Raw genomic sequence first — 144,179 nt, 5'->3', positions numbered from 1 at the left:
TATGCAGTATATTACATAATAGGACGTGAGCATCATGTTTTCATTCACACATACTCTAAGTTTATGTAACAGGTACATGACTCTTGATAATTTACTGGATATAGACTCTGTGAGGAGGTTGCAAGTTAATCTGGAATCCAAGCGTACACCAAAAAGTTTAACTGACATACAATCATTGTTGGTATTGCATAAACTAAAAATTACAATTTTGGTTTACAGTTAATTCATTGTCTTCAAAGCAGTTACTAGAAATTCTTTGGACAGCTGCACTTTGTTCCTTTTGACCATCTACATCATTTTCAGACTGTTTCTATTTGATTAAAATACCTCTCCATTTAGCTTTCGAAGGCTTAAAGTAGGCTACATCGCGGAGCTGTGCCAAATGTGAGGAGTTCGGTGGCAGGCACACAAATTGTATATTGTGCTCTTCACACAGCTTAACAAAATTGCAGCTGAGATGGGATGACAAATTATCTCCAATTACAATATGGCTTCTTGTTTCTTGAGCACAGACAAAAGGTGGGTGATAAACCCCAAGCGTCAAATATTGCTTGGTCAATCCAACCATGCTTACTTCAGTGTACCTAGCACCACTGGTCCATTGTCTGTCTATGTAGTCCAAAGGTGTTCCGCTTTATATATTATGTATGGCAGAAGAGATGATCCAGCTGAATTACCACAAAACATGGCAGTCACATTAGTCGGTGTAGAATTTATTATCCTCTCTGGATATCTGCAACCTCAGCAGCAAATTACCTTCTTCCTGCCATGGTCGTCAGACATGCTGGTTTCATTTTAATTGTAATTGTAATGTTGTCTCGTGGAATGTCTTTAGTCAGAGCACTCATGTTTTCAGTCTAATTACTGATTCAGTGAAGGCAGCAGTTGTTATTTTTATACTGTTTGTAAATCTGATAGATAAGTTCGGAAACTTTTCAAAAACAATTTTGCCTACTCAGTGCCAGGGAAGTTGTTTCTGAAACATTTCTCCATTCTTCGATGCACTGCAAGATATGACTTTACCATAAATTTAAATTCTACTTCATCCACAGGGAATCTGAAATCACAAATTTTACCACTGTGGCTGGTGAAGACCAGCTCCTCTTCAGTGGCCAGATGTCCAGGTTTATTCAAACGTTCATTCACCATTCTCCTTTTTATTATAGATGTACTTATTTTGAAGTATGCTCAGGCCACTCTTTGGGACATTTCTCCAGACCTTACAGCATTTAAACATTCTTGCAATTTTTCTGTTGTGAAATCCGCATACATTCTGCTCCCATGATATATTTTGTAATTTTGATTCTTTTTGACTACAGATTTGCAAATAAATAAACATGAATAGTGTATGAATCATTTGATGAAATAAATTTACAGAAGTTAATGATATACATTGTTTTGCTGTAAAATCTGAGAATGTGTAACTGAAATACAGCACTAGGGGCTCCTTGAATCCACTTCTGAACTGTGTCCATCTTAACCCATTTTTAGGTTATAAGCACATTATTCACCAAATATATCAATTTCAATGGGCCTTCGTTATCTATATAATTTGAACAGTTGCTATTTTGTTGGCAATTTAGATAAAATGTAAATTTCACTTGACATTGCATGTAAATGAAGTGTGGAGAACGCTGAAAGTGGAAGTTTTCCGGCAGCGACAATCGTTACTATTTAACATTAGCTGTGAGAAGGGGGAAAACAGAGACACTGTGGGGTGCGTTGGACGCTAGCTAGTGCTGCCGCATGTCGAGTGAATTTGTTAAACAGATGTATACGTGCATTACAGCAGATCCTGGAGTGATTTTTTGTTATTGGGTCCAAGTTACATCCAAGGGCTCAAGTAACCTCAGCTTATGGTATAACGGAATTCTTGATTCGAGTCACAAAATAACGGAAAATATCAATAGCGACTTTCAAGTTCACCTGAACCGATTGGCATAGGTTACTTATATTGTTCACACATACTGAAATCTTGTGCATTACAATAATAAACTCAAAAGTTAACATTTTGTTCAAGACTGCTTCACAATCGTTAATAGTTTCGAAATCATCAGTTTCATTTTTCGGCTCATTCAAACTTTAGATGACATCATCAGATTGCAAAAATATCGCTTTTACTGCTCTGATCCTACTTTCCAATCGTGTTTCAGATAGAGGTTATAATGTAAATTTTAATTTAGTTTGTGTAAGACCCTAACGCTTGCTTAACTTTCCAAACACCACATACACTTAACTGATGAGGCCGAAAAATGTTTTAGCTGTTGCAGAATTGTTAACTGGATTATCAAAAGCAAATTTCAACAATGGCATCCGCATGGCGTGAACAATGTTCGTGGATTAATACTGAGTATTCTCGTTCTGATATCTTCATTAATGCCAATCATACTGACGTTGCTATCATGTCCCTGTTCTCGATAGTTTTGGATGACTATGCTATTATTTTCTAGTCCCTTTAAAATGGCATTTGTTAAATACCCTCACATTGTTTCTGCGAAGGCAATAAATCCAGCGAAATGTTCCTGTATCTCTCCAGTTGAGGAAATCCACAAACTCAACCCTCCGTCGCTCGCGCGGATGGTACTCGTAATTCACATGACTTTCCCACTCAATTTTGTCTGACAGGGCAGTATTGAGATCGCGCCATTTTCAGTACCTTTCTGTTAACTCTCCAGCAGTTAGCTCCAATCATTGTTGGCTTTCAGTTACGAAAGATACATTGCCTATGAAACATTATTATAGTTTGGAGGACACCAGTCACACGCGCGAGCTCTGCTGCCATAATCTGAAGCAAAGTAAGTCTGTATTACTTTATTGCTTTCCTAGATTCAATCGATCTTTCATGTGCGTAAATTTGGACTTATTGAAACTGACTGCAATTACCTTTCGTGTTACCTAGTATTCTCTTTATTTTTAGATTGTGGAAGAAATGCCAACAGCAAAAAACCTTGGACAGAGTTTAGTAGAGATCCTAATGCATGGTTGAAATGGTTCAATGAGCTGAGTGATGAAGATGCTCACAGTGATCACACTGACTCAGAAACTGAGGACAATGTTCACGAAAGTGGTCATGATTCAGGAACAGAACAAGAAGAGCCCCATGTTTCCTTGACTTTGTTCATGTCTTTGTAATACCCTACTCAGACTTTCCAGTTACAACATCCCTCTTTTACCTTTTGCGTTTGCAAATGTGAAAAAACTCTACATGCAAAGCAATAAATTTTACAAAGAGATATGGAATAAACTAACCATGTGCAATGTTGCTTTTCCCAGTTAGGGTAGACCAGGGCAATGCTGACACCTTAAGACATTTTTAATTTTAAAATTTTTACTGATGTAGATACATTTTTTATTGAGGTACCTAAAGTTTAATTGGGGATTTCTGCTTTCATTAAAAATATAGTTTTGTTAAAGTAATTACATTTATAAAGTGAAAAACGTGTATATAGCAATGTCTACTGAATGTCTGTATTTCCCCGGTCGCCGGGGCAATTTCGACACCACTTTGGGTTAATGCCGACATAAGTGAGAAATAATAACATGAATGTATATCAATAAAATGTATATTGTTACAAAGTTATATATGATACTTATAATAGTATGTCATGACTATACATAAAGAAATATGACAAATAAGTCTGAAAAGAAAGCGAATCATTTTAAGAAGTAGAGCAAAAGTCACAAATGTAGTTTTCAGAAGAATCATAGCCACTACAGTCTGTGTGTGGCCGCTTCCCACAAAAAACACACCGATACCACAGTTCAGTTTTAATACCATATTCCCCACAGACTAAACACATTTCTCTGGTTTTGGAAAATAAATTTATTCCATCATCCAATTTACCATTGTCGCATAACGTTGACTCATCTGTTTCTTCTTCAGAAGATGGTTCTTTAAAAGAAATCTGTCTGCTGCACCTTTTCTCCTTTTTTTTTGCCTTTGGATGTGGCCTTGCATTTGGTAGTGCTTGATTTTATTTTGGGTTTACCTTTGGCTTGACCTGACTTCTTCAAAAGCCTAAGTTTAAGTTTTGGAACAATTTTTTGGATCATCAATTACCTTTTCTAATCTACGCATAGCTTTCATATCTTTAATGACTCTTTTCATCTGTGCTTCCTCCAATACAATTTTCATGGGTGTGGACATCATAATAATGGAATGTTGCTTCCTGTCAACTTTTTGTTTGACACCATCGTGAGGTTGTTGTTGCTTTTGTTGCATAGGCGATTAAGCTTCTTAGGCTTCTCTGAAGTGAGTTGTATCCTGAGAGGCTTTTGGAGAAGGTGTTGTTCCAGGATCTGACCTTGACGAGCAAGCTACTGGATTAGCATAAGGTCCAGTCAAATTCAAGTTGGTGGTTTTCCATGAATGCTGTGAATTTTCAGCCCTTGCCTGATTAGTGTTTGCAGGCTCCTCAGCGACTGCATTATTTCCATCGTGAACACCATCACCATGCGTTGGTTCGTCAACATTTTCTGGGTCAATGATGACCGGAGTTTGGATTCTGTACTCAGAGATAAAATCCAAGTCACTGAACTTTTCTGGTTTGTACAGGAAGATCCCTGCTGCACCAAATCCTGATACGCCCTTCTCCATGGTTGCGATGTTCATGTAAGCTTCATTGAAGATCGGAGCAAAATCATAAACTGATATCTTCTCGAAGCGATTAGCCCTTAAGAACCTGTCACACTGAATGTTGAATGCTTTCTTGAGAGGACCGTAAAAAGCCAAATCTAAAGCCTGCAATTTGTGTGACGTATGTGGTGGTATAGAAACCTCGTGAATATATTTAGCTCTACAAAACTCATAGCTATCTAGAGAGATGTGACTTCCATGGTTGTCCATTAATTAATAACATGGGGTCTTCCTTGGTTGGTTTGGCGTTCTCTTTGAAGTGCTTAATCCAATCACTGAAAAGATCTTCATTTGACCATCCGTTACGTGAACATCTACATATGGCCCCAGCTGGCCCTCCTTTTTTCCAACTGAGGAGACATCCACTTCTGGGGATAAATGAACATGGGTGGGATGTAAATCCCAGAAGCACTTACAGTGCAGACCACCGTAATATTCCTCCCTCGTTCCCAACTCGTCGCAGAGCCTACCTGATGTTGGCCTTTAGGGGCTAAAACCTTTCCTGGCTTCCAAAGCATAATAACCTATGGTATCATTTTATGGGGAAACTCCAGTTGTGTGCATGACATCCTTCTACTGTAGAAGAAATCTATTAGGGTAATTACAGGCTCATCATATAAGGTACACCATAAACCTTTGTTTTCTGAGCAAAAAATTACGACTGTAGTAAACCTATATATATATACTATGTTTAATCTACACGAAAACGAAGCTACCCGAAGCTAAATGCAGAGAAAATATACATTGCTACTACACTAGGATGAATAGATGTATTTATACTCCATTCCACAGACTCTCAAAATCACTGAACAGTTAAGAACTAATAGGGCACAAATTATTTAATAAACTTTCACTAGCTATACAAGATTTACCAGAGCAACTATTCAAACAAGCACTGTATGACTGGTTAGTTGACCACCCATTCTATAACATAAAGGATTTCATCAGTTGTAAAATTATATTCTAATGACAAACCGATTACTCTTTTGCAACAGGAAATATATAGTAATATAAGTATGAATTTGTAGGATTCCACCAATCTTAATATAACCATGTAATAACAAACCTATTTTTCTTTTGCAACATGTATTATATTGTACTATATGTATGACCTTGTCACTTGCAATATTATACGGTAGTAACAAATATATTGCTCTTTTACAACAGAAATTATATTGTGTTATAAGTATGACTTAGTAGGATTTCATCAATTGGAACATTATACTGTAATAACACACCTATTGTTCCATTGCAACTTAAATTACATTGTATTATATGTATGACTTTCTCTATTGTCTTAATGGCCTAACGACAGTAAAATTATTCTACTCTAATCTATTCTATCCCCATAATGGGATGTTAGCATTACCCCGGAGGGACAAGATGGTGGATACCTAACCCTACAGACTACTATACACTTTGAAATGTTACAACTACTATACCAAAATGTTCGTTAAAATATGTAATATCTAGCTGTATATGTTGTATTTTAGTGACCATAACTTGTTCAGAAGTCCTTCTTTACACCGAAAACTATACAATTTTAAGATAAAATACCACAAAACTACTGGCATGCGTAGAAGACAGAAACACACTGAGCGCTAGTTGTGGTGTCTTCCGCAAGGGCGCAGCACTATGCAGCAGCGCTCTGCTATCAAAATACAACTAAAACCTATCGTGTTGGTATTGCCCCAGGTGTCTGCATTGCCCCAGTCGACCCTACACAATTTTCTTGTAAAATGAAATTTCCTAAAATCTCATTTACTTGTTTCTTTGGGGTAATTTTCACCATATTTCTCTAGGTTTTGTTGGGGACCATTTGAATTAAGACAATACGCTTCGAATCTGTTACTGGAAATACCCACTTCCCCAGATCTAATGACTAAAACTGACACTCTTATATCAACAATTTGCTCTTTATTATCTAAGTCACAAATCTTTTCCTTTTTTAACTTTCTTTTTGTCATCAGTCTACTGACTGGTTTGATGCGGCCCGCCACGAATTCCTTTCCTGTGCCAAACTTTTCATCTCAGAGTAGCACTTGCAACCTACGTCCTCAATTATTTGCTTGACGTATTCCAATCTCTGTCTTCCTCTACAGTTTTTGCCCTCTACAGCTCCCTCTAGTACCATGGAAGTCATTCCCTCATGTCTTAGCAGATGTCCTATCATCCTGTCCCTTCTCCTTATCAGTGTTTTCCACATATTCCTTTCCTCTCTGATTCTGCGTAGAACCTCCTCATTCCTTACCTAATTTTCAACATTTGTCTATAGCACCACATCTCAAATGCTTTGATTCTCTTCTGTTCCGGTTTTCCCACAGCCCATGTTTCACTACCATACAATGCTGTACTCCTGACGTACATCCTCAGAAATTTCTTCCTCAAATTAAGGCCGGTATTTGATATTAGTAGACTTCTCTTGGCCAGAAATGCCTTTTTTGCCATAGTGAGTCTGCTTTTGATGTCCTCCTTGCTCCGTCCATCATTGGTTATTTTACTGCCTAGGTAGCAGAATTCCTTAACTTCATTGACTTCGTGACCATCAATCCTGATGTTAAGTTTCTCGCTGTTCTCATTTCTACTACTTCTCATGACCTTCGTCTTTCTCCGATTTACTCTCAAACCATACTGTGTACTCATTAGACTGTTCATTCCGTTCAGCAGATCATTTAATTCTTCTTCACTTTCACTCAGGATAGCAATGTCATCAGCGAATCGTATCATTGATATCCTTTCACCTTGTATTTTAATTCCACTCCTGAACCTTTCTTTTATTTCCATCATTGCTTCCTCGATGTACAGATTGAAGAGTAGGGGCGAAAGGCTACTGCCTTGTCTTACAACCTTCTTAATACGAGCACTTCGTTCTTGATCGTCCACTCTTATTATTCCCTCTTGGTTGTTGTACATATTGTATATGACCCGTCTCTCCCTATAGCTTACCCCTACTTTTTTCAGAATCTCTAACAGCTTGCACCATTTTATATTGTCGAACGCTTTTTCCAGGTTGACAAATCCTATGAAAGTGTCTTGATTTTTCTTTACCCTTGCTTCCATTATTAGCCGTAACGTCAGAACTGCCTCTCTCGTCCCTTTACTTTTCCTAAAGCCAAACTGACCGTCACCTAGCGCATTCTCAATTTTCTTTTCCATTTTTCTGTATATTATTCTTGTAAGCAGCTTCGATGCATGAGCTGTTAAGCTGATTGTGCGATAATTCTCGCACTTGTCAGCTCTTGCCGTCTTCGGAATTGTGTGGATGATGCTTTTCCGAAAGTCAGATGGTATGTCGCCGTGGCGCTCCCGCGCTCAGCCGAGTTGTGGAGTGCCTCTATCGCCGTTTGTGCGTACTGTCGTGGCGGCACTGTTAAATGTCGTGGCACTGTCACAACACATTTCCCCCCTTGAAGAAAAAAAAAAAAAAAAAACACTCACTTCCTTGGAGACATGGACAGTGCGGAGACATCCATGGCCTCTTGTGAGGCCCCGAGAAGATCCCGCGGAGAGACATGAGAGTATGGTCGAAAATGTCAAGGATGGAAGCTCATGCGTGGAACGTGCCTCCTGGACGAGATAATGGGTGAAAACTCCGGAGCAGCATCCATAGGTGTCGTGAACCTCGGGGTGTGCTCCAGCGAGATGGGTCCCGGAGAGGGCGGCGTCACGACTGGGGCTGGTTCCGGCGTACTCGGAAGCGGTAGCGACGTCGGCTGCATCAACACGTACAGTAGATCGGCAGCAGCGACAGGACTGGCTTCTCGGGCTGGTGGAGGCGAAGGAAGGGGCGGTGGCACCGGCGTGGCCACCACTCGTGGGCGCATCTGGTCATAATGGCGAACAACCATGCCGTCGTCCGTACGTATTTCACAAAGCCGGCGGCCGCGAAGAGCCTTGACCACCCCTGGAATCTATTTAGGGCGAGATCCATACCCTCGTGCCCACACGTCGGCGCCCACCGAGTATTTTCCCGCACTAGGGGACACAGCACAAGGCCTGACAGGGTGAAGCAGGTGCAGTAGAGTGCGTGGTTCGCGGCCATGCAAGAGTTCAGCAGGGCTGCGATCACCCAGAGGCGTGAAGCGATAAGAATTCAGAAACTGCAGCAGAGCGTCATCTGTGGAAACATCACTAAGGAATTTTTTCATCTGGCTTTTGAAAGTGCAGACAAGGCGCTCGACCTCACCATTCGATTGTGGATGGAAGGGCGGTGCTGTAACATGATGAATCCCTTGTCCAGTACAAAAATCACGGAAGGCCTGCGAAGACAACGGAGGGCCATTGTCCGTGACGATCGTGGATGGAAGACCTTCTAGCGCAAAGATTTTGGACAAAGCCAGCATCGTCGCCGCAGTGGTGGGTGACGGACATCGAACAACAAACGGAAACTTCGAGAAGGCGTCAATCAACAGTAGCCAATAAGTACCGAGGAAGGGGCCGGCAAAGTCAGCGTGCACCCGTTCCCATGGCTGCGCCGGATCAGGCCACGGAGAGGGCATTGTACGAGGTGCAGCCAGTTGTTGAGCACACTGACCACAGGCAGCAACCATGTGGGCGACGTCCGAATCAGTACCGGGCCAATAAACGTGCCTGCGGGCCAGGGACTTAGTCCGAGAAATCCCCCAATGGCCTTCATGCAACAGTTTGAGAACATCTTTGCGAAGAGAGGCTGACACCACGACCCGCGGAGATGCGCCATCCGTGGCCAGAAGAACAACACCATCACGAACAGACAGACGAAGGCGCAAGGCATGGTAGTTCCGAAGGGGATCCGATGCCCGGCCCTTGGTCCTGTCCGGCCAACCCTGTTGAACAAAACCGATCACCTGACGCAGGACCGGGTCCCGCGCAGTAGCCGACGCGACCTGCGAACCTGTAAGGGGAAAACCCTCAACCGCACGATGTTCTTCCTCATCAATGTGGAAACAGTAGTTCATCACGATCGAAAACCGGGTCGGGGTCCATCGGCAATCGCGACAATGCGTCAGCGTTGGCGTGCTGGGCCGTGGGGCGACAGTGAATCTCATAGTGAAAACGAGACAAGTATAAGGCCCAACGTTGCAGGCGGTGAGCTGCCTTATCCGGAAGCGACGCCGATGGGCTGAACAGAGACCAGCGGCTTGTGGTCGGTGACGAGGTGAAACTTAGAACCATACAAAAAAACGCTGAACATTTTTAGAGCATAAATGATAGCGAGCGCCTCCTTTTCGATTTGCGAGTAACGCCGTTGCGCATCGTTGAGGGTCTTGGAAGCATAGGCGATGGGTCGTTCCGACCCATCCTCATACCGATGGGCGAGAACAGCCCATAGGCCATACTGTGACGCGTCAGTCGCCAGAACCAAGTGCTGACCCGGACGGAATGTGGCAAGACAAGGCGCCGACTGCAAATGAGCCTTCAGGCGGACAAAAGCCTGCTCACACTCGTCGGACCAACAGAAAGGGACGTTTTTGCGTAAAAGCTGATGCAGAGGATGAGCTACCGCCGCCGTGGATGGAATGAATTTGTGATAATAAGCAATCTTGCCTAGAAACGCCTGAAGGTCTTTGACCATAGACGGCCGGGGTAGAGCGTTAATGGCCGCAACGTGCTGACGTAGAGGACGTATACCCTCACGGGACAAGTGGAAACCAAGATACACAGTGGAGGGTTGGAAGAACTGTGACTTGTCCAGATTGCACTTCAACCCAGCCGAATGCAAAACCCGAAACAGTGAACGCAAATTGCGAAGGTACTCCTCAGTGGAGGCCCCCGTGACAACAATGTCATCCAGATAGTTGATGCAGCCGGGAACGGAAGCCGTGAGCTGTTCCAAAAACCGCTGAAAAATGGCCGGCGCGCTAGCGACGCCAAATGGTAACCGCTGGTACTGATACAACCCACAAGGAGTGCTGATGACGAGAAATTTCTTGGAAGAAGCATCCAACGACAACTGATGGTACGCCTCCGATAAGTCATGTTTGGAAAAGAACTGGCCCCCAGCGAGCTTGGTAAATAACTCCTCAGGACGGGGAAGAGGATAAGTGTCAATGAGGCTCTGAGCGTTGACAGTGGCTTTAAAATCACCACATAATCGCAGACTCCCGTTTGGTTTAGAAACCACCACGATTGGCGATGCCCATTCGCTGGAGGTAACAGGAAGGAGAATCCCTGAAGCTGTTAACCTGTCTGCTAGACAAGCTCAAGTATTGTGGCATGAGTGGGACAGTGCACAAATGGTTTAATTCGTACCTAACTGGAAGAGTGCAGAAAGTTGAAATAAGTAGTTCTCATAACATGCAAAGATCAGCACATTCCTCAAACTGGGGAACTATCAAGAATGGGGTTCCACAAGGGTCAGTCTTGGGTCCTTTGTTGTTCTTATTATATATTAATGACTTGCCATTCTATATTCATGAAGAGGCAAAGTTAGTTCTCTTTGCTGATGATACAAGTATAGTAATCACACCTGACAAACAAGAATTAACTGATGAAATTGTCAATACTGTCTTTCAGAAAATTACTAAGTGGTTCCTTGTAAACGGACTCTCACTAAATTTTGATAAGACACAGTACATACAGTTCCGTACCGTGAATGGTATGACGCCATTAATAAATATAGACCTTAATCAGAAGCATATAGCTAAGGTAGAATATTGCAAATTTTTAGGTGTGTCCATTGATGAGAGATTAAATTGGAAGAAACACATTGATGATCTGCTGAAACGTTTGAGTTCAGCTACTTATGCAATAAGGGTCATTGCAAATTTTGGTGATAAACATCTTAGTAAATTAGCTTACTATGCCTATTTTCACTCATTGCTTTCATATGGCATCATATTTTGGGGTAATTCATCATGAGGAATAAAGTATTTATTGCACAAAAGCGTGTAATCAGAATAATAGCTGGAGTCCACCCAAGATCATCCTGCAGACATTTATTTAAGGATCTAGGGATATTCACAGTAGCTTCTCAGTATATATACTCTCTTATGAAATTTGTTATTAACAACCAAACCCAATTCAAAAGTAATAGCAGTGTGCATAACTACAATACTAGGAGAAAGGATGATCTTCACTATTCAAGATTAAATCTAACTTTGGCACAGAAAGGGGTGAATTATACTGGCACTAAAGTCTTTGGTCACTTACCAAATAGTATCAAAAGTCTGACAGATAACCAACAAGTATTTAAGAAGAAATTAAAAGAATTTCTGAATGACAACTCCTTCTACTCCATAGAGGAATTTTTAGATATAAATTTAAAAAAAAAAAAAAAAAAAAAATATTAAAAAAATTAAAAAAATAAAAAAAATAAAAATAAATAAAAATAAAAAATAAAGAAAAACAAAAAAACACAATAAAATAAAGATGTTATATTAACTTAAGTATGTTGTTAAATTAACCTAATTATGTCATGTATTGGAAAATTCGACTCATTCCACATCATTACGAAATATCGTATTCATGATCCATGGAACTAGTATTAATCTAATCTAATCTAATCTCTCAGCCTTGACAGGTGCACGCAACGCCACCGGAATAGGGCGTGCCCGGAAAAACTTAGTGCGAGCTGTAGGTTTAAGAGTAATGTGGGCTTCAAAATCCTTGGCACGACCCAGACCAGCAGAGAACACGGACGAAAATTCAGAACACAATCCATCCAGCTGTTGATACGGAATATCCTCAGATAATGAGGTGCACATCATCATCAATGGAGAACCCGAACAACTGGAAAGCATCATAACCGAACAGGTTTTCGGTGCCCGCATGATCCACCACATAAAACGTGAGGGGCCTAACAACAGACTTGTAGGCAGTGAAAGCATCAAACTGGCCAATGATAGGAATTTTCTGTTTATTATAAGTTCTCATATTTCGCGTAACTGGAGACAAGGGAGGGGACCCCCACTCCAAATACGTGCGAGAATTAATGAGAGTTACTGCAGAGCCTGTGTACACTTGCATGCGAATGTCTTTATCCAGAACACGAACAGTAACAAACAACTTATTTGTTTGAGAAAGCACACAGTTAACATCCATGTCCGATGCCTCGTCCTCGTCGACAGGAACTTTAGGGGACTGACACACAGAAGCAATGTGGCCTTTTTTCCTACATAAATTACACGTGGCCCAACGTTTTGGACACGCGGCCCTGTCATGCTGTACGAAACAACGTGGACAAGAAGGAAGTGCGGAACGAACCTGCTTCTGTGGTTGCTGTTTTCGCTGCGAGCGTTGCGGCCCAACGCGACGTTGTTTACGCGAGTGAACCGCCGCCACATCTTCGTTCTCCTGTGAAACAGGCAAATTGTCCGTGTCGAAGGTTGACTGTTCAAAAATGGCTCAAATGGCTCTGAGCACTATGGGACTCAACTGCTGAGGTCATTAGTCCCCTAGAACTTAGAACTAGTTAAACCTAACCAACCTAAGGACATCACAAACATCCATACCCGAGGCAGGATTCGAACCTGCGACCGTAGCGGTCCTGCGGTTCCAGACTGCAGCGCCTTTAACCGCACGGCCACTTCGGCCGGCGAAGGTTGACTGTACAGCGCCTACATCACACCACGCGTGTATTTGCGCGCCAGCAGCGTGAGACACTTCAAAGGATTGAGCGATGATTAGAACTTCCGACAACGACGGGTTTGGCAGTTGTAGGGCACGTTGCCGAACTTCTTTATCAGGAGCAAGCCGTAGAATAGCATCCCTAACCATTGAATCAGCATAAGACTCATGATGAGTGTCCGTGACAAACTGACATTTCCTACTCAGACCGTGTAGTTACGCCGCCCAAGCCCGGTAAGATTGATGGGGCTGTTTACGACAGAACGCCACGCGGGCGGCAACGACGTGGGTGTTTTTGCGGTAATAGTTAGACAATAAGTCACACATTTCTTGGAAGGACAGAGAGGCAGGTTCCCGCAGAGGGGCTAACTGAGATAGTAGCTGATAGATCCGTGGGGAAATCCAAGATAGAAATAACGACTTACACATAGGAGCGTCGACAACGCCGAAAGCCAAGAAGTGTTGCCGTAAACGCTTCTCATAATCCTCCCAGTCTTCAGCGGCCTCGTCGTAAGGAGGGAATGGAGGCGGAGAAGAGGAAGACAGACGATGAGTAACCGACGTCGACAACGCCTGAATAGCAGCCGTCAGCTGTGTTTGTTGTTCAATGAGCGCTTGCATAAGCTGTTCCATGTCTGTCCCGTCACGAACACACAAATCCACAACGCAGTGAAAATATCCCATCACCGCCAAAAAGTGTTATAACCCTTAATCACCAATAATTGCGTGGATATTCAAACACACTCACTTAGATACAATAGCTGGTTACATGATAACTCAGTATCTCTCATTCGACTGCCCTGCCGTGACATGCGGCCGGCGCCGTTCGTAGCTAGGTGGCGCTCCCGCGCTCAGCAGAGTTGCGGAGCGCCTCTATCGCCGTTTGCGCGTACTGTCGTGACGGCACTGTTAAATGTCGTGGCACTGTCACAACACATACAGGGAAGTGTTGTGTGTTGCTAAGAGGGCTCACAACTCCAAACTGGTGCTGAGTGCTGAAAACAAAAACAAAGCAGTCTGGAAGTTGGCAAACTATATAAGTAATTATTTCAGCAGTATAGGTACAAAATTACAACAAAAATTGCAATAAGTCCCTCAGATCACAAATCTAAATTAAAGTGTACCACATTCAATGGTATTACTGCCCACAACAAACGAAGAAGCCTACAAAGTAGTCTGCAAACTGAAAAATAAAAATTCCGCTGGTTTAGATGAAGTTCCAGTTTTTCTAACTAAAGACTGTATAGAGAGCCTGTTATCACCATTAGTTAATATTATAAACCAATCATTCAAGCAGGGTTACTTTCCCGACTACTTAAAATATGCTAAAGTACTACCTCTCTTCAAAAAAGGAGACACAGGAAATATAGAAAATTATAAGCCACTCTCACTGCTCTCGTGCTTTGCAAAAATAATATAAACTATTCTGAAAGATAGACTTATGAGCTACTTAAATAAGCACAACCTCCTAGCCAAGGACCAGTTTGGATTCCGAACAGGGAAAGGCACAGAAGCAGCAACAGCATATCTCACTAAATATATCCTACAAGCACTCGACAAAGGAAACTATACAACAGGTATATTTCTCGATCTAACCAAAGCTTTTGACACAGTGGATCACAAAACATTGTTGGTTAAGCTAGATGAAGTGGGAATAAGAGGGGTTGTAAAAAAATGGTTCCAGTCATATCTAGAAAAAAGAATACTGATGACTGAAATCATGTAACTCCAACTGTATTGAAAACATATTTCTGACCACAAACATATAAATATAGGTGTACCACATGGGCATACAATATTGTTTGCAGATGACTCCAATGTGCTAATCAGTGACAAATTAAATGTAGACCTAAGATAGAAAGCTGAAGAAACACTAAAAAGTATATATGACTGGGGAGCTAACAACAAAGTCACGCTTAATATTAAGAAAACAAGTGCTATGAACTTTTACATAAAGAAAAAACCATATTATAATAACCTGAAGTTAGGTACTGAAACATACAATGGGTGTAAAGCACAAAATTTCTTGGCATGCAAGTTGATAGTCAGTTGAAGTGGGAAGACCACGTGAAAATACTTTGTAACAGAATCTCTACAGCATACTATGCCTTCAGAGTTCTTATTTCAGCATGTTATATTTCATGTATTAGAACAGTTTATTTGGAATATATCCATTCTGTTATTAGTTATGGGATAATATTCTGGGGAGTTAACAGGAAAAATATCGAAGCTATATTCAAATTGCAGAAAAGAGCAGTATGTATAATGACCAAGAGTGGCAGCATGGCTCACTGCTTTGAACTTTTTAAAATTGCTTGAAATCTTATCTGTCCCATGTGAATATATTTTCAGAATGTTATGTACATTTAAAAAAATATTGGACACTATGTTAACAATGGTTCTGTACATGGTTACGAAACTAGGAATTGCAATAATTTGCAAATGGATAGAAAAAATAAAGTTAAAATCCAACAGAGTCGTCTACTGTACAATGCCATCAAATTATATAATAAATTACCACAAAACATAAGACATATAGAGACAATCTCCACCTTCAAAGAAAAACTAAAAAAAAATTACAAAATAAAAATTACTATACAGTAATGGAGTACTTGAATTAAGAAAGGTTACTTAAAATCTGAAAGTTCTGTGTTAAACTATATGGAGAAATAATAATTATATAAGACTGAAAAATGTGAATTAGATTATAATAAAATGTCACTGTCAGCTATTGTGTAAGAAACAAATTTAAACTGTTAAATTGTCTATTATTCAATGACGAAATTCATACAATGTAAATTGTTTCACGGATTAATAAAGAAATCAAATCAAATCCAGAGAATGCGCTAAGAAATATATATGGATACTGATTTAACCCTACAGGTATGAAATGAATCGCAATACTATGATAAATGTATTAGAATATAAGTAATAACTTATTTGCAAATAATCAGTTTTTCACTTAGTAATGAATAGAAACTTACCCAGAAGTTTTGCACATGCGAGTCTCTGACACACTGACTTTCGAGCGGTATTGCCATCTAGTGCGCATGCGCGGATTAGCGACAAGCGCGAGGCCGTCAGTTGTTGCCGACATCGCCGATGCCTAACGCCGACACTGTCTTTAGTATTGTACTCAGTCTGTTCCTGGCCACGTTAGAATAAAGTTCAATTGTTAAGAAACGAGTTAACATAACAGCCAAACTAACATTAACGTGCCTAAATCTACTTTATATGCGCTACTTTTACAAGAAAATTGCTTTTCTGTCGACCGCATGGTGCTGGGAAATTTATAATATCATAGTGCATGGGTGGCTCTCATCATCCACATTAGAGTTGTCCAGCTCCACACCTCAGCAGACAATACAACAAACTAGCATATTATTTTAAAATTATGCACAATGAAAATATCAGTAGAATAGTGCGAGCTGCGCTGTAACGCCGCATAAAGGTAAGTCTGAAGCCCACAAATATAGGTGACTCTTCTCAGCATGACGCTGCGTGGCACATCAGTACACAGTCAAATGCACTCACTAACGCATTCGACATTTCATTTGTCCAAATTTATACCAATATGCTAGATTCCTCATGAATACAAATTACTATCTAAGTGCAATAAATACATACTAATAACTATCACATGCAGTATACACAAAGTAATGAGTAATAGCAACCTTTGCAACTACACTCCTGGAAATGGAAAAAAGAACACATTGACACCGGTGTGTCAGACCCACCATACTTGCTCCGGACACTGCGAGAGGGCTGTACAAGCAATGATCACACGCACGGCACAGCGGACACACCAGGAACCGCGGTGTTGGCCGTCGAATGGCGCTAGCTGCGCAGCATTTGTGCACCGCCGCCGTCAGTGTCAGCCAGTTTGCCGTGGCATACGGAGCTCCATCGCAGTCTTTAACACTGGTAGCATGCCGCGACAGCGTGGACGTGAACCGTATGTGCAGTTGACGGACTTTGAGCGAGGGCGTATAGTGGGCATGCGGGAGGCCGGGTGGACGTACCGCCGAATTGCTCAACACGTGGGGCGTCAGGTCTCCACAGTACATCGATGTTGTCGCCAGTGGTCGGCGGAAGGTGCACGTGCCCGTCGACCTGGGACCGGACCGCAGCGACGCACGGATGCACGCCAAGACCGTAGGATCCTACGCAGTGCCGTAGGGGACCGCACCGCCACTTCCCAGCAAATTAGGGACACTGTTGCTCCTGGGGTATCGGCGAGGACCATTCGCAACCGTCTCCATGAAGCTGGGCTACGGTCCCGCACACCGTTAGGCTGTCTTCCGCTCACGCCCCAACATCGTGCAGCCCGCCTCCAGTGGTGTCGCGACAGGCGTGAATGGAGGGACGAATGGAGACGTGTTGTCTTCAGCGATGAGAGTCGCTTCTGCCTTGGTGCCAATGATGGTCGTATGCGTGTTTGGCGCCGTGCAGGTGAGCGCCACAATCAGGACTGCATACGACCGAGGCACACAGGGCCAACACCCGGCATCATGGTGTGGGGAGCGATCTCCTACTCTGGCCGTACACCACTGGTGATCGTCGAGGGGACACTGAATAGTGCACGGTACATCCAAACCGCCATCGAACCCATCGTTCTACCATTCCTAGACCGGCAAGGGAACTTTCTGTTCCAACAGGACAATGCACGTCCGCATGTATCCCGTGCCACCCAACGTGCTCTAGAATGTGTACGTCAACTACCCTGGCCAGCAAGATCTCCGGATCTGTCCCCCATTGAGCATGTTTGGGACTGGATGAAGCGTCGTCTCACGCGGTCTGCACGTCCAGCACGAACGCTGGTCCAACTGAGGCGCCAGGTGGAAATGGCATGCCAAGCCGTTCCACAGGACTACATCCAGCATCTCTACGATCGTCTCCATGGGAGAATAGCAGCCTGCATTGCTGCGAAAGGTGGATATACACTGTACTAGTGCCGACATTGTGCATGCTCTGTTGCCTGTGTCTATGTGCCTGTGGTTCTGTCAGTGTGATCATGTGATGTATCTGACCCTAGGAATGTGTCAATAAAGTTTCCCCTTCCTGGGACAATGAATTCACGGTGTTCTTATTTCAATTTCCAGGAGTGTATATGGGTGTAGACGTTAAATATCTCAAAATTGCGCTCGTCATGATATGTAGTACAGGCATCTAGCGCCACCAGCTTACTGTGGAACTACGTATGGGCCCTCGTATAGGTGGAAGAACAGTGTGATCCGTTTCCTTTTGGTGTCCTATGGGTCTACTAATTCTTAACGAGATCTCAGTCCTTCCTAGTTTTCCAGAAGGACGTTTTGCAATAACTGTTAGGAACTATATCTTGTGTCTTTAGAAAATCACCAATAAAAAAGTCAGTCTACTGATTATGCGATTTTTGAAAAGCATGCGTCACACCTTGACAGAACAAGGTCGTTATTTCGTCTTTTCTTTCAACCTAGATGGATTTTTTATTGGCCAGTTACGCGCACTGTAAAGACTGAATTACCCATGACTTGTATATGACGCTTATTCTGTAAACAAAATCTTGCAAACAATGCATTGCTTTGCTTGCTTTTATCTACACTGATGGGAAAAGCTGTTGGAGCGAAATCTGGAAAGAATGAAATTCTCTGGAAAACAGAACTCGCAGAACACTCCTTTGGCTGATCCCACGTACACACTCAAGCTACCTTTTAACGACATATGAATTGTATGTTAACTGCTGCTAAGATATTCGTTGCAGTTCTACAATCAGTTTCTATTTTGTTCCATTGGCGTATTTTGTATTTGACACATCCAATTCTTGAATTCTTAACGATGTTTTGCATAGAGAGATCGTGATTGCTAGTATAGAGGAGCACAGGGGCTTCAGACACACACGTTAACACACTAACTGTGGGGAACCTGAAACAGAACGGTTGAGGCGATGCAGAACGGGGTAATTGTGTTTTTTGCCTTGTATGTGCTGCTATCTCTCGGATATTGCTAGAATTATAACGATAGACCGACTCAAAACATTTAACAACGCTTCGACGCCACTGCGAGCTTTATTCTTTCTTGTGAATCGATGCATTTTTGCTACACGTTTCAACCATATTCAGGTGTTAATTCACTGAGATGACAAAAGTGTTGAGATAACCATGTCCATACACACAGATGGCGATAGTATTGTGAACACAAGGTAAAAAAGGGCAGTGCATTGGTAGAGCTGTAATTTGTACTCAGGTGATCCGTATAAAAAGGTTTCCGACGTGATTGTGGCCACATGTTGGGAATTAACGGATTTAGATTGCGGAGCTAGACCCACGGAACATCCTGCAGTATTTTGAAAATTGTAAGGGAATTCAATATTCCGAGATCCACAGTGTCAAGAGTGTGCCGAGAACACAAAATTTCGGGCATTAACTCTCACCACGGAAAATGAAGTGGCCAACGGCCTTCACTTAACGACCGGGAGCAGCGGTATTTGCGTAGAGATGTCAGTGCCAAAGAACAAGCAGTACTGCTTGAAACAACCGCAGAAATCAACGTGGGATGTACCATGAACGTATCCATTAGGACAGTGGAGCGAAATTTTGTCGTTAATGGGCTATGGCTGCAGACGACCGACGCAAATGCCTCTGCTGGGCTCGTGACCACATCGTTTGGGCCCTAGACGATTGGGAGCCCGTAGCTTGGTCAGCTGAGTTCCGATTTCACTTGGTAAGAGCTGATGGTAGGATACTGCCCTATTCGTATTCATTATTTCGGATTTTTTTTATGTTTTGTACATAAATTATTTTTTTGTTTTCTACACAGAATATTTCGAATCTATAACAGAAAAACTAAAAGGTAAAGTTCTTTCATTATATCCACGCAAAAGGCTGAAAAAGCTGTAATAACTGGAAGAATGGGCTATAAGAAAGCGGCAACTCAATTCAGCATTATTCAGATATTTGTCTAAAATGCAAGCTTGACTATATGTATTAACAATTAATGAACTTCAAGAATTCGCCAAGGAGTAAAGTGGGTAAGAGGATGAAACTTCCTGGCAGATTAAAACTGTGTGCCCGACCGAGACTCGAACTCGGGACCTTTGCCTTTCGCAGGCAAGTGCTCTACCATCTGAGCTACCGAAGCACGACTCACGCCCGGTCCTCACAGCTTTACTTCTGCCAGTATCTCGTCTCCTACCTTCCAAACTTTACCCAGATGGTACAGCACTTGCCCGCGAATGGCAAAGGTCCCGAGTTCGAGTCTCGGTCGGGCACACAGTTTTAATCTGCCAGGAAGTTTCATATCAGCGCACACTCCCCTGCTGAGTGAAAATCTCATTCTGGGTAAGAGGATTTTTGAGGTGGCATCAAACACTGAGTTTACAGAAGCCAATAAATACATCAGGACTCAAGCTATGGGCTATAATTAACCAGCAGTTGACTGTGATTTGTTGGGCAGTGTTGTCGGCGAGTACAAGCTTACTGGGGATACAACATTTACTAGTGATGAACTGGAATGTCAGTAAACCCTAAAGACCACACAGGACTAATTGCTCTGGAAGGGAGTAAGCAAGTAGTGAATCTCACCTAATCTGAATGAGGTGATACTGTGACAACGGAGATCTGCTTTTCCACATCTGGTATGTACATCCATCAAATGCCAATTTCCCCAAGGAAAAGGATGAGGCAGGAGTTTCAGACTCCTAGACGTTCAAGAAACAGGGTGGATGACTTAAGAGCTCATTTTAGAATGATTCAAACAGTTTGAATCATTTACAATGGTTTATGAACAAAATCCATGTCCTCTCATTCTGGTCGGACACTCGACTCACACAATAAGTTTGGTAAGTAATGGCGGCCAGTGTGAAATATTCTCAAAAGAGCAAATTTTGTTAGAAAAAGAAAGCGTGTGTTAAATGAAAAAGGTAAAATATGAACCCTAAATGAACGTGTTTCTAGTTTGCAACATTGATCAGTGTATTTAAAGTGGACATAAGTAAACTTACATTAGAAAATCGTGAGCGGATGTCGAAGCAAAATATGATGAAATTCAATCAACAAAACGCGAAGTCTTCGGATAAGTGGACAAATGTATATAAAAATAGCCCTCAACCCACGGGCGTGATAATAGCACGGGAAGTGATCAAGACTATAGGACGGGTGCTCTTGTGATAAGGGGATGTGCGTCATCATGAAGCAACAGCACCCCTTCTCACACCATTCCATAACGGATGTTTTCGACAGATATGCTGCTCTATACACATTCTTCATCTTCCGATGGATGTTGGTGTTACAGGTGCATGACAATGACACGAAGACTAACTTAGCTAACCGCACGATTAAATAATTATAGCGTTACAGCGTACTACGGACCACGTTTATGGTTGTTTGTGGATCCCCACAAGTACAAAACCTTAACAATCGTGTGTTTGGTGGTCTTGCAACGACTGCTTCGTTTATGTCATTGTTGTGATGGTTTTTTCTTCTGATAAAACCAGAGTTACGTGGCAGATATTTTGAATTATCGGAGACCGTTTCGTAGGCGAAGGCCAAGCAAGGAATTACCTCAGACAATCTTGCTCTAAGTCATTTCATCAATATAGTTGTTTTTCAGGCCTTTTCTAAAACGCCCTTCTGGTATTCAAATACGGTACACAATAATATCAGAGAAATTGTAAGAAGTTAAGAAAGATTTCTGGTCGTTTACTAATTTTTGGTTTTGGTCTTTAATGTGCAATGCTAATGACTAAATAAATAAATAATACAGGATCAACTTAGTTACTGATGCAACCTTAGCGATTTGAATACTGGCCGTTAATTGCACGTAGGTCTCCATGGTTCTTTGTGAAGAAACATCATTGCTTACTGATAGATACGTACATAAACATTATCGCAAAGCTATCTCTGACCAAAGTATCAGTTACTTTGGCGACTATATTATTAGGGCAGTGTTTCTACTGTCGAATCATTCGGGCATGCTTCATAATACATTTTGTAATTTTTTTTGAAGCACCGATTGGTTTAGTGTAATAGTACTACGCTCCATAATATATTTCGTATTTTTGAGACAACGGTTATCTTCGTGTAATAGGATTACAAAATACCTGTATCTGTTGTGGCCTTGGCAATGAGTAAATGCTTGACGTGTATTAACGGCGCGTCAGTGAACCAAGCAGTCCGTCAGTTTCATTATAATTTTTACAAACTTTACTTAATACGTTGGGTGTCGTAATGAACACTCTTCTCTATGACAATGAAGAGGAGACGGTAAGAATCATAAATACTTTTGTATAACTTAAATTGTACGTTAGCCTTTAATACATCGTTCTATGGCACCAGGTTTATGTTTTAAGTTGTTGGTTAAATGTTCACCTAAACACAGTAAAATATTACAGTGTTTCTCGTCCACAAACGTATTTGATGCCGATCAGAAGTGCCACTAAGCAAACAGTTCCTCGAGTTAATTTCCCTGATGTGTTAATAATAATGCAGACGTCATATGTTACAGAAAGCAAAGATCGAAAGTTGTAGTGCAGTAATCAGCTTTTTCCTACTTCTTGTTGCTCTGTAAGTTCATGTCCTATCATTGCTTCCGTAATAAGAAAACTCATATCTGTGAAGTAGCTGAATTTAGAAGAGTTGTGACTCGTGGCAAGCACAGAGTGCACGGTAGCCCGATTATGAATAGACTTTTTTACCGAAGAATTGACATACAGGGTGTTTCAAAAATGACCGGTATATTTGAAACGGCAATAAAAACTAAACGAGCAGCGATAGAAATACACCGTTTGTTGCAATATGCTTGGGACAACAGTACATTTTCAGTCAGACAAACTTTCGAAATTACAGTAGTTACAATTTTCAACAACAGATGGCGCTGCGGTCTGGGAAACTCTATAGTACGATATTTTCCACATATCCACCATGCGTAGCAATAATATGGCGTAGTCTCTGAATGAAATTACCCGAAACCTTTGACAACGTGTCTGGCGGAATGGCTTCACATGCAGATGAGATGTACTGCTTCAGCTGTTCAATTGTTTCTGGATTCTAACGGTACACCTGGTCTTTCAAGTGTCCCCACAGAAAGAAGTCACAGGGGTTCATGTCTGGCGAATAGGGAGGCCAATCCACGCCGCCTCCTGTATGTTTCGGATAGCCCAAAGCAATCACACGATCATCGAAATATTCATTCAGGAAATTAAAGACGTCGGCCGTGCGATGTGGCCGGGCACCATCTTGCATAAACCACGAGGTGTTCGCAGTGTCGTCTAAGGCAGTTTGTACCGCCACAAATTCACGAAGAATGTCCAGATAGCGTGATGCAGTAATCGTTTCGGATCTGAAAAATGGGCCAATGATTCCTTTGGAAGAAATGGCGGCCCAGACCAGTACTTTTTGAGGGTGCAGGGACGATGGAACATGGGGCTTTTCGGTTCCCCATATGCGCCAGTTCTGTTTATTGACGAAGCCGTCCAGGTAAAAATAAGCTTCGTCAGTAAACCAATTCTGCCCACATGCATATCGCCGTCATCAATCCTGTGCACTATATCGTTAGCGAATGTCTCTCGTGCAGCAATGGTAGCGGCGCTGAGGGGTTGCCGCGTTTGAATTTTGTATGGATAGAGGTGTAAACTCTGGCGCATGAGACGATACGTGGACGTTGGCGTCATTTGAACCGCAGCTGCAACACGGCGAATGGAAACCCGAGGCCGCTGTTGGATCACCTGCTGCACTAGCTGCGCGTTGCCCTCTGTGGTTGCCGTACGCGGTCGTCCTACCTTTCCAGCACGTTCATCCGTCACGTTCCCAGTCTGTTGAAATTTTTCAAACAGATCCTTTATTGTATCGCTTTTCGGTCCTTTGGTTACATTAAACCTCCGTTGAAAACTTCGTCTTGTTGCAACAACACTGTGTTCTAGGCGGTGGAATTCCAACACCAGAAAAATCCTCTGTTCTAAGGAATAAACCATGTTGTCTACAGCACACTTGCACGTTGTGAACAGCACACGCTTACAGCAGAAAGACGACGTACAGAATGGCGCACCCACAGACTGCGTTGTCTCCTATATCTTTCACATCACTTGCAGCGCCATCTGTTGTTGAAAATTGTAACTACTGTAATTTCGAAAGTTTGTCCGCCTGAAAATGTACTGTTGTCCCAAGCATATTGCAACAAACTGTGTATTTCTATCGCTGCTCGTTTAGTTTTTATTGCCGTTTCAAATATACCGGTCATTTTTGAAACACCCTGTATTTATGAACGAGCTCGTCATTGTTTTGCGTACAAACATAATTCAGTTATGGCACAGTTCAGTTGCGGCATGATTAGAGTTCTTGTAAGGTATCTCTCGATGGTTTGCTCAGTATGTCGTTCGTCAAATGTACGGTCTAATCAGGGAGGCCTATACGCAAAATAAACGATTACTCTTCATGTATACGTGGGTGTAACAATTACACTTCACAATGAATTCAAGCAAAACATGTATTACTTTCGGCAGGTAGGCTGATATTGTTAATTATATCGTTTGGGTGCTGCACGGCAGGTAAGCTGATATTGTTAATTATATCGTTTGGGTGCTGCAATGTACGTGTAATTTGTTGTTCAGTTTTCCGGAATAATTGCATGTAAAATTTAGTGGTGACTAATTTCGAACGCTGTCGTTCATTTTCAAACCATTAATTTAATTTCTAATACCTAATTGCAATATAATTCCAGTGTAACATTCGAAAGGTTTGTTCATACAACATATCATCATAACAGCTATTTGTTATTTTGCCCTGGTGCATGAACAAGTTTTTCGGTTGTTCCACTAGAATTATATTACAGTGAAGTATTATAGATGCAGTCAATAGTTTGAAAAATGAGCGCAAGCGTTCGAAACTAGTCACCAGTAAAGTTTTTATCTGCAACTGTCACCGAAAACTAAATAAGCAGTAACATAATTGAGTTACTGATCCTTTACGCCATGGCAGTGTTGGAATTCTGTAAGTGTAGTTCTTGATACGTTCCGATTGCATCTCACATGGCAATGGAATTCAGTCCTTTTGGAATTTGGATTCCTGTTTTTCTTCATATTTTACCATCTTAAGGTATGAGACAGTTGCGCTGCTCCTACATCATTTTATGGCCGAAAATTTTCTTGTATCAATAATTATTGTAAAAGAAGAAACCTGCAACGAGTTCGTAAATGGAGAAATGTTAGAAATACACACTGTGTACGTTAAGCTCTCAAATCTTAAGAGTTGAGTCAAAGCTTGAAATACTTGTGTCTTGGAAACTATTGAGAACAGTGAATACCTACATTTCTATGACGTTTTTCCTTCATAATTGTCTACTAGAGGGTTGCCCACAGTGTGGCTAGCGAGCCGCGTGCGGCTTTTGCCTCAATCTAGTGCGGCTCAAATCGACTTTAAGCCCTGTACAAGGCCACGATGTGATGTGCATGTACAGACCAACAAATTATCACAATTTCAGAGAAATTCGATGATTTATTGAAGATAAAGAGATTCACAAACTGAGCAAGTTAATAACGCATTGGTCCACCTCTGGCCATTATGCAAGCAGTTGTTCGGCTTGTCGTTGATTGATAGAGTTGTTGGATGCCCTGCTGTGAGGTACCGTGCCAAATTCTGTCCAATTGGCGGGTTAGATCGTCAAAATCCCGAGCTGGTTGAAAGGCCCTTCCCATAGCGCTCCAAATGTTCTCAATTGGGGAGAGATTGGCGACCTTGTGGCCAAGGTAGTGTTTGGCAAACACGAAGTGTAGCAGAAGAAACTCTCGCCGTATGCGAGCAGGCTTTATCTTGTTGAAATGTAGGCCTAGGATGGCTTGCCATGAAGGGAAACCAAACGAGGCGTAGAATGTCGTCAACGTACTGTTGCGTTGTAAGGGTCCCGCGGATGAAAACCAGATGGCTCCTTCTATGAAGAGAAGTGTCACCTCAGATCATGACTCATGGTTGTCTGGCTGACAGTCAAGTTGGAATCCGACTGCTGTCCGGGGCGTCTCCTGACATGTCTTCGGCCTGGAATCTCATTGACTGGAGTAGAATTGTCTTCAGTGATGAGTCCCCTCTTCGAACTGAACACCGATGACCAGAAAAGATGTGTCTGGAGACGCCCTGGACAGCAGTGGGATACAAACCTGTCGCCTGCCATACTGCCCGACAACAAGGAGTGATGACCTAGAGCGTCATTTCTTTTCATACTAGGACCCCTTTGGTTGCCTTCTGTGGTACCCTTACAGCACAGCGTTACATCGACTGTATTCTACGCCCCATTTTGTTGCCCTTTATAGCAAGCCATCCTGGGCTTACAGTTAAGCAGGATAATGCCTGCCCTAACACGGCGACAGTTTCTAATGCTTGTCTTCGTACTTGCCAAACCCTATCTTGGGCAGGAAGGTCCCCAGAGATCTCCACAACTGAGAACGTTGGAACATTATGGGTAGGGTCCCCGACCACCTCGGTATTTTGACGATCTAAGGTGCCAATTGGACAGAATTTGGCTCGATATCCCTAAGGAGGGCATCCAATCAATCAGTGCTTGGAATAAATTCTTGCACAAGGGCCAGAGGTGGAACAAAGCGTTATCAATTTGCTCAGTTTGGGAAGCATTTTCTCTTGAATAAACTATCGAATTTTTCTGAAATGGTAACATTTGTTTATTTGTACATGTACATTAGATCTACCGATTCCCGAATTTGAAGCCATTAAAAACTTTACATGCCGATTCCCGACCCATTCGGATAACTCCTTCGTGGTGTGTCACGTATTTTTTTCCCTTAGGGCATATTTAAAGTCTGACTTGACTGAATAAACGAATAGTAGATTTAATCATTGAACACACTTAAATCTTGCTTTACATTTCTGGGTAGTCTGTTTGTGGTTGATGTAGGGAATGGTTATCCCGTTTCACCTACATTTATAAAGGGTTCAGTATCTGTAAAGATTGAGCTACTGGAACTACAAAGAAACGAAGGACTGATAATGATGTGAGTGTTCAACTATTGAATTTTGAAAGAAATTTCCAGAAGAAAAACACCTCCTGGTAAGTATGAGTTTGGTTCAAGACTCCCGAGTATTTGGCACCATATGAGTGAACCGCTGTTCTCAGCACTCAAGTTCATGTAAATATCGATCTGAACTAACTGATGAATATTTAAATGAGTTTGTGGAAACTCTGCTTGGCAGTTGACAGCCAAACAATAAACAACTCACAGCAGAAAGACTCGAAAAACCACAATAGAGAAGGAACTTATTAGCTTTTTTTTCATTTTTTTGTAAAATGAAGTGTAGTTCGGTCACGTTACTTTAAAGGAAAAATAAATGTTTCCATAGTAATTAAATAGAAATGTTTCTGCATTAATGTTAACTATTAGGCTGCTAACAATGCGGCTCTCAACAAATCAGGTCCAATTTTTTACTCATCGCAAAACATTGATAACAGTCTCCCCAGAAGGCTTTAACTTTCTTCGCCGATTGTTGATGCAGGATCACCAGATTACACTGACTACGCTCTTATTCTAGTCAACGATGAAAAATAGGGGGAAAATTCGTGTACTCACAAATTTTTGCACAATGGTAAGGGAGAGTGTCATGAACAACAGACTAAAAATCGTGCTGGTGGGGTGTGAGCATGAGGGCAATGGGGAGGGGGTGAGGGGGGGCATTTAAAGGTACACTATTTTATTTCTTCTCGAGTACCTTGAAAACGATGACTTCTAGCGAAAACGTTTCCCAGTACAAACTTAAAAAGCATTAAATCTACAGAGAAGGTTCCATTCATTTTTTTTCTCTAGAATTAATAGTTTCCGCGGTTCGAGGGATGAAAGAACTGTAGATTATTAAAAATAGTCTTTAGAGGTATAAAATTGACGTTTATTGGTAAAAGCAGTGGATTAAGATGTGCGTACTACATCTAAGTACAGAAGAACCGTATCAAGGGTTAAAATGTGTTGTGGCGGTATAAAGGGTAGAAAGTTGGGAGTGGAGGTTACAAGCAGGAAGAACAGTAGGTTGCCGGATTGTGGTCAAACATTTTCATCCTTCACAGGTCTGCAAACTGAAGAGTGTGCAGCCGATGCCACACTCTCTCTATCGAACTACACCATAAAAAGAGACCATACGGTGTTTCACAAAGCTATACTGACCCTTTTGCAACCAACCTAATGAATCACTGGGGATGCAGTGTGCAGACATGCCCGGGGGTGTCTGTTTCCCACAACGTGTGTTAACACTACGTGGAACACAGGTAAGAGTTACAAATAATACTAATGCAAAGAAACGCGTATCTACGTAAAACTCTGCACACTGTTCTACACAGCTCTAGGGGAAAGTCAACCCGTATGGCAGCTGTAGCGTTTTTTCCTGGAAAGGGAGCTCCTCCGGCCACGAACACCGCTCTCTTTTCAGTTTACAGACCACTATATCTCCCCAGCAATTTCTGTCCAGTTCTCTCATGCGAGCAGACAAGATAACTTTACTGAGCTCGTGTATATATAGGTACCTTATCCTAAGATACTAAATGAATATTTATTTGCAGCTATTAAATGAGCTATTATATAAAAAGCTTAACAGCTGGAGTTGTCAGTTGTCTACCACATTGAAGAGCCTGCCCCAAGTGCAACACACTGTCAATATATATTTGACAATGGCGATTTCATTGCCTCTACTATCAATAGCTGGAATACTTTTGGCAGCATGAAAGATATCAAATGCATCACTAAAGCTTCATATCTCCCAACATCTGAAGACGATCAGACGCTTAAATTGGCTCTTTCCATAACGAGAATAGGTGACGTAAGTGTTACGGAACTTCAGATATTACATCAGTCAAGCAGTGCAATACGGGTTTGGACGTGATTAGTCATATTCCGTCAGACATATTGACACCCAACTTGCAACATTATACTGTTGAGAAGTGATAAGTTGCCCTACTCGCCGCAGCCAATTCTACAAGCGCGAACAATTCCTGAACTGAAGAGAGTTATGCATTCTACCAGTAACATAATTAAAGGTGATAGAAGTGCAGTAACATTGCAAAAGAGAACTGGACAGGAAATGCTGTGGAGATGTAGTCTGTCTGTGAAATGAAAAGCGAGCAGCGCTAGTGGTAGGGGATTTGCCTTTCCGGGAAGAACGCTACACTGCCGTACAGGATGACTAAGAATTTGTTTCTCCTCTAGCTGTGTAGAACAGTGTGCAGAGATTTACGTGAATTCTGTCCTTATGTGTTTCATAGCGTTGGTATTATTAGTAAAGCATTTCTGTATTCCATGTAGTGTTAACGCACTTTGTGGAAAATAAACACTACCGGGCATACCGGGCATATCTGCACACTGCGTTTCCAGTGATTCATAAGGCGAAGTACAGAAGGGTCGATGTAAATTTGTGAAACTCCCTGTAGTTGCTTTTCGTGATGTAGTTGAATAAAGCTCTTCAATTTGCAGACCTCTGAAGGAGGGAAGTGCATGACCACAATCCGGCAACCCACCTTACCTCACGCTTCTAATCCCCATCCCAACTTTCCACTCTGTTACGCCCCCACCACACAGTTTACTTTTCGATATGGTTCACCTGCACTCACATGTGGTAAACAGATTTAATATTTGTTCTTACGCCGCTTCAGTTAACAATTAAAGTCAGTTTATACCATTAAAACACTATTTTTAGTTACTAGAATGACATTTTCACTCTACAGCGGAGTGTGCGCTGATATGAAACTTCCTGGCAGATTAAAACTCGGGTTCGAGTCTCGGTCCTGTACACAGTTTTAATCTGCCAGGAAGTTTCACTATTTTTAGTTATCTTCGATTTTTCGCACTCTGCAATGCGGGAACTATTAGTCCCAGCAAAAAATGAATAGGACTTATTTTGTAGAAAATTTAACGTAGTTTAATTTTGTATTGCGACACATTTTCGCTAGAAGCCTTGTTTTTCGGGATAGTCAAGACAAACAAAAAAGTGACCTTTCAACACCCCATCCACATCACCACCCCCAATCCCCCAGCTCACATCCCAGCGATCAGGATCTTTCGAATGTTGTTCCTGACACTTCTCCCCCCCCCTCCCCCCCCTCTTCAACGGTGCAAAAATATCCGACTACACAATTTATATCTACCGTTTTTGGTCTTCTTTGACTTAGCTATTGAATGATGTTCCGTTTCTGGTGTGTATTTTCAGATAAAGTAATAAACAGACACACAAAATTAGATCGACCCGTTTTAAAACGTTTCTGTCATAGGAGAGAAGTACGTTTTTGCATCGACATTTTGCACAAAGCGTTCTCACAGTTGTTTGATCATGTACTGTATCGTTTCTGAGTTAGGTCCTACCAATGGCGTCAGTTATATGATAAACGTTTAATCGTTGCTCGTCAAATTATGCTGTTTTTACACGTTTAATCTGTGGTTGCAGTTATGGAAACGCCCTTCATGTTGATGACCGGTAGGACAAGTACAGCAGAAACTTTCTTCTTAACCCAGTACATGTAGGGAAATGAGCAATCTCCATATTGTGCGAGCATGTGGTTTCATAAGATCACTTCTCTCTGGTACGAAGGGACAGAATTAGCTTGATTGGATTGGATTGAATTGGTTGGGGGAGGAGACCAGACAGCGAGGTCATCGGCCTCATCGGATTAGGGAAGGACGGGGAAGAAAGCCGGCCGTGCCCTTTCATAGGAACCATCCCGGGATTTGCCTGGAGCGATCGAGGGAAATCACGGAAAACCTAAATCAGGATGGCCGGACGCGGGTAATTAGCTAGATTCTCGTATAATCAGTCATAATTCAAGAAAAATGGGATAGGTTATCCGATTGTTCTTGTCAGTCAATGTGGCGTTGATGCAAGGGCAATCGAGACTTGGTATCTGAATCGTGCGGTTGGTGCTTAGTAAATTATTTGTTTTCATAAAACTGACAATACATATGGACGCAAAAACAAAGAGAGGAAACTACATTTTGACAATCAAATAACGAATCATCCTCTGCTTTATTACTGCCTAGGGTGACACCGGTCTGCTACTACCTCTTCTTTCGACACCATGGGGTGTTTAGGAATTAATAAGAATATTCAACAGCTACCCATGTTACGCTAGATACCATCAGTGAACTAGGGTTAGACTCGGCACAGTAAATATGTACACTGAGCATTAGAAGTAATTCTCGGAAAAAAATCAAACAAGAAGCCACATTAGGAAAGGGATTGTCATTGGATAAAGGTTGTGCAGACAGAATTATGATGTTGAAGGGAACCTGGTAACCGGCGCCAATATTACCTCATAAGCATTTGTAGTCACGGTTTTGGATGTGGCTGCTAAAACCTGGCATGTCTTCTCTGGAGCAGTGCCCTCTGAAGCACGTACGTGGTAAATCGCAACCTACTGCTATTTAAAACCAACGATCGCTTCTAGTACCTTGCTGTTTCGGAGTGCTAAGGTCGATGTCCAGTACTGTGTTATCGTCTAGTGAAAACTTCCAGTGATGAAATCAAGTGAGTAGATAGGAGCCAATAGAGACTAATGAAAAAATGAGAGAAAACCAAATTACATTTGTTCTTTTATGATTTCAGTTTGGAAGGAGTGACTTAAGAACTCATCCCCTCCGCCGCCTCCCGATGGAAAAAAAAGAAAAGAAAAGAAAAGAAAAAGGTTCAGATGGCTCTGAGCACTATGGGACTTAACATCTGAGGTCATCAGTCCCCTAGAACTTAGAACTACTTAAACCTAACTAACCTAAGGACATCACACACACCCATGCCCCAGGCAGGATTCGAACCTGCGACCGTAGCGGTCGCGCGGTTCCAGACTGAAGCGCCTATAACCGCTATTTTTTTTTTTCATTTTGTTCGATATGGTTTGTTGCATTTGGTCTGGGCGGACGTCACAAGACATCCGTTCAAGTTGATCGTTGATTCCGTGGCTCAGTTTTTTTATTACATAGAGCACACAGTCCTGTGACCGAACACGCTGAGCTACCGTGCCGGTTGAGATGGCACCCTAGTCGTCTTATGTCCGAGGAGGGTTGATATCGTCTTTCTGAGGTTGGGACACACAAAGAAAAGAAATAAAATAGATCGGCGGTGATTGCTACAGAGTCCGGTGCTATTTTCTTTGTGGAGACTGCCAGAAAATCACTCCGTGCAACGGTCGTCTTGGGCGTGCCCTGGCTCGTCCAAGAAGGACAAAGATATATTTATAATTTGTTGGCCATCCTAGTTATTTTCTTAAAAATTTTGATGTCGTATGATAACTAACCAGAAATTGGGCAGATAGTTCTCCAGTTCTTCAGAATCACAATAGTATGGCTGACTGAATTCTAATTCTTTCAACTGACTGTGAAATCATTTACGAGAATTCTTAACTAAATAATTAATAAAAAATTTAATGCAGGTGATCTGTGGTGGAATCATTCCTCCACACTGCAACAGTTAATTGCAGTTCTTCCTTCGTTTCCCACATTTCTGAAGGAAATGAGACTTTACAGTTGTGCTCTATTTTTGTTTCAGGACAGAAGGAGCGGCGGTGGCACTCGGCTGAAGGAGCGGCCGATGCTGATCGTGAGGGTCAGCGACGACGATCAGCTGCGCCGTATCTACGATTTCGGAGACGAACTCGGCCGCGGACGATACGGGGTGGTCGTGCAGGCACGCGCCCGCCTCACTCGCATGTCCTGGGCCATCAAGGTCATCAACAAGAGCCAGGTATGGCGAGAGCAGCTGTGGCCAGCCACGGTTTCCTGAGTGGCACATTAGCTACTGACATCGATAGTGTCCTCACTGCTTTCTTGTGGACAAAATACAGAGTTAATCCCAGAGAGCTCTGGAGTTTCAGAAGACAACTGTGTGAAAACTACAAGATATACAGAAAACAGACATTCATGAATGGACAGAAGATCTCTCCAAGTTTTTAACTTCCATTATAGTTGATCAATACGGGCAACACTGGTGATGCGGTAATGTCAGTTCGATAGTCAAACTCTTGGCACATATGAAGGGCTTATTTCAATAGTGGTACAAGTCCATTTTTGTTCATTGTGAGATACAGATTCCTAAAGTTAAATGAGAGATGAAAAATCTGCAGCGAGATACCAGAAATATCCAAGCACGTGACTTCTTGCTAGAGATGAACCTTTCTTTCTGTTTGTTTAGATCATTAATTGCAGAAGCATTATAGGCAGGAAAGTGGAGGTAATTGACTTGTACCACTATTGAAATAAGCCCTTCATATGTACCAAGATGTCACATTGGATATAAGAAACCGCATTTATTATCCTCACTTGCAGCTCTTCCAAACAAAGTAGCAATGGAGGCAGAAGCACATGATCTCTGGCGTAACCCAATAAGAAGAAATCGTATGGAGTTAAGTCAGGTGACTGTGGGGTCAGTGTAGGAGAAGAGAGTCTTAATGGGAAGCACATGCAATCCAGTGATGAGGCGGTTCAGTCTTGAGGTAATCACAAACGTCAGAAAGTGTGGCGGTACACGTCTTGTTGCAAAGTGAAGTTTCTACTATCTTGTTGTAATTGTGACACAAACCATAGCTGCAGCATATCCAGTCACGAAACTACCCACAATTTTCTCCGCGGAGAAAAATGGTCCATGATCTTTTGAAGAGAGCGTGAAACAAAAGACGTCAGCTTTAGCTCAATTACTAATGTGCTCTACAACCTCGTGTTGATGTTCCTTGCCCAGAACACGCACGTAATGACGCTTCACCTTTCCAGGCACGTGATACGTGGCTTCGCCATTGAAAACGAACTTCTTCCTCCAACAGGCACTGCAAAAGCCATCGATGCTCATTGTCCCGAATAGTCAGAGCATGTAATAACTGCAGTCGATATGGTTTTACACGCAGACGTTTGCGCCGAATACCCCAGACAGGTGGCTTGCTATCTGAAGTTCTCTGCTCGCAAGTGTCGTGCATTTCTTCGGTATCCTGGAGAATGATTCCCACGTTCCACCTTCTCTGCTTAAGACCCCAGCTGGCCTGATTTCTTTTCACCACATAAGCGGCCTGTCACACGGAATGTATTGTCTTGTCTGTCGCAGTTTTTACCTTGACTTAAACTGAGGAATACATGGTCACAAAACACGCTCCTAGCTCCATTACACACCATGTTCTGTCCCAATGTGGTGCGTTCTGCAACTAAACCACGGAGCGTGTTACGAATCGAAAATTGAAGAGATGTTCCATCCACTGAAATGTGTCTATTTTCTGTTAGATACCCCTGTCCATGTTTACTGTATACAAGACCAGTTGTATGTGAAACAATCCTGCTGACATATATGACATAAATTAATTGTAAATTTCAGCTCGCATATTGTATTTAATCCTAAAATACATCTAGTTTCTTACAAGTGATCGAAAACATTTGGAGCTGGAAACTGTACATTGACATGTGAACACTTAACCTGTCGCATTGAGATTGTCCAAGATTATTGATCGAATGAGCAAAAATTCTTATTCACTGCAGACAACGTGCGGCGATTTTTTTGGAACGTTCTTAGTTCTCGAATGAAACTATATGGTTCCACAGATCTTTCCAGTTTCAAACATCTATGATGTGTATATGCAGATCTAAGCGATGAATGAAAATTTTTACCAAGGCCGGAATTCGAACCCAGGTCTCCAAGGTCACTAGGCAAATGCGGTAACCACTATGCCACCACGGCACAGTGGCAGTGTGTACCTTCGCATACTACACTAGCACACATCCCTCCACAATCCAAATTCACATTCACGCCGCAGCCCTCTTAGCATTTTCCCTGAACTCGAACAGCATTGCAGAAGCTCTCCAGCTGTATTGGAATAGCACCTCAGCATTGAACGGAAAGGGGGATCCTGCCTGAAACCCAGGCATACATGCTTTAATCAAATAAAAGTGTATGGTTTCAAAGACCTTATCAAGTCTCAAACATCATGCCTGGGTTTTCTCTGCACACACCGAAGAGTGCAAGCCTACCACTGCTACATGCAGTTCGTATAGCTCAGTAATTGGACTGCACGTCGCCGATTTATGTTTGCAAGGTGCAGCTCGCAGTAACGCTGTCACTTGGGCATCAAATCAGAAGGACTGTCCATTCTGTTACTAGATCACATGTAATACATGATTCTTCAGTTTACCCGGTGTATGTCATCAAGGAAATGTACAGGGCGTTTATAAATGAATATTGGGGTGTTAACGCTTTATAATATTTATTATATTAAACTTACACTTATAAATGATATGTCAAATGAAAGAGCAACTCAGAAAGTTTTGCCAAGAACCTTATAAATGTTCACTGTGAGCACCATTTGTCACATAGAATACATCAAGTCTATAGCCGAGTTCTTCCCAAACGTTGATAAGTGTGTCTTCAGTGATTGTAGCAACAGCTGCTTCAATCCAGTTACTTAATTCAGGGAGGTCTGCTGGTAGCGGGGGCACGTACACACGACCCTTGATGAAGCCCCAAAGGGGAAAATCGCATGGCGTTAGGTCCGGTGAACGTGGAGGCCAGGCAAAGCAAGCCCTGTCATTGGGCCCCTTGCGGCCTATCCAGCGCTGTCTAGCGGATTGCGGCGGTAATATTGCGCGCTGCGCATGCGCACTGGTGCCAAACACAACTGTTTAAGTTGCTCTTTCATTTGACATATCATTTATAGCTGTAAGTTTAATGTAATAAATATTATAAAGCGTTAAAACCCCGATATTCATTTATAAACACCCTGTACTTTAGACAGCAACAACAAGCAAGTATGCCCATACCACAGTTTGTAGGCGGGGGAGGCAAGGTCTAGGAGTTGGGAGTACGGAGTATTTTTAATATTTTGGAAGACGAATGACGACTTGTAAATAGCCATAAAAAGTTCTAGTTCCGACAATGTTAAAGACCTGACTACACTATATGTTTTCCTTTCACTGAGAGCTATTGTGGGGAGGGGGGGCGGGGGGTTTGGCTCCAGATGTGAGTGCCCTTTACAACAAGTGTTGGTAGAATATGTCGTAAGTGCTTCGACATTCACGACTCTAAATAACAGTAAAACGTACTCAGTTGCAAGGATACAAAAGAACCTTGACATCAAAGAGCTGCAACTGGAATGGAATTATAGCGGTGTGTGGCAAATTAAAAACAAGGTCTGTCGCTTTTATGCTCACATTTAATGAACCGAAGTTATTAGAATACACTATGTAGTGTTGCACAGCACATTTCATTTGTTTAAATGTAACAATACATGTACCTGCATCCAACGAGTTGGATTACGTGCCGACGACTGAGCCACACAACAATGGTATGTAAAAGGCAGGCGACGTGCAGAAAACCCAATTCAGCTGCCAACGACGCAAATACCCCGACTACTACTCTGTCCGTGTGTGTTAACAGCCCAGGAAAAACACAGTTCGGAGCAGCTACTATTAGGTCTTCATCGATAAAGAAAAGTCGCTCGTGTTTGTAATTACTATAATTCAACGTCTCTCGTACTTGGGGGCGGAATAGGCCTTTAAAGCCGCACAACCACCAACTTTCATAAAGTCAGTCGCCTCGCTGATGAACCATTGTGTATAAAGCGGACACTTTAATGTGGCAGTTTTAGGTGGTGGGAGGGGGAGGGTAGAGAGACCCCCAGCAAACTTATACTGTGGATGTTACCGAATGCTTTGTGTATAAGGCATTGCTTTACGGTTGGGCATTCTCGTTGTTTTCTTTTCTGGAAACTTTCTGGTACATTAAAACTATGTGCCGAGACTTATGCCTTTCGCAGGTAAGTACTCCACAGACCGAGCAACACAACCACTACTCACGGACCTTCTTCCTCAGAGCTTTACTTCTGCCAGTACCTCGTCTCCTACCTTCCAAACTTCACAGAAGTTCTCCTGCGAAACTTGTAAGACTAGCACTCCTGGAAGAAAGGATACTGCGGAGACATGGCTTAGCCACAGCCACTCTGTAGTGGAGGGTGCGCTGATATGAAACTTTCTGCCGGATTAAAATTGTGTGCCGAGTTCGAGTATCGGTCCGGCAAACAGTTCTAATTTTCTAAAAAGGTTCACATCGATGCACACTCCACTGCAGAACAAAAATTTCATTCTGATTTTCATTTCTCATTTGGAAATGAGTGAATAGATTAATGGTGGTCCATGACGGGTTTTGGAGTACAGTGTGTAAACTTTTAGATGGCAGACCTCTCCCTAGTCCTGAATCGGTAGAAGTCGGTAAACGTCGGGAGGCTTCGTTAGGCACGCAGTTGCAACTGCTACCAACATTACGTAGCTGACTGTGTTGTACAAGGTAGCCATTGTCGTCTGCTTCGTTATTGTTTTGCGCTGTACTGTTCTGTGTGTTTTTATCGCGCAGTTGTGCTAAACATTATCAAAATGAGTGAAGAGGCAGTTGCTGGCCCATCTCGGGAGTCGCTAACAACCCCTACCGGTAGGCCTACCGTTAGAAGGAAACCAGTATTACGTAGCGATGCTCGCAAAATTATATTGCGTGTGATTGAATGCTGCGAAAGGGAAAGGGAGCAGAAAAAATTGCTTTCATTACTCTTTTCGGGCGTTCGGAGAACAACTCACCAAAGTTTCATTGCAATCGGATGAATGGTTTGTGAGCGCATAATATACATGATGATTTCAGTTTCGTTTACGAACAACATTTAAAGCGAGTTTTACTTCCAAGCCTTTCGTCTGCTTTCGTGTAAGCATGACGCGCAATTTGTAGTAACACACTGTACATTTGTATCTACAGTTACATGAGTACTTTGCAGTTTATACTCTACGCCTGCGGAATGTTCATCGAGCCAGTTACATGATTACTCTACATTCAAATTTAAGATCCTGGCAGAGGGTTCGTCAAACCATCTTCACACAATTTCTCTACCGTTCCACTCCCGAACGGCGCGCGGGAAAAACTAACATCTGAGTATTTTTGTATAAGTTCTGATTTCTCTTATTATATTACGATGATCATTTCTCCCCATGTATGTGGACGTCAACAAAATATTTTCGCATTCAACGAGAAAGTTCGTCATTGACATTTCGCAAAAAGATCTTGCTGCAACGAAAAACGCCTTTGTTTCAACGATTGCCAGCCCAGATCGCCTTTTATGACTTTTCTTCTCACAATTACAGCGTAAGGAGCGGGACGGGCCTATATTTATATTTTGGCGGCCCACAACTAGTACAGGCACTGTCGAATGACAGTCGTGATGTCACAACCAACACGAGCAGCAATAATATGGAAAAATAAACTGTAGTCTCGATATGCCGTGTTCCTGATGCTGTCGATTTCCGACGTGTGCGGGTGGACTTTACTTGAGCTATAACTCGATTCTGTCATAAACAAGCCACATTCAAATGAGGCTTCTGGTTGAGAAACCAGAGGAGTGAGCTTTCCTCACTCGCAGAATGTAGATAGCGTTACTCCCGCCTACACTGTGCGGCTGCGCTAAAATACTGATCATCTGCACATCCAAGCATATAGTACTCTTCACAGTAGTTTGATGTTTGTTGCATGCTGCATTCATGGTGTTGCAACGTTAATGGCCAACAGCGCCACACACAGCAGAAGCATTATCGAGGCAGTGCATGTTATGGGAAGCGCTGACATCAGCATCAGCGCCTTCTTATCTGCAGTGTCATGTTGCAGCTGAGACAAATGCCATGCCATATTTCGATGATAATTGCATCAGCACTTTCTTATTTCCAAGGCCATTTTTGGAATCAGGACCTCACATTATCGCATCTGGCCGTGAGCCAAGGCCATGAACGGTTAGGGGGCTGGGGAACGAAAGGGCTTCCACGACCCATGCGTTTTGTGTCCCTGCTCAGCAGCCGAATACGATGAATATCTGAATTGCCTAAAATACCGAAAATTTAGTAAACTGTGTTTACATTACGGACTTCTGAAAATTCGGTTAACGACTGACCCACCAGTCACAGTGATAAATTTCATTTTTGCAGCTACACAGATCAAAAAAAGTTTTCCATCACCCCAGTTCCCAGAACTCCTGAAGACAGACGTTGGCTGTGTTTATTGTATCACAGACACAGTCCCTTTGACTGTTCAGAGATAAAGATGTGAACAACCATGCATAAGCAGCACCTATTACACGGAGGGGTCCGACAGCCGATCAGTTTGTCATTCCACCAGGAAGGAGGTATACGGCTCGTGTTGCCTGTAGTTCAACCATGCCTAGGCGGTCAATACCGCGCTTCGATAGCGTCCGCATTGTTACTTTGTGCCAGAATGGGTTCTCAACAAGGGAAGGGTTCAGGTGTCTCGGAGTGAACCAAAGCGATGTTGTTCGGACATGGAGGAGATACAGAGAGACAGGAACTGTCGATGACATGCCACGCTCAGGCCACCCAAGGGCTACTACTGCAGTGGATGACCGCTACCTACGGGTTATGGTTCAGAGGAATCCTGACAGCAACGCCACCATGTTGAATAATGCTTTTTATGCAGCCACAGGACGTCGTGCTATGACTCAAACTGTGTGAAATAGGCTGCATGTTTCGCAACTTCACTCCCGACGTCCATGGCGAGGTCCATCTTTGCAACCACGACACCATGTAGCGCGGTACAGATGGGCCCAACAACATGCCGAATGGACTCTTCAGGATTGGTATCATGTTCTCTTCACCGATGAGTGTCGCTTATGTCTTCAACCAGACAATCGTCGGAGACGTGTTTGGAAGCAACCCTGTCAGGTTTAACGCCTTAGACACACTGTCCGGTGAGTGCAGCGAGGTGGAGATTCCCTGCTGTTTTGGGGTGGCATTATGTGGGGCTGACATACGCCGCTGATGGTCATGGAATGCGCCGTAACCGCTGTACGATACGTGAATTCCATCCTCCGACTGATAGTGCAGCAATATCGGTAGCTCGTTGGTGAGGCATTCGTCTTCATGGACGACAGTTCTCTCCCCCATCGTGCATATCTTGTAAATGACTTACTTCACGATAACGACATCGCTCGACTAGAGTGGCCAGCATGTTCTCCAGACATAAACCCTATCAAACATGCCCGGGATGGATTGAAAATGGCTGTTTATGGACGACGTGACCCACCAACCAACTCTGAGGTATCTACACCAAATCACCGTTTTGGAGTGGGACAGTCTGGACGAACAGTGCTTGATGAACTTGTGGATAGTATACCACGACGAATACAGGCATGTATCAATGCAAAGAGACGTGCTACTGGGTATTAAAGGTTCCAGTGTGTACTGCAATCTGGACCACCATCTCTGAAGGTCTCGCTGTATAGTGGTACAATATGCAGTGTGTGGTTTTCATGAGCAATAAAAAGGGTGGAAATGATGTTTGTGTTGATTTCTGTTCCAATTTTCTATACAGGTTCCTGAATTCTCTGAACTAAGGTGATGCAAAACATTTTTTCATGTGTATATATATCGTTTGCTATAAATAATGGTGTCAGTAGGTAGCATCTTTGTCTATAAATGATTATAAACCAACGTTTGTTTATAAAATATAAATATTAATTAGGAAATCGAATTTGCTGGAAATGAGTTTTGCCTTAATTATTGTCTGCTACAGGCTGGGTCCTATGACCGCTGCGCAGTGAGGAAGAACCATAGAGAGCATATCGAAGCAGTTAATGTAGTCTTACGAGGTGTAGTTTCGTGAGCCAGAGTAGTATGTGAATGCCACGGCAGTATTTATGAATTAACGACGTTGCAGCATATTTTGCAAAAAAATGGCTGTACATAATAACGTGATGGAATACTTTAATGGTAAATTCCGCGATATGTGTGTGACAGAGCACCAAATCGCGTTGGACAAACCGTGCCACTGACGGTATTGTTATAGAATAATGCTTGCCCATCTTTTAACTCTTTATTTACTGCAGTTGTAAGAACTGTAAAATAAGAGTTCAAAATTTTACTTTAATACTTGATAAACTGTTTTATTTCAAAAATGGTATGAAGTCACTACAGTGTATAAAATGTTCAGACGACTTTTAAATCCCAACAGGACTATTCAGGCGAAGTACATTATGGGACTGAGCAGTCAGAAAATAATCGTACACTGAAGATTATTGCTTCTGGTGATATGTTTCTTTCTTTCATGAACAGACAAAACTATTACTCTTTGAAAACTTTAAATGGGATCTACGTGGAACCATTATACCTGAGCAAAGTTCACATCTATCTCTTGACCTGACAAATGTTGGCCAGTGAGATACTGTATTCTGTAAACGCAAGTCTTTTGGTACCAAAATGCTGTCTTCCTTGCCCTTGGAGGTGAAGAAAGAGAATTTTGATCCGTTTGGGCCATTCCAATATTCTGGTTATTTGCATTCCAACTGTGAGTAGACCAAGTGCAGCTCTACATTTGAAATCAGTCAATGGAAGTGTCCCTTTTATATTACAAAATGAGATATAGGAATTCAAAGGATAATTTCCACCACTGCATAAAACAGACTCTATCAGTACTTTTTTGACATTGTGTCTATTTCGTAAAGGGACCTTAACACATCAGCTTTATCTACTTCATCCACGCCTTCATTATAATTGTGTACAAGTGTCACCACTCCTACTTTATTCTTTGTTCTCTCTTTCTGGGTTTTGGATACACTGCATAATTCATTTCCATAATAATTTGTACGAAAGTTGCTGTGGCCGCCCACTTTATACATCGTAGCGCCTACAGCTTCGGCATCCCACTTCACGTCCAACCAACACGGGATGCCTGCATTACAGGGCGTATCACCAGGAAAACCCACGTCGTCTGTGTTGTCAACACAAACATTTACCGGCGGCCACAACACAACACAACACCAGGTCCCCCACCAATGGACGTCAGGGACACCTACCCGTTTGCGGAGCCTGCAGAACAGCTTTACCAGATGTCGCAGCTAGCCTGACGCACCGTTTGGCAGTATATAGAGCTGCCGCCCCGGTAGCCACGGCCACACGCCTCTTCTGGCTGGCCGATCTCTTGCAGATGGACTTGGTATAGTCGACGAACAGCTTGATATTGTAGAATTGTTTTATTGTGATCTCTGCCCGTGAAGAATCGGGTCTTTTCTGTTATTATTTGTTATTTTATATTTGTGACAATCCGCAGTTGGAATCGAGTCTGTTGTTCTTTTGGAGATTGTGTTATTGTTTCGTTTTGGCCAGTCCAATAAATTGTTTTCGGACTTGTGTTTTCCGCATTTCTATTCTGCTAGCGCAGATACTTCAAAAGCGAACTGCATGGTTGTTTGTTTGCATACGCCTGAAGAGATTTTGCTTTATTATTCCGTGGAGTGCATTTCATCTTCATTGCCTTCACTTCATTCAAATGGTGTATCAGTATCATTTGGATAATTTTCCAGTTGATTACGAATTTCTTCGTCTGCAAGATCTCTTCTGTAGTAGGTAGCTATAGCCTGAAACAAAACTAAATTTTACTAAGTTCACTAATATTTTACAAGTTACACATTATTCGTTTATTATGTAAAATTAAATGCCACATTGTCCTCAGCAAACAACATTTTATTTACTAAAGGTCCTGAAAGCAGAAAAAGCTGTAAACATGAAAGCAAAGCATCCAAAAGTCAATGTAACCTCAACTTAGGTGAAGTCACTGCACTGGACGTGATGTGTCTGCTAAGCCCAATCATGTTTTTCGTTGTAATGGAATATTACAAATGTAGTTTGTTGATATTTTATCCAAATTAATGTTAGTTTGTATAAAGAGAACTACACAGGAATTATCACTCACCACAGTTCACACATAAACCTTACATTTATTTACGCTACCTTGCAGCAAGCAGCCATTTGCAAAACAATTGTTCATATTTCAGGTTCATGTATAGGATTCGGAACGGCGTAAAGCTTGTACTGACACCCAGAGTAGGAGGCACAAACTGTACTACAGGTCTAATGGGCTATTGAGTTACATAATTCCACACAAAATATCCCGCGACACCTAAGTCCCGCCAGTAAATAGCTCTTCTGCGTCGTATTTGTCGGACTCGCAGAAGCTTATTAAAGACGTATGCACATAGGACAATCGTTTACCTTTACGTCAGTAGACAAACAGAAAATAGTTGTTAAACACAACGCAACGGTTGTTCTGTTAGTTATTCGTTAATCGACACCACATTGAAGCAATTGGCATAGAGCAGAATGGAGGACGTCGTAAATACTGTTTGACGGTGTTTAATACACTTAAGGAAACTTGCATAGGGTCTAAATACACGACACAACCTGTTCCCAGTTATGTGAGAGTCTACTGTACCCTTTATTTGGATTGCGAATTCTGTGGTGTTCTATCCCAACACATGTGAACTATAAGTAAAGTTCTGGCTATAACAGTATAACAACTTTTACGTAAGTTAAAAAACTGGTGGATTAAACAACTTGTAACTGTTAATTCTGAAGCGCTCCATAGCATCCTGCTGTCATATTACAATCGAGAGACTCTGTACATGCAGCAAAATGCCAGTTTTTCTGTGATGTTATGCAGTCGGTATACTGGAGTAACAAGTCCCTAAGCTTGGTTAATGTGTTACGTTTACTAAAAAGAAAAGTCAGGAAATTAAGTCAAGAAAAGAGATATGGACACGAAAACTGATAATATGGGGTAGACAACAGTTGCGTCGATGCGTTGTCTGTAAATACTACAAAACCTGACCACTATCTGTCTTTTAAATTTTCGCACAGTAAAGCAATACTTACAACATGAAAAAGATTAATGTATCTACTAAAGTATGGCCTTAGCTGTCATTTTATATGTGAAATGTTCCCTCCAATTAAACGTTACTCCCCACATAGGAAACTTTATAGAACGACCGAAGCAAACTGTTTACATCGGAAGTTACCATAGCATGTGCTCCCTGTAGTGTATGATATCGTATTGCAATTTTATCGAAAATATGCCGCATGGAGCAGTCAATAACACATACACAACAGTAGGTATTATACAACGCTTGATTCTATGGGAATGCGTTCAACAGTATCATTGTCCAAAGACTGGAGAGATTTTGGAACATATACTATGTTTGAACTATAAGAAACAGTTTCACACATTCGAATTCACTTATTTTCAGGATAATGCAACGTATTGAGGACAAAATACAACAATGTAGACCGCCCTACACATGGCTGGTAGCAAGTTAACTCCTAGGGAGCTTTCGGGTATGAAAAGCGTGCAACCAATATTCTTTTTAGGCGTTTCAGTCAGTCAGGAACCACATGTCTAAGGTACATCTGTGACATGACCTATGTTGCAGCAAGCATATTACTGTATGAACAAGACCAGCTCTGCGTGTCAGTCCACCAATAAATTTACGTTATGGTACATTACAATAGGGGATGGAGTGCCTTGCATATTGCTGAATTGTGGAGAGGTGGTCGACTGCTTTGTGGTGACTGTGGCATCGGTGTATGTGCGAGTACCGTGAAAGGCAGCTGAAACTCGAAGAAGTGCTGCATAGCAATGTCGACCAGCCTTGTGCAGAAGTCACCTCATGTCGCATTAAAAGCAGTTTTCTCTATCCTAGTTTCACAGGACAGTTATTATTCAAAAATTGCAAAACATTCTCTCTCGTTAGGGATTGTAATCGCTAGAAACTCTTGTAGGGTGTCTGTAGGTTATGCCTATTGACAGGTCATGGCGGGTTGCACTGTTCCCACAGTTATAAGCATTATAAAAATAACTTTCACGTCTGTATTACTTATGAAAATGCTTGCGTACTGTAATATAAGCAAAACCCTTACGAAAATTCGAGCAAAGGTAAAGTTTTATTATTTGTAAGATGTCACATAGTTTGCAAGCACAATGAGACATCAGATACACAGAATGGCTAATGCTCAATACCTAAAGCTGAACGCCTAATGCCTAACGTCTAATGGGTAACGCCTAACACCTAGTACCTCACTTTAAATGAATAACGCCTAACACATAGCGTCGGATGCCTAACGCAGAACATTCTATGTAAGCACACCATTGTGTGATCAATTTTTCATAGCTATAAAACCAAACAAAAGCTATAACACGTATTGCAGTAATAAATAACAGAAAGGTGTCATGATATTTCTACTCTAAGCACACCCCCATCCTATCGATATTTGCTATAACTTCTACTGATGTTTTCTCTTCAAATACCGCCGTTTTTCCATTCTAAGATATAAGTAAACGTGTGATGTTAAATTGGGATTAACACAGTGCGATATTTTAACAAAATAAACGAATAACACACACTAAAACAGTAATCACAGCATGATAAATGAAGTTAAATGTAACTATTTAGTCCTATCTATTTAGCTGAAATATTTAGTTAAATCTAACTAACTAAACATTAAAACCATAAGACACTCCCTGGCTCTTAGGTATTGTATACAGTGATACAGTACTTCAGCAGAATAAAAACATTATCTGTAGAAATAGTCATCTGCACAAATGTGCTGCAATAGCTATTTTCTTCTTGGAAAAGCGTTAAGTTGATATGAGCAAAGGTAACCCTGCAGTTGACTCCACACAACAGATTTTAAACCTGTTCAAAATAGGTTTTCGAACCTAGGCACTGGTAACCTTCCTGTAGACTGCCCATAAACACCAAACACACACACACACACACACACACACACACACACACACACACACACCATATTACCCATGCTTGCTTACTTATTACTCCAGTACACAAACTGCAGAACACCGCCCAAAAATTTGTCATGCATACAGAAAGGCTTCCCATTCGAAAATGACAGTAGACTGCTATGGAGCACTTCCGAATTGCCGCTACAAGCTGTTCTTCTGTCAGTTTTTTAAATTTTGTAAACGGTTGTTGTATTTTTATAGCCAGAACTGAACTTACAGCTCGTATGTACTGGGATAGAATACCATAGCATTCAGAATGCAAATGAAAGATACAATAGAATCTTGTACTGTGAACGGGATATGTCGTATATTTTGACCCTGTGCAAGACTCCTTTCGTGTGTTAAACATAATCAAACAGTATTTACGATGTGCTCCACTTTACTCTGTGTCAACTGCTTCCATGTCGTGTCACTTAACAAATAAGTTACTGAGTAGCTACCGTGTGGCGGTTAATAACGATTCTGCTGCTTGTCTACTGGCTTACAGGTAAACAATTAACATCCCTTTAATACCTGTTGCAGCAGTTTTTTAGTATTAATGACAATAGAGGGTGGATATTCACAGTCATGCATTACACGTTAGGTGTATTTGATGACTCATTGTGCTAGCTAGGTGTGCGAAATCCTACTTGTAATACTATTTTATTTATGCTTATATTACGTTAAGCATGCATTTTAGTGAGATACACAGACAATTTAGATGTCGAAATATTTAATTTTTTTAAAACTAAGTAATTTCATTTACTTCCTGCCTGTTGACTCTGACATTTTGTTTGGAAATGTCACATGACTCACACTTAACACCTTTGTTCATGTTTTTATAAACAGTTCCTTTCGTCTTGTAGTTTAAGTGATGTATCGTAACAAAGCACCTTATTCCTTCCTTCCCTAATAAGGCAATTGTCTTGTGCATGTATGTGTGACATGTAGTTGATTAAAGATTTTATTACTCATATTTTCGTGAGCCATATTCCCAAAACGCAACTTCACAGATTGAATACGCACTTTACATATCTAGATACTGCTGCAACATAAAGGTTAGATTTAACCATACATTTTTAGAATACTGTGACATCATAGGTGCTGACTTGAGCCTTACAGCTTTTTTCATGTGTTTAACCTCAACTAGTCCTACATAATCAGAGTAAACATCAACTTTCCGCATTGTCAACGTGTTTTATAGATCTTTTAGAATATTGTGACGTCGCAATTCTGGAAAATACTACAGTCTATAAAGTTTTAGAGAGCTTTGGCACTGCAGTTCTGGTTGCAAACTTCGTAGAAAGTAGGCCTATTTGTAATAATGTCAATAATTAGCATTCATTATTATTGATTGCATTTCTTCTATTCAATAACATGATACGTCACTTGTGTCCCTCCTAAAATTGTGCTTGAGAACAATATAAATGCGGAAATATTTAATTTGAGGGTGTATTGCGTCTGACAGCAAGAGTATGCCTGATTACTTACATTCAGATTGTCATTTTGCCTGTGTGCCTATCTCTTTAGTGTAATACTTTACGTAATACCTAATACATATTTTTATTCCGTTATAAGCCTGGTCAGAATAGTTTTATGACATTGGTTTCTTAGGCTTACCCTCTAAAATGTCAACTGTTATCAGGATGGAAAGCTAGCGCTTTAGGCACTAATTTGACAAATCTGTGTACTCGTGGAAATTAACTTGGACTTTTTTTTAGATTGCAGACGTATTTTTGCAGGAATTATAGACTACTGCAACATCTTATATGCGCAAAATAATTGATATACAACTCTGTTGTTGTGTTTTTAACATGGGAGCCATCTGTTAGTGACAGTGACCTACTCATGCTACAACAAACGACCACTTCACGTTTCCTATAGTGCAGGCATCTGCTGAGGACAGGGACAACCTTATAGAAAATCGTGGTACAAAGATCGAATTGTCCTCATTTTCTGCTGTGCAGTCATCTGCTGGTGACAGGAGCCCTAATTTTTTTGTAGTGTAGCCATCTGCTCATGACAGGAGCAACAGGGATGTGAAACAAGACTCTATTTTATTTCACGCTTTCAGTATTTGTGAGATACTTTTTAAGGTAGAACTGGTTTCCAACAAATTCGAATTCCTAATTCACATTTACAAACAAATGTTGGTTTATAATTATTTATAGAGAATTCAAGTATTCGATTGTGAATGATACATAGCTTCAAATGAAATTTATCAATGTGATTGATGACTCAGTCGTTAAGCGAATATTTGGAAGTCCATAATGCAAACACATATTACAGTTTTTTTTTGTATTTTAGGCAATCCAGATACTTTTTTCATATTTGGCTGCAGAGCTGGGGTACAGGGGGCATGGGCTGGAGTCTCTTCTGGTTCCGCTGCCCGTGCCCCTCCATGGCCTTGGCACTGTCCAGATGTAATGATCCTGATGTCATGATTCCCCGAATGGCCTCGGAGATAAGGAAGTGCTGATGCTGCTATCATCGAAATATAACATGTGCAATTGTCTCAGCTACAATATGACACCACAGATAAAAAGCATCCATGCTTAAGTCAACACTTTTCTGTTTAGAACATACCCCCCCCCCCCCGTCCAACTACTGTCGTGTCCAGTGAGCTGTTTAGACACTTAATGACATAGAAAACGAGGAACGTCTGTCGAGTTAGCTAACGGTAAGATGGATAACTGAATGTTCTGAAGGAATTATGGAACTTAGTCAGGAAATATATGAACAAAAATCGAGACTAATCAACAGAAGTCTTTAAAGCCTCTCTGAGCAGAAACTCAATGGATGACTGGATGAAATTGAACTATTTCGGTCTATGATGTCCGCTGTAGGGAGGTGTGTCTACGCAGCTAAATACGGACGCGAGAAGAGCCAGAGGGAAAGCTGCTCGTTCAGGCTCTGAGCCTGTCCTGCACGAAGCTCCCTCTTTTATCGACTGTCTGAACTGAACTCCTTGTCGGGCGCCACGTCCTCCGCCTTTATAATATGCGGTAGGCCACGTAGCTCTTTCACCGACGGCGTTTCTGGCCACTTCTTCCGAGCCCTTGTGTGAGACCATACATGGTCATCGCCAATGTCTTGAAAGGTCTAGCAGCTTCTTCGAGTGAGCTCCACGTCAACATTCTGCCACGCCCAACCGCGCCCTGCTGGCTCTGTTTTCTTGTACATTCTCAAAATTTTTCATACTGGCTCCGATTCTTTGAATTTCAGGTGTGGCATTTTCTAAGTGTGTGACAAGAAGGAGTTCCAGCTTATTTGATGTTAATGATCCCTGAAATACAAAAATTTTATATATAATCAGAAAGCTAAATAATCACAAATGTGTGGCGAAGAATTGATCTGTGCAAGAATCTGCAAAAACGCAGGAAAGCCTGCAATCATAAAGCTCCTAAAATATCTAGTCATTTCTGGATAACAGAGAAAAATCCGGAACACTGAACCACAGAAATAATCCACGACTATTTGAAAGTTAGATAATGACAGATGTGTAACATTTCTGGACTCACATACAAAATCTTTTACCATACAGTTTACAACAAGACCAAAAACACTCTGGAACTATGACTTGGAGAATACAAAGGAGAATCTCCCATACAGGAGCTGCCCAGACCAGTTTCTCAGCCTGAAAGTAATAATGGAAGCAGTTCGTGCCCAGTCAATCAGCCTCCGTAAAAAACACCTTAAACATAGGATAACAATTATACTGTGTATAGTTAAAATCTTCATCAATAATTTAAAAATTGACATAGCTCTACAGTTTAAATATCTTGGGAAAATAATCAAGCATAACTTAAAAAATGTGGATAAATAGAACAAAAAATGAAAAAAAGCTCAATTTCTAACTACCTCAACATATAATAAGAAATGTTTGTCATTAGACATTTAGATCAAACAAAATAATACCATAACCCTCACAGAAACCACTTATTCTTGCGAACTATGGAAGAAGAACTAATCGGCTCCTCAAAACTGAACGAAGAATTATTAGAACTTACGTAAATAAATAAAAATCAGGGTGAAAGAATCTGGAGAATCGTTTGAAATGTAACTCTCTATTGAGAGATGAACCCAGCCTGAAAACAATGAAGAAGTAAAGAAATTCTTATTTCTTTCACGTCTTGAGACTGAAAGGATAAAGGATTTTACAGCAGCTTGTGAGGAGAAATCTTAGAAAGAAGACAGTAGGACAATGTATTCAGGAAATCCAACAAGACCTTAAAACAGTTGGACTGTGTGTAGCAGAAGCAAAGAATAGAGGTTAAATTTGTACAACTCTAGTTTTGCATTGGTATCGGGATCGGCAACAAAATTTATTTATAAATAATTAGTTAAGGTTTCTGTGACAGATGCATATAATATTTTTTTGCTGGTGACTAGTTTCGAACAGTTTCTTTCATTTGGAAACCATTACCTACGACAAATAGAAAAAGTGTGAAAATGTTTAAATACGTACACAATTATATATATATATAGGATGTCCCACTTAACTTTACCACCTCATATATTTCCGAAATGAAACAATATGTGAAAAATGTAGTTGGCTAGGGATGCTCCTATGTCAGCTACTCGCACAATGGGCGGAAATGTCAGATTCCCACAAGTAAACAAATATCACATTCAACACAGAGTTACGTTGTTTTAAATAGCACATGAATGTTTTTTCGACCGAAATGAAAGCCAGACGTACAATTGGTGATGGCAGACATAGTTTCACTTCTCTGAACCTCATACCTTCTCAAATGCGTAGACTGTAATTAATGGAAACGATACCACAGCTTTTGCGGTAATGCTGTAATGCCGTAATGCGGGTGGTCTGCACTGCCCCGATGCCTACAACAGGCAACACTTGGTCTATGAATTACGGCATAAACTGTGGCACGTATTTCAGAATATATGAGTTTCTGAGTCGTCATTAAGTGTATATTTAGTTTTCATTTCCCAAAAAAAGAAAAAAAAATTCAATTTTATGGATTGTGCATTCTTACCCATTGTGTGAGCCCCCTGAGTAGATGCTTCCGTGACCAATTGCAGTTTTCACGTTTTGTTTCGTTTCGGTGTCAGTCATGTGGGACACCATGTGTAGACAAATATATGTCTTATTTTTTGATACATAGTCGTGTGAACTCATTCTTCAGGCGATTTCAAGGTGCGCGCGCGCGCCCACACACACACACACACACACACACACACACAGTGGCACCCTACAGTGTAAATGCACGAATAAATTTTTCTCTTTCGCTGTTACTTACATGTTGAATGCTGACTGCTCTCCTTATCAATTTATCCTATGATAACGAGATGAAGAAATTTACTTTACTTTTTTTGTTTTATTATGTTCTGGAAATAGAACTGATTCCATTTTTTAAAACACATTTTGAAAATTGTTCTCATGAAGCTTGCGAAGCTTGAGAGCAATGAAAATGACGATCACTATACGGAAAAGTAGCTTAGATTCAAGCGATGGCAGTTGCTTTACAGTAATTTAATATTTTATTCCTTCCTTTTTTATTTTACATTTTATTTCTTGCCTTTCATAATTGCAATGTAGACTATTATTGTAAATTCACAGTGGTTAAAAAAAACGCGTATCTTTCATTATAGGCCAAGTACCCTGGCATGAAGTTGGTGGATCGAGAAATTAGAATCTTGCGCCTCATTACGCATCCAAACATTATCCACTTGGAGAAGGTCTACGAATCGCCAAAGGTATTTATCAACCAAACCTAAATAAAAATTTCGTAATTGACTAGTTACTGTAACAGCGATCCATACAGAAATTGAGCGACTGAATATATTCAGAAGTCCCTTTAACTTTGAATTTTCGTATCTCATAGATGCTTATGAATGATACTCAATTTTAAATAAGACAGTTAAAATCCCGAAATACTAATGCTATTGAGCATGCAGACAATGTTTCTTTCTTGTGACGTACGTCTCTCCGCTACAACACGATGACTGCCCGGAAGAGTTCGAAAATAGAAATTATTGTGCAGTAATAAATGCAGTACACTTTTTTCTGTCGTTCCTCTTGGAAACATAATTAATAATATTCAACAGAGAAATATTTATCAATTAAGTCGTTGACTGATTTAGTACTGCGCAAAATGATACATAAAAGATTCTAAGAAGTGACTTAAATTGTAAGCATTTCTGTTTCTACCATTCAGCTAATAGAGGGTGTTCCTGTCTTGAACTGACAAATTACTTTTTCTTCATATTTAAATCAATGAACAGCGGCCCCTTGCAGTCGGAGAAAAGGTCATCATTGCTTTCCCGGAGTTGGCGTGCCTATTTTTCCAATTACGCTGCTAATGTTTCGCTGGGGAGCCCTTACACATCCTCCTTCCAGTTTCGATCTCTCCCCATGTGATTTCCATATATTTCGTGCCCCGAAGAAAAACATTCGCGGCCGTCGATTTGCTTCGGAGAAAGAGGTGCAAGCCTGGGTACAATAGTGATTCTGTAGGCAACCTCAAACATTTTTCCATGAAGGCATTGACCATTTTGTCTCACAGTAGGATAAACGTATTAACTTCTAAGGTGATTTTTATTTTTAAATAATAAACAGTTTACTTACTTTTTTCTATCTGTCTCATTTAATTGCCCTTATACTTCTTAATTTTGTCATCACCCTGTTCATTTATGCTGAATGACCTTTCTACGTGGACAGTGGAAACGGGAATGCACAGCACACATTCAGCGAGTGCCCTTAGTGCTTCATAGGCGATGTCGGCCATTAAGATAAAAGAAATGACATCAGAAGATGAATCTTCTCTTTCATTACGAGCAACATATCTAACAGAACACTAGTTTGATGTAAGAGCGAGAACTTTTTAAAGTACTAACGTTAAGCACTGTTCCTTACAGTCATTATCTTGAAATGCTTTTAAGTCTTCCTAATACGCACTTAACTCTATCACTCACACAGCCTTGCTATTCAACCGTTACTCTGTTTCGTTACTCATACTTTTCACAAATTTCCTTACCTTTTCATGCCTTGTTTCTTGTGCTCCGTGAACAGCTCAGTAACTTTGTTGTGTCTGTCTGTAGTTTCTTAATTCTTTTAGTGTTTCATCTTCCGCACAGTGTCCGTTCCAACCGCAAAGGCAGTCGATGTATTTTAAATGTTCCAGACTTCTCTAAACAAGTACAGGGGGCTGTGAAATTTTCAGTGAATGTTATTGCAATACTCTGCTTAAGTTTGAGACGTCATTTAATGTATTTTGCAAAATCAGTAAATCTACAATGAAATTGCCACTCATCATTCATAAGAAGATTTCTTCTTCTAAAATTACTAAATTCGCACCATCTTTGTGTATATATCCACATGCTACCATAATCGACTTGTGGTTTAGGAGTATAGCCTGAAGTGTGCGATAGGTACTCAATCTAGCTGAGTTTAACAGCTTCTTGTATTTTTTAGAAAAGTTCTCTTAGGTACACCGAAATTATGCAATATATTTTCTCCTTTAGGAGAAACATGAAAAAATTTGTAAATGTTCTTAACAATATGTCACGTGCGTTTTATTTTAGGGCAGCAGCTGACAAAACGTGAGTTCTGCAGTAAATATATGTGAGCTCCTGTCCCTTTTTCTCTAATAACTGAGGGTGGACCCCAATGACCAAACCACTGAAACTGGCAGCACCATAAAAGAGCATATTACTAATTTGCCGTAAGAAAGTTGTCGTTTCTTTAGTTGATTATCAATTGCTGTAAATATAGATTCAGCTGTAGTACTCTTCACATCAACCAGGCTTGAAAATCTTTATTTCACCTCAAAAGACAGAGTCGGCGCAACATAACGAACTAGCAAAGACAGTTAGCTTCGGTTGGAAACACTTGTAAATTCGTCTGCCATTATGGAAAAGCATTTATCACGGAGAATTGTTTTATCTTGATTGTCTAATTAATCATCAATGCAATTTAATAATTCTGAAGCAGTGTACACTGATAAGCCAAAACATTATGACCACTTGATAAGAAGCTAGTTTATCCGTCTTTGGAACGTAATACATCACTGATTCTGCTTCGTATCAGGGATCAGACAGTTTTTTGTAGGTTTGCGGATGTCTGTGGCATTACATGTCTACGCACAGGTCTTTTAATTCGCGTAAATAACGGGCCGCTGGTATGCATACGTGAGGACGGCGTCCGATAGCTACCCATATGGATTCCAAAGGATTTACATAAGGGGAATTTGGTCGCCGAGGCGTCAACACGTGTTCGCTATAATGCTTCACAAAACCACTGTAACATGGTTGTATATCTGAGACACGAAAAGCTATACTGCTGAAAGATGTAGACGTCTGGGATGACATCAAGCATGTAGGGATGCAGGTGGTTCCGAACGGTCAGCGTGTCTTCGATTACTACCACAGGTCCCATACAAGCACAGGAGAATGACCCCATAGCATAGTACTGCTCTCACCTTCCTACGTACGTGGCGCGCTGCGCGTTTCGAGCTGCCGTTCACCTCGATGACAGCGTTTGTAGAGACGACCATCGACATACTGTAGCAAAAATATGATTCACCGAAGAGCCGACACGTTCGACGGTCGACTCTCGATGATCCAGTGCCCACTACAATCCTAACTGACGATGTCGGGTCAACATGTGAACACGTAGGGCTGATCTGCTGCGAAGCTCCATGTTCAACAATGTACGATGAACGATATGTTCCAAAATAATTGTGCATGTACCAGCATGATGCTCTTTCGGCAGAGGTGCCACGGATCACCATCCATCTTACTTTACAGAACAGACAAGCCTCCGAACCCCACGTCCTGTGAACAATCATGGACGTCCAGTCATTTAGCACCTAGTGGTAGTTTCACTGTCCTTCTACCTCTTTCCATAGATGTTCACGAAAGTAGCATGTGAACATTCGACTAACTTCACCGCTTTCGAGGTACTCGTTCACAGGCACTGTGTAATAATAATCTGCCCTTTGTCACAGTCGCTTATCTCAGTGGATTTCCCCATTTGTAGCCAGTATCTTCTCTAGGGTGATCCTCCGTCCGTGTCTGCTCCGCTTACATATTTTTGTTACCGCGTCACATGCTCGCAAGACCACCAGGCCGCATCCAACGTCGATTCCTAGCTGCTCGTGAGATCACTATGGCATCCGCGACTTCCCAGACACTCGCTCCCGACGGTTCTGGTGGATCGTTGGGCAGTAAACACACCCATCCTGCAAAGAGAAGTAACTACGTCCTGAAGTCTAAACTGTACCCTGAACTACAGTCAAGGAGCAATCAATGCAGTGAGACATCATACCTATGGACAATACAAAGCTTAATGAGGAGTGGGCTGACCAAGGGCCTATTGAAGTACAAAATGTTATGCGTTACGTGAATGGAACGCTGGAAAAATGAGAATCGTTTACGTTGACATTCGATACGCCTGTTTTACCAGACTGTGTTAAAGCTGGAGTCTTACGACTAAAAGTCACACCAAGCTTCCCCAACCCTATGAGGTGTTCCACGTGCCAGAACTTTGAGCACAACAGTATGGGGTGTGAAGATCAAGCTACGTTTGGTAAGTGTGCTGTGTCCGCTCACCCTGTAAAAACTACGTATACGCCAGCCGCGGTGGTCTAGCGGTTCTAGGCGCGCAGTCCGGAACCGCGCGACTGCTACGGTCGCAGGTTCGAATCCTGCCTCGGGCATGGATGTGTGTGACGTCCTTAGGTTAGTTTGGTTTAAGTAGTTCTAAGTTCTAGGGGACTGATGACCATAGATGTTAAGTCCCATAGTGCTCAGAGCCATTTTTGAACTACGTATACTTTCCTTGTACTTTGTGTCAGTTCTTCTGTCTCGCAGTCCGCTTGGAAGAGAGAGTGTATGGTGTTCAAAGAAGAAAAATTCATGAATTGAAGGTGACTAAGCGCATATCCTACGCAGATGCGAAGAAGATGAACAAATCTCTTCAACCTGCAACCTGTTCAACATCGTTTGCTGCAGCACTGACGAAGAAACCTGCAACAGTTAGTGTTTCCACCGATATGTCACTTATGGATTATGATACCAAGAAACACTGTTGCAAATGCACCTGCACCTGCTGAAACAACAATTCAGATGAAACTGTTATTGATACCACGCAAATTCCACTGACAAGCAGTGCTTCAGCCTCTGTCTTAGTTGCCCCTCTGAAAGGGCCATTGCTGAAATCTTGTTTGCCTCTGCCTACATCGGTGTCATCAGATCTGAAGGAGAAGACTAAGGCTCGGCGTATGCCAAGAAGACGGAATCAAGCGAATGGACCGTCGGATACAGAAACATTCCGAGGACGAAGACTCTGCTATGAGCTTCGAAACCTGCTTAACTGAACCCTCGAGTCCTCCCAAATGTCTGCCTTCTGAAGCGGAAGAGCAAGAGGAAAACGTAAATCTCCCAAGTAAATAGCTCTTGTGCTTCAATGGTACCTTAATGGGCACAGAACACACAGGGAGGAGCTGAAACTGTTGGCACAGGGGAGGCCCCTGCGTTTCGTTTCTTCAGGAAACGCGTTTTGAGTGCAGCGACAGACTTGTACACAGGAAATTCAGCCTCCATCGAAAAGATGACCTCGGTGGAGACAGATTTAAAACTGGAGAGGCTGTTTTGTGAAGGACACTTACCACTCCACTTCTGCCCATCTCCAAACAGCTATTCAGGCAGTTGCTGCCTTAGTGTACCCTCCATTCGCCGTTACAATTTTTAATGTTAATGCATATAATGTGCTATGAGGATCTAAACCATCCAGCGCCAGGGGTCGAGTTTTCGAAAGCTGCATTATGTCAGCAGAGTTACGCCTTCTTAAATCTGGTGGTAGTATGCATTTTAGCATTGCCATAGCGTCATTCTCGGCCGTAGACCTTGCTTTCTATCGTCTTACCTTTATAATAGCTGCCCACTGGGAAGCGGTCGATGACTTGCATTCAGGTGACACTTTCCTATCTGGATCCATACCTCACGTAGAGTTGACCCTGAAAGGAAAAAACGGCAGTGGATGCATGGTAGAGCAAACGGGGCACTGTACAGCCAATTTCGTTTTTTTGAAAACTGAGATAATGTCCACGACTGGGTGGATTGCCTTACTATTGTGATCCACCGTGCAGCTGATGCATAAATCCTAAAGTCCTAAGGCAGATTTCAGAAGCGACATATTCCTTGGCGCAACGATGAGTGCCGTTCCACAGTTAAGGTTAGATGCATAGCTTTGCGACGGTTAGAATGCCAACTGTCAGCTATGAACTTTGGATCCTTTTGGGTTGTTGTTGTTGTGGTCTTCAGTCCTGAGACTGGTTTGATGCAGCTCTCCATGCTACTCTATCCTGTGCAAGCTTCTTCATCTCCCAGTACCTACTGCTACCTACATCCTTCTGAATCTGCTTAGTGTATTGATCTCTTGGTCTCCCTCTACGATTTTTACCCTCCACGCTGCCCTCCAATGCTAAATTTGTGATCCCTTGATTCCTCAAAACATGTCCTACCAACCGATCCCTTCTTCTAGTCAAGTTGTGCCACAAACTTCTCTTCTCCCCAATCCTATTCAATACCTCCTCATTAGTTACGTGATCTACCCACCTTATCTTCAGCATTCTTCTGTAGCACCACATTTCGAAAGCTTCTATTCTTTCTTGTCCAAACTGGTTATCGTCCATGTTTCACATCCATACATGGCTACACTCCATACAAATACTTTCAGAAACGACTTCCTGACACTTAAATCTATACTCGATGTTAACAAATTTCTCTTCTTCAGAAACGATTTCCTTCCCATTGCCAGTCTACATTTTATATCCTCTCTACTTCGACCATCATCAGTTATTTTGCTCCCTAAATAGCAAAACTCCTTTACTACTTTAAGTGTCTCATTTCCTAATCTAATCCCCTCAGCATCACCCGATTTAATTTGACTACATTCCATTATCCTCGTTTTGCTTTTGTTGATGTTCATCTTATATCCTCCTTTCAAGACACTGTCCATTCCGTTCAACTGCTCTTCCAAGTCTTTTGCTGTCTCTGACAGAATTACAATGTCATCGGCGAACCTCAAAGTTTTTACTTCTTCTCCATGAATTTTAATACCTACTCCGAATTTTTCTTTTGTTTCCTTTACTGCTTGCTCAATATACAGATTGAATAACATCGGGGAGAGGCTACAACCCTGTCTCACTCCTTTCCCAACCACTGCTTCCCTTTCATGCCCCTGGACTCTTATAACTGCCATCTGGTTTCTGTACAAATTGTAAATAGCCTTTCGCTCCCTGTATTTTACCCCTGCCACCTTCAGAATTTGAAAGAGAGTATTCCAGTTAACGTTGCCAAAAGCTTTCTCGAAGTCTACAAATGCTAGACACGTAGGTTTGCCTTTTCTTAATCTTTCTTCTAAGATAAGTCGTAAGGTTAGTATTGCCTCACGTGTTCCAACATTTCTACGGAATCCAAACTGATCTTCCCCGAAGTCCGCTTCTACCAGTTTTTCCATTCGTCTGTAAAGAATTCGCGTTAGTATTTTGCAGCTGTGACTTATTAAACTGATAGTTCGGTAATTTTCACATCTGTCAACACCTGCTTTCTTTGGGATTGGAATTATTATATTCTTCTTGAAGTCTGTGGGTATTTCGCCTGTCTCATACATCTTGCTCACCAGATGGTAGAGTTTTGTCATGACTGGCTCTCCCAAGGCCATCAGTAGTTCTAATGGAATGTTGTCTACTCCCGGGGCCTTGTTTCGACTCAGGTCTTTCAGTGCTCTGTCAAACTCTTCACGCAGTATCTTATCTCCCATTTCATCTTCATTTACATCCTATTCCATTTCCATAATATTGTCCTCAAGTACATCGCCCTTGTATAAACCCTCTATATACTCCTTCCACCTTTCTGCCTTCCCTTCTTTGCTTAGAACTGGGTTGCCATCTGAGCTCTTGATATTCATACAAGTGGTTCTCTTCTCTCCAAAGGTCTCTTTAATTTTCCTGTAGGCAGTATCTATCTTACCCCTAGTGAGACAAGCCTCTACATCCTTACAGTTGTCCTCTAGCCATGCCTGCTACCTTTTGGGTAACGAGGGCAAAGGCATGAAGTACAGTCAAGGAGAGCATGAAGAAAAAAATGGTTCAAATGGCTCTGAGCACTATGGGACTCAACTGCTGAGGTCATTAGTCCCCTAGAGCTTAGAACTAGTTAAACCTAAATAACCTAAGGACATCACACACATCCATGCCCGAGGCAGGATTCGAACCTGCGACCGTAGCGGTCTCGCGGTTCCAGACTGCAGCGCCAGAACCGCGCGGCCACTTCGGCCGGCAGAGCATGAAGAGGTCTTGACAAATGTTTCTGGAGTCGATAAATAGTTCGACTACCTGTTAAAAGGTATCTGAAGCCATAAGGAGGATATGTGGCAAATGTCTCAGTGTCTGTAACTCGTGTGTACTTAGGCAAGGATGTGTCCAGTTTACGCCTGAGGACACCGCACAGGCAATGGAGTGTACTTCAGTTTGGTCATTGACACTGGAATTCTCGATCCAGATTTCCGCTGCCATAGAGAGTTAATGGAGTGGTGTGGTCTGGATTTCCATCCACCAGCACCAAGGACTACAACTGCCGCTTCTCTATGTGGGAGCTTTAGTGTGCATTGTCTCGGGTCAAGGAGACTGCACCAGGTGGAGATCGAATCCCATACAAGAAGTTACAGTGTCTCACACAGAATGCAAAGTAAATCTTCCTGTCCCTTTTTGATAAAGTTTGGTTAACTGGCGATTTTCCTGATTCGTCGAAGGAGGCGCACATTACCCAGCAGTTACTGTTGCATTTCACGCACAAGCTGCATACGAAAGACGCTATAACGCAGGATCAACCACCGTCTGACTTGGGTCCTAGGATCGCGGTATCTACTTAGTCGCTCCCAGTGTGGGTTTCAGATGTACCGTTCAACCCTCGACAACCTCGCCATGCTGGAGGCGGAAATACAAGTCTTTCCTAATTAGACTGCACTTGATTGGCATTTTCTCCGATCCTGAGGTGACCTACGACACTGCTTGGAAGCATCATATCCTGGGGCAGCTTCAGTAATGACGCTTCTGATGACATCTACGAGTCTTCGTGTGGTCCTTCATTTCCGGATGTTGTTTTCGATTATGCTCATTCTGAGCGATTCGAGCAAGAGAATAATGCCCCTCAAGGATCTGCTTTAAGTGTGGCTCTGTTTGCTTTTGCTGTTCAATAGTACGAGGGTCACTCCAAAAGAAATGCACACTTATTTTTTTTAATCCATCTTTTATTCTACATGTTTGAAAGTTTTACAGTGTGTAGATACATCATTTAGGAACAATATTTTCATTTCTCAACATAATTTCCATCCCTCTCAACTGCCTTACGCCATTTTGGAACCAGCGTCTGTATACCTGCACGGTAAAATTCTGGACCAACCTGTTGGAGCCACTGTCTGGCAGTGTGCACAAGGGAGTCATCATCTTCAAACCTTGTTCCACGAAGAGAGTTTCCCAAAAAGATGATAGTCACATGGAGCCGGGTCAGGACTGTAAGGCGGGTGTTTCAGTGTTGTCCATCCGAATTTTGTGATCGCTTCCATGGTTTTTTGACTGACATGTGGCCATGCATTGTCGTGCAACAGCAAAACATCCTGCTTTTGCCGATGTGGTTGAACACGACTCATTCGATGTTGAAGTTTCTTCAGTGTCGTCACATATCCATCAGAATTTACGGTGGTTCCACTTGGCATGATGTCCACAAGCAAGAGTCCTTCGGAATTGAAAAACACCCTACCCATAACTTTTCCAGCAGAAGGTGTGGTTTTGAATTTTTTTTTTCTTGGGTGAGTTTGCATGATGCCAATCCATTGATTGCCTCTTCGTCTCTGGTGAAAAATGATGGAGCCATGTTTCATCACCTGGCACAATTCTTCCAAGAAATTCATCTCCACCATTCTCGTACTGTTCCAAAAGTTCGCTGCATGCCGTTTTTCTTGTTTCTTTGCGAGCCACCTGGCACAAACCTTTTTTAACGCCAACACTTTCAGTATTCTGCAAACACTTCCTTCCCCTATCCCAATTCGTTCACTGTGATGCGTCTGTCAGCAGTCACCAATTCGTTAACTCTCTGCACATTGTTTGGAGTGTGTGCAGTACGAGGCCTGCCGCTGCGAGGACAATCCTCAATATTGCCGTGCCTGCTGTCATCACGTAACGTGCTTGCCTACCGACTAACTGTACTGCGATCGACAGCAGCATATCCATACACCTTTTTCAACCTCTTGTGGATGTTTCCCACTGTCTCGTTTTCACAGCACAGGAATTTTATGGCAGCACTTCTCACGTTGCTTCTGACGAACGTCAAGTATAGCAGCCATCTTGAAGACATACTGTGACGGCGCCACTCACGGGAACAGGTTGAACTAAGTCTGAAAACAAACGGGAAGGATGTATCTACACACTGAAAAACTTTCACACATGCAGAATGAAAACTGTATTTTTACAAAAATAGTGTGCATTTATTTTGGAGTGACCCTCGTATTACGTCCACAGTGAAGTCTTTTGTTTGATGTTTATTATTTGTGGACGACTTTGCCATATTTTACTTCTTCTCTGAACCTTCAACTAAAACACGTCAGTTGCAAATAACGATACCACGGTTGGAGATGTGGGCTGATAGCACATGTTTTAAATTTTCTTCAGAGAAATGTGTTTGTGTTAATTTTAATCGTTCCTGTCCTCTATTAACCTGCCTAGTCTTAAAATGTGAGACACTGTTCTCAGTTTTAAAAGTTCCGTGTGGCTTCAGGGTCTTACATTTGATGAGTGACTCACATGGTTACCACATCGTAAGTATATTGAGGTCAGGGGTTGAAAGGCATTGAATAATTTAAAATGTCTCAGCTACAGTCGCGGGAAGCAGGCCGAACATGTTGCTCCAATTTTACGAGTACAAGGCGTTTCCACGATCCCTCCTTGACTATGGATGCACGGTTTACGGCTCCATTAGGCCGTCTTAAGGTTATCGATGCTGTTCACCTTGAGGGGATTCAGTTGGCGACGGGAACATATAGTGAAAGTCCGACCTCCAGGCTCTGTGCTGAGGCTGACGAACCACCGCTCCTCATCCACCGGCAAATCTTTGTTATGCGTCATATATGCAGCCTACTCTCCACTCCCTCGATCCCCTGCATTCCATACCGTTTCTCGCCTTCCAGTGGAGCGACTATTCAGAAATAGGCCGCGAGAAACGAAGCCATTCGAAATTCACGTGCGGCAGAATTTAGGGGCTCTTAATGCGGACCATATTTCTGTGCTTCATCGAGGTTGGAGTCGTTCACTGGCGTTATTAACAAGGAGACCCAGAATTATTTTAGATTTATGAGTGTACAAATAGAATTTTACTCCAGACTATATTTTTAAATTGATATTTTACACAGTTTTGCCCGAGCATTGTGGCTGCGTGGTCGTTTACGTTGATGGGTCTAAGCTGCGAAATTCCATTGTCTGCGCTAAGTTATTTCCAGAATGGGTTCTCAAGATTCACTTACCTGGTACATTCACAACGTGTGACGCTGGATTATATCGATCTTGAGGGTGCTGGAGCAGAAACTGTGTCTTCCTGCTACGAAACACCTCATCCGCACAGTCTCCCAAACTGCTCTCCAAGCTATCCTTCACATGTATCCAGCACAAAAGTGTCTTCAGCTGATCCACGACACGTTTTGCCACTTATAACGGCAAGGCAATGGGGTGTCATATTGCTGGGTACCAGGACACGTGAGCATTCATGGTAGTGAAGTAGAAGATTGCACATCTTGGAAAATATGACTTCTGACTGTGCGGCCCTGTACAAGCGGTTACTTGGCCGTTGAGGCAGAGGGTCATGCGTATGTGGGAGGAGGAATGTTTAGCGTTGAGGAACAACAAACTGCGGTCGGTTAAACCGTCGACACACCCGTAGCAATTCTCCTGTTTGCCACTGCGGCCTTCAGATAGGGCACTGTCCTCTGACGCATGGATTCCTCCTCTGGCAGGAGGATCCACCAATATGCAGTACTTGCCATATACAGGTATCTGTGCACCTCATTTTAACTGAATGTGTTTAACCTCATGAGAGCTGCAACAAACTTAACCTACTGACCTGCCCTTTATTTTAGGTGACCATTAATCGAATGTGGTCCGTGTTTTAAGACTTTGTGTGATGTCTGGTCTTCTGAGTGGCATCTTAGGTAGAATATTTTAATGCGTTTCTAGGTTCCTTCATCTTTTACTTTCCAGTTGTGTTGTGTACATAGTTCCGCGTAGACAGCGCGTACACAACTTTCCCACTAGAGCGCGACCCGCTAAGCACAACAGCGCAGGCGCAGCGCTCGTCCGTCTCCGCACTACGAGATGGCGCTGTCATAGAGATGGACCAAATTCTGCTTCCGCCGATCCGCGTATTAATATGTAACGTAGCCAATGAGATTGCTGCTAACGTAGAGCCTTTTCTCCTCGCGAATCACACTCTCGCAGTGATACATGAACGCGCGAGGTATTAAAACGAGTGTACAGACCTCCGATTAGTCAGTCTGCATTTGTCTGCACCAGTCTGTACCAGTCTATAGTCAAGTTTCAGTCTCCGCCTAATAAGATTATCATATTCCTGTACACAGCCATGAAGATAAATGAATAGACAAGTTGTCAAGTATCAGAGATATGTGAGAATAAGATTAACGTACCAAGACCAAAGGAACTTCAGATTGTCAATTGTAATTAGCATCCAGAACCAAGTTAAGTTATTTTTATGCTTGTTATTATTTTAATAAATGTGTGTGAAAATTAATCAAGTTCTGTTTAAAGTTGGTCACCGTCAATCTGCTACTCTAAGCGTGCAAGTGGCATTTCTATCGTCTGACCTAATGGCGGAAGATAAACACGCCACGATAAGACCACGAGACATATTGCTGACACTCGCCTACTTCGTTAGAGCGACAAGTCAAATAATCTGATGGTGTGTGTACCGAAGGTCTTACAGTACGCACACCACAAGTTGCTTAGCCAGAAACAGTTCCCCATTACACTATTTTAGAAGTTATGTATTCATGGTCTGTGTATTTTAATCACATACTGCCTTGAAGCGCAAATCGTGTGGTGTTCTGTGTGGAAGAGCGAGTGTGAGTGAGGGGGAGTGTCACAGGGTGCTGCTCAACCTAAGTAGTGTCAATATACATGTTATGAGCATTTTAATAGGTAATGCAGAAAGTTTAGACGCGCTGTAAAGTGTGAGAAATCTCACCTGTAATACGAGAAATGACAAATAATGTTATTTAGCAGCAGAAAAATTTCCCAATAGGCGTCAGCACCTTTCAAAAATATTCTAAATTAATTTTGGCATTCGAACATATTCACGCTGTTTTCAACAAGCAACGCACCTCTCACTCTTATTAGTTCTCTTAATTGTAACTCGCTCACACCCACTGTCCCATCACTGTTACGTCGCTCATACCCATCCTACTTGCCCATTCTCATTCGCTCATTGAATCCAACTCATTGTCAGTATAATGTTGTGTCTCTCGAACTGTCACTGTCTCCTGTCTCACAGCCACAATCTCCTTCGTTTTGTCCTACTACTACTGTCCTCTCTCACAGTCACTGTCTCCCTCTTGCTATCTCTTACTGTAAACTATCTAATTCATTCCTTCACACTGCTGCTATTTCTTCTCTCTCTCTCTCTCTCTCTCTCTCTCTCTTTCTTGTTGTCATTGTCATAGACATAAACTGCCATAAAAAATTTGGTTTTGAGATAAAACACAGTTTAAACAGAGATTGGAAGACTTTTTGGCAGGTAACACCTTCTACTCTTTAGGTGAATATCTTAACAGGTACTGTTAGACCAGCTGAAGTAAAAATTTCGTTTACATATCAGTTCTGACATCACTTGGTTGTAAGTCAAGATTAGATGTTTTGTGTATGATAAATTTATTAAAAGGACATAGCTATATTTCATCCTGACAGCGTATTTATTCAGTAAATGTTATCAGCTCCAGTTTACGGTAATATATTCACATATTTTGACAGTCTCCTGACATATTCCACACCCACGAGAATCATTACAGTTTTGGGTCTATGGACCGAGGACTGAATTTAATATAATCTCGTTATCACTGATTCTCACCAACTTCTTCTTCTCCTAATTCCTCTCCCAATGGCACTGTCTCCTTCACTCGTTTCACAGCACTGTTCTGTCAGTGTTAACTATGTTTCACTGCCACTGTGTCTCTCTCTTTATATCCCTCTCTATATCTCACACTATCATTGTCTCCTTCGATCTTTTCCATACCAAAACCGCTGCCTACTGTTTTCCGGTATCCATTACTTGCTGCGCGGTGTGGCCACGCTGTCTGCGGCGCCTTGTCAACGTTCGAGCGGCTCCCCCCGTCGGGGGTTCGAGTCCCCCCCTCGGGAATGGGTGTGTGTGTTGTCCTTAGCGTAAGTTAGTTTAAGTTAGAGTAAGTAGGGTGTAAGCCTTGAGACCGATGACCTCAGCAGTTTGGTCCCATAGAAACTTACCACAAATTTCTAAAAAATATACTACTATTCCGTCTCTTTCCCAGTGTCACTGTCTCCTATTCTCTCAGCATAAAAAAGCGCAAATATGTTCACATGCTAAAATTTTTGGGAAAATTTTTTCAGTTGCTCAGGAAGGTAGAATGAGGCCGTTGGTGTCCCACTTTTCCGTCAGAGTCTTCTTCTAAACAGGAACATGTTTGCCTTTTTGTGTTCCGATAGGAGCATTTTTCCGCTGGTTACCTTCTTGTCTCTGCCACAGCTGGGCATGACACTCATATAGAAAGAACTTTATAGATCTGTAAAATTTTGATAGTTTCTTTATGTGAAACTGAAACAACGCAGAACTAATTTTACGCCTCAGACCGGATTTTACGGGCTTAAAATTTTTATATGTTCTTCAGTACTGCTAATGAGGTTCCCTCATGCCTTCTGATGATAATGGAGACACTTCACAGCATATTTCTCCGTACTACATCACTTTATAAACTACATTTTTGCTCAGACCAGCTTTTATGTGCGTATTTTGCGTGTACAGTTAAGGTAACTTAGAACCTCTGTAAATCGTAAACGGATGAAGATATAGAGAAAGTTTTCTAGTTTTTTCGAATTCAGACTCTCAGAAACATATAATAAAAATTTTAGTAATTTGTTGTGAGTAACCGTCTTGGAGCCCGCGGTTTAGTTTTGGTACGAAAAATTGTAGAAAACGTTTTAGGGTGTGGGGGTATTCTATATTTATGGAAACGGAAGCAAAGAACTTCTAGATAAATGCGTAGAAAATGTGGGGTAAAAATTCGCTGCTGTTGTTTATTATATTTCAACTCATACAGGATTTTACAAGCGTATTTTACGTGCAAAAGTAGGGTCACTTTGAACCTCTGTAACTCGATAACGGATAAAGGCATGAGAAAATCTTCAAAAGTTTTCGAAATCGGGATCTTAGAAATATATTGTAAAAAGTTCAGCTCTTTTGCTGTGCATACCCGTCTTGTAATCTCTGGCTCGGTTTTGGTACAGAACAATAAAAAGTAAATCTATAACCCTTTTCTTGGTGTTGCCTGAGGAACCGCCCATGAAATAATAGTGCCTCCATAAGCCCCTTCACGCCCACAGTAGATCACATCAAATACAAAAAGAACCAACCGATTCGCTGCAATTTTCTAAGCAGGAGGAAGGGCACAATATTCATACTTTGGCCCTGTACTGTAGGACAGTGACACTAAGACAATCCTTCTTTTTGATATATGAATGGTCTCTAGTCCAAAGGCTACCCAAAACACTTTCTATCTTTTGATCACCAATAGAACCCCAGGTGTGAGCCCCGGATGAATCAAGGTTTTTATGCGCGGAGTTTTGGAACGTATTACGTGGCACATGCTGTCGCATGCGTACCCGTTTTCGAGATATCGACTCTGGTTCAAAAATGGTTCAAATGGCTCTGAGCACTATGGGAATTAACATCTGTGGTCATCAGTCCCCTAGAACTTAGAACTACTTAAACCTAACTAACCTAAGGCCATCACGCACATCCATGCCCGAGGCAGGATTCGAACCTGCGACCGTAGCAGTCTCGCAGTTCCGGACTGAGCTCCTAGAACCGCGAGACCACCGCGGCCGGCTATCGACTCTGTCATTCTTTTTCCAGATGTTACACAACTTATTGTTACAGTCTTTGGTAGCCTCACATGAGTGTGTGTAAACAGTACGTGTCGTTTTTCAATTATTGTTATACCGTAGTAAAACATCTTATTCCTCCCTAAAATCGAATACCTTCTTTATTTTTTGAGGTCGTTTGGACATTTTTGATCACAGTCTAGACTGGGCTACATTGTAACTTGGTCTTTTATATTAATACTGGCCTCTGATTGGACGAGAGGAGACAGGGGTGGTACAATGTGCAGAGTGTGTGCGCCATTTTACGTTAATAATATGCTTTCAGAAGAACTTACATAATTTTTTGCTGTATATCTGGCATTTTCTAATATTATGCTCTTAATGTTGAAAAGAGGGGGTTTATAACGCATACAGTGTGTATGTTGCGTAGTGATTGGCTGGAGATAGGGAGGGGGAGAGGAGAGAGTGATGTGACTTGATGTGCACGTCAGAAATAATGTAATTTGACACATTTTCTGCGCATCATGGTAATACCGTGCTCTGACTAGTTGGGGTTTTAAATTTTCCGCTAACCCAATTGGTTTATTTTACTTAAATTTGAATTTTTAATACTGCTCTATGACTGCGCTGGAAATAGGAGAAGGGAGAGAGGGCTTTTAATTTCCCATCAACACAACTGTGGTATTTCCATGATTCTAGATTTTTTAAATTTACCTATTTTTTATTGATTGATTGACTAATTGATTTTATTGCTTGGTGACACTTTAAGCTCACGGTATTTGATGGCATTCTGCATGAACTGCAGGATCACATGATGATCCCCTTGACAGACATTTTAAGATCAAAGTGGATCAGGTAGTCGGTATCCCTACTACTAAGCCTAAAGCTCAGCGCATTAAAAAATTCTCCAGTTTGACAATTTTGGGACAGTAAATTCATCATAGTGCTCTTAAGTGACCATCCCATTATTCATATAAAGTTATTATTATAAACTGTCGAATTCCTAAATTTGCATTTGCGATGAGAATTTGAACATATTTCTTTCGAAGGATAGTTCAGTTCCTTTGTCACTGCTACAAATGTCTCCGTAAAACAGATTAATTTATTAACAAAACAAGAATGAGGATAATCCTTATTCTAACAATCTAATTAAAAATCATATAATTAAATTTTCCTCTAGACATTTAAGTCTTATCTTGTCTAAGATAATGTGGAAGCTGAACAAATGAATTAAAATTCTGGCTGAATCCAGGACTTGAACCTAGCTCTCCTTACTTAGTACGTAGGAATGCTGACCATTACGTCACAACAGCACTATCACCAACATTGCTGCACGGACTACACAGGTACAGTGCCTTCCTCCACATAAACTTGATTTCATATGTTCAGCTTATTTTCCCCCTAAACTGTCAGTATTGCCGGGGCTCCCCGGCATTGCAATAGCACCCCAGCTTTGGACGTAATGGGGAAATCCTGTACTTCCCCATTACGTCCAACACTGTGATGCGTTCTTTTCGTGAAATACTATTGAGAGAACGTACATAGCCGGCATTTGAAGTTGACTACAGAACGATTCTACTGCCACCAAAGTACATTTCAGGTAAAGAACAGAAAGATAAGAGAAACTAGTGTCGCCGGAAGCACATATACTGTCGTTTTTGCCTCAGTTTGCTTAAGAGTGGAACGAGAAAGGAAATGACTAGTAGCAGTACAGGGTACCATCCGCCTCGCACTATACAGTGGCTCGCGAAGTATGTATGTAGCTGCAGATGTAGATGTAGAATATTACCGTACCATGAGTGCAATATTTCATGACTGCAGAAAAATTGTGGGAAGACTGACAGTATGAATTATCTTAAACGACACGTTGTAAAAAACCCAAATCTACTTACACAGTATTACAGATTTTGTAAAAGCATTTGACAATGTTGAATGGAATATAGTAGTTGAGAAAGAAGCGATACTGGGTTGTAGCCTATAACCCATGTTATTAAATCGGCAAATTTAGCAAATAGGAAAGAAAACTAAATACACGTTCAGAAAGGAAATTAAAATTCAGCTAAAGAAAATTAGAACTTCAAGGTTTGACAGTGCCATTGTAATTCTATCGGAGACGGCAAAGAACTTGCGAGGCCATTATTGAGAATGGATAGCGCCTTAAAAAAACGTCGTCAGATAATACTGACAAAAGCAAACAACAGCAAACGAATATGATCGAATTAAACCACACGATCCTTAGAAGAGAACTGAAGCTTTATATGAAATGTGGTGCTACAGAGAAATTCTGAAAGTTAGATGGGCTAGAAAAGAGGACGCTACCTTCTTCGTTGGTGACAGCGCACTGGCAAATTACAATTACGTTGCGCTTTAATACGCATGTACTATTTTAAATCTCTATTGCCTATTTGATGTAAAAAAAAAAATCCGTGGAAGGTGCTGGAGCGCCGTTCCGACCGAAATTAAGCCGCAGATATAGTTAACATTAATTATAGAGATGAACGGACTTGCGTTAGATACTCTAGCATGGAGAGCTGCGGTAAACAAGTCTTGTGACTGAAGACCACAGCCGGCCGCGGTGGTCTAGCGGTTCTAGGCGCGCAGTCCGGAACCGCGCGACTGCTACGGTCGCAGGTTCGAATCCTACCTCGGGCATGGATGTGTGTGATGTCCTTAGGTTAGTTAGGTTTAAGTAGTTCTAAGTTCTAGGGGACTGATGACAACAGATGTTACGGGGTCAGGGATTTTCTCTGCCTCGTGATGGCTGGGTGTTGTGTGATGTCCTTAGGTTAGTTAGGTTTAAGTAGTTCTAAGTTCTAGGGGACTTATGACCACAGCAGTTGAGTCCCATAGTGCTCAGAGCCATTTGAACCATTTTTTTGAAGACCACACTAATATAATTATACTCTTGCACAGAATGTTGTGTTCTTCAGGCTGAAGACTGGTTTGGTGCAGTTCTCCACGCTTGTCCATTCTGAGCAAGCCTCTTTATCTCTGCGTTGCATGTAAGAACAGAATGGATCAGTCAGGAGAGCTCAGTGACACTGAACGTGAACTAGTGATTGTATGTCACCTGAGTAACAAGTCCATCAGGGACTGTTGAACTCTGTTAAAGATGTCCAAATCCATTATTGGTGATATGATTGTGGAGTGGAAACGCGAAGGAACAACCACAGCTAAACCAAGAGCAAGCAGAGCTCATGCATTGACGAACGGGCACCGTCGAGCATTGCGAATGGTCATTGTAAAAAATCGCAAGAAATCAGCGGAAGGAATCACCCGTTGGTTCTGAAGTGCTGCCAGTTTTCCAGTTAACACAGTGACTGTGCGTATGGAGCTAAAAAAAAAAAGGCGGTACAATGGACGAGCAACTCCTCATAAGCCACACATTTTTGTAGTCAGTGCTAAGTGAAGCTTGGGTGGTGCAAAGACCGAAGATGGAATACCTTTGGGATAAGTTAGAACGTCGATTTCGCTCCTCATGCCAGCGTCCAACATTACTAACTTCCCTGGTTCCGCCTTAAGAAAGAATGGGCCACAATTCCCCCACAAATATTCAGAAACATCATTGAAAGTGACCCGAGCAGAGTTCAGTCTGTCAACGGCGAAGAGTGAGTTCAATCTGTCAAACGCGAAGGGTGGATACAGTCCACTAATACCTTTCCAGATACTTTTGATTAGATGATGATCTAAGTATCTTGGAGGATACAAGTGTAAGCCATCTACATCTACATCTAAATGGATACTCTGCAAATCACATTTAAGCGCCTGGCAGAGGGTTCATCGAACCACCTTCACAATTCTCTATTATTCCGATCTCGTATAGCGCGCGGAAAGATGAACACCTATATCTTTCCGCACGAGCTCTAATTTCCCTTTTTTTATCACAGTGATCTATGTAGGTCGGCGTCAACAAAATATTTTCGCATTCGAAAGAGAAAGTAGGTGATTGTAATTTCGTGAGAAGATTCCTTCGCAACGAAAAACGCCTTTGTTTTAATGATGTCCAGCCCAAATCCTGTATCATTTCTGTGACACTTTCTCCCATATTTCACGATAATACAAGACTTTTTCGATGCACTCTGTCAGTCCTATCTGGTAAGGATCCCCCACCGCGCAACAGTATTCTAAAAAGAGGACGGACAAGCGTAGTGTAGGCAGTCTCCTTAGTAGATCTCTTACATTTTGTAAGTGTCCTGCCAATAAAACGCAGTCTTGGGTTAGCCTTCCCCACAACATTTTCTATCTGTTCCTTCCAATTTAAATTGTTCGTAATTGTAATTCGTGCATATTTAGTTTACGGCCTTTACATTTGACTGATTTATCTTGTAACCGGAGTTTAACGGATTCCTTTTAGCAAAGATGGTTCAAATGGCTCTGAGCACTATGGGACTCAACTGCTGTGGTTATCAGTCCCCTAGAACTTAGAACTACTTAAACCTAACTAACCTAAGGACATCACACACATCCATGCCCGAGGCAGGATTCGAACCTGCGACCGTAGCAGTAGCACGGTTCCGGACTGCGCGCCTAGAACCGCGAGACCACCGCGGCCGGCATTCCTTTTAGCATTTATGTGGATGACCTCACACTTTTCGTTACTTAGGGTCAACTGCCAATTTTCGCACCATTCAGATATCTTTTCCAAATCGTTTTGCAATTTGTTTTGATCTTCTCATGACTTTACTAGTCGATAAACGACAGCGTCATCTGCAAAAAACCTAAGACGGCTGCTAAGATTGTCTCCCACATCGTTTATATAGATAGGGAACAGCAAAGGGCCTGTAACACTACTTTGGGGAACGCCAGAAATCACTTCTGTTTTACTCGATGACTTTCCGTCAGTTACTACGAACTGTGACCTCTCTGACAGGAAATCACAAATCCAGTCACATAACTGAGACGATATTCATAAGCACGCAATTTCACTACGAGTCACATGTGTGGTACAGTGTCAAAAGACTTCCGGAAATCCAAAAATACGGAATCGATCTGAAGTCCCTTGTCAATATCACTCAGCACTTCATGTGAATAAAGCGCTAGTTGTGTTTTATAGGAACGATGTTTTCTAAACCCATGTTGACTGTGTGTCAATAGATCGTTTTTTTTTTTTTTCGAGGTAATTCATAATGTTCGAACACAATATATGTCCCAAAATCCTGCTGCATATTGACGTTAACGATATGGGCCTTTTATTTAGTGGATTATTCCTACTACCGTTCTTGAATATTGGTGTGACCTGTGCAACTTTCCAGTCTTTGGGTACGGATCTTTCGTCGAGCGAACCGTTGTATATGATTTTTAAATATGGAGCTAATGCATGAGCATACTCCGAAAGGAACCTAATTCGTATACAGTCTGGACCAGAAGACTTGTTTTTATTACGTCTGATTAGGTATAAAGGCCAGATGCCATCTACAGGGTGTAAAAATTTAAGAGAGGAGCTTCAAAAAGTATCACCCCCACCATTAGAAATGTGGTCTACTCCATGCATAGGCGTCAAAAAACAGAACGCTTTTAGTGCAATATACAGTGTGATGTGTAAACAATAAAACACCCCAGTGTTTACGAAATTTTAAAGCGCATTAAAAATTATCATTAACGCGTTAAACATAGTTCACAGATGACATGTGGTTGGATCTTATGGGCCCTGACATTTGGTTGTGTTCTGGTCATTCTTGATGCGCTGATTGGGCTTTAGAGTTTTGTAATTAGTTAGTATGGACCCAACAGCTTGTGCAACAAACATGGATTTAATGTGAACATTAAATCTCATCGTTCCCCTTTATTCGGAAGGGACTCTATTTCCATTCTACCTCCCTCATCTGCTATGGAACAAGGATTGAAGGTGAACCACTTGAATACAGTACTTGTAGTTAAACTGTTGATAGCCTTTAATATTGAATGAACTATGTGTTTATTATGTTTGAGATTCTTTGGCGATTATTCAGATAAAATTATTAAAAATTGCATTAATGAAGCTGTAATGTGTCTTCCTCTTATTGCTACTACAAATTCTGCGAACTGACCAGATTGATAAAAGGTGAGTATTCTTTTCAACCAATGGCATTAAAAGAATATAATATCAAGCAGTAATTACTACACATAATTATTTGCACACACACACACTTCTCTAGTAAATTCTGTAATTCACGCCATAGATAATGAAGATTAGATTAGATTAGTTTTTCGTTCCATAGATCCGTGCTGAGGAGATCCTCGTGGATGTGGAACATGTCAATTACACGCATTCGAATCCAGGAAAAATATTAGATTAGCCTAATGACCTACCCCAAAATATTATTCCACGGGATATTAAGGAAAGATGTGAGCCAATTATAGCAGTTTTTTTTAGTTTTATATCACCTGAGTCAGGAACATAGAACCTGAAAATGATGATATATTTAGGGTTTTCAGGAGTTCTGTGCTATGCCCCTCCCACTCAAGATTATCGAGATTTTATCCCAATAATTTAACGTTCTCAAATTTTTTTATGTACGTATCGTCATATTGTATGCATATACTGACTTTTGCTAGTTCTAAACTACATTAAACGATTGTTTTTAAAATTTTATGACATTGAATTCACTACAAACCATTTGCTGATGTCCATAAAAATTTCATAAGCGCTCTTTTCTGAAACTTAACTTGCCCCAAAATGTATCTCACTGTTTGAATCATCTGAAAAATTAATAACAGGTAATGAAATTTATGAAAGGAAAACAGTGGCCCTAAGTCGGGACCTTGGCGGCGACGTGCAACATTATACAATGTAGCGCCATTGTATGTATAGAACTTACGCATTGTTTTCCGCATGTAGTGAAAAAGAGGGACACGGTGTGGTTGCAGAAGCTGTACCTGGTGTTCGAACTTTGCTCGAGCACTCTGGCTCAGGAGTTCAGTGAGCGCCGGCAGTTCACCGAGGCGGACGCCCGCGAGGTGATCCGCAAGCTGGCCAGCGCGGTCGCCTACCTCCACAGAAACGGTGAGCTGGCCGCTGCTTGCCTGTCCCCTACCTTCTCTTTTCTAGTACACAGTGTGTCCGAGACAGAAAGGTACTCTTAGGTCAGTATAGTATGCTGTATGTTGGCGTACTTATGTATGTGCCCAGAGGATCCATATGCCACTATTGTGCCTTACACATTGTGCCTTACACATAGATCTATGCGTCCCTATGTTATCCTTGACACCTTGCGGAATATATCAGGAGTTGGACTTGTAAAGAAGTCGTCAACACTTATACTCAATTCTCCATTAATCTTGTACAGACGTCGAATCACATAAGATTTGATTATTCCCTGTAATGAATTGTCTGGCGTGGTAATGTCTGGGCTTCTTTGTGGTCATTTCATTGGAGCTGCAGCCAATGACTTGGCAATTGTTCACAAAGGAACTCATGCATGTGAATAACAAAGTCTAATGAAGCCCCATCATGCTGTAACAACATGTGATCCATGATTCCCTTGTATCTGAGCTGAGGTACTAACCCGTGTGTCCAAATGTGAATTTCATTGATGTGCCCTTCAAAAGAATATGGCCTGAAGAGGAGTCATTATGAAATTCCGGCTTATTTCATAAAATGAGCCGGGTTCCTTTTCAGTTCTTACACGTTTTGTTGTTGTTGTTGGTTGTTTTGGGGAAGGAGACCAGACAGCGAGGTCATCGGTCTCATCGGATTAGGGAAGGAAGTCGGCCGTGCCCTTTGAAAGGAACCATCCCGGCATTTGCCTGGAGCGATTTAGGGACATCACGGAAAACCTAAATCAGGATGGCCGGACGCGGTATTGAACCGTCGTCCTCCCGAGTTCTTACACGTAATGGGGATTTTCCTTAAACCAAAAAACCACATTCTTCCAGTGTAGACTGGATACATCGCTCATTCATTGGAAAATAACACTCTCGAGTGAGACTCGGTACTTCAAAATTGTGTTAACAAAGCATGGCAGGCAGCAGCTCAGTGTTATATTATGTCGTTGTCAGGAAGCATCTGTCTAAAACCTATCATACAATACTGACAACAATTTTTCGTCACCTTCATAGCAGGGATACCAATAAAACAGCTATTTACTTCCCTGATTGTACAAACTTGAGAACGATACGGGGGCCTCTGGGATATACTGTTCCACACAGGGAAATTCAAAATATTTGTCCATTGTTAGTCGATTCAAGACATCCTGGGAAAAAATTCAGACTGCCCATCCAAATTATAGGTGAAACATCGGTCACGTCCATGATTTATTTTAAACACATGAAGTCACTACAGACGCGAATGCATATGGCAACACGTACCGTGTTAGTACAATTACCATATCGAAGTGGTAGACCTTAAGCCAGTTCACAGCAAGTGTTACAGTAAATTCAGATAACATCCATAAATACAACCAAGGTAGCGTAGGGGTTATCGTCCATAAAGCAGTCCGGTACATAGCTTTGTGAGCGATGAACTCCAGTTAACTTCTCAGGCTGTGAAAGCAACTTATAATGGCTTCACGACGCGTTTGGAAAAGCCCTCTGTGTATTTGATGTGTCTTATCCCGTCGTGGCCAGCAATGAACTGCCCTCTGGTAAATTATCCTCCATCCCCCCACCCCTACCCCTTGTATGTCACTCTCTGGGTAGAAATTGATACTGCTACGTGACACCAGATACCTCCCTCCTGGCTTTGATATATAAATTAGAGAAGATAAACTTCTTTGCCAAGATCGCTAATAACCTAGCAGTCGAGATGACAGGCATCTTATCCACATGGCTGTAACGGATCGTGCAGCCACGTCTCGATCCCTGAGTCAACAGATGGGGATGTTTGCAAGACGACAACCATCTGCACGAACAGTTCGACGGCGTTTTCAGCAGCATGGACTATCAGCTCGGAGACCATGGCTGTGGTTACCCTTGTCGCTGCATCACAGACAGGAGCGCATGCGATGGTGTACTCAACGACGAACCTGGGTGCACGAATGGCAAAACGTCATTTTTTCGGATGAATCCAGGTTCTGTTTACAGCATCATGATGGTCGCATCCGTGTTTGGCGACATCGCGGTGAACGTACATTGGAAGCGTGTATTCGTCATCGCCATACTGGCGTATCACCCGGCGTGATGGTATGGGGTGCCATTGGTTACACGTCTCGGTCACCTCTCGTTCGCATTGACGGCTCTTTGAACAGTGGACGCTACATTTCAGATGTGTTACGACCCATGGCCCTACCCTTCATTCGATCTCTGCGAAACCCTACATTTCAGCAGGATAATGCACGACCGCATGTTGCAGGTCCTGTACGGGTCTTTCTGGATACAGAAAGTGTTCGACTGCTGCCCTGGCCAGCACATTCTCCAGCTCTCTCACCAATTGAAAATGTCTGGTCAATGGTTCAAAAATGGTTCAAATGGCTCTGAGCACTATGGGACTTAACATCTGTGGTCATTAGTCCCCTAGAACTTCGAACTACTTAAACCTTGTTGTGTCGATTCCCTAAGGTCTCGACACAATGAGTGGCTGGGTGCACGCGAAACTAACGCAGACGGGCGTAAATTCTGAAACAGGAGACTGGATGAAAACTATAAAGAAAAGAAGAGAGATTTTAATATACTTAACTTTAATGTAGTCTTGTTCTTGTTGAAATACATCTCTTGCATAGTAGTAAGCAATTAGCAATGATACACATGGCGCCTTGCTAGGTAGTAGCGATGGACTAGCTGAAGGCTATTTAATCTGTCTCTCGGCAAATGAGAGGAATACTTGGTAGGTCTAGTCGCAAGCTATGTCGTCCGTACAACTGGGGCGAGGTCAAGTCCGTGTCTTGTGACCTGCCCTGTGGTGGCGCTACGTTTGCGAATACACAGTGGCGACACGCGGGTCCGACATGTACTACAGGACCGCGGCCGATTTAAGTTACCACCTAGCAAGTGTGGTGTCTAGCGGTGACACCACATTCCTCCCCCGCAAATCGGCGAACGGTCGTGAGATAAGGCTTCCGCCCGCCGTGGGGAGGACCCCATGTTGACGTATGCGATGAGGTGGGGAGCCTAACAACAGGCGAGGCTGTGCCACCCGCACCCGGCCATTCGGTCCGAGGGGAGCTAGGAAACGCCTGCAAACCTAGTCCAGGGTGCACGTCAACATGAGGTGTATGCGCACGTAATGAGACAGAAGGGTCGACCTCCATGTGGTCGGAGCACCCGACGGGCGAAGACGACATCTGGTCCGGAGCGGGCAAGAGGTCCATGGCGGAGGACGGCTGGTCACGGGAAGCGAGCGGCGGCGCGTGACCCAGGGAGGCGCGAGGCGGCTGCAGCGAAGCGTCCGCTGCTGGCGGCGCCGGCGGCGGCTGCGGCGGCGCGACGCCATGAGGCAAAATGGAAGGCATCGTCGGTAACACCTGGGGATGAGGCGAGCCAGTAGATGGGTCCCCAAGGCGCTGACCGGACGGCTCCGTCGCTGAAAGCAGACGGGGAGCGGCAGAACCCAGGCGACGACAGAGGCGCAGCTGATTGAGATGCCGACGCACCTCACCAGAGGCCCCCAAAACCAAATACATCGCGCGGCCGAGGCAGCGAAGAATGCGCCCTGCGAGCCAACGCCGTGAACCGCGATAGTTGCGATAATAGACAACGTCGCCAGGAGCAAAAGCAGGAGTCAGCCGCTGCACAGGAACCTGAAGTGGCGGATGCAGCAAAGACATCAGAGTTCGATGAGGACGACCATGGAGCAATTCAGCCGGCGAGCGACCATCGCGATGCTGAGAGCGATATGAGGACAAAAAGAGCAACAAAGCGTCCTCCCGAGAATGCGACTCTTTCAACTTCAACATCTGTGACTTGAAAGTCCGGACCAATCGTTCCGCGGCACCGTTTGACTGAGGCGAAAACGGCGCGGATGTCAGATGTTGAATACCATTGGCCTTGCAGAACGACTGAAATTCTGCGGACATGAATTGTGGGCCATTGTCGGAAACAATAGTCTGCGGAAGACCTTCAATGCAAAAGATAGCAGACAAGGCTTGGATGGTGGCAGAAGACGTCGTGGAAGACATCCGGACAACAAAAGGAAAATTACTGAAAGCATCGACCACAACCAACCATCGAGCATTCCAGAATGGACCAGCAAAATCGATGTGCAAGCGTTGCCAAGGGGAAGTGGCTTTCGGCCATGCAAAGAATTTCCGCGGCGGTGCGGATTGTTGTTCGGCACACGCCACGCAAGAGGAGCACATATTCGTAATCGCAGCATCGATTCCGAACCAAGTACAGTGCTGACGAGCAAGTTGTTTCGTACGCACTATACCCCAATGTCCTTGGTGAAGAAGCTTTAAGACAGAGGACTGTAACGAACGTGGGACCACGACTCGGGATTGATCATTATCGGAACGCAACAACAAAACACCACGTCGGACAAAAAGTCTCTCCTTGTGAGCAAAAAAACGGCGAACCAAAGGATCCTCGATCCGTGACTTTGACAAGGGCCATTGCGTAGCAACAAAACGCAAAACGGGAGCAAGGACAGGGTCAGCAGCTGTGGCAGTAGCTACACGACGAAAATCAATCGGAAACGATGCGACCACGTCATCGGTTTCCGAATCAATGAACATGCAAGCAAGTTCGGAAGAATCGAAGGCTTTATCCTCAGCAACAGGCAAACGGGACAACGCATCAGCGTTTCCGTGCTTAGCAGTGGACCGATACAAGATATCGTAGCGGTACTGCGAGAGAAAAAGTGACCAGCGAATGAATTTCTGCGCTGTACGAGGAGGTACAGGCTTGTTCGGATGAAAAAGCGATGTCAAAGGTTTGTGGTCGGTGATAATGGGAAAGTGACGACCATACAAGAAGTCATGGAACTTGGTAACACCAAACACGAGAGCTAAAGCTTCTTTCTCTATCTGTGAATAATTGCTTTGCGCAGATGAGAGCAATTTGGACGCAAAGGCAATAGGGCGATCATGCGAGCCATCCTTGTGCGCAAGCACAGCACCGATCCCGAAATCCGAGGCATCTACCATCAACAAAAGGGGTTTTCGGGGATCGAATGGCGTAAGGCAAGTATTTGAAAGTAACGCCGATTTCAACTGGCGAAAGGCGCGTTCGCATTCCGTCGTCCAGACGAACGGAACACCTTTACGGCGTAAGCGATGAAGCGGAGCTGAAATGGAAGAAGCATTGCGCACAAATCGGTGATAATAATTTACCTTACCCAGCACACTCTGTAGCTGGTTTAAGTTCTGCGGTGACGGCAAGTCCTGAATGGCACGAAGGTGCTCTGGACTCGGATGTATACCTTGGGCATTTATGACATGCCCCAGGTACGGTAAGTCACGAGCAAAAAACACACATTTGTCCTTCCTCAAGCGAAGACCATTCTGACGCAATACCTGAAATAATGTTCGGAGATTTTGCAAATGTTCTGCTTCTGTCTTTCCTGAGATTACAATATCGTCCAGATAGTTCGCAGCCGTAGGGACCGACGCACAAATAGGTTGTAATTATTGCTGAAACAAAGCAGGGGCGGATGCACACCCGAATGGCAGTCTTTTGAAGCGATACAAGCCAAGATGCGTGTTTACCACTAAGACGCGCTGGGATTCTTCGTCCACAGGTATTTGCAAGTACGCATCTGCTAGGTCCAATTTTGAAAAATATTTTCCCGGGCACAGTTTGTCAAAAAGATCTTCCGGGCGGGGCAAAGGAAAAGTAGCAGTCACAAGTTGCGGATTCACAGTTGCCTTGAAGTCCACACAAAGTCTCAGTTTTCCGGAAGGTTTTGGCAAAATGACTAAGGGTGAGGCCCAGAGAGAAGCCTGCACACGTTCAATGACACCTTGAGATTCTAATTCGGCTAATGTTCTTGCGACCTCATCACGCAATGCGTGGGGAACATTGCGCGCTCTGAAAAATGTTGGTTGCGCGTTATCTTTCAGTTCCAAATGCGCTTCATAGTTCTTAGCGCAACCAAGGCCCGGTGCAAAAATGTCTGCAAATTCTTCACAAAGACTAGAAACACTGGCGGAAGGCACAGTCTGATTCACTGATAGGACCTGATGTACAATAGACATATTAAACAATTGAAACAAATCTAAGCCAAACAAGTTCACTGCACTAGAGGAACGAAGAACATAAAATGACACAAGTTTTGTCTGTCCCTTGTATGTTGCAATAAGGCTGCACTGTCCCAACACAGGTATATGCTGTCCTGAGTAACTAGTTAACGTAACATTTGCGGCACGCAATGGCGGGGCGCCCAGTTGTTTGTACGTGTCGTGATTGAGCAAGGAAACAGCAGCTCCGGTATCGAGCTGGAACGGTATCACTTGTCCTGCAAAGTCTAAGTCCACAAAAAGTTTATTGTCTTGTTGACGACAAGAGCGACTGTCTCGTGCAATTTGAACTGATACAGGTCCAGAAGCACTTGCAACTTTACGGGATTTCCGGCGACGTCGACGCACACTTTGGGTGGGACGAACACAGTCACTGTTAGCTAAAGTGTCACTGGACGGGTGGGAATGAACTACATTAATGTCCATGGGCGAAGGTCCACGAGCCTGTTTGTCCTGGGTTCGATTCCGGCGCGAAGCAAAGGGCCTGGAATTTGTGTGATTGTCGGACCTAAGCTTTTTCTGGCAAACACTTTGTACATGTCCTTTCTTTTGACAGTAAAAGCAAATAGCTTGGCGTGACGGGCAATTTTCACGCGAATGTCTAATTGCACACCGCGGGCAAGATTTCACTGCATTTGCTTGCTTACGCGGCGCACGTGGTTGCAAGCTAGGCGGCCGCTGCGAAGTCGGGCGCGAGGGCCGCTCAGCGTCCCGTGCAGCGGGCCGGGCGGGCCGATTAACGTGACACACTGCTGGCGAAGTTTCAAATGATTCCTGAGCAAAGTCAAGTGTGTCTTGCCTGTCCAATATGTCTATCACTTGTTGCAGGGAGGGATTAACTAGTTTCAAAATCTGTTCCCTTATGCGAACATCAGAAACGTTCTGTGCAATTGCATCACGCACCATAGTATCAGAATATGGGAGGCCACATTCACAGGCAAACGCGCAGTCTCTAGTAAGGCCTTGCAAAGTTGCTACCCACTCCCTATTAGTCTGACCGGCCGTACGTTTTGTACGAAAAAACGTATACCGTTTTGCAACCACATTTACTGTTTCTTTGAAATAGGCATCCAAAGCAGACAAAATTTCTTCGTAGGACAGAGTTGCGACGTCGCGTCGGGGAAACAATTTCACTATCACACGGTAGGTAGACACACCTACACAAGAAAGCAAAAACGGCTGCCGCTCTTTACCTTGAATTCCATAAGCTGTGAGGTGGAACCGGAACTGATCGGCCCACTCAGTCCAGCTCTCGTTATGGGCCTCAAAGGGCCTAAATGGCGGTGCGACAGCGGTGTGTGGCTGCGGTAGCGATGAAGCGGCTGCTGCCGCATCGGTTTGCAGCGCACGTTGACCCTGGACGAGCTGTCCAAGGGCTTCCAATAACGCCTGCGTCTGCTGATTCTGCAAGCGAAAAAATTCGGACAGTACATCTGGAGAATGCGGCGAAGCCATGACACAAACAAATTAGAGCAAGTATAACACAAAGACTGCAACGTGGGCGCGGCATCCCATCCTCGTCGCCAAAATATTGTTGTGTCGATTCCCTAAGGTCTCGACACAATGAGTGGCTGGGTGCACGCGAAACTAACGCAGACGGGCGTAAATTCTGAAACAGGAGACTGGATGAAAACTATAAAGAAAAGAAGAGAGATTTTAATATACTTAACTTTAATGTAGTCTTGTTCTTGTTGAAATACATCTCTTGCATAGTAGTAAGCAATTAGCAATGATACACATGGCGCCTTGCTAGGTAGTAGCGATGGACTAGCTGAAGGCTATTTAATCTGTCTCTCGGCAAATGAGAGGAATACTTGGTAGGTCTAGTCGCAAGCTATGTCGTCCGTACAACTGGGGCGAGGTCAAGTCCGTGTCTTGTGACCTGCCCTGTGGTGGCGCTACGTTTGCGAATACACAGTGGCGACACGCGGGTCCGACATGTACTACAGGACCGCGGCCGATTTAAGTTACCACCTAGCAAGTGTGGTGTCTAGCGGTGACACCACAAACCTAACTAACCTAAGGACATCACACACATCCATTCCCGAAGCAGGATTCGAACCTGCGACTGTAGCGGTCTCGCGGTTCCAGACTGAAGCGCCTAGAACCGCACGGCCACACCGGCCGGCTCTGGTCAATGGTGGCCGAGCAACTGGCTCGTCACAATACGTCAGTCACTACTCCTGATGAACAATGGTTTCGTGTTGAAGCTGCATGGGTAGCTGTACCTGTATACGCCATCCAAGCTCTGTTTGAACCAATGCCCAGGCGTATCAAGGCCGTTATTACGGCCAGAGGTGGTTGTTCTGGGTACTGATTTCTCAGGATCTATGCACCCAAATTGTGTGAAAATGTAATCACATGTCAGTTCTAGTATAATATATTTGTCCAATGAATACCCGTTTATCATCTTCATTTCATCTTGGTGTAGCAATTTTAATGGCCAGTAGTGTAGTAACCAACCTACTTACCAAAACAGCAGTAAGAATACGTAACAGACTAGAAGACTGATGCATCGGATTGTCAAAATTAAAACAACTATATACACAGGTATTCACCACATATATCTGCCTTATGTCACTCACAACAAGGCACATTATTGCAGCCACGGCGCCGCTAGATATAAACGGTCAGATGTGACCCTGGCGGTGTCCTCTGAGTCGCTGAGGAGGCAGAGTGGTTCCCTGGTCACCGGTGGCCTGACGCCATCTCGATGACCTAATGACGGCAGTAGGTTCTACATAGTGTCCCCATCTCCCTCATGTATCTCTCAGCCAGGTTACTTGATAGGTTTATGCTGAAATTAAAATGTGTTTAATCTTTTTTTTTCCAATGAAGAATCTCCAAACATGTGAAATAAATTATGAGCAATTGTCAGAGAGTATAGCCTGAGGCTTTCCTATCTGTAGAATATACTTATCCTCTACAGTTGATACAGTAGCTTCACTAGTTGCTTTCCTTACTGGGTAAAGTTTGATAAATTTAGAAAATAGATCTACGAAAACTAAATAATAGCTACACCATCCTTTTGAACTGGGTAGTGGCCCATACAGAATGGTTACCACAAGACTTGCGGGTTTGTCAGGGATGATGTTTTGCATAGCTCCTCGACTGGTTTGGTTGGTTACAGTTACTCTTTCGCACTTGTCACAACTTGAAATACACTTCCTTACCTGCTTCACCTTATTGAAGAAGTAGATATTCTCTTGTGATACTGCAGAAATTTCTGTGTCCCAAAATGACCATAACTCTCATGTGTATAGCTAAGTAATTTCTCAGTGAACTGCTTTGGCCAACGTAGTTCTAACAGTCAGTGTGTTCCTGAGTACGTCTGAACAAAACACCATTATAGATTTTATAAGATTTGGCAATATTTTTCTCGCCTGATTTCCCTAACTGGGTTTTTACTGACATCCAATTTTCATCGTTATTTTGATTTCTCCCCATGTCATTACAAATTGTTTTGTTGATCACCTTGCCCTTCTGCTTCAGGCACCTTTTCATTACCAGTTTTATAAAATACTCAGTCTCCTTCCTTTTCTCTTCAAGATACTCCACCATATGTGGGGTTTCCTCAACAAAAGATAAGTTATTTTGTATGTACATGGTGCTTTGTTGTGAAAACTTAGCTTGTGTTTCTGTATATAAGGCTTTCTCCTTCCAGTTCACTATTTCACTGGATTTGTGTAACCAATCTATGCTGAAGACGAAATGTTTTCCGAGGTCAGGGATAATAAGAAACCCATGGTTGAACATGGATTCACCAATTTCACATGTTATTAACACTTGATTCTCCCAATGTTTCTACCTGTAGCCCTTTCAATCTTTACTACAATCACTGGGAATTCAAGATAATTTGAATCTTTCTTAAGCTTCTTACTGAATGTTTCTGGTATATTCAAAGTTCGACTTCTGGAATTTATTAGGCACCATCCTTCCCATGCTCCAACTTTCACATTAATGAAAGGATTTCCTACCAACTTATTCCTCTAACGAATCATTTTTTATATCATCGTGATTATAAATATTGGTCACTTTATCAAATAATTTCATGCTTAATTCAGAATTGTGGGTATGTACCTCACACTAATCATTTTCAAACAGAGATTTCAAGTTTAACGTTTGTTGTTACTGGTCACTTAAATTTTGAAACTTCCTGGCAGATTAAAACTGTGTGCTGGACTGAGACTCGAATTCAGGACCTTTGCCTTTCGTGGGCAAGTGCTCTACCAATTGAGCTACCCAAGCACGACTCACGCCCCGTCCTCACAGCCTTACTTCTGCCAGTACCTCGTGGAAACACTTAAATTTTCTTTAAAATAGTTCAAATATACACCATTACGGTTTTTCCACCCTTCAGGATTCTGTTGTTTAGTTACTGCTGTCGGTTGTTCCAAGATTTTGTACAGTTTTATTGCATTCTTATCCTTTATAACACTTGATTACAAGCAGTGTAGGTTTTGTTTAGACACTTATGGTCTTAATCCCCATTACTACTTGAATCTTGAGCAGGTTTAGGCATTTTCAACTCCCTAGACTTTGCATAACTCATGTTTTCCCTATTGGTCCATAGTACACCAAACAACTCAAAAGGATCTGAGGCCTCATGTTCCTCATCTCTCAACATCCCTTCTCTCTTTAAACTTATAATATATCTAACATCATCATATTCATCACTTCCGAGTTCAACTCTTGACTTCTCAACATCATCACTTGCAGGAGTAGCAGTTACCTTATTTTCTATTGCACCCTCACCCTTATGCTCAAACAAGTCTGCAAATTCAATGTCCTTGCAATCACTTCCTTCTAAGTTACCCAAATATCTTGACTGAATAACTTGTATTGATCCCCTTCTTCTAAACAAAACTTGTCACTTAATGTTTCACCATTACTTTGGCTTTGTGAGCGTTCTTTTCAGCAACTACTCCAAAATTCCTCATCTACAACTGCTTTACTTATTTGAAACATATTAACTACTCTGTCTTTTTTTCTTTTTTACAACTCTTGAGTTAAGTACGCATCAGAAACACTGGTCCCTGTGTAATGAAAGCTTTAGTTACCCCTTTCAAGTTCCCTTTCTGCATAATAATTCATGGAATTACTGTATTTAGCTCCACTTCTTCCACAATAGTTGTTATTGTAGTTAATATTACTGTTATAACAGTTATTGTTTCTCCAATAAGGTCCCCATAACCATACTTTGCCTATCAGTTCTTTTGAATGCCCTGTCCAACCTACCTGCATGTTTTAGGAATAGATCCACTGATTCACCAGGCCCATAAGCCAACCCCCGCTGCATCCTTTTCAGGTAGTCACCTTTTGAGTTATTGATCTGCATTAATTCAGCATACGGTTGACTCAAATGTACTAACTTTTTCAACTGGTCCCTGCAAAACTCTTCTTTAGTGCCCTTTTGTTCTCAGCATCTAGGTCCATCCAGAAACCCACTCGTAACTCTAGCCTGCTCAGCTTCAGACCAAAACTTTTACAAAAAACAAAATAAACTCAATAAAGGTTAATATATGGCAATTAAGTTGGTTTGCTCAGGATGAAACTTCATCGTCTAAGAATCTTTTCACAAATTTAATGTTGAGATCATTACTTATTCCATGTATAAAGCTGTCTTCACAATGCTGCTTGAAATCTACCGTTTGAAAATCTTTATTGCTATGAAAAGGCTTATTTGAACAGGTAGAATACCTAGCATTGAAGAATATATTGGAACAGGTTCCTTCTTGTGATTACTGCACTTGTTTCTGTATATTAAATACATTTGCATGAACTGTGATACATTGGTATCAGTTTCTTTCCCAATTGTTCCGACTTGTTCTGAGACATCTTATTATTAAGTGTATCACTGTATCCCATGTTTTTCTGCCTAATCACTTCAAGTTCACACTTACATTTGGTTTTTACAGCACCAATTTTAAATTGCACCTTCTCATTTGCGTCAGTCATTCTCTGTTCAAATATTCTCAGCCTGGAATCTGAGTTGACAATCTTCTTTTCTACATTTTCTACTCACGCATCTAATTTCTCTACATTGCTGCAAACAGCTGTTGTATGATCACATACCTCCGCCACACACCGTTGGGTGGCTTGCGGTGTTTAAATGTAGATGTAGGTGTAGATGTACCTGCTTTTTAACATCATCAATGTGACTGGTTAGCTCAGTAACTATGTCAAATTTAGCCGTTTCAATTGCAGTGTTTTTATCTTCAATTGTTTTTTTTCCGATTCTGTTGTTCAGTTGAGGTTCTGATATAATCTTAAGAAATTTTGGTAAGTTCTGAACTAATAAGAACATTTTTGGACAGTAGCATTAATGTTACGATACATTTTGTTAAAATGCTTCGCAAATTCCCTGTCCATTTTCCTTGATTATGATCTGCCTTATCTACATTTGACAGGTCAAGTGACACTCTTTCTACATTTTCTTGCAGAAACTGTACCACCTCTTCAATCTGGTTCTTGTTTTGTTTCGTCAAACAGACTCGGCATGTTGAAAAAAAATTGTTACTCTTTGCAAAATGTCGATACTAAAGTACATTTTAAATTATAATGTTTTCCACTATCGCAACACAAACTTGAGAAATAACAGTCGTAAGTGTACTTAACTTAGGTGCCAGTTAACACTTCTGTTTTTGGAGTCTGGCGTCCATCTTTGTTTTTCCGTCCATGGTGGCATCGATCTTTAATTTGAATTTCACATGACAAGTATGTTAGCAGCAGCCATCTTGAATTTTTTGTTGTATCGTATGGCTGTATCTCACTGAAATAAAAACTCTAAATCCCTTTTCTACAACAGAAACGAACCTGTTGAAATATGCGTATTAGAATCCTGGTCGCGGCCCACGTCTAGCTTCGCTTCATTTACCTGTCCTAATACCTTTCGAGTATAACCAAATTCTAGTACTGCTCTTCTACCGTAAAGTATCTAAATTTGGACAAAGTGAAGAAGGAGTAGCTGAATCAACTGTACTTAGCTTTACGATGTTGAATTTTTGACAGTGATCTCCCAGGCTACTGCTTCTTGTTCTTGTACAAGCTTGTAAAAGTAGGTTCTGTTAGCAGGTTTCTGTTTGACATTTGCTTTTTCAGTATACAGTCTTGGCCATATAGTCATTTTCTACTAGACGTTCTAATTCCAGATTCTAATACACTTTCACAACTGTTTACAATATTCACGTAAATTAGTGATGACAAAGGTTTATAGAGCGACCGTTAACACCCGTCCGATTCGTAGCATTCCTGACAACCAAGTGCGTCGTCAGCATCGATATGCCAAAGACCTCGTAAAACCTCCAGTTGGAGTTGATATTCTGGTTTTAGATTACGCTCTTTTGAGACAGGTTCATACCATGACAAAAACTAGAAAAATATAAAACATACAGGTTGCAATACAGCTTACAATATCTATTGGTAATTATTTATGGGACTAGGCCGGCCGAAGTGGCCATGCGGTTAAAGGCGCTGCAGTCTGGAACTGCAAGACCGCTACGGTCGCAGGTTCGAATCCTGCCTCGGGCATGGATGTTTGTGATGTCCTTAGGTTAGTTAGGTTTAACTAGTTCTAAGATCTAGGGGACTAATGACCTCAGCAGTTGAGTCCCATAGTGCTCAGAGCGATTTGAACCATTTTTTTTATTTATGGGACTATGATGTTTATATTGTCTTGACACTGGTATTCTCAATTTGACTTGGGCGTGCTATCTACTCCGATTGTCAAACAGGTATTTTACAGTTTTAAGTTTTTCTACGAATAGGTTACTTCTGTTTTATCTTCTGTTTGAGGATTCACAAATAATAAATGTAATTTTGGCGTGAACAAATTTGTAACTCAAATATTCTTTTTTGAGTTCAAAATTACTAAGAAGTTTTCGTATTTCAAATTTGGCTATTTTCTGTTTGAGATAAAAGTAACATAACCTACGAATCATTTCAGTGTCTCTGTCTCCTAAATTTTTAGAGAGACATAAAGTTCCAGAAATTAATTCAATTAATAATTAATATTATTGCACAATTTGTGTAATTTTCGTCTTCTGCTTTGTTGTTGAAATTAACATGGCTATTTATATGATGTTAACGGTGAGAGAGTTGTTTACATGTAATATGAATTTACGTGTTTAAAAATTTATGTTTTCTCCGTAATTGCATAATTGCAAATCTGGTTTGAAGTCTACATTGAAGATAATTTTCGATAAACTGTAAAATCCTGATTATATTTTGAAACGTCCCCTTAGAACAATTATACACGACTGTGCTTAAACTGACACACAATATTTTTAGCGCAACGCAATCTGACTTTCAATAATCCCTACAAAAGAATGGCCCTGTCTAATATTAACCTATACGTTTCACAAATCACTTACCTCACAAAAATCTTCGTTACTCGAACTACTGCAATACAGCTAGCGCCACTACTGCCAGCTAAATAAAAGATTCAAACTATGGAAGGCACTAACTACTGATAGGGATAGTTAGCAAATGAAAGATATTAATAGAGAACAAACAATGTATTTACCTTAATAATGTTGAAGACTCACAATATACACAACAGATCATTGTATATCTTACAAATTTCCAAACTCCGCCATCTCTCTCCCCACATCCACCACTGCTGGCGGCTCACCTCCAACTGCGCAACGCTACGCGCTGTTCACAGCCAGCTGCCTAACACTACAATGGCGAGTATTACAACAATGCAAAGCAGCCACAGACTGCACACAGCACAGCCAGTGATTTTCATACAGAGGTGACGTTACCAATAAAAAAACCTAAACAGCCTACTTACATAGCCCACATGCTCCCCACAAAAAATTTTACAAATTGGTTTGGGCAGTGGCCAATACAGATTTGAAAAAAGTTTTCATAATTACAATAACAAAGAAATCAAATGCACACACTTATTGATACAATGTTGGTCAAAAGCTAAACTTTCTCACAGTCCATAAAGACAGTCCTGATCATTCATCATAATAGTAATTACAGTTTTTTTTTCACAAAGTCTCATTAGTAAAAGAAATTGCACACAGAAGTAGTGGATTTCCATGCAGTCTTGAAGAAGTAGTGTTGTCCTTCCAACGGAAAGACAGTGCTGACTCTTGACATGCTGACAGGTAATGGGCCACAACAGAGCAAACCCACAGCGGAGTCAATCGAAGTTTTGAAGAATATCGTTTGGTAGGTCATCACAGAGCAGACCCACTGCAGTCCTTGTAGAATTAATGGTACTGGTGGGCCACCAGAGGTGCAGACCCACTCAATCCTTGTAGAAGTAATGGTACTGGTGGGTCATCAAAGATGGAGACCCACTGTAGTCCTTGTAGAGATGGCCAGCAGCCATCTGTTGCGACTGTGCAGGTGCACAATCTGTGGTGTCACCGCTAGACACCACACTTGCTAGGTGGTAACTTAAATCGGCCGCGGTCCTGTAGTACATGTCGGACCCGCGTGTCGCCACTGTGTACTCGCAATCCTAGCGCCACCACATGGCAGGTCACAAGACACGGACTTCACCTCGCCCCAGTTGTACGGACGACATAGCTTGCGACTAGACCTACCAAGTATTCCTCTCATTTGCCGAGAGACAGATTAAATAGCCTTCAGCTAGTCCATCGCTACTACCTAGCAAGGCGCCATGTGTATCATTGCTAATTGCTTACTACTATGCAAGAGATGTATTTCAACAAGAAGAACATCATTAAAAGTTAAGTAGATGACAATCTCTCTTCTTTTCTTTATAGTTTTTCATCCAGTCTCCTGTTTCAGAATTTACGCCCGTCTGCGTTAGTTTCGCGTGCACCTAGCCACTCATTGTGTCGAGACCTTAGGGAATCGACACAACAATATTTTGGCGCCGAGGAGTGGTGCCGCGCCCACGTTGCAGTCTTTGTGTTATACTTGCTCTAATTTGCTTGTGTCATGGCTTCGCCGCATTCTCCAGATGTACTGTCCGAATTTTTTCGCTTGCAGAATCAGCAGACGCAGGCGTTATTGGAAGCCCTTGGACAGCTCGTCCAGGGTCAACGTGCGCTGCAAACCGATGCGGCGGCAGCCGTTTCATCGCTACCGCAGCCACACACCGCTGTCGCACCGCCATTTAGGCCCTTTGAGGCCCATAACGAGAGCTGGACTGAGTGGGCCGATCAGTTCAACTTCCACCTCACTGCTTATGGAATTCAAGGTAAAGAGCGGCAGCCGTTTTTGCTTTCTTGTGTCGGTGTGTCTACCTACCGTGTGATAGTGAAATTGTTTCCCCGACGAGACGTAGCAACTCTGTCCTACGAGGAAATTTTGTCGGCTTTAGATGCCTATTTCAAAGAAACAGTAAATGTAGTTGCAAAACGGTATACGTTTTTTCGTACAAAACGTACCGCCGGTCAGACTAACAGGGAGTGGGTAGCAACTTTGCAAGGACTTACTAGAGACTGCGCGTTTGCCTGTGAATGTGGCCTCCCATATTCAGATACTATGGTGCGTGATGCAATTGCACAGAACGTTTCTGATGTTCGCATAAGGGAACAGATTTTGAAACTAGTTAATCCCTCCCTGCAACAAGTGATAGACATATTGGACAGGCAAGACACACTTGACTTTGCTCAGGAATCATTTGAAACTTCGCCAGCAGTGTGTCACATTAATCGGCCCGCCCGGCCCGCTGCACGGGACGCTAAGCGGCCCTCGCGCCCGACTTCGCTGCGGCCGCCTAGCTTGCAACCACGTGCGCCGCGTAAGCAAGCAAATGCAGTGAAATCTTGCCCGCGGTGTGCGACTAGACATTCGCGTGACAATTGCCCGTCACGCCAAGCTATTTGCTTTTACTGTCACAAGAAAGGACATGTACAAAGTGTTTGCCAGAAAAAGCTTAGATCAGACAATCACGCAAATTCCAGGCCCTTTGCTTCGCGCCGGAATCGAACCCAGGACAATCAGGCTCGTGGACCTTCGCCCATGGACATTCATTTAGTTCATTCCCACCCGTCCAGTGACACTTTAGCTAACAGTGACTGTGTTCGTCCCACCCAAAGTGTGCGTCGACGTCGCCGGAAATCCCGTAAAGTTGCAAGTGCTTCTGGACCTGTATCAGTTCAAATTGCACGAGACAGTCGCTCTTGTCGTCAACAAGACAATAAACTTTTTGTGGACTTAGACTTTGCAGGAAAAGTGATACCATTCCAGCTCGATACCGGAGCTGCAGTTTCCTTGCTCAATCACGACACGTACAACCAACTGGGCGCCCCGCCATTGCGTGCCGCAAATGTTACGTTAACTAGTTACTCAGGACAGCATCTACCTGTGTTAGGACAGTGCAGCCTTCTTGCAACATACAAGGGACAGACAAAACTTGTGTCCTTTTATGTTCTTCGTTCCTCTAGTGCCGTGAACTTGTTTGGTTTAGATTTGTTTCAATTGTTTAATTTGTCTATAGTGAATCAGGTCCTATCAGTGAATCAGACTGTGCCTTCCGCCAGTGTTTCTAGTCTTTGTGAAGAATTTGCAGACATTTTTGCACCGGGCCTTGGTTGCGCTAAGAACTATGAAGCGCATTTGGAACTGAACGACAACGCGCAACCGAAATTTTTCAGAGCGCGCAATGTTCCCCACGCATTGCGTCATGAGGTCGCACGAACATTAGCCGAATTAGAATCTCAAGGTGTCATTGAACGAGTGCAGGCTTCTCTCTGGGCCTCACCCTTAGTAATTTTGCCCAAACCTTCCGGAAAATTGAGACTTTGTGTGGACTTCAAGGCAACTGTGAATCCACAACTTGTGACTGCTACTTTTCCTTTGCCCCGCCCGGAAGATCTTTTTGACAAACTGTGCCCGGGAAAATATTTTTCAAAATTGGACCTAGCAGATGCGTACTTGCAAATACCTGTGGACGACGAATCCCAGCGCGTCTTGGTGGTAAACACGCATCTTGGCTTGTATCGCTTCAAAAGACTGCCATTCGGATGTGCATCCGCCCCTGCTTTATTTCAGCAATATTTACAAACTATTTGTGCGTCGGTCCCTACGGCTGCGAACTATCTGGACGATATTGTGATCTCAGGAAAGACAGAAGCCGAACATTTGCAGAATCTCCGGACATTATTTCAGGTCTTGCGTCAGAATGGTCTTCGCTTGAGGAAGGACAAATGTGTGTTTTTTGCTCGTGACTTACCGTACCTGGGGCATGTCATAAATGCCCAAGGAATACATCCGAGTCCAGAGCACCTTCGTGCCATTCAGGACTTGCCGTCACCGCAGAACTTAAAACAGCTACAGAGTGTGCTGGGTAAGGTATATTATTATCACCGATTTGTGCGCAATGCTTCTTCCATTTCAGCTCCGCTTCATCGCTTACGCCGTAAAGGTGTTCCGTTCGTCTGGACGACGGAATGCGAACGCGCCTTTCGCCAGTTGAAATCGGCGTTACTTTCCAATACTTGCCTTACGCCATTCGATCCCCGAAAACCCCTTTTGTTGATGGTTGATGCATCGGATTTCGGGATCGGTGCGGTGCTTGCGCACAAAGATGGTTCGCATGATCGCCCTATTGCCTTTGCGTCAAAATTGCTCTCATCTGCGCAAAGAAATTATTCACAAATAGAGAAGGAAGCTTTGGCTCTTGTGTTTGGTGTAACAAAGTTTCATGACTTCTTGTATGGTCGTCACTTTACAATCATCACGGACCACAAGCCTTTGACATCGCTTTTTCATCCGAACAAGCCTGTACCTCCACGTACAGCGCAGAAATTCATTCGCTGGTCACTTTTTCTCTCGCAGTACCGCTACGATATCTTGTATCGGTCCACTGCTAAGCACGGTAACGCTGATGCGTTGTCCCGTTTGCCTGTTGCTGAGGATAAAGCATTCGATTCTTCCGAACTTGCTTGCATGTTCATTGATTCGGAAGCCGATGACGTGGTCGCATCGTTTCCGATTGATTTTCGTCGTGTAGCTACAGCCACAGCTGCTGACCCTGTCCTTGCTCCCGTTTTGCGTTTTGTTGCTACGCAATGGCCCTTGTCCAAGTCACGGATCGAGGATCCTTTGGTTCGCCGTTTTTTTGCTCACAAGGAGAGACTTTTTGTCCGACGTGGTGTTTTGTTGTTGCGTTCCGATAATGATCAATCCCGCGTCGTAGTCCCACGTTCGTTACAGTCCTCTGTCTTACGGCTTCTTCACCAAGGACATTGGGGTATCGTGCGTACGAAACAGCTTGCTCGACAGCACTGTACTTGGTTCGGAATCGATGCTGCGATTACGAATATGTGCTCCTCTTGCGTGGCGTGTGCCGAACAACAATCCGCACCGCCGCGGAAATTCTTTGCATGGCCGAAAGCCACTTCCCCTTGGCAACGCTTGCACATCGATTTTGCTGGTCCATTCTGGAATGCTCGATGGTTGGTTGTGGTCGATGCTTTCAGTAATTTTCCTTTTGTTGTCCGGATGTCTTCCACGACGTCTTCTGCCACCATCCAAGCCTTGTCTGCTATCTTTTGCATTGAAGGTCTTCCGCAGACTATTGTTTCCGACAATGGCCCACAATTCATGTCCGCAGAATTTCAGTCATTCTGCCAGGCCAATGGTATTCAACATCTGACATCCGCGCCGTTTTCGCCTCAGTCAAACGGTGCCGCGGAACGATTGGTCCGGCCTTTCAAGTCACAGATGTTGAAGTTGAAAGAGTCGCATTCTCGGGAGGACGCTTTGTTGCTCTTTTTGTCTTCATATCGCTCTCAGCCTCGCGATGGTCGCTCGCCGGCTGAGTTGCTCCACGGTCGTCCTCATCGCAACCTGATGTCTTTGCTGCATCCGCCACATCCGGTTCCTGTGCAGCGGCAGTCTCCTGCTTTTGCTCCTGGCGACGTTGTCTATTATCGCAACTATCGCGGTTCACAGCGTTGGCTCGCAGGGCGCATTCTTCGCTGCCTCGGCCGCGCGATGTATTTGGTTTTGGGGGCCTCTGGTGAGGTGCGTCGGCATCTCAATCAGCTGCGCCTCTGTCGTCGCCTGGGTTCTGCCGCTCCCCGTCTGCTTTCAGCGACGGAGCCGTCCGGTCAGCGCCCTGGGGACCCATCTACTGGCTCGCCTCATCCCCAGGTGTTACCGACGATGCCTTCCATTTTGCCTCATGGCGTCGCGCCGCCGCAGCCGCCGCCGGCGCCGCCAGCAGCGGACGCTTCGCTGCAGCCGCCTCGCGCCTCCCTGGGTCACGCGCCGCCGCTTGCTTCCCGTGACCAGCCGTCCTCCGCCATGGACCTCTTGCCCGCTCCGGACCAGATGTCGTCTTCGCCCGTCGGGTGCTCCGACCACATGGAGGTCGACCCCGCGGCTCCTCTTATATCATTACGTGCGCAAACACCTCATGTTGACGTGCACCCTGGACTAGGTTTGCAGGCGTTTCCTAGCTCCCCTCGGACCGAATGGCCGGGTGCGGGTGGCACAGCCTCGCCTGTTGTTAGGCTCCCCACCTCATCGCATACGTCAACATGGGGTCCTCCCCACGGCGGGCGGAAGCCTTATCTCACGACCGTTCGCCGATTTGCGGGGGAGGAATGTGGTGTCACCGCTAGACACCACACTTGCTAGGTGGTAACTTAAATCGGCCGCGGTCCTGTAGTACATGTCGGACCCGCGTGTCGCCACTGTGTACTCGCAATCCTAGCGCCACCACATGGCAGGTCACAAGACACGGACTTCACCTCGCCCCAGTTGTACGGACGACATAGCTTGCGACTAGACCTACCAAGTATTCCTCTCATTTGCCGAGAGACAGATTAAATAGCCTTCAGCTAGTCCATCGCTACTACCTAGCAAGGCGCCATGTGTATCATTGCTAATTGCTTACTACTATGCAAGAGATGTATTTCAACAAGAAGAACATCATTAAAAGTTAAGTAGATGACAATCTCTCTTCTTTTCTTTATAGTTTTTCATCCAGTCTCCTGTTTCAGAATTTACGCCCGTCTGCGTTAGTTTCGCGTGCACCTAGCCACTCATTGTGTCGAGACCTTAGGGAATCGACACAACACAATCACCATTGAAGAGTCTTGCGGGCAATATAGCAAGTCCATAAACCACCACTTGTGCACTCACAAAGTTTTTTGGAATTGTCCTTAGAACCAGCAATGCTGTTATCCAGTCCCTTGCTGAATCATTAACACACGTGCAAACACTATCCGTCCCTACTTCTCACATATTGTCCATATACTATGACCAACAGAAACGTGTGCAGTGAAATGTAACTTACAAGTTACTTAATTTGATGACCTGGTGTCAATTACAATTTTATAACATAAGAATACAATTACAAAGGTACAAAATACATCATAAAGAACATAACAATACAGATAAAATTTGTAGTAATACAGGCTTTACAACAGAATAGAAATAAACATATACATCAGTGTTACAGGAATTATGACATAAGTACATACATAAAAGATCAGAATGACTTTCGAAACATCAACTTCACACATGAGCATGAAAACAAAACAGAATAAATAATGTCTAAACATCTTTACAAAGTAAATAACACAGTATTAGAAAAATCCTACAACAGAACAACATCAGCTAAACACATAAAGACAGGAAAAACACAAATACACAAGGGTACACAAACACGTAGAGGGATGACACAAAAGGAAAGGACAGGGTTTGTTTTACTGCAGTATTTTGCATGGAGATCTCCCTTCGTTCATCATTATTCCCAAAAGGTCCTATCTATACCTGCTTTCTGTACTTTTTTCGTATAACTTCTCAATGCATTTCTTCCAATTCATCGCAACTCATTCTCTTGTATAGTCTACCCCCTCTTAAGCTAACTTAAATCTACTGAGCTCAGATGCTAAACTAAGGGACGAGGCAATGCAGCAGTACAAAACAATTAACGCAAACAGCAATAAAAAAATGCAGATTTGCGAAGCAAGCAGCATTATAGAAATTAGCAAAACAATTGCAATATTACAACTAATATAAGGCAATGTGCAGCAAACAAGAAAAATAAATCAGTAGTAAACTGGCTTAGAAGAGTAACACAAATTAAAATTCAGTAGCACTATGCCTGGCAAACAGCATAACTTATACCTAAACATGACAAAGTTCAAGCAGAAAAAATATTACAGTAAAGACAACAATGCAGACAAGGGAAATGTATATTCACATCTTAATGTCTATGTAATTAAAGTGGTGCACCACAAAAACATATTCTACAAAAAATTACCAAGTACTTGAAAAGAAAATTATATATGCAGTTACTGTTATTAGTCCCTTCTTATTGTTCTTTCCATTCCAAGAGCTCCTTTTTTAAGAATGTGGATTACAAAATTATTATTTAATAGATCTGTTGACAGAAAGTGTTCACATTAGCAAATGCATTTTATTTTATAAAAGCAATGCTGCAACACAGCTGGAAACTAGATATCAAATGAAATAAGCAACTATTAAAAGCAAAGCATAAAAATATCATTCAGTAGTCATGTGACATTTCATAAGTTAGTAGAAATTCTCTCAACTCTCGTAGAAAGACACTTGTCCTAATCAGGTGTGCAGTTGTACGAATATTTCCCATCAATTCATAAGCATTTCAGTAAGTAGCACAAAATACGAGTAATCATATGTTTCCAAGTAATGAGCGTGTCGTATTTGCGATGCTTTCTACAAAGGAATGTCAATAGCGAGGTTAATGGCCTCTTTTTTTTCACCTAATGGCTATTTCTCCAGGTGGCTGGCACAGGTGGCCGCTCAAGACGCATTACGTGAAGGTCACTTACCTTTCTTACCGAAATATTTACGACAACAGTTTCCGCTACAGTGGCAGTCTCGTATAAAAATATTTCACATGTCAAGAATTTGCGTTACAAATCTGTAGAAACAAAATCCTATTGATATAACAGTGTCCAAAAAGTTTTCGTCGGCATTCTAATACATTCAAGCATTTACATACATTTCATAACTCTTAAAGTACGATTCTTGGTTTCCAACAACCTGTTTCACAAACCAGAGTGAGTCCCTAACCACTACTCATTATTCCTTACCTTATTCGTCGACACTTCTTAAATATTGTATGATAACAGATACGTAGCATACACAGATAACTCATATAGCATCAGCTTATTGATCGTAAACATACCGCAACAGCATAATACACATAGTCATCGTAATAATAGCATCATAACACCTCAGTCAAATCTCGAAAACGTCGTAGCTTCCTCCAATAATTTCAAAACCTAAAAAAAATTCTCTGCTCATTTCAGTGGTGTCATCTACCTCAAACGTACTTTAAAATCATGCTCCCTTACCAAATACATCATTCAAAGCTCTCATAGTATCACAATGGTTCCGAAAAAATATGAACAGTTCACAAAGTACAGACAAAATACAAGTTCATAAGTTACCCAACTGTGTAATTGCATAAACATGTGTCACTGATGTAGTAAAAAAAAATGTTTATCTCTCAGTTAAATGATCAGATAGCCGTGTAATTTGTGTGTTGGAGAAATATGGTACCGATGTGTAAAGTTGTATAAGCAAGTACCATATTAGCTGGGGCTCCTTGTGCTTGCCAAACACATGGTACACAAAGTAAGCGTGTACCCCCTGAGGATTAATGTAATTATACCCTCAGGTGTTACAGATTATTGCAATGGAATGAAATGTATCACGGAAAAACTTCGTATCATTGTACTTCAAATATCTTTAAAAATAAATGTTTTAAGTACAAAATTAATCACTCAAATACGTGTCCTATAGCGCTAAATGTGCGTCTTGCTGTAAGATAATTCTGTGGAAGTGTCGTAATTATCGTCCTCCGAAAGCTAAGTTCTGCAGAAGTCAATGTACTTACCTGATGATAAACAAAAGTGAAATGCTTTGCGTATAGATATCTTAGTTATTACGCTTATTGCCATGATGAAGAAAGTACTGTGCTGTAACGTATTGTTGTGCTACGGAAAAGGCAGTCTCATTGTAGCTATACCACAAAAGTTACTACTAAAACATGTTTTACTTTCCAGAATAATTCAGAACAAACAGTGCAGATATAAAGCAGATACAGCACAAAAGCAACAATGTAAATTGTGTCACTCATTAGTAGGGTTGTGATAAAAATCGTGTAGCTGTCACATAAACTAACCACTGTGTCATCTGCTATCTCACAGAAAGTACTTTAAATCCAGAATGTATTTTCAAATAAACCAAAATGTTGCATTAAAATCTCATTAGCAGTACTGGTAAATGTTCTATGTATGTAAGCCTTATAGTCGTTACATAATCATGCAACTAACAAGCAAGAATGTACACACACAATAACACTGTGTCGTCTGTTCACAATAACAATGCATTCGTAATTTCTGTTTAAAAATGTTCCCTAGGTTCTAGACTGGATATTTAACTTCAAACATTGTTGCATGTTAACAGTTTCTTAAGTCTGACAAAGCATACTAGAAATGTGAAGTGAAAAGTTTTATGGCAAAGACAAAGTTAAAAGGCAGATTATCTTTCAATAAACGGTTTTACATTTGAAATGTGGTACAATCTTTTACTCTTCATAGTACTCAGAGTTTCAACGTCAACCCAGTTATCGTGCGGTATACGTCGGTAAAGAATACTGGAATTTTTCTCAAGGTTAGCGTCTATGTAATTTTTTTTTTTTTTTTTTTTTTTTGAGCCAGCTGGCGCAGGTGGCTGCCTGCGGCACGAGTCATTATCTGCCTCTTTGTTGGCGCGCGTCGTTATTGGGATTAGGAGACCTAGCTTCTACAAATTCACGTTGTCGAAAGTGCCCTGCTCTGTTTGAATCCCGCCAGTTCTGATGAAATTCAGGTCTGTTGTTATGATTATCTCGTCTGTCGTCATGTCGGTAGATTTCATAATTTCTTTCTTGTCGGTCATGTGGTGGAGAATTTCTCCCTGAATCGTAACTGCACGCTGGACCGTTGCATCTAAAGTTATTCTGTCTTCCTTGATAATAATTATTTTGGTTCCCAAATTGTCTGTTTCTCTGATTGTCTCTGTGATAGTCACTACCGCGGAGAGGTGATCTTTCCCTGTAATTATTACTACTCTGCCAACGGTTGTCATACGGGTGGTGTCTGTTTTGGTCACGATTTGTGTTGTGAGAATAGCCTTGTCGTGTCCAGTTATTATTTCTTTCATCGCAGAATTGCGATGGATGTGATCTGTAATTGTTGTGTTCCTGTTTCCGCTTTCCGCGACTGTCAGTGTCAATTTCTAATTCTTGTAACAGTCCCTGAAAAGCTTCAATGTCGTCTTTGCAACGTCCTGCCAAAATAATATGTCGTAAATGTTCAGGTAATTTGCTTAAGCAAATGCGGATGAGTTCTGAGGGGCTGTATGGGTTTGACAGGTATTGATTCTTGTGCAACATGTCTTCAAAATATTTGACAAGACTGGAAAATTCAGATTGTTCGAAACGTTTCATCATTATGATGCTATGTTTTACTCGGTCTTGTGTGGCTTGAGACCAATATGCTGAGAGGAAGGCATGATAAAAATCTCCTTCACTGTGACAATCGTGAATGACCGATCGCATTCTTACAGCTGGTTCATTCTCCAAGTAGCCACACATAAATTCTAACCTGTGCTCCAATGACCAGTTGGGAGGAAAACAATGAGAGAATTGATGGAGCCACGCTTGTGGATGAATGTCGTTGGCAGAATTCTTAAATGTTTTGAATTTACGTGTAGTAATAAACAGCTTATAGTCAAAATCATCGTGTCGGCGAGTAGCATATCTGTCATTGTTACGTCGTGTTGGCCGTTCCATCTCAAAATTCGGTGCACCTTGCCATTTTCTTTCATAATTTCCGAAGTGTCCTGTGTTATTATCTTGTGGGTGTTCCGTATTTCTAAGTCCCTCTTCCCGTGTTGGGGCGCGAGTGTCCTCTGAAATACGTAATTCTTGTATTACCTGTGTCAGCTGATCTTGTACTTCCCGGATTTCTCTTTGGTGTTGCGTATTAATTTGATTCAGATTTTGTTTCAGTTTCCTAATTTGTTCGCACTCTTCTGTCTCATTAAAGACTACCGGTTTTGTGTCATTCAGATTATCATCTACCTTCATAGATAAATTATTTAGCTGATCCGAAAGTTCAACTACTTTCTCTGATAATGAACTAATTTCCTCCATGTGTCTTTCTGAACCAATTTTCAGAGTATCTACTGTGTCCTTTAAGTTCTCCTGAGTTTTTGCAAGTTGCGTAACCGAATCGGTAGATGCAACTGAGTCAAATTTAGCTTGCAAGGTCTCATGATTTTCATGAACAATAGTTTGCAGTTCTTTTATGGCTGCTTCGTGGTTCTGTAATGCATTTTCATGCCGCGAAAAAATAGGTTGAAAATGCTCACAAATTTGAGTTTTTACGTCATTACAGACTTTCTGACATTTCGATTCAATGTTATGTAACTCAGTAGTTAAATCTTCACGTGTTTGTTCAAGAGTTTGTTCCAATGAGTCTAACTTTTTAAGATTTTGTTCCACTGTGTCTAACTTTTGAAGCTTTTGCTGTGTTTGTCTCTGATTTTGTTCCATTGTGTCTAACTTTTCAAGCTTTTGTCCCATTTGTTGCATTAATTGTAATAACAATGCACTGGTGTCAGAAACATGTTGCTCAGTGCTTTTCGGCAGTGAATTTGCACCGGCAACATTCACATTTTGACAAGCGGAAAATGTGTCTTGACTCATTTGAGAAAACGGTGAGGACGCAAAACCTGAATCTACAGTATTTGCAAAATTGTGTCCTGTCATTTCGGATTCCTGAGGCGAGCTGTTGCCGAGCGATCGATCGATAATGCTTCCCTGTTCACTACCTGTTTCACTGTCTACGCCATTGTTTGCAGCCCGCTCCATTTCCCTACGCACAGTTACCAAATTACTACTTCGAACGTCTGTTAATTCATTACACAGTGGTGCTGGCAAGCTACGCTCGTCGTCACTATTTTTTCTCAGTTTACTTTGGAGCCTAGTGTTACGTTTTTCACACGCCATTATTGTCACAATATTTCACACGATAACACAGAAAAGCACAATTTGAAAAGCAAAATAAGATAACACATTAACATAGAAATGGAAATAATGTATACTTAAATACTTGGTGCAAATCTACATGGCTCAAAAAATGGTTCAAATGGCTCTGAGCACTATGGGACTCAACATCTTAGGTCATAAGTCCCCTAGAACTTAGAACTACTTAAACCTAACTAACCTAAGGACATCACACACACCCATGCCCGAGGCAGGATTCGAACCTGCGACCGTAGCAGTCCCGCGGTTCCGGACTGCAGCGCCAGAACCGCTAGACCACCGCGGCCGGCGCAAATCTACATGCATGTCACAACTGTTTTACTGTACAACAATGAAAGACTGCAACTACAAAGGAGATTCTCTCTACAATTATGCGCTAGCAATAAACAAAATCTACGCTAATTACACAAACTACAAGAAAAAATCAGAAGATTCCACTGAGGTATCCTCGGCTAAGGGTCGACATATGAAACGTCCCCTTAGAACAATTATACACGTGACTGTGCCTTAAACTGACACACAATATTTTGTTAGCGCAACGCAATCTGACTTTCAATAATCCCTACAAAAGAATGGGCCCTGACTAACATTAAACTATACCTTTCACAAATCACTTACCTCACAAAAATCTTCTCTACTCAAGCTACTGCAATACAGCGAGCGCCACTACTGCCAGCTAAATAAAAGATTCAAAGTACTGAAGGCACTAACTACTGATAGGCATAGTTAGCAAATGAAAGATTTTGATAGAGAACAAACAATGTATTTACCTCAATAGTCATAATATATATAGCAGTTCATGACAAATTTCAAAACTCCGCCATCTCTCTCCCCACATCCACCACTGCTGGCGGCTCACCTCCAACTGCGCAACGCTACGCGCTGTTCACAGCCAGCTGCCGAACACCACAATGGCGAGTATTACAACAATGCAAAGCAGCCACAGACTGCACACAGCACAGCCAGTGATTTTCATACAGAGGTGACGTTACCAATAAAAAAAACCTAAACAGCCTACTTACAATTTCTTGTACATAGATCTTACAGAGAATATGTTACTTTTCGAAATATTGTGTGTACAGTTTAAACGGGTTAAGTGGTAAGACCTGTATCTCCTGAAGACCGTAAAGTTGAACTAGGAAGCTTTAATGAATCTACCGGTACCATATCTATAATGTTATGACTTGAAGGGGCTGCGAGTATAGAGCTATATTGTACATGGCGTCCGTCTACCCTGAGGAGCCCTGGCCACAAGTGTCATAGCTCAGAATCTCTCATTCCTGGTCTACTCTATGCGATGCTGGCGCCAAATAAGATGTGGTGGCGCTTGGTAGCCCCTCCCATTGTTTTTATCATTTATTGGTTCAGTGCATGGACCATCGTCTCCACCTCACTGTTGCGTTATAGATGGAACAATGCCAAGGTGACATTTAATGCAATTCCTGTTACAAAAGCGACTAAATGTTTTTGATATAAGTTATAGACTATTGAATGATAATATGGTACGCGCTAGGTCTTCTATTGATAATGACTCTGCGATAGTAGACATGAGTGAAAGCTATAGAAAATTGGACAGCCCACCTGCACTAACCACGTGGACCAATATGCCATTTTGATACAAAATATTGACCCACAAATAATTAATATCGCTACCTCAGTATGGTGTAATGGAAATCTTGGATACTAAGAATGATTTAATTTCACAACGGGGAAAGAAACAGAAGCATGAACAAATGGTACTGCCCTACGATGAGTGAACAGTTGCCAGAGACTCGCCTTATAGGCACATCACATGCAATGAGGACGTGCAATCTCCCACTGCAAGCCTAACTTCTACTCACAAAAGAGAAGCGAGAAACATTAGATGTCTGTAACAAGGCGGAAACAGAAACAGAATGATTAAAGCTTTGTGTTAACATTAATTTATCCATTTGACTAATTGTTCAGCTGGTTGCTGTATTTCTGAAAATAAAGCCTTGTCTCCCATGGAATAGGACACGCTAACACATGACTCTGACTGTACAACACTATAAGTCGCTTCACTGTAGCTTCCAAGTATCGCCTAGAGAAATACCTTCACTTTACCAGCCAGCAGTCGATAACATGTGTACAGAAAACCTTGCAACGTCTTAGCGACACAGAATTCGTCTAAAATGAATATGAAACGCGACTATTTAATGAACGAATTTCAGCTTCTGTGTAGAAAAGCTAAAACAATCTGTCTGAAAATTGTGGTGGTACACACGTCCGCTTTGCAAAGGCGGAACTGCGAGATCCAGAATGGTAAATGCTTTTTACCGCATTGCACCAAGCTTCGCCTGGTAGTGGGCTTTATAAAATTTGTTTATAGAGCAAAGTGTAAGAGGTTTTGGCCCAATAGGGCACTGATCATCTCCTCGTTAACTGATGGTCACAAAGCTCAACGAATTTATGTCTTTGCAGTTGAACTGAAGCCCAATGAGAGTCATAAAAGGCCTGTGTTGATACATACTGAATAGCGGGTCTATCCACCTACAGACATTGAACTGTTGAATCATGTAAGGTCACGCTGTCGCCAATCCACTTAGTCTGAATACCGTAGTGCTTTACTAGACGTCGCCCTGTTGGAGGTGGTATGTCGTTGCCTTCCTGAATTACGTAGTTACACGGGGAACTTCTGTCTAAAGTGGACTCCCAACGGCGCTGATACTCGGCAGTTTTCACTACCTAACAGTTTTGCCATTTGGAAATACAGGGTTTAACGGGTATAATTGCAGTTTTTTTATATGTGAAACCTTAGTTCGTACATACATCAGTGCGATTGTTGTTTTTTCTCTGCGTCGAACAGTCTTTCCACAAATACGTCACAAATCTTACGACCTGATGTTTTCTACTTGGTCGTACTGCACTAATAAGTGGACTACGCCTGTCAGAATAGAGCATTCACGTGTTCACACTTTAGCAACTTCAGAAAGCTGCTGTTGTCAGATGTACTTGGAGGTACTAACCAACCTAAAAACATATGACTTGTAATAGCTATAATTATTAGTCCACAAACAACGTAAATACTGATGTAATATTCTTCATTACATCGGTCTTAGTCAACAGTAGCAATATCTGCACTTATGTCCATTACGCCCTGTATATTTGGAAAATAAAGTTGAAACACAAAACAAGGTTTTAGATGTCATGCTGTTAGGAATCAGAAGGGTGACTAGAGTATTGTTAGTAAAAAAATTAAACAGCTGACATTTGTACAAGAATATTGCTACCCAATGATTCAAACTGCTGACTATTTACAACGAACTTAGTTTTCATTCGCAAGTTTTAATAAAATTTGATCGGTAACAGTGAATAATTGTGTCCTGAACCGCCAGTGTATCCCATTCGTAAACCCAAGAAACAATGCAACGATTTATGAGATTATGCGTTTGGCACTTGACAGCTGGAAAGTTCTTGGTAAACAGTAGGAAAATTTAATCGTAATTAATATTTGTGTTTCTCACAGAGAAGGACGTCGGTGTTCAATATTATTTTGTTTTTGACTGGGCTCCACAGTTGTGATACTTCCAGTGCTTCAGCTTCAGGTGTCTCCTTTGCATTTCGGTTCACAGAGTGGAGCAATCTGAGGTACATTTGCTTGATGAATCTAACTTGCACTTTTCTTATGACAGATAGAACTTACGTGAAATATTTTCAGAGAACTTCAGAACGTTTCGCCGTTGTTTTGTATTCCTATTTGCACTATCATCCTATTGATTTGTAAATGGATTATAACCCAGAATATGTTGATTCTGATTTTTTTAATAATAATGATGGTTGTACTGTTCAGAGTGTTCGGCCGTGTACCAAGTTATTCATAAGTTGTGTAATGTAATCATTATGTTTCCCTGAGACTTTAATTAAATACATGCATTGCCTGTGTTCTAATAAGATACCTTAACACAATGAATTAAGCAATGCATGATAATGTTTGTCAAGGTTTTGATTTTGTTATACTTATCTCGTGTCGTTGTCGATTAAGAATTCGATGCCAAGAAGGGAATAAAAGTAAATCACCTAACGTAGTTAGCTTTGTTAAAGGTTCTTTTAGTGTTTAACTCAATATCTTCGTTCTCTGAAAGGCCATTTTCATAGCTTTGCCATAAATTGGCGGAGAAGCATGCTATGATGTTTCTTTCAGCCCACGGAAATTCGCAGGCATCGTGCACAGGGACCTGAAGCTGGAGAATATCCTGCTGACAACGAACCCGGCCGACCCGGAGGACAAACTCTACATCAAGGTGACCGACTTCGGGCAGAGCGTCGTCCGAAGCGGAGTCGCCCACGACCAGATGCTGCACGAGCGCTGCGGCACCATGGCCTACATGGGCAAGTACACCCCCCCCCCCCTGGCTTTCTCTACACTGTACAGACTATCAGAATAAATACCGCCTACAGATGTCGAAGCAACTCGTGTGGATGTAGACAACTCTCTAGGTGACAAAAGTCGTGGGGTGCCTCCCAATATCAAGTCGGACCTTCTTTTCCCCAGTGTAGTGCAGCAACTCGGCTTGGCATGACCTCAACATTTCGTTTGAAGTCCCTTGCAGATATATTGATGGGATTCATGTCGTGCTATCTGGGTGACCAAATCATTCACTCGAGTTATCCAGGATGTTCTGCAAACCAGTCGCGAACAATTGTGGCCCAGTGTCATGGCGCATTGTCATCCATAAAAAAGTCCATTGTTGTTTGGGGAAATGAAGTCCATGAATGGCTGTAAATGATCTCCAAGTTACCGAACATAACTATTCCAATCAATGACTGGATTAGTTAGACCAGAGATCCAGTCCATTCCATTTAAACACAGCCCTCACCTTTATGTATCACCACCAGCTTGCACAGTGCCTTGTTGACAGCTTGGGTAGATGGCTTCATGGGGTCTACCCACTCTAGAATCCTACCACCATCTCTTAGCAACTGGAATCGGGAGTCATCTGACAGGGCCACGGTTTTCCAGTCGTCTAGTTTCCAGCCGACATAGCCACGAGCCCAAGTGAGGTGCTATAGCCGATATCGTGTCGTTAGCAAAGGCACTCGAGTCGGTCGCTGCTGCCACAGACTATTAATGCCAAATGTGCCACACTGTTCTAATGGCTACGTTCGACGTATATGTCACATTGTTTTCTGTGATATTTCACGCATTTCTTGAAAGTCAGTACTGCCACTGGACTGTTTTATTTGCAGTGTTGCGTTTACACGATCATGATTTCGGCTTTACAATGCCATTATCAAGTATTTTAAATATTGACCCTTAGACAATGTGTCTAATAGTGTATTTTGAATATGACAGTATGTCATCTTAGGCACTGTATAACATTAAAACACTTGATAATGGCATTGTAAAGCCGAAATCATGATCGTGTAAATGTAACACTGCAAATAAAAAACAGTCCAATGGCGGTACTGACTTTAAAGAAATATATTATGAAAAAATTATTATATTCACGCATTGTTGATTGTTTGTTACCACTGACAGCTCTACGGAAACGCTTTCGGTCGTTAAGTGACGGGAATCTGCCATTGCATTGTCCGTTGTGAGACGTGAGACGCAATGCCTGAAATTTGACGCTGTGGATCTAGGGATATCGAATTCCCTACTGATTTCTGAAATGGAAGGTCCCATGCGTCTAGCTCCAACTACTATCCCGCGTTCAAGGTCTGTTAAGTCCCGTCTTGCGGCCTTAATCGCGTCAGAAACCTCGTTCTGCATATGGATTCAAACCCAGGTCATGCAGACTACGATTTCGTGACTGACGGAAACTAACAGTCATTCCTGACTAGGCATACAGAGAGTGATATACCTCGATTTTAGACGGTATCAGTTAGCAAATATCAACTTTAAATTACATAACGTAAATATTTTTAACGGACGCGAATTCCTACACAGCATCTATTGTCCCTGTCAACGATCACGAGAGATGTTAAATATTGCTACTTCACAAGTAACTTACTTGAAATGCCTTGAGGTAAAGCTATGTGTTGGACAGGGATTCGAACCCAGAACCTAATCGGATTGTTATCGAAACACAATCAACTGTGACATATCGGGTTTTCTCAGCAGTAGCTAGATGTTTTAACTGAAATGACGAGACGAAACATTACTTTTTTCCTTCCCAGGACTCCAACCCGGCACCTATCGCTGCTATATTCTAGAGAAAACGAACGTTAAATGTGGGTTTGTTACACAAGCAGCGACATGTGAGCATTTTTGAACTAGAAATAATATGACGAAGAGTTCAGTGCTGACTGGGAATAGACCCCCACACATATCGTTGACTACACACAAAGAGACGTCACCTACCGACTTTTTCTCCTCCAGCAGCTCGGATTAACATCCTTGAACTTACAGTTCTGTGTATCACTGGGAGTGAAAAACGTCAGATATCGATAGTGTTGACAACGAATGAAAATGCATTAAAAACCAAAATTATTGTCCACCAGTAGATAGCTGTTCTCATGCTAGACTTTGATAATACATAATGAAAACTTTAGTTCCAGGCAAGGATTCGGACCCATTCACGCGCAATATGTGGAGATGTTGACTAATCTGCAGTTTTGAACAATTGCAGTCGAGCTGTATTGTAACGAAGAGATCAAATTCCGCGTTAGGGGCGGTCTGAGTTGCATTCCCAGTTCAGAACCAATTTTATCGACATAAAGAAGCTCAGAAAAAACATGGAATAAGTGTCCAGTGACACTACATAGCGTTTGTTTCGTCACTAGAAATAAATAACTAGTATAAGAAAGGTTACTGGTGATAGAGTTCCCACATTTCGCCATTGTGGTTCAACCTCACTTGGTAGAGAAGGAATATCATGTTTAATGTGAATTTCAGACCACAATGCCATTATACCTTCTTCACTTGGCGTAGCCAGAAGAGAATAGAATCCGTCTCTCCCTGTTAAAAACCATGGGCAGAAGTTTGAATCGAACCCAGAACCATCATCATAGGAAACCATCATGAATCCAACATACCACCAAATCATCTTCTATATGACTCATTTTTCTTTCATAACACCGTTGCGACACACTCGATGAGAAGTCTGACACACAGGCTCCCTGTAGTGGTTTGCAGCATGTTCAGTACATTCATTTACTTCGTTGAGCGAATCGCCATGAACTAGCTGCCTCGGCTACCCAGTGCATACATTCGATTCTATTTTGTAATCACCGAAATAAAATCACGTAACTGCCACCTACACAGAACTGCCAACAGTGGAGGATGCAGAAATTTAAATAGGAAGTGTTCCTTTCCATTTGAGCTACTCTACTGCGCTATCTGTTTGTTGAAAACGTCGTGCAGTGCAAAAGAAAAGCTCTAACTGTCTGTCTCTCAAAAGTCTAGGTCCGGCCATATGCATTATCTCACAGCACTTTGGAATGCGGTAGTTCTTGAGGACATTATGTTGACTTTGGAGGTGCTGCAGCTACATGACAGCAAGTAGCGTAATGGTAAGTGTGGCGCACCGTAGATAAGACGTCGTGAGTTCTATTACATTCGCTGCTACATTTATTAAAACGCAATTCTGCTGTCTGCTGTAGTTATTAATTTAATGAAACTTAGAACATAATTCCCTTCACTTCTCAGCCGAAAATAGTCCCATGTGGAAAAAGGGCTAACGTTCTGCGACCCAAGACCGCTACGGTCGCAGGTTCGAATCCTGCCTCGGGCATGGATGTTTGTGATGTCCTTAGGTTAGTTAGGTTTAACTAGTTCTAAGTTCTAGGGGACTAATGACCTCAGCAGTTGAGTCCCATAGTGCTCAGAGCCATTTTTTCGTTCTGCGACATTTTGTTCTTTTTAGGTTTAATAGACGGCCAGGCAGCAGAAGCATCTCGAAGCATTTGTATTATATATGGGGAGAGTGCATCATGCAAATATAGTCAGAAAGTATTTTCTACATTATCTGTCGTCTGGTAGTGGCATTTTATTCTTCTTTAAACCATGTTTGACAGCTTTAACTCAGAATAGTTTTCTACATGCATGTAATCAATATAGTGCATGTGCATTGTCAGACTGTTGTAGTTGACATCAGAGAATTCGCATATAGCCGCTCTCATGCTTAGTATTGATTTAACAACACTAAAAGAAACCTTGTGCACTGTATTATAAGAAATGAAATAAAACTACCCACGATAACCTTACGACGAAAGTCTGTTTTAATAAAACTGAGTATCTGTACACAAGCGTGTCTCTATCGGCACGAATTATTAAAATACTACTCACTTAGATTTCGATTGGGTCTGTGTTTAATTGGTATGCTGTGTCATACTGAACAGATTAGGAAATGTGGCATTTCATAAATAAAGTTATGTATTCCTAGAAACCTAATATTTGCTTGTCAGCAGCGGAAAGAGGAGTTACCCGTTGTGCAGCATTGTAAGTTTTTCACCAATGCACTATGAGCTGAAAGTATTTTCTTGCGATTTCCTTATCGATGTTTGATCTGACTGCTTGTAGCTCTTTCACAGAAGGGATAAAAACGTTACAGTCTGTGAAACTGGAACCGCGAACCATAACAAACAAATTTTCGCAGGTCAGCACGTTCCGACACAGCTAGCGAAGAGGTATGTGTGGTGCTTTCCTCTTCCGAGGTCAATAGTGTCTAGAACTCGTAAACCGCTATTTAAAGGACGAGATTAGTTGCGATTTCCAAGTGCAATTACTTTCCTGGGTTGAAAACCGTAAATTTACAATCTTTTGTTACACCTCAAGCGATAATAACTCTGGTTATTCAAAGGAAATAACAGGAAAAGTCAAGTGAACTTTGAGGCTTAATTCCGTGCGCACCAGGAAGTAACTCGTCGATCGCAGAGTTGCCGAACATATCTTGTCTTGTTGCCAAATCTCAGTTACAGTACCAGCAGGAAGAACACGAACCGATATGATCCTACAGTGAAAGTGAGCATAGCTGGCGTCTCTAAGTCGCGGCTGCTACGACCTGGAATACGTATTGCATCTGATTCGCATTTATGTAGCTAGGTTCAGGGACTGGAGCGTAGTTACTAATAATACTCAGAACTGACTGCAAATTAAGCATCTTAAATCACTTACTCTCATAGTTGTTTTGATATTTCTTTCGTAACTGTACTCAAACTAAGAAACTCATTCACGCACGTTGACGTGGCTCGCCAGTAGTCGAGCACAACAAACAAATAAAAATAAAAAAAGAATGTGTGTGTATGTGTGTGTGTGTGTGTGTGTGTGTGTGTGTGTGTGTGTGAGTGAGTGAGAGAGAGAGAGAGAGAGAGAGAGGGAGAAGAGAGAGAGAGCGAGAGAGATAAAAATAATAAAGAATGAGAGAGTGGGTAATAAATTGTTGTAAAGAAATTGAAACTGGTATGTAAAGAAATTTTTCATTAAAATGACACGTTCCACATCATTACGGAATGTCATATTCGAGATCGATGAAACAAGTATTAATCTAATCTAATCATGTCATATTGCTGACTAGCTGTGGAGAGTCATGAATTACCGAAATTTTCGCCAATATCAGTAACCAAATCTAAACTTAAAAATAAAAGACGACGGTTTTTGTAATAAACTGGGACTCCTATCAAGACCCTTTCATCCCTGTTAACTAACCACGGAAGATGTCTGATATACCTCCATTCAGAAGTAACAAAGTGTGCATGCATTTAAAGATGAAGCACATGATGTGAAGTGGAAAACAAACATCGAACCGAACACTTAATAGGATTGTTAACTAAGTAAAATCAATTGTAATTTATCGGTTTTTCTTACCAGCTGCTAGGTGTTCGAATCTAAATAAGGATACAAATTGTTGTGCCTGAGCCTCAATCGAAACGCACTCCTATCGTTCGTCTTTATCCTTCACGAATATAGCTTGAGTATCAAGCGTTACTGACCAACAGTAAGATGTGTGCATGTTTGACCAGAAATTGTTGCAACACATAAACAGACATTAAAAATGCACGTTAATTTTCATTAGCAGGCCGGTGTGCACGTGATAGGGCTTGAAATGAAATTATGAGTATTTTTGTACTGAATCAGGAATCGGACCCACATACTTACCTATGGAGGAGACCTAGAGAAGATTGCAGTCTTAGAAAAGGAACGAAATAATTGAACTATACTGTTCCGAGAGATTCAGATCCTCGAAAGAGGAGATACAAATTCGAATCACAGTCCAGCACCAAATATTTCAACGTCTCTAGTTCCATCAAGTTCAAGTAAAATAAGAGCCCTCTTCCTTTAAACGGCTATCCGATCATAAAAAAAATTCTAATGTTATTAAGTTTACTGGCGACAGTATTTATGTTTACCATGACCTCCGCCTACGTAATTTTCCCAAAGTAAACCGGCTCTGTCCAGTTGGGAATGAAGGAAAGTGTTGTTTAATGTGGGTGCTGGGTTATAACGTCTTTCTCTTGAGGTTAACAGAGGTAAAGTAAATCTGTTTGTGCCTCTTAAAAGTAAATGCCTGAAACCATACATTGCACTTGTGATAGTTCGTTCCACCTGACCATTGTGGCCATATTTCCCAACGCCAGGAGTGTGCTGTAACGGATGATGTGCTTAGCTTACAAAATTGGTCATGGTGGAAAAAATGCGAGTCTATTAAATGGTTAAGTAGAAGCAAGCTTCTGATGCGGAGATTATGCTATTCTCACGTCAGCAGGATGTAAAGACTCATAGCCTCGATGTGAAGCCATTTTGAAATTTTCACTAATTCAGGAAATTTCTCAGTTCGAGAAAACCCAAAGTGAAGTGTGAAGTTACCTGATAATTCGATTATTACCGTCATTATTTCTATCATTTTCTTCATTCCGCTGCTGGAACACATGTGCTTGAAGATCATTTAAGACCTTTTGGTCATTATAGATGTAGTTGTCCAAGAACAGGTTCTTTCCCTGTCTACAGAATCCTTTTCATGTTAATATCAAACATCAGCAATTACGTGTATATTACATTAAAAGTAAAGTAATTGATGAAGACGTTACTTGAATACAAAAACACTCTGCCTTTCTTCATTTACTTGCGCCTAGAAATGGCTGTCGAATACTGCCAAACCAAAATCCAAGGGATCTTACTGCCTTCCGATATACGTCGTTGTCAGTTCTTCCATATGATTTGGTCGACGTGACCTATTTCAAGTTGTGTACGACATAGAATGTTTTAGAAAATCAATTGTTTTCCTTTGCAATAAACAGAAAGATTTCCATTCTAAGCTATTCAAGTTCAAAATTTTCGCAATATTAGTTCAAATTTAATATTCGCTTCTATAATGTAGGAAAGTATTTCACAGTTGCAAAATCCGCATCCGACTCATTGTCCGTAGTCGCTGACCATAAATTCTAGCTCAGAGTGACACCAGTTTAAGTAACCTAATGTAGCGAAGACTGTTTGCCAGTTCTCTTTCTCAGCGGAAAATATGCAATTCACTCATTGGGCTCCATAAGTACACTGTAACAGTAATTTCTGTGTGTATGCAATGCATACGGATTGTAGAATTAAGTGGTGCTCCCTCTTCCACTTCTGTATATAATATGCCTGACCTAAACGGGGCCTTTATCATTACAGGCCCTGAGTGGTGTAACATCATACTGACAACAGTAATGTGCTTATACTGACAACCTTACTGTTCGTTTTACTTGATTTTGTAATGATTTAAATAAAACATCATGCCCTTCCAGTGGGAAACATTTTGTCCCCCTTTTCCTTCTGTGAAATTTGTCACTAAGCTTTTTGCCTTCCAACCAGCGAAATGCGGCAGAGTACGGCCGGAAACGATTCAGAAACCATGATTTAGCGCCGTTAAGACGATTTCTTTAATTATTGGTGTAGCTGAAGGAGTTTAGTTTCTTTTTAAATTGTCTTATACAGCAACGTTCACAGGTACCTCTAATAGGAAAAGCTTTTTATCCAGGTACGAATGTTGTAAAACAAACCTCCCACAGTTTATGTCAGGTTATTCTTTTCGTCTTATAGCACTGCGTAAGTATTTTGCCTAAGAGGTATCACAAGTAGTGTTCCTGTAGTTGTGGGAATCATTGGTTGTAAACGAGTTTAACACCAGTGGGTACAGCACTGCTAAATACTCAAAACGATTATCAGTCTAAGTCTGAGTTCATCCACAAACTGAGGCGCATTTATAATATTTTGGTTAGACTGTGTATCCTTGTCTTCCTTGAGTGGGCATTAGAAGGCGACACAGAGGTATACAATACAATGAATACTTCGAACACGCCGTCTGGAGCGGCCGTGCGGCTCTAGGCGCTACAGTATGGAACTGGGCGACCGCTATGGTCGTAGGTTCGAATCCTGCCTCGGGCATGGATGTGTGTGATGTCCTTAGGTTAGTTAGGTTTAAGTAGTTCTAAGTTCTAGACGACTGTGACCTCAGAAGTTAAGTCGCGTAGTGCTCAGAGCCATTTGAACTTCGAACACTATAGAGAACGTTGCTGTCATAAACTACTTTAGTTTTTTTTAATTCTTCTGGTTCTTAAGCGTGCAATATGTGTTGTAGATACAGTCTTAGAGAAAAAAGCTGACCACCGAGTCGTTCACATAAGGCCGACTATACAGTCGTGCTCCCCTCTGAATTCTATGTTCAGCAATATGCTCGATCTGGCAACATTATAGACTGCTACACTTCCCGGAGGAACTCTTGACTGCAGTCAGAATACATCACTCTTGTCTATGCTCGTAGTCTTGAGGTAAAAAGGGAAACTATCTAATACGACGTTTGGTAACTAAAAGCACTCGTCGACAAAGTTTTTATCGCCCCTTTCCTCTCGGTGCTGAAGCTATGAGTAAAATTCAAGCAAATCTACAATATATTTCGCTTTCTGTCACATTGGTAATAACAGTTTGGTTCAACAATATTTTAGCGAGAGATTTCTTGGCCGACCATCTGCCTCTGAACACCGCATACGTCTGAGTTCTTTGGGACCCGTTTGCTGCCTACCGACGGGGGCTGAGGCACTGCGCTGCCTTGCCTTCTGGCGACAACGTCTGTTCCACTCCTCACTCTCGACAATGTAAAAGCTTTAATGTTGTTGGGTGGTGACCCATAAAATATGTCTACGATTTGTGTTTCACACTCGATAGCAATGGAGGCACAAAACCGTTTTTATTTGATGAGTATTTTATTACACTAGTATGCAATACATCAATGTGACACAGAATTAATTTCATTGTTTCTGAGTGTCACATCCTATTCTTTTTCCGTTCTCAGGAGATTCTTCAAATACTTTATTTTTGTCATGGATTCATATGTGTTAGTCAAGACACAGAGAGTAAATGCAATGTAATGTGTTTGGTTTCTTTCTTTGATTCTCTATGGAAAATGGATGTGACACATTGTGTCAATACCTTTCAGAACCTGCTCTATAGCTATTAAGGCTAATTGCTTGTTTTGGGGTTCATACATTAAATAATGGAGAAGTGAACGCTGTTCAAAAGTGTATTTAAAATATTCAGTTGGATTTAAGACGACAAATTTGCCCGTATTTGAAGCTATCCAGAGAAAAAGTAAGTTGCTTGAGCCGCTGTTAGCAAATGTCTGCAGAGAGTTCCTAACTGCTACTGTGGAAATTTAGCATAGAGGCCCTGTAGTAACCAAGAGGTTCCTTTCCTTCATACTCATCACCCTGGCATGTGTGTCTTAAGTGAAGAACTATATTGAAATTCGTATCGTTGACGGTAGATTCGAATTTCTTCAGAGACGCTCGTATTGTGAAGCAGCTTGGCAGTCAGAAAACCGAGATCTATGACCATTAACACAACTTACTGTTTCGAGCTACCAAGAGGATTTGATGTGTAAAGGTATTCTCCTGATTGCGTTACAGAATTTTTTCTGGAAATTCGCAGCCCCATGAAATAAATCAGAAAAAATGCTCGCACACGTTGCCCCTACCACGGTTAGAACTGATGACTCCTTGAACTGTTACACCACAAGACGTGGGCGGTACCACGGGGCTACGGACAAACTGCTGCCAGCATGCCACTCTCATCATGGTGTTGGTCGCTCAGCCTCATAATGCATCGTGAAAGATAGTAAAAGTTGTCACTTACGTGAAGAATAGCATTTCTTTAGCCAATAAGTTGAATTTTCTGTCTCATGGGCTTAGATTACATGTGGATTACATAGCACGAGTCATTCAAATGGAAAGGGAATATCAAGTAAATTTAGCGAGTCAATTCAGTACCATATGCGGAAGTGATTGCACTGTCATAGTGTTGCCAAAAGTTTGTGAAGATATTGCCAATTCTCAACTTTGCTAGGAATAGCTCTGTAGCGTTATGGGAGGAGAATGCTCGTATCATAGAAGGATACGGAGAGGAGACGCGGGGTTTGGTTAATACGCAGCGTTTTCTCTTCCCACTTGTGTGAAACATTCAGTCGTGTAATCTTCCATCACGATTACAGTTCCCAACAAAATATATACGAATAAAACGCTTACCTTGTTTCTTTGTGACAAAAGATTGTTTCAGTACCACAAAAAAGTCTTTGGAAATCAACTTTACGCACCTGTCACGAAAAGTAAGAAATGGTTCAAATGGCTCTGAGCACTATGAGACTTAACTTCCGAGGTCATCAGTCCCCTAGAACTAAGAACTATTTAAACCTAACTAACCTAAGGACATCACACACATCCATGCCCGAGACAGGATTCGAACCTGCGACCGTAGCGGTCGCGCGGCTCCAGACTGTAGCGCTCGGCCACCCATGGCCGGCACGAAAAGTAAGATAACAAACACTTTGCAACTCGAAATCGATTGAATCTATGTGCAGTCTTGTGATCATACAAGCAGAATTTCATGAATTGCACGAGAATGTAGAAAAATGTTGGTATGAATGGAATATGTAAGAAACACAGTTAACTAATTATTCTGTACCACGTAATAATCAATTTATTTGAAAATTCAGAAGAGAAGAAACTAACAATTAAGCCCATTAAGACAGAAACTAAAGTGCAGATGCGGGCACTGTGCAGATCTGTGCTTTTTCATCTTCAGATCTATACAAATAATGTGTACTAACAAGCGTATTCATTGCTTTCGTAATGTTTCCCTCTTGTTTAGTCTTCTAGTGATGAACTGGATCCACACCCATCAGTCTGATGCTTTCTTTATATCCTTCCATCTACTATCTTTGTATGTAATTGTTCGGTGTTCAAAAAGCAAAATATTTTGCCTGCTCCCACGAGGTGTAGAAACGAGGTCGCAAGAAGGCTAACGAATTATAATCAAAATATAGTGAGACGCCAATTTGTCTGTCGTCATGGTGTTAAGTCGATAGAAATAGTTGGATGTTATTGCCTGCATCACCGGCATCCCGTTGTCGTCTTCTTTTATTGAGATTTTCATATTACCCTGAACACAAGACGCCGAGATAAATGTGTATATTCTCCGTGACGAAACATCCAACATTCCATTCATCCTGATCCATTCGTTACGTGCATCAGCAGCAACGAGTGATAGGAAAGCTGTTGTGAGGTGACGAATAACGATAAAAATGGTAGTAATAACAAATCAGTAATCGAGGATGTTTACTGCATTACAGGCGATTAACAAAATAACCAAGAAAGGCTGAGTGTTTAATTGGCCCACTGCATAGATATTCTTACCACTTTGTTACTGAATTCTGTTCTGGCTGTTTGCAGAGAGAAAAGAAAGAACCCTGTAGCCATAGATATCGCTAGTACAACGAGATATTACCTATCAACTATCCTTGCTTTACATCACGAGACGAACATGGCGTCACCGAGCTGATATTTGAAATACATTTATGTTTTCTCTCTCTGTCTCTCTCTATCTCTTATTATTATTTTTATTTTTATTTTTTGAGGAAAGCATCGAGAAGCGTGAATAATAAACAAGTAGGCTTGTAACCTGTTTACAGTTATTTTCATTGGGATACATAACGCAAAAATACACCTTTTAAGTGTATTATTGCGTAATTCCATTTATTGACAGTCTATTCGTGAGCTTTCTCGCATTTAGTGGGGTGAAACCTATCACAGAAAATATTTCTTGCACCATGTGCAACACACAAACGAAATCTCGGTGCACTGACTTGTCCGATATATTGCACGGAAAACATATCTGATTCATGTTGCTAAATACAGCTCTATCAGATATCAATTTGGATGCGTACCAAGTGTATAAAAGTATATCTTGAAATACACACAAAGGCACTTAGATGTATTCGATTGAAACATAGCCATGACCAAGATTGTAACTGGGGTCGACAGCATCGTCGTCTACCACCTTGACAACTCGAACGGTGACAGTGCTCTAACGGTTACTTAACATTTACTGGTATCAAAGCTACAGCATGAAAGCACAAAAATGTTAATAACCCGAAGATCATTAACTTTGGAACCCATATAATGTAAAGCAGTCATCAGTCGGAAGAGTAGTTTGAACACCACAGTGCTTTAATGGGAACGGTCTTGTTTGAGGTGGTATGCCGTTGCTTTCCTCCAACCTTTGAGTTGACTTAATTCGCCAGTTAATAGGGGAAATACAGTTTAACATGGCTTTCGGACCACAATGCAACTCGGCATTTTTCACATCATCAAACACTTCCCGAGGGGAAATAAGTGTAAAATGGCACATAAAAATCGTGGGCTTGGAGAGGGATTGAACCTGACACCTTCATATTGGAAATCATGCTCTTTATCACTTTGCCACCATGCAGCTACAACTGTAGTGTCTGCTTGGCATTAAAATTAAGGATCTCTCGTTTGTGCCTTCGTTGGCACTTGCGTGTCCATTAGGAGACATTACCCTCGTATACGTGTGTGTAAACGCCTTCCGATGCCCACTCAAGGAAGAAAAGGATACACAGTCTACCTTCAATATTATAAATACGCCTCAGTTTGTGGATGAACTGAGACACAAACTGTGGGAAGTTTCTTTTACAACCTTCGTACCTGGATAAAGAGCTTTTCGTATTTGAAATATCTGTGAACGTTACTGTATCAGGCGATTTAAGAAGAAACTAAACTCCTTTAGCTGCACCAATGTTTAAAGAAATCGTCTTAACGGCGCTAAATCGTGGTTTGTGAATCGTTTACCGGCCGTACTCTGCCGCATTTCGCTGGTTGGAAGGCAAAATGCTTAGTGACAAATTTCACAGAAGGAAAAGGGGGACAAAACGTCTCCCACTGGAAGGGCATGATGTTTTATTTAAATCATTACAAAATCAAGTAAAACGAACAGTAAGGTTGTCAGTATAAGCACATTAATGTTTTCAGTATGATGTTGCACCACCCAGGGCCTGTAATGATAAAGGCCCCGTTTAGGTCAGGCATATTATATACAGAAGTGGAAGAGAGAGCACCACTAAATTCTACAATCCGTATGCATTGCATACACACAGAAATTACTGTTCCAGTGCACTTATGGAGCCCATTGAGTGAATTGCATATTTTCCGGTGAGAAAGAGCACTGGTAAACAGTCTACGCTACATTAGGTTACTTAAACTGGTGTCACTCTGAGCTAGAATTTATGGTGAGCGATTAAGGACAATGAGGCGGATGCGGCTTTTGCAACTGTGAAATACTTTCCTACATTATAGAAGCGAATATTAAATTTGAACTAATATTGCAAAAATTTTGAACTTGGATAGCTTAGAATGAAAATCTTCCTGTTTATTGCAAAGGAAAACAATTGATTTTTTAAAACTTTCTCTGTCGTACACAACCTGAAACAGGTCACGTCGACCAAATCATGTGGAAGAACTGACAACGACGTATATCGGAAGGCAGTAAGATCCCTTGGATTTTGGTTAGGCAGTATTCGACAGCCATTTCTAGGCGCAAGTAAATGAAGAAAGGCAGAGTGTTTTTGTATTCAAGTAACGTCTTCATCAATTACTTTACTTTTAATGTAATATACAAGTAATTGCTGATGTTCGATATTAACATGAAAAGGATTCTGTAGACAGGGAAAGAACCTGTTCTTGGACAACTACATCTATAATGACCAAAAGGTCTTAAATGATCTTCAAGCACATGTGTTCCAGCAGCGAAATGAAGAAAATGATAGAAATAATGACGGTAATAATCGCATTATCAGGTAACTTCACACTTCACTTAGGGTTTTCTCGAACTGAGAAATTTCCTGAATTAGTGAAAATTTCAAAATGGCTTCACATCGAGGCTATGATGCTTAGAAGAGTCTTTACATCCTGCTGACGTGAGAATAGCATATTCTCCGCATCAGAAGCTTGCTTCTACTTAACCATTTAATAGACTCGCATTTTTTTCCACCATGACCAATTTTGTAAGCTAAGCACATCATCCGTTACAGCCCACTCCTGGCGTTGGGAAATATGGCCACAATGGTCAGGTGGAACGAACTACCACAAGTGCAATGCATGGTTTCAGGCATTTACTTTTAAGAGGCACAAACAGATTTACTTTACCTCTGTTAACCTCAAGAGAAAGACGTTATAACCCAGCACCCACATTAAACAACACTTTCCTTCATTCCCAACTGGACAGAGCCGGTTTACTTTGGGAAAATTACGTAGGCGGAGGTCATGGTAAACATAAATACTGTCGCCAGTAAACTTAATAAGATTAGAATTTTTTTATGATCGGATAGCCGTTTAAAGGAAGAGGGCTCTTATTTTACTTGAACTTGATGGAACTAGAGACGTTGAAATATTTGGTGCTGGACTGTGATTCGAATTTGTATCTCCTCTTTCGAGGATCTGAATCTCTCGGAACAGTGTAGTTCAATTATTTCGTTCCTTTTCTAAGACTGCAATCTTCTCTAGGTCTCCTCCAAAGGTAAGTATGTGGGTCCGATTCCTGATTCAGTACAAAAATACTCATAATTTCATTTCAAGCCCTATCACGTGCACACCGGCCTGCTAATGAAAATTAACGTGCATTTTTAATGTCTGTTCAAGTGTTTCCATCAATTTCTGGTCAAACATGCACACATCTTACTGTTGGCGAGCAAGCAATTGATACTCAAGCTATATTCGTGGACGATAAAGAAGAATGATAGGAGTGTGGTGTGATTGTCGTTCAGTAACAAAAATTTGTATCCTTATTTTAGATTCAAACACCTAGCAGATGATTAGAAAAACCGATAAGTAACATTTGATTTTACTTAGTTAACAATCCGATTGCGTGTTGGGTTCGTATCTCTGTCACAGAACTCCACATCACGTGCTTCATCTTTAAATGCATACACACTTTGTTGCCTCTGAATGGAGGTATATCAAACATCTTTCGTGGTTAGTTAACAGTGATGAAAAGGTCTTGATAGGAGTCCCAGTTTATTACAATAACTGTCGACTTTTATTTTCAAGTTTAGATTTGGTTACTGATATTGGCGAAAAATTTCGGTAATTCATGACTCTTCACAGCTAGTCAGCAATATGACATGATTAGATTAGATTAATACTTGTTCCATCGATCATGAATATGACATTTCGTAATGATGTGGAACGTGTCATTTTAATGAAAAATTTCTTTACATAGCAGTTTCAATTTCTTTACAACAATTTATTACCCTCTCTCGAATTCTTTATTAATTCTCTCTCTCTCTCTCTCTCTCTCTCTCTCTCTCTCTCACACACACACACACACACACACATTCTTTTTTTATTTTTATTTGTTTGGTGTGCTCAAGTATCGGCGAGGCACGTCAACGTGCGTGAATGAGTTTCTTAGTTTTGAGTACAGTTACGAAAGAAATATCAAAACAACTATGAGAGTAAGTGATTTAAGATGCTTAATTTGCAGTCAGTTCTGAGTATTATTAGTAACTACGCTCCAGTCCCTGAACCTAGTTACATAAATGCGAATCAGATGCATTACGTATTCCAGGTCGTAGCAGCCGCGACTTAGAGACGCCAGCTATGCTCACACCAGTCCGCTGTAAGATCACATCGGTTCGTCTTCTTCCTGCTGGTACTGTAACTGAGATTTGGCAACAAGACATGTTCGGCAACTCTGTGATCGACGAGTTACTTCCTGGTGCGCACGGAATTAAGCCTCAAAGTTCACTTGACTTTTCCTGTCATTTCCTTTGAATAATCAGAGTTATTATCGCTTGAGGTGTAACAAAATATTGTAAATTTACGGTTTTCAGCCCAGGAAAGTAGTTGCACTTGGAAATCGCAACTAATCTCGTCCTTTAAATAGCGGTTTACGAGTTCTAGACACTATTGACCTCGGAAGAGGAAAGCACCACACATACCTCTTCGCTAGCTGTGTCGGAACGTGCTGACCTGCGAAAATTTGTTTGTTATGGTTCGCGGTTCCAGTTTCACAGACTGTAACGTTTTTATCTCTTCTGTGAAAGAGCTACAAGCAGTCAGATCAAACATCGATAAGGAAATCGCAAGAAAATACTTTCAGCTCATAGTGCATTGGTGAAAAACTTACAATGCTGCACAACGGGTAACGCCTCTTTCCGCTGCTGACAAGCAAATATTAGGTTTCTAGGAATACATAACTTTATTTATGAAATGCCACATTTGCATACCTGTTCAGTATGACACAGCATACCAATTAAACACAGACCCAATCGAAATCTAAGTGAGTAGTATTTTAATAATTCGTGCCGATAGAGACACGCTTCTGTACAGATACTCAGTTTTATTAAAACAGACTTTCGTCGTAAGGTTATCGTGGGTAGTTTTATTTCATTTCTTATAATACAGTGCACAAGGTTTCTTTTAGTGTTGTTAAAACAATACTAAGCATGAGAGCGGCTATATGCGAATTCTCTGATGTCAACTATAACAGTCTGACAATGCACATGCACTATATTGATTACATGCATGTAGAAAACTTATTCTGAGTTAAAGCTGTCAAACATGGTTTAAAGAAGAATAAAATGCCACTACCAGACGACAGATAATGTAGAAAATACTTTCTGACTATATTTGCATGATGCACTCTCCCCATATATAATACAAATGCTTCGAGATGCTTCTGCTGCCTGGCCGTCTATTAAACCTAAAAAGAACAAAATGTCGCAGAACGTTAGCCCTTTTTCCACATGGGACTATTTTCGGCTGAGAAGTGAAGGGAATTATGTTCGAAGTTTCATTAAATTAATAACTACAGCAGACAGCAGAATTGCGTTTTAATAAATGTAGCAGCGAATGTAATAGAACTCACGACGTCTTATCTACAGTGCGCCACAGTTACCATTACGTTATTTGCTGTCATGTAGCTGCAGCACCTCCAAACGTCAACATAATGTCCTCAAGAACTACCGCATTCCAAAGTGCTGTGAGATAATGCATATGGCCGGATCTAGACTTTAGAGAGACAGACGGTTAGAGCTTTCTTTTGCACTGCACGACGTTTTCAACAAACAGATAGCGCAGTAGAGTAGCTCAAATGGAAAGGAACACTTCCTATTTAAATTTCTGCATCCTCCACTGTTGGCAGTTCTGTGTAGGTGGCAGTTACGTGATTTTATTTCGGTGATTACAAAATAGAATCGAATGTATGCACTGGGTAGCCGAGGCACCTAGTTCATGACGATTCGCTCAACCAAGTAAATGAATGTACTGAACGTGCTGCAAACCACAACAGGGAGCCTGTGTGTCAGAATTCTCATCGAGTGTGCCGCAATGGTGTTTTGATAGAAAAAGGAGTCGCAGAGAAGAGGATTTGCTGATCTCTTGGATTGTGATAGGTTCCTATGATTATGTTCTGGGTTCGATTCAAACTTCTGCCGATGATTTTTGATAGGGAGAGACGGATTCTATTCTCTACTGGCTACGCCAAGTGAAGAAGGTATAATGGCATTGTGGTCTGAAATTCACATTAAACATGATATTCCTTCTCTACCAGGTAGACGTTAGGTTGAACCACAATAAAGTCAGAAGTGGCGAAATGTGGGAACTCTATCACCAGTAACCTTTCTTATACTAGTTATTTATTTCTAGTGACGAAACAAACGCTATGTAGTGTCACAAGACACTTATTCCATCTTTTATCTTAGCTTCTGTATGTCGATAAAATTGGTTCTGAAGTGGGAATACAACTCAGACCGCCCCTAACGCGGAATTCGATCTCTTCGTGACAATACAGCTCGACTGCAATTTGTTGTTTGTCTAAAACTGCAGATTAGTGAACAGCTCCACATATTGCGCGTGAATGGGCTGGAATCCTTGCCTTGCACTAAAGTTTTCATTATGTATTATCAAAGTCTAGCATGAGAACAGCTATCTACTGGTGGATAATAATTTTGATTTTTAATGCAATTTCATTCGTTGTCAACACTATCGATATCTGACGTTTTCACTCTCAGTGGTACACAGAACCATTTGAGAGATCACTGTAAGTTCAAGGATGTTAATCCGAGCTGCTGGAGGAGAAAAAGTCGGTAGGTGACGTCTCTTTGTGTGTAGTCAACGATATGTGTGGGGCTCTATTCCCAGTCAGCACTGAACTCTTCGTCATATTATTTCTAGTTCAAAAATGCTCACATGTCGCTGCTTGTGTAACAAACCCACATTTAACGGTCGTTTTCTCTAGAATGTAACAGCGAAAGGTGCCGGGTTGGAGTCCTATGAAGGAAAAAAGTAATGTTTCGTCTCGTCATTTCAGTTAAAACATCTAGCTACTGCCGAGAAAATCCGGTATGTCACAGTTGATTGTGTTTCGATAACAATCCGATTAGGTTTTGGGTTCGAATCCCTGTCCAACACAAAGCTTTACCTCACAGCATTTCAGTGCGCCACACTTACCATTACGCTACTTGCTGTCATGTAGCTGCAGCATCTCCAAAAGTCAACATAATGTCCTCAAGAACTACCGCATTCCAAAGTGCTCGCCGGCCGAAGTGGCCGTGCGGTTAAAGGCGCTGCAGTCTGGAACCGCAAGACCGCTACGGTCGCAGGTTCGAATCCTGCCTCGGGCATGGATGTTTGTGATGTCCTTAGGTTAGTTAGGTTTAACTAGTTCTAAGTTCTGGGGGACTAATGACCTCAGCAGTTGAGTTCCATAGTGCTCAGAGCCATTTGAACCATTTTGAACCAAAGTGCTGTGAGATAATGCATATGGCCGGATCTAGACTTTAGAGAGACAGACAGTTAGAGCTTTTCTTTTGCACTGCACGACGTTTTCAACAAACAGATAGCGCAGTAGATTAGTTTAAATGGAAACGAACACTTCGTATTTAAATTTCTGCATCCTACACTGTTGGCAGTTCTGTGTAGGTGGCAGTTACGTGATTTTATTTCAGTGATTACAAAATAGAATCGAATGTATGCACTGGGTAGCCGAGGCAGCTAGTTCATGGCGATTCGGTCAACCAAGTAAATGAATGTACCGAACATGCTGCAAGCCACTTCAGGGAGCCTGTGTGTCAGAATTCACATCGAGTGTGCCGCAATCGTGTTTTGATAGAAAAATGAGTCTCAGAGAAGAGGATTTGGTGATATCTTGGATTGTGATAGGTTCCTATGATTATGGTCTGGGTTCGATTCCAACTTCTGCTGACGATTTTTAATAGGGAGAGACGGATTCTATTCTCTTCTGGCTACGCCAAGTGAATCGATATCTGACGTTTTCTTACTCCCAGTGAGACACAGAACTATTTGAGAAAGCACTGTAAGTTCAAGCTGCTGGTGCAGAAAAAATCGGTAGGTGACCTCTCTTTGTGTGTAGTCAACAACGGTACGTGTGGAGTTCGATTCCCAGTCAGCACTGAACTCTTCGTCATATTATTTCTAGTTCAAAAATACTCACTTGTCGCTGCTGGTGTAACAAACCCACATTTAACGTTCGTTTTCTCTAGAATATAGCAGCGATAGGTGCCGGGTTGGAGTCCTGGGAAGGAAAAAAGTAATGTTTCGTCTCGTCATTTCAGTTAAAACATCTAGCTACTGCCGATAAAATCCGGTATGTCACAGTTGATTGTGTTTCGATAACAATCCGATTAGGTTTTGGTTTCGAATCCCTGCCCAACACAGAGCTTTACCTCACAGCATTTCAAGTAAGTTACTTGTGAAGAAGCAATATTTAACATCTCTCGTAGTTCGTTAACAGGGACAATAGATGCTGGTAGGAATTCGTGTCCGTTCAACATGTTAGCGTTATGTAATTTAAAGTTGATATTTGCTAACTGATACTGTCTAATATCGAGGTATATCACTTTCTGTATGCCTAGTTAGGAATGACTGTCAGTCACGAAATCTTAGTCTTCATGACCTGGGTTTGAATCCATATGCAGAACGAGACGGTTCGTCGTGTCATTTGAAGTTCATTCATATTCTCAACTAGCTGCTCGTGAATAAGATAAAAATTTAATGTCATTTTGTGTTAAATAGGAAGTACGGTATGTTACTTTGAAGAGGAAATCTTGAATACGACGAACTTACTACGTGCATTTCCTATCTGACGTAATAATGACATTGGTAACATTTCAGGTATGTCATTTATTGCAATAAATGTGAGTTTACAAGCCTTAAGGACAGTCTTTTCTGTGATAAGGTGTTCCCTAACATTTTTAGTATCGTGGTATTACTTTACATCTTGAGTTATTGCGATACAGAGCAGAGTTTTCTAGTGATGACTTGTTGGAACAATTTTCAATAGTTAAACGACTGTACCAAGGAGCGATTAGAGGACCTGCTAGACAGCTGTGTTATACGGGTTGCATGCGATTCAGGCGAAATGGAATTCAGGTCGTTCGGATACTTCTGAGCACGACTGTACGTAAACATAGAACTCACTTCACTACTTACACAGAATATCGTCCTACCTGGGTTCATTCGACGCTGCTTAGTTTATGCTAAACATCTGTTCAAAGACATATCTACAAACAGTAACGATTTACAAGCTGATCGCACCTATTGATATATGCTGTTAACATGGTGTAGCAGTATTATATTCCTTTTGTAGTGTGTTTCAAAATTATTATAATATGAGGGCATGCTTAAAAGTAATGCCTCCGAATTTCCATGAGAAATCTCATAAAGCTTTTAAATAAAACAAGCGTTATTAACATTTAACATCGTTTTTCTTCATGTCTACATGTTTACTCTTGAACATAGTCTCCCTGGTGTCGAACACATGTCTCCAAATGGGAAACCATTATGTTGTAGAAGGTTTTACTTTCTTGACGGAGCAATAAACTTAGCTGTGGTTGCACTGCTGCATCACTGTCAAAGTGACATCCTCGAATGGAAGGAAATGAAAATCGAATGGGGCCAAGTCGATGCTGTATGGAGGATGATCGATGACAGCGAGCCAGAGGCGTCGGATTATTGCAGCGCTCGTGTGTGGTCTGGTATTTGATGCTGAAGGAGAGGGTGCTCGATGTGTGGACGAACTGTTCGATTTCGGAACTATGTTTCATCGTGCTGTTTCTCGCGCACCGACACAGTTACGTTACACACGCTATGTTACATACTACAGTTCACAGCCCTCTGTTAATGCAGGGCTACATGTTTGCCTACATGAAGAATAATAATGTAGAATGTTAATAACGTTTTATTTTTTATTTAAGAAGCCCTAAGAGTTTTAACATAAAAAACGGGAGGCATTTCTTCTCAGAACTGAAAAAAATTGCACTTCTTTGAAGTTCCTTTGATTAAGTCATTACCTTTAGTAGTTGAGTCTTGTTTAATTTTTGTGATTTTCGTTAAAGAACTTTTGAATTTTCCTATCATATTCATCGTCTTTCATAATTACCATTGTGTTGTTTTTATGGTTCTTTCTGGTTATTGCCTTGTTTATTTCAACTTTATTGCTAGTATCACAGGTTTCTTCTTACTAAGATTAATATGTTGTCCCCAGGATATTATGTGTTATTTTATTATGCTCCAATAATGAGAGCTAAACCTTGCAGTTACATATTACATGTGCTCTGTTACTAAAATAGTGAGAACGAGGTATCACTAGGAACTACTGAAATTGATTAATAAAAGATATGGCACTAGAGGATGTAGAACAAAATATGCTATGAACATGAATTTTAAATTCTTTACAAAGGTAGGAAACCTAACTGACATCCACTTCATGGAGCCAGAGTTGGAATTTATTTAAAGCCTTGAAGTTCAACACAGAATCAAAGAACTGCTACAGTACAAAAGGTAACTGAAGCAAATATGCAATAAGATGAACAAAAGTGTCACGTCCATTCAAAGAAAATAAATGCACTGAAACAATCACGATTCTTGATGGTCCCCAGGACATTACAAAAGGTAATATATAGATTGCCGGAAAGAAATTAATACATCCTTTTAGAGATTTCCAGTCACTCAATAGTTATTGTTGCAACATTGCATATGGAGTACATAAATTTATTACATTTACAGATCAGTAACACAAGCGGCTCTTAGTTACCAACTATTTACCTATGCTGAAACATTCGTCATCGGATAAAAAACGACGTCGTCTTTCCAGGTGTACTAATTCTTTTCGGCAGTGTGTGATGGCCAGGAACGGCAGACCAACCTCTGCAACCTTTTTGCATAGTGGCCACAATGTCGGTAAGGAGTTTTTGTGATAGGGCGTTCCATTTCTCCACCAATGAGGTTGACATCTGTTGGACAGTTGTTGGTGCATGTGGTCGTTCTGCAGTACGTCTCCCCAGAGAATCACATACGTGCTCGATGGTATTTACGTCGGAGGAACGGGCAGAGCAATCCATTCGCCGAATATCCTGTCGCTCCAAAAGGTCCTCCACCTGCGCTCTTCGATGTGGTCGCACACTGTCATCCATAAAATGGACTGATGGGAGGATACGCCCCTGAAAAATATGCACATGACGAATGAGTACAGTGTCACAATAACGTTGACCAGTGACTGTACCATGTTCAAAGATACGGAAAGCAGTAGCCATGTAATGTTAATACTCCCCTCAGCATAACACATGGACCACCAAAACTATCATGTTCGAAAATACTGGCGAGAGGTGGGAACACGGAACGCATCCAGGAACATTTTCGAACATGATTATTTTAGTGGTCCAGGTGTAATGGTGTGGCGAGGCATGATATTGAGTGAGCATACATGCCTCCAAATTTTTGAACACGGCGCGCTCATCAGTCAACGTTATTGTGACATTGTACTGCTTCTCCACGTGCGTCTTTTCAGGGGTGCATTCGGTCTTCACGTGATTTTTATGCCTGACAGTGCACGACCGCATCGAAAACGCAGGCGAAGGTTGGTTGGTTGGTTTGGGGAAGGAGACCAGACAGCGAGGTCATCGGTCTCATCGGATTAGGGAAGGAAGTCGGCCGTGCCCTTTGAAAGGAACCATCCCGGCATTTGCCTGGAGCGATTTAGGGAAATCACGGAAAACCTAAATCAAGATGGCCGGACGCGGGATTGAACCGTCGTCCTCCCGAATGCGAGTCCAGTGTCTAACCACTGCGCCATCTCGCTCGGTCGCAGGCAAAGGACTTATATCCCACCGAGCACGTATGGGATCCGTTGGGGAGATACAGGGAATAGGCAAAATAATGTGAACAGCGGTAGTAATGGGATGGTTGTGTTTGATGGTCAACAACGCAGGTAAGGCACGTGTCGCTCTGGACTGTACGTGTTCAGTGCGTACTAGGCATCAGTGTAGTTTGTTTAGGAGTAGTGCACACTTCGTATTTGCATTCAGAGACCGAGATCGACGTGAAATGAAAGACCTAACAGAGTTCCAAACAGAGCAGATTATGGGGTCCCGATTAGCTGCATCATCAGTGACCAAGACAGCCAACTTATTGAATGTTTCAAGAGCAACTATTTCAACAGTCTTGACAGTCTACACAAAACATGGAAAGACGTCATCATGTAAACGTAATAGAGGGCGCAAATTAAAACTAAATGATCGTCGTGCGCTAACACGAACTGCGTCAAATAACACAAAAGTACGGCGGCTAAAGTGACTGCAGAGATCAATAGCCATCTTCGGAAACCCTTATCTATCAACACTGTCGGCTGAGAACATGATGTCAGGAGCATAAATCCTGGACGGCTGATCAGTGGAAACACGTTGTTTGGAACGACGAGTCAACAATTTCATTATTTTCAGCATCGGGCCGGGTTTACGTCTGGAGAACGTCAAAAGAAGCCTACAACCCTGATTGCTTGATTCCAGCGGTTAACCATGGAGGTGGAAATGTGATGGTGTGGGCTGCCATATCATGGTATTCTACTGGTTACATCATCGCACTTAAAAGCCGTGTTACAGCCAACAATTATGTGAACATTTTAGGTGATCAGATGCACCCCATGTTTCAAATGATGTTCCCCTTATTTCAGGACGATAATGCACCCATTCACACAGCTAGGAGAACACAATCGTGGTACGAGGAGCATCAAACTAAACTGCAGAGTCTTCCCTGGCCAGCACAGTCCCTGGACTTTAACTTTATCGGACCCTTTTGCTCGGTATTGGAGTATAGACTCCGGAGCAGATTTCCGCATCCATCGTCAATACAGGAGTTAGAAGATGTTCTGATCGAAAAGTGGCATAACACTCCACTGGAAACTATATAATCGTTATACGCCTGGATTCCAAGAAGAATCGCAGCTGTATTACGGGCGAATGGGGGTCTAACCCCTTATTAATAACTCGTTCCCAAATAAGTACAGGTTTTCGCATTATTTTGCCTCTCCCCTGTATATCGCAGCACATCCACATGCATCAGCGACCATGTAGCAGTTACCAACCGAGCTGATCAAGGAATGAAATGCCCTACCACAAGAACTCCTTACCAACATTGTGGCCAGCTTGGGAGCACGTTGAAGCGCATGCATTGCTGTCCGAGATGATCGCGATCCCTACTGAGAACCATGCCCGCCCTTTTCAATGTCCAGGGGGCCATCATGAATCACGATGACATCAGTATGTCTTTGAATAAAGTGTCATTTACGTTTGTCTCTTTGGTCTTTCTTTCTGTTACTTTCGGTACTATACTGTAGCTTGAGATGCATCTTCATATTTTCGCGGCGCAAAGACTGATCCATAAAGTTTCTGGTGTGCAGTCGAATAAATTCGACTTCTTCGTCTAACGTTTGGGCTGAATAGCGTCCAGCCATCTTCAGAATGAGCCGGCGTGAGTGACGCTCCAGCACTTGCTCCGTCCTTTTAAACCCGCGGACTGCACCACTTCGCATGTAGCCACAGATACACAAGACGCCAGAGACGTTGATCGGCGGCAAAGAGGTATGACATATGCATGGAATTAGATCTATGGCTGCGCAGTCCATCCATTCGGTGATTTCGATGTATCACTGCGAACTGTACCGTCGCGACGTCTTTGAGATTTTATTAGAGAAATTGCCGGATTCCATGATTTTTCTAAGCTGAAGCCGCTATCTCTATTAATTAAAATCGTCGCCAACCGAATTTCAATTGCTTCCTTCACTACTGAGTCCCAGAAAGATGAAGTCTAGGCTAAAATTTCCACGTTATCGTACACCATAGAGTGCCCAGTGTCAATACAGTGCTCTGCCACCTCAGATTTTTTGGATTGTAAGAGGCCGGTTTACCTGTGGTGCTTTATGCATCTCTCCTGGACACTACGTCTGGTCTGTCAGATGCATGAACGGCCGCATTCACAGGGGATCTTATAAAACCCAGGCTTCCGAAGCACCAAATCATCTTTAACGGAACCCTGGAGTGCTGCGGTCTTTGGAAGAGGGCGAAAATCACTTTCACTTTGTGCTTACGGAGGATCCGTCCTATTTTTGACGATAGGCTTCCCACATATGGCAGAACAGCCATGGATTTATAACTTTCCGTGTCTTCTTCTGCTTTTCTTGTACCCACAGTGGGTTTCATTTGCGATGCCTTACATATCTGCTGTGGAGAGAAACCGTTGGCTTCAAAATCTCTTCTTAGGTGTAGAAGCTCATCCTCCAGACTGCCAGCACTGACGTATGCTCTGTGTACCAGAGTTCTGAGTACACTCATCGTCTGCGAAGGATGGTGACAGCTACTTGCACGTAAATATAACTCCGTATGGGTCAGTTTTCGATATACAGCGTGTCTCCTAGTGCCATCATCTTTGCGCCGTACCAACAAATGCAAAGATGGAAGGCATCTATCTTTTTCGATTTCCATCGTGAACTGAATATGTCTGTGGATGGAATTCAGATGATTTAAAAATTTTGTTAACTTGTCTTCAACATGGGGCCACACTACAAACGTGTCATCAACATACCTCCAAAACACTGTGGGCTTCAAGGTAGCAGTTTCCAAGCCTTATCCTCGAAGTCCTCCATAGAAAAAGTTGGCCACCAAAGGCGACAAAGGAGTATCCATGCCGACACCGGCAGTCTGTTCGTAAAATTGGTCGTGCGGTAGCGTTCTCGCTTCCCACGCCCGGGTTACCGGGTTCGATGCCCGGCGGGGTCAGGGATTTTCTCTGCCTCGTGATGACTGGGTGTTGTGTGATGTCCTTAGGTTAGTTAGGTTTAAGTAGTTCTAAGTTCTGGGGGACTGATGACCATAGATGTTAAGTCCTATAGTGCTCAGAGCCATTTTTGTTCGTAAAATTCGTTATTGACTAATATATACGTCGAGGCCAAAACTTGTTTGAACAAAGCTGTAATCTCTTTATCGAAAGTTTTTCCAATGAGAAACAATGATTCCGAAAGAGGAACCTTTGTGAGCAACGACACTACATCGAAACTGACTAACGTATCAGAATTGCTTAGTCTGAGTGATTTCAGTTGGCCAACGATGTCCATAGGTTTACGCATGTGATGAGCGCATTTTCCCACCAAAGACCTTAATAACGACGCTAAGTGTTTGGCATAATCATAGGTTGGAGAGCCGGTGTTACTCACTATCAGACGCAGAGGAACACCATTTTTGGAAGTCCACAAAGCCTTGGAGGAACCGTACCACTTGGTTTCAATCTTTGCACAACTTCTGTTGGAAGGGGGAGGCGTTCAGAAGCGAGTCAGTCTTCCTTACCACCTGGTTAGTGGTGTCTTTATTGATCATCCGGTATGTGCTGTCACTCAGTAAATCGTTCATTTTATCATGATAAACGTCACGAGACATTAAAAGAGTGGCATTACCTTTATCAGCTGGAAGAATCACCATCTTGGTATCCTGGCGAAGTTTACGTAGTGCAGCCCTCTCTGCCAGAGGTATGTTACTCCTTTGCGGGCGAGCCTTCATAACTGCTCGACAAGTTTCGCGTCTTATTTCTTCTGCTTATTGCGTAGAAAGAGGACGTACAGCTTCTTGAACGGCACTGATGGAAGCGTGTATTGGTAAAACCTTCGGCGTGGGTGCAAAGTTCAGTCCTTTACTTAAAACCATCATCGCAGCGTCGTCCAAATCTTTATCCGTCATATTAATGACGGAGCGTCGAATAACAGTTTCTTGCTGTGAAGACGTCTCAAGGCGGCTAAGCTTTGCATCTGTCTCGATGTGTCTTCCTCACGGACACAGTCTGGTTTGGCCTACGCTATGGCACTTTGGGACACGCTGTATATCGAAAACTGACCCTTACGGATTTACATTTACGTGCAAGTAGCTGTCACCATCCTTCGCAGACGATGAGTGTACTCAGAACTCTGGTACACAGAGCACACGTCATTGCTGACGAGAGCAATCTGGAGGATGAGCTTCTACACCTAAGAAGAGATTTTGAAGCCAACGGTTTCTCTCCACAGCAGATATGTAAGGCATCGCAAATGAAACCCACTGTGGGTACAAGAAAAGCAGAAGAAGACACGGAAAGTTATAAATCCATGGCTGTTCTGCCATATGTGGGAAGCCTATCGTCAAAAATAGGACGGATCCTCCGTAAGCACAAAGTGAAAGTGATTTTCGCCCTCTTCCAAAGACCGCAGCACTCCAGGGTTCCGTTAAAGATGATTTGGTGCTTCGGAAGCCTGGGTTTTATAAGATCCCCTGTGAATGCGGCCGTTCATGCATCTGACAGACCAGACGTAGTGTCCAGGAGAGATGCATAAAGCACCACAGGTAAACCGGCCTCTTACAATCCAAAAAATCTGAGGTGGCAGAGCACTGTATTGACACTGGGCACTCTATGGTGTACGATAACGTGGAAATTTTAGCCTAGACTTCATCTTTCTGGGACTCAGTAGTGAAGGAAGCAATTGAAATTCGGTTGGCGACGATTTTAATTAATAGAGATAGCGGCTTCAGCTTAGAAAAATCATGGAATCCGGCAATTTCTCTAATAAAATCTCAAAGACGTCGCGACGGTACAGTTCGCAGTGATACATCGAAATCACCGAATGGATGGACTGCGCAGCCATAGATCTAATTTCACGCTTATGTCATACCTCGTTGCCGCCTATCAATGTCTGTGGCGCCTTGTGCATCTGTGGCCGCATGCGTAGTGATGCGGTGCGCGGGTTTAAAAGCACGGTGCAAGTGCTGGAGCGTCAGTCACCTCGGCTCACTCTGAAGATGGCTGGACGGTATTCAGCCGAAATATTAAAAGAAGGAGGCGAATTTATGCGTTTGCACGCCCGAAGTTTTATTGATTATACTGTAGCTGTTTCCTCATGTGTGCTCCAAGCTTCATCGATCAAAGCTACTAGGCAGTGACACGTCACGCTGAAGCTACTCTTGTCCTTAAGTTTCGCACACCAGTGTATTTATTTGTTGTGGATATGATTATGGTGGCTTGTCTTAGCTGTCTGACTCTTTATACACATTAGTACAAAGTCGCGCGTTGGAGTTGCATTAATGCTGAGGCTCAGCTCCTGCTAATCAGGGAGTCAAGGCACCCAATTCTAGTCAAATACATACTTCAGTATTCACAGCAACAGACATAAAAAACGGAAAGTTGGGCACGTCAGTACCCAACTACGCTGTTTCATTGGTAATTTGTTTTGTCGTTAGACGTCTTTGTAAAACTAATCGTGTCTTTTCAGACAGTCTTAGAGATAAAATAACATATACCTCAGATGAATCGTTCTTGTGAGTCACAGCAGAGACTTGTGTGTTCAGCGCCCGAGGTGCTGGAATCGCGAATGTACTCGCACCAGTGTGACGTCTGGTCCATGGGCGTCATCACGTTTGTGCTGCTCGTCGGCGAGTTCCCGTTCACCGGCGACAATCCCGACCAGCTCAAACAGCGAGTACTCAACGACGAGCCTCCATTTGTCAGTAAGTTAGTCCAATAATCGTGAAATCTTGTTGACAGTTCAATCACTAAGATTTTCAAAAATAACAGTATCTATAAAGAATGTATTTTGACTCTACGGCGGAGTGTGCGCTTCCTGGCTTAAAACTGTGTGCCTGACAGGGAGACGAAACTGCGAACTTTGTCTGTCAAAGGTTAGTGGTTTTAATGCTTCACGTGTGCTAAATGGACTCCCCCATTTTAAAACATTGCACAGAATGTTCGTAAAACAACATAAAACTGTCTTATTGGTAATGTCGTTCAACTTGCGTGTCACATTGGTCTGAATGTCAGTTATGCCGTCAAAGCATTGACTCTTCATGTGAATTTCTGCACTTCTTCGTTTTGTGGTAGGTTCGTATTGATAATAACAAGTCGCGCCATCCATGATCATTTTTACAAGAAGATAATTTTCACGTTTTGATTTACCATCTAGTCGCAGTACGGGTCGTCATTTTTGTTCGAAAGTCAAGGTGCGCGGGACATACTTGACACACACTTATCTTTCCTTTATAATATTCTGGAGAATGTCTTGAACACTTGATTTATAAATGGTGCTATATTGCGGTTTGTGACACAACAACATTGACACACTTTGCTCGCACGTCCATCACCTAACACTGTCTGATCACAATTGAATGGTCGAATGCATACCTGCAGTTTTTACCGTTAGTTGAAGCTGCCGCCATAGTTATTGCGTTCACATAGCTTATACGCAGCAGTAAAGTTAGTCTCGGAACTTCTTGGACAGAGGACAGACGGTGCATGTAGTAGATGCAACTGTGGTGAACACGGCAGAATTGTTGAGAATCATTGAATATCAAATGAGCATTCTAGTTGTAATATCTTATAAAGCTGTCCTCAAGCTGGTTTCAACAACTCGGCACACTAGGTCATTTTTGTTCGAAAGTCAAGGTGCGCAGGACATACTTGACACACACTTATCTTTCCTTTATAATATTCTGGAGAATGTCTTGAACACTTGATTTATAAATGGTGCTATATTGCGGTTTGTGACACAACAACATTGACACACTTTGCTCGCACGTCCATCACTTAACACTGTCTGATCACAATTGAAAGGTCGAATGCATACCTGCAGTTTTTACCGTAGTTAGTTGAAGCTGCCGCCATAGTTATTGCGTTCACATAGCTTATACGCAGCAGTAAAGTTAGTCTCGGAACTTCTTGGACAGAGGACAGACGGTGTATGTATTAGATGCAACTGTGGTGAACACGGCAGAATTGTTGAGAATCATTGAATATCAAATGAGCATTCTAGTTGTAATATCTTATAAAGCTGTCCTCAAGCTGGTTTCAACAACTCGGCACACTAGGCATGGTCCTATTGGAATTGGTATGCTTTCCTTTCTAACAAGCTTTGAACTGACTTACCCAATCAGTTGCAGGGGAACCTACAGTTTAACATCAATTCCGAGCCACCATGTAACTCCGTCCATTCTACATAGAAAAATCATTGCCAGAGGTGAAAGAAGCAACAATTTACAAAAAAATCCCAAAACCAATTGGGGATCGAATCTCGGACCTACAGATTTGAAAACTGGCACTTACCTATTGAGCCAACGGTCATGGCCTTCTGCACGACAATATTTATATATTAACCTTAGTCCCTGTTTAGATGACAACAAAGGATCGTTATATACATATAGAATTATATGTTATAGAATTATATGTCTGTGAATATTTTTGATAATCTGTTTATTTTGCTTTCCTTTAATTTTTTTCTATTCTGAACATTGAATTAAGTTTAGAGTATAACACTATTTTTCTGATGTTCAGTTCTTTCTCTTACCACCGCCTCACCTATACACTAAGCTACATGCGGTTTACCTATGGCATCTGTTCACTCACTCAGTAGGGTCTTCCTTTACTGTGACAGATAAGGAGTCATAGGTTTTCGTTATCTCATATTATCTTGACTAATTTTACAGTTATCTTTATATCTACTGTTGCTTATATTGCTAAATCAGCACTTACAACAACAACAAGAATTATTACTACTACTGAAAACAATGTTACTAATAATAACACTAAAACTACACTTCTGGCAGCTGAAAAATGCTCCTGTCGGAGCACAAAAAAGTCATGCATGTTCCTCTTTAAAAGACTCTGTCAGAAAAGTGGGATAACAGCTGCCTCAAGCCTCATTCCGCCTTCCTCACCAAACATTTTGGCATGCAAACATATTCCTTCCCTTTTAACGTACAACATTCTAAATTGTTTTACCCAATTTCTATTTGCAGTGAAGCCTTCATATTCAGCATCTGCCTCTCACTGTCTCTCTTCCACTATCTCCTCTCTGTCTCTCCCACTGTCACTTTCATCCCTGTCTCTAGCTTTGCCTTACAACTGCCTCCTTCTCTGCCACTTTCACTGTCTCTCTGTCCCACTGCCATTGTCTTGGTCCATTCATTTCTTTTCCCATTGCCACATCTCTTTCTTTCTCGTTAACAGTCTGATGACATTATCTTCAGCCACGATTTTCTTCACATACGACATGGCGATGGTTTTCTGGGAAGCTTTAACAGTTGGGTATAGGAATAGGAGAATGTGAGCAAATTCTTTTCGTGTTAAAGTTCGTCGATTTGGGGAGTCCAGACCCCCTGCCCTATGTTTGGTCTCCACTCATCTCTCTTTTTCATTTGCACTGTCTCCTCTCTCTTTTGTTACCAGTGCTACTGTCTCCATCTATCTCTCTTTCTCTTTTAGTGCGACTGTTTCTCGCTGACCATCACATCTCCTCTCTCTTTGGCTCCCACTGCTATTGTCTTCATTCATCTCTCTCTCTCTCTGTATCTCTCTGTCTCTCTCTCTTTCACTGCCACTTTCTCTCGCCCACCATCTTTATCTCCTCTCTCGTTTTCACCCACTTGCACTGTCTCCTCTCCCTTCCACCATCGTTGTCTCTCCGTTACTCTCTTTCAGCACAAAAAAGCGTGAATATGTTCGCATGCAAAAATTTGTGCTGAGGGAGGCGGAATGAGTATTGAGGCAGCTAGTTCTTCACTTTACTGTCAGTCTTTTAAAAAGGAACATATTCGCCTTTTTTGTACTCCACCAGGAGTATGTTTGAGCTAGTTACCTTCTTTTCCTTGTTACAGCAGGATGCGCTGCTTTTATAAAACGAATTCCGGAGGTCAGTAAAGTTTTGACAGTTTATTTATGCACTTTGACGTATTTATGTACATTGAAACGTGTAAACAACAAATAAGTATGCATAATGTAAGCTCAATAAGAAATTGTCTCGGATCCATTGCAGGTTCAGTTTACACTATTCTACACAAAAATGCACAACATTCATAGCCTACACCAACAGGATACCAAAAAAATGCGCTGTTTGATTTGCAAGTACAGAGAATTTAGTATGACAAAATAATTTTTTGTAATATGGGCACCATCGAATAGTTTCCAATTCAAGACAACCTGTATAGGCGTTAAGTGCCCATTGTGCAGAGACAGCATGTTATAATGTTTTATTGGTGAATAAATAATGACTAAAACATAGTTTGGTGATCTCAGAACCCATCGATAACTATGTCAGTTAAAATTACATTTAAACCTCAGACCGGATATTATGTGCATTTTTACGAGCGTAAGAGCGGTAAATTTGGACTTCTGGATCTCGGTAACGAATAATGATACCGAAAAGAGTTCTAAGGTTTCGCGAAAACATCATCTTAAGAGCATGTGGTAAAAACTTTGCTGGTATGCTGTGCATAGAATTTACAGACGTGTCTATCTTCATGGCTGGTACCTTTGGTACCCAAAAACTTAGTTTCTCGGATGTGTCTTGATAACTGATAAAGATTTTAGAAAACGGGAAAATGTCGATATATGCCTGAAGAATGTGTATTTAAAATAAAGCCATTTCCTATGATCAATTATTTAGATAGTTTCGGCCAAGGGTGTTCAAATGGCTCTGAGCACTATCCAACTTAACATCTAAGGTCATCATTCCCCGAGAATGAACCTAAGGCCATCACACAATCCATGCCTGAGGCAGGATTCGAACCTGCGACCGTAGCAGTCGCGCGGTTCCGGACTGCGGTTTTCTGCATAAGTCCAGTAACTTGGAACCTCTGGATCTCGGTGACGGATAGTGAAATCAGAAAAAGTTTTAAAGATCCCCGAAACACCGTCTTAAGAACAGATGGTAAAAATTTCGACAATTTGCCATCAATAGAAATTATGGACGTGGTCATCACCACCATTTGTGCTTTTGGTGCCCGAGAAATTATGTTTTTTCAGGGCTTTCTCAGGAAACACCCATGAACAAATGATGATTTTATACGCCACCTAAGGTCCACCCTAGACTGCACCTAAAGCAAAGGAACCAACCGATTTCCTCCATTTTCCTGTCCTGGAGGAAGCGTGTAATTTGTTTATTTCGATCCTGTACTTTAGGATAGTTACACTAATACTTTTTTTACGATAGGTTTACACATGGTCGCTAGACCTAGGGCTATCCAAAAATACTTGACCCCTTATGTCTATTATCAACAGAAACAGAGATACGACCCCCAGAAGAATCGCACATCGCGCGCAGCTTTTTGGAACATATTATTACCGTGCACTGTCGTACACGAACTACTTACGATGACGTATGATAATGTTAGGGTCACTGAGCCTCAGACAACAGCATATTGTCTTATGTAGCTTCACTATTTCCCTTTAAAGTAGTATGGGATGGATACACGTGCACACAATGTTAAAGGAATCTATCTAGTTTCTCTGTATTTTCCGTACCAGATCGGTCACTCCGTCGGTTCCAGCAATATTTTACGTCTTCCAGATAGTATGGCGACGGGTCAGAGCGCAACGCTTATATTTCACTGAGTCTCCCGGTCCTTTTACATACGCTTGCGGCCGCCTCCCTTTCTTCTTCCATTATTGGACCGAGCGATCTTAGTGCTATCGCACTTCGTTCTCTCCCCAATAGGTCGTCTACAAACCTTGCTCGCATTTGCAGTTGTGACTGTTGGCTACAGTTGGCCTTGCTTTTTCTGAGGCGTATGGTAACTGTTGATGTGGGATTGGCACCATTACTTATCGGTCTCTGTTTTATGTATGTTACATACTCTGCGTATGCAGCGTATATTAATTTTCACGCCTCATTAATAGCATCCTCAATACATTTACCCTTTCCGAGTCTATAGTCATCGTTATGTAAATCCATGGGAAACATGTGGTATTTTAATCTGCTAATTAGCATTGTTTCCAAACTTTTGGCCATTACACTTATTAGATAGGTAGACTGGTATGATTTGGGCAGTATGGGATCTTTTTTTCTCCTTTTTAAAATGAATGTTTCTGCCGTTTTCCAGCATTTTGGAATTTTTTGTAATATGGGCAACATCGAATAGTTTCCAATTCAAGACAACCTGTATAGGCGTTAAGTGCCCATTGTGCGGAGACAGCATGTTATAATGTTTTATTGGTGAATAAATGATGACTAAAACATAGTTTGGTGATCTCAGAACCCATCGATAACTATGTCAGTTAAAATTAAATTTAAACCTCAGACCGGATATTATGTGCACCAGCACTACTCTCCGTGTATGCCTTCGGGGCCTGGAGCTCCATCCACTTTCACTTCTCAGACGATTTCAGCCGTCTGTGTATCAGTACATGGCTATAAAGCCTGTTCATTTGGCCTTCAGTCAGGATTGAGGATTGGTCAGCGGGATAGATCATTTTTTGCAAAAACAGACATAATGTCTAATGGGATAGCAGCAATCAGTGATTGTATAATGTTACTTATAATCCGTCTTGATTGCAATTTTTTTTTATTCATATGACCGGTTTCGGTTCATTCAGAACCATCTTCAGATCTGATATTTCAGTTACAGGAGTAACCCGTCCAAATCCAGCAACTTTCACATGCTGCGTCACATGAATGAACCGAAACCGGTCATATGAATAAAAAAATTTTGGAATCAAGACGGATTATAAGTAACATTATAGCTCATCTTCTCAGTTGTAATGTTTTCATGGTTCGCCCCATGGATCAACTGCCAGGTTTTTAGGAACAAATCCCTTCCACTAAGTACGTCTTGCAGCCCTGATCTCCGACTTACACCTCCCTTTTAGTTGCCTATATTGAAATAGTCTAAAATCTCTGTCATACAAACTCGTTTGATATACATTCTTCGTGCCTTACGAGCTTGTCTTCTAAGGTCACTACTTTCTGAGCTCCAAAGTGTTAGTTGTGCTGCAACGACTTGTTTCTACAGTGACACAGCCCTTTCTATTACTTTCTGCATAGCATTCGATAGTTGGAAGGCTTTTTCATCAACATTAGTAGACAGAAAGTGTTGGTTCAGGCCGAAAGGTCATTTTTGCCAGATTTCCCCGTCCCAAATCCTCTCCCCTCTCCTTTCGCCCCTCTTCTTATGACACCATGTACCGCTGCCCGATTTCACCCCAATTGCCCATTGTATAAACTGACAGGAGATTCAAGAAATTGGTGCGAAATCCAAAATTGGTGGGAAATAAAAAAAAATAGCCCAATTGTGGTAGTGGGTTTTCTTCCCACTCCTATAATGTCACTGTGGAAATCAGGCTGTTTTTCTAAGTATAGACTGACAGGAAATCCAAAAATTCAAGATGGTGCATTGTCATATTGGTGCATTTATGTCACTTAGGCATTCTAAATATAGAACTCAGATAGCCATTAGGTTTTACTCTGATATCATCTTGGAAGTGAGGCAGTTGGCCAATGCATATATTAGCGGGAAATTCAAAATCCAAGATGGTGCATTTTCATTCTGGTAAAAGTAGGTCACCTGTTATAAATATGGAATCCAAGATGGCAACCATTACATGTAGGCACAGGCTCAATGACGGCAGAATCCAATATGGCCCTTACATGATGGCTGACCTGGAATACGAGCACAGCATGCATCGTCGCGAGATTTCCAGTGTTTTCCCCTGATGCCACTCTCCTGAGACAAAGGATGTTTGTTGCCCCTGCAGGTCCAAGCTTGCCACTTATGTGAAAGATGTTTTTCCCCTGCCAGTCTCAGCTTATGGCTTTAGCACAAAGGTCTCCCTTGAAAATCCCACCGCAGAAGCCTCCACAACACGTCCACCGTTTCACACAGTGCAGTGTCCGTCAACCGCCGCGATACCTCCTCTGAAGCATCCTATGTGTCAGCCTCCATGCGCTCGAGAAAAGTGCAGTGTTGTGCAGTGACATTGTAGTGTCATTTGTGCATAGCAAGTGAATCGTGATTCAGTAGCTCCGCTCCTAGACACCAGGAGCGTTGCGTTGTGCGTGCGATTCGTTTCTGCATGTGCCCAGGCACACTTAGATTTAAAATAATATCTGTTGTTGTTCTATTCGGCTAATCTTTGACAACGTTCTACGAAGTTTTCTAACGTCCTTTCTAATTAAAAATTATAATTCTGTTAGGAGGCTATCGCTTCAGTTATGTTTGAGTTACTACACGGAGAGTGGCGTTGAGTGTTGGAATCAATAAAATCTGTTCTTCCGTTCCTGAGTTTATTCCTCCTAATAATGGCACACGTCAATCAGGGTTGGACAGCAATTGTCTACAAGAACCGACAGTATCAAGTGTCCTGGTAAAATCTGGAAGAAGTGCAGAGGTATAACAGCTGGTTAATGTTTACTGCGATGAAAGTTCTCGGCAAATGATACATAACGTGATGATGCAGACAACAGTTTCTTCGTTTACGACAAAGTTATACTTTCTAACGAGACAATCGGACGTACAAAAGGCATCAAAGCAGTTCAGAGGTGTGTGGACGTTTATTTTGCGGAACATTAAAGCTAAACTTTACAAAAATGAAAGGATCGTGTGGCACTGATGGCCTGGAGGCCCCATCCGGGGAAGTTCAGCCACCGAGTTGCAAGTCTTATTTCAGGTGACGCCACACTGAGTGACTTGCGTGTCGGTGATGATGATACAATGATGAGGGGAACACAACACCCAGTCCACGAGCGGAGAAAACCTCGAAACCGCCCGGGAATCGAACCCGGGCCCGGCGCATCATAGGCAAAACACAGCTAAGCAGACGGACAACATAACAGAACCTACAATGCCACAGGCAGCAGAACAATTAATATCTCACGTAAGGACCCCGCTAAGGAATCGTTACTGATGATTTGATATGTTTTGCGCAAAGTATAATTACATGACAGGTTTCCATCTGTATTTCTAAGTCAGAGCAAATTGGTAGCGTTTCTACAAAAATCATAGAACATCTGTTTACTGGTAAACAGCAAATCAGTATACATTACGGTATACATGAGACTAGAATGTTGCTAATGGCATTGATGCGTTATAATTCGTCAAGTAAAACAGAATCCATCCTTTAATGCGTATTATTTTCCAATAAGAGTAGCACGGGTACTTTACGATATCAAAGAACGAAGCTACTCTAACTAAGAAAGTTTCTGCGATCAGAGTTGTTTAATAGGGTGTGGGACTTATGTTTGATGGGAAGGTATGGCTCTGATGTGTTTAAATGGCAGGTGCATATGTAAAATTTTCAGAACTGTTTGACAAGCGGATAAGATCCTAATTTTATGTCTCTCTTTGAATATCACTTTGCGAGAACGTAGCACTTCAGTTCCGGTGATGATGATTCGAAAAACTTATGTATGGTACTGACAGAATCTCGTCACTGCCTGTCACTGACTCTGAATCGCTACAGCTATGTAAAGAGAATTTCGATTTATTTCGAACTGCCTACAAGTATAGATGTGACTGAGAAGATTCTTTTAGGAGTTTCGTACAGCTTTTCACAGTAGAGCATTCCCTGCAATTCGCAGAAAACTGTTCATTATACAGGACTGCGAATGTCCCACTTCTCTCTATATATAAAAGACAGACACAGATATTAAAGAACGAATCTAAGGGATTCATTCGATCTGTCTGGAGATTGTGAACTTTGCGGAAAAAGGACTCTCAGCAAGTTGGTGTTAAAGACATAAACACTCATCGCGTATCATCTGTGGACACGTCTAAACTTAGAGTGACGTGAGAAGGGAATTATTTAAATTTTGGACAGCTGGACTTTAAACTAAGGCAAATGATGTGTAACGACAGGGGAAGACCCAGTACCCGTCTTGAATTCTGTGCTTAGAACAATTCTTTTGACAACCATGACTGCAGGGACCTACATACCTGACTCAATAATAGGTTTGGAAAAACATGTTAAGTGGTTTTTCATGTCACTGAAAGGATTACTACACATCGGGTGAAGAAAATATGTATGTATCCACAGGCTCAGATTGGCCCCCTTTGTCTAACAGACAGGTTTCGACCTGCAGGGGAAATACACCTTTTATCCTGAACGTGAATAGCAGAGAAGCTTGGATCAGCATGGGGGAAAAACATTCTTTGTCTCAAGTGACCCAACGTCCTTTATCCTGGAACTAGTACAGGGGAATTGAGAGGAAAATTGGGAGACAGTGCCCTTTGTCTCAGAAACAACAAGCTTAGACATCTGTTGTCTAACAGGCAGGCCTGGATATGCAGGGAGAACAAACATCATTATCTCAGGTGAGAGACATCACAGAAAACCCAGGAAATCTGGCTAAAAGGTAGACAATGCTCATATTCCAGATCAACATTTTGTAAATGTCATCTTGGATTCTGACCTCATAGAGTCTGTGCCTGTATGCAAAGGCCGCCATCTTGGATTTCTATACTTAGTACAAGTGGCCTACTTCCACCAGTATGACAATACATCATCTTGGATTTTGAATCTCCCACTAGTTTATACTTAGGACAACAGAGCTACTTCCACATCTGTGTCATAGACGCATGGGGGGAGGGGGACACCCACTAGTGTATTTGGCCTATTTTTTAATTTCCCAATAATTTTGTGAATTCCCACCAGTTCATATACAGTACAATTTGCCCATATCAGAAGTTGTGTGAGGAAGGGAAAGGGTGGAATCTGGCACCAGCACATGTTGTCATTATGGGAAGGGGACAGGGCAGGGGGAGGAAACCTAGTAACAATGCACTTTTGGCAAAACTGGCACTGCCT

The 144,179-nt window shown here is 42.0% G+C and overlaps 1 protein-coding gene across 1 annotated transcript; it reads left to right on the top strand.

The window, feature by feature from the left end:
* The first annotated feature begins 31,488 nt into the window (after positions 1–31,488).
* On the top strand, positions 31,489–143,913 carry LOC126252413 (serine/threonine-protein kinase 33-like). Its single transcript, XM_049953303.1, has 7 exons — positions 31,489–31,521; positions 32,668–32,862; positions 51,355–51,459; positions 73,746–73,881; positions 105,201–105,371; positions 133,961–134,119; positions 143,750–143,913. Exons 1-7 carry the CDS (start codon positions 31,489–31,491, stop codon positions 143,911–143,913), a joined length of 963 nt encoding a protein of 320 aa, XP_049809260.1.
* Positions 143,914–144,179: the final 266 nt, after the last annotated feature.

This window comes from Schistocerca nitens, chromosome 4 (assembly GCF_023898315.1).
Source record: "Schistocerca nitens isolate TAMUIC-IGC-003100 chromosome 4, iqSchNite1.1, whole genome shotgun sequence".
In the NCBI taxonomy this organism is placed as follows: Eukaryota; Metazoa; Arthropoda; class Insecta; order Orthoptera; family Acrididae; genus Schistocerca; species Schistocerca nitens.
The sequence above is the reverse complement of the archived record's forward strand: the minus strand, read 5'-3'. Positions and strand labels throughout refer to the sequence as shown.

What these genes read in the sequence shown, in the direction of transcription:
- LOC126252413 (XM_049953303.1), top strand. Translation starts at nt 31,489, where the DNA reads ATGTCTTCTCTGGAGCAGTGCCCTCTGAAGCAC. An exon ending in AGCAGTGCCCTCTGAAGCAC is followed by an intron (nt 31,522 to 32,667) that starts GTACGTGGTAAA and finishes TTTTTGTTTCAG; the next exon opens with GACAGAAGGAGCGGCGGTGG. An exon ending in CGGCACCATGGCCTACATGG is followed by an intron (nt 105,372 to 133,960) that starts GCAAGTACACCC and finishes TTGTGTGTTCAG; the next exon opens with CGCCCGAGGTGCTGGAATCG.